Genomic DNA, 143541 nt, shown 5'->3' on the forward strand with positions numbered 1-143541 from the left:
CTTATTCCACATTCCTTAGGCACTAAATCCTCCCTCATGTGATGCAGATTAAGATGTGATTTCTAAACAGCATTCTGGCATTTGCTTTAAAATGACTTTTCTTTCCTTTCTTCATTATACTTAGCGTACTCATCTCCAGAGGTGTGGACTCGAGTCACATGACTTGGACTCGAGTCAGACTCGAGTCATTAATTTTATGACTTTAGTCAAGTCAAGTCAAGTCAACTTTATTTGTCAATTCTGCCACATGTACAGGACATACACAGAATAGAAATTGCGTTACTCTCAAACCCTAGTGATTAGAAAAATGCAAATAAAATAATTAAAAAGTAAAAATTTAAATAAATACAATACAATTTTACGTATAACAAAAAAAAAAAAGCTATGCAATATACAATATACAATATTCAAGTAAGAAGGCATAGTGGTGCAAAATAGGCAAATAGTGCAAATGGAGATTTAGTAGTATACGGTAAGAGATAGTGTAACAACAAAGTCTTATGAGGTAATGGCAGTCCAATGCTCCACAAAGTGACTGGAGCAGGCCAGTGAGTGCGTCAGAGAGTGAGTGTGTGTGTGTGTGTGTGTGTGTGACAGAGTTCAGTGAGACCGTGGTGGAGAAGAGGGGAGAGGGGGGCAGAATCGGGAGGGAGTTTAGCTTCCTGACAGCCTGATGGATGAAGCTGTCCTTCAGTCTGCTGGTCCTGGCCTGGAGACTCCGCAGTCTCCTCCCTGACGGCAGCAGCTTGAAGAAGCTTTGCATTGGGTGCGTGGGATCAGCCGCTATGCAAAGGACTTGACTTTAGACTTGACTTGAAAAAATGTTCTAAGACTTGTGACTTGACTTGGACTTTTACACCAATGACTTGGGACTTGAATTGGACTTGAACCGGTTTACTTGAAAAGACTTGATATTTTACCCCAAATATAAAATTTAACATGCATATTATATAGAGATTGAAAATGTGACGTCATTCACGGGTAGAACCGCAAAGGATTCTGGGAACTCGTGGCAAGCGGTACTAGCGCACGCAGGCTTTCAATTAAAATCAGTTATACAGCGATAAAAAGAAACACAAAAATGTCAAGAAGCCGTTGTATTATTAACTGCAATAGCCGGTCGCATGACAGCCACGGGAAGCCGACGGGTAAAGAGATCGGTTGTTATCGGATTACGTCGTTGAAGAGAAATTGTTCGAGCCATGTTTCCGAAGTAACAAAGACGCGACAGATGGCCTGGATTGCAGCCATTCAAAGACCAAATATAACGTCCCAGAACACTCCAGCTCACAGGTTAGTCTGCTCCAAGCATTTACACGAAGGTCAGTCTGCTGTTGTAGTTAATACGTCATTTTTCTTAACATAATTGGTGATATAGGTTACAAGCAAGTCTGGCGCTGAACAGAAATTGCCGCGCTATGCTTCTTTGTTTATTGTGCATAAATAGTAAATTATCCTGACACAATATTGTGTTTCGCTTCTGTTATTATGGTACACTGACAAAAACACATACTTTTATTCACAGGATAAAACAGGTTTTTTGTATCACTAATTGCCCAGTACGATTACAGCATACAGTATTATTGTCACTGCTACATTTCTGTGATGAACCAGAAATTATTTCCACTACTAATTAATTACCGTTGAGCTCAAAGGTTATATTAATAAACGGTTAAGGAATGTGTATTTATGACGACAATTTGTGAGACTGGTAAACTTATGATACGTACGATGGTCTTTCGTTCTACACGGTGCATTTCAAGGTCCTGCACCCATCCGTCGGTAAACTGTACCTGGGCTTGTTGCAGTGACCGGAAGTTACTAAACTTCATGAGTGTATGCACTCACTCCAAGAACCGTATGATTATAAATATGCATATAAATATGCTAAGATGAGATAGCTGACTTCATCTAACTAGCAAATGTTGTCCAGGCTACGTTGGTGATACAGTTTTTTTTAATGTGTATGATATTTTTGTCATGCGATTTTAAAGCCGGTCCTACAACCGCATCCAAGAATGACATGCAGCTTATCTCAGAACTGTCGGTGAAAATTATTCTTGGAGCTAGGTTTAATTGAGCTGCATTTTAAAGAGGTGCAATTTCACAATTTGTGTATATTTTCTAAGTTCACTATTTTGTCATGTGTTGAGAAAAACACAGATTTTAAAATTACATGGTCTAATATTTACATTTAGCATAACTGCAACATTATTTTTTCGTTTGTTTTTTAAAGACTCGAAAGGACTTGAAATTCAAAGTTTCAGACTTGTGACTTGACTCGGACTTTTACACCAGTGACTTGAGACTCGACTCTGACTTGCCTGACATTACTTGAGACTTGACTTGAGACTTGAGGATAAAGACTTGAGACTTACTTGAGACTTGCAAAACAATGACTTGGTCCCACCTCTGCTCATCTCAGTGTCATAGTGTCAAAGCACACATGTCACATCACATAACATGTCTATAGGTTACAAACGAGCAAAATTTTGCAATGTAGTTGTTACTCTTACATGCTGACACTTACAACCATATGTGTCCATGCTGTAAATAGTTCTTTCTACTGTTAGGAGGAAAGGTAGAACTGCAAGCATTTATAATGATCTGAGTTTTACTGATCAGAACCAGATCCACACTTTGCTCTATCTCGCTGTTCAAGACTGGAATGAACAAGATATGCCCTCACAGAAATAAGCATCATGCACTTTTTAATAACACTTTTTCCCACCAAAACATACAATGTACAGCTTTTTTAGATCATTTACAAAATAAAATGGTCTTTGGAGCAATCCTGTTACTTTTCTTTTAAACAGTAACATTAATACATGTATAAAAGTGCTTAGCAGTGCTGTTTAAAGTATGATGTTTTCACACACAGTGTCTTCACTGCCAGGTGATGCCGAGCATGTTACAGCTGACCTCCCACAGTTTCTGCGCCAAGTCATCATCAGAGGCGGTTCTTGAGCACCTTGCAGGGGCGCAGTCACTGCACACACAAAGAAACAGAAAATGAGAATTACACACTATGCACTGCATTTATGTAACTTATAAAAAATGGGGAAAAAACATTACATCAAGTGTAACTTTTCCTTTATTACCAGGTAGAAACACTGGGCACGGTAACACCGGCACTCTAAAAGCTCTTGCGGTTAACTGAAATACTGGGACTGTGTACCTGAAGTACCCTCCACTCAGGCTCTCTAGACCTGGCTCTGCAGCACAGTAAATGGTAGTCTGCGCTCCCTCCACTGTGGTCTTGGTAAAAACCTTGAAGATCTTCACCGCCACTTGGATACATTGGTGCTGGTGCCTCCACAGGTCAGACTGAACCACCCCTGGGTGCAGAGAGAAGACGCTCACCCCTGTACCTGCAACACAAATGCAAGCACATACAAATGCTGCCAAATAACATGTGCTAACAATTGTCACCTGCTATTTATATGTGCATGTTGGGATTTTAAGCGAGGTTTGTAACATTTTTTTCAACCAGTCCCTACAGTGAATATAGTTTTTTTATTTTTAATGAAAACAACAACAGACAAGTTAGCCTTTGTTAAAACACCTTCAGTTTATTTCTGAGTTAATGGACTGAGCTCTACTCCTGGAGGATTAAAGAGAGCATTCAAGTGGAAGTGGGACCCTGTTGGCAGGGTAGGTACGAAGGCAGACAGGTACTGACATAGGCAAGTATTTCTGCAAGTTACTCAGGGTGACGTTAATAGAAAGTTTAAGCTTGTTGCTGCCAGACTGTTGTTATGTAAAAATGTAAAAAAAAAAAAAAATCTACTTCCTTGACTCAACAGCACAACTTCATCCCATTAGTCAGATTCCATGACTCTGAGTCTCTCAGCAAAACCCACCTACACGATGTCTGCACATGCTCCACTTTTACACATTTCTGTGGCCATATCATGGCTGTAAGATACCCATGTGTTATAGCCTTCATTCCTCATGATGCACATTTGGATATTCCTTTTCTAAAAGCTCACCTTGCAACCTTTTTGCGAGTGAGCGTGCAAAGAGGACGTTAGCCAGTTTGCTCTGTCCGTAGGCCTTCATGGCATCGTAACTCTTCTCACTGTTGATATCATCCAGTCGAAGCCCAGTCCAAGTATGGGCCACCGATGCCACCACGACAATACGGGCCGGAGCAGAACGCTTGATGAGGTCCAAGAGTAAGTAAGTCAGCAGGACGTGACCTGATGAAAACAATTAGAACACCTTTTCTTGTTAATTTATTAACAAAGCAAACCCAGCAGTTAATGTGTAGTGTATGTATAATAACCCTTTTAACAAATATAATTAGTTTTACTATTTTGCAAAAAAGACACATAAGGAAACTGTGCCAATCACATCAGTGACTAGCTGTGCTTCTTGTATACCTGTTGCTGGAATTTGTGTGGTTGTTTCTCATATGCAACATAAAGTAGCTCTTCCTGTGGAGTTTATAAAAAAGCCAGCCACCTGACTGAGAACAATCTAAAATCTGACTCCATTTAGACGACCAAACCTGGCCACCCTCGTTTTCAATTTAAATGGCACTCTACAACCGCAGGAGTCGCAATCTCAAGCAAATCTCGTGGTTTTTTTCCTACTCCTTCTTCCTTGCTGTGAGCTTTCTGCTTCATTAGAAGTCAGAAAGTTTACATTATCACCGGATATTATTCCTGCTGATGTGGTAAACAGTGTGTCACCCAATACAATGCATGCCAAGAAGTTTTCTTTTTCTTTTTTTGTTTGCAAAACGTTGAGGGACTCTTCTTGATCTTAATAAGAGCATTTTTCTTTACTGTTTTTTCATTAATTCCCATTTTGCGTAACAATATCACTGTTTAAAAGAGCATGTGAACACATAAAGAATGTGCCAAAGTGCACAGGTTTATTTCTGGATATTTGTACATGTCTGTGTGTTTGCATATGTGTGTGGGAGACCATGCTGGAGCACAGAGTGTTCCCGCTCCGTCAGCCTGAGACAAAAATAACATGGAGGAAAACATCACCTAGGAAGAATCCATGGTCCAATAAAGGAGGAAACACCGGCAGCAGCAACTCTAGTTCATTGTCCTAGCTTGGTGAGACAGTCAGATTGGCGTATGTGTTATTAATGCCAGATTTAAAATGACCTTTTTCACTATGAAAATATGCCTGTCACCAGGCAAACTTAGCATAAATTCAGTCAGAGGCACAGTGTAACTGTCAGCTGTTCACGTTAAAGTAAACTGGCAAATCTAAGCTGTCAGAAAAAGTTGTAGCCAAGCAAACTGTGTAAACATATTTAATGACTGCTTCTAAATATGAAACATGAGCCTTAATTTCAAAACAAAAAAGAAGCGTAAAAATGCAGAGAGAACAATACAAAACTGAGAGTAACTTACCCAAGTGATTGACACCTAGCTGCATTTCAAACCCATCAACCGTCTTGGAGTAGGGACACATCATAATGCCTGCGTTGTTTATCAGGATATTCACTTGTTTTTCCTCTGGAGAAAAAAACAAAAAAAACCCACACAAACTGCATATCTGATAAAACAACTGGTTTTAAATTCAAATGCTTTTACAGTATGCCTCTAATTATCTGCAGCAGAGGCAGTGGAGGGGCTGAACAAACAGGGATTTATACATCAGCCCTGCAATTAGTGAGCCCTGTTTGCTTGAAGAGTCCATTACTCCTTAAGAGGCATACAAGTATGCTCTTGAAAGGAAAAGTGGATTTTAAAAAAAAAGCATATACCATTGATAACAACTTCAGCAAAGGCCCTGATGGACTTGGTGTCAGACAGATCAAGTTTCCTGATGACCACGTTCTCATTTCCTGTGTCTTCCAAAATGTCCGTCCGTGCCTCCTCCGCCCTCTCGAGGTCTCTGCACGCCATGATGATGCGTGCACCTACAAAGTAAGATCCACAGAGCACAAGCTAGTGACAAATAGTATAATAAAATACAGTCCCTCACTACAGAGTATCAGTTTAGGTGAGCACAGGGACCTTAAATCACCCCAAGTTTCATTAGGAAAGACTTGACCCACATCATATTCTTGAAAGTGTGAAATTTCACTCTGAGCTCACATCCTGTTTTTGGCAGCAAATGATTTTTATACACCCCATAACAGCCATTTTCACAGCAGTTGTATTGTACTACCCTAATACTTGAACAGTAGAGTTCAAAAGATTCCCAAACTTAAAACTACAAAAAAATCTTTGCTCATTTGGTGGGATACAAAAGCTCCCAGCATTAAATGAAGAACCTTAATCTTTCAGGGTTCTTCAGATTGTCCTCTAATGTTTTCTAAGCTCTTACTCAGCATCTCATTTAGCCAACTGCTCCACTCGAACAAACACAAGACCCTCTCGACTGTGTCGTTCTCATTCGCTTCTGACACAAATTACCATGCATTCTTCTTAATGAGCACAGAAGGGGGGGTGTAACAGGGCAGCCCTTAGCGGCTGGAAACACAGTGAGACAGACCAAGGCAAGTGTAGTGGAACAAAGTATTTATTCGCTATACGGCTCTCCTTACAACAATTAACTTGTCGAGCTTCTTTACAGCACAAAAATCCCAACCTTCCACCACAGTATACAATATATCAATAAGAATAAATAAATACATAAATACATTTTCACATTTACATATTAATAAATATTTCACACTTTAATGTTACACCAAACCCAATATTATAAAAACCCAGAAACCCAAGCACAAAAAGATTCACCACACTCTCTTTACCAATGGTCTCTCCCGGAACCTTTAAATGGTGTCTGGACCCCCGGGGAAACATTTGCCCAAACACCTTGAAGAGGACACAGGCAAGAAAGGTGAGTAATCATTAACTTACAAACACTTATTTGCACCACTTTTATCCCTAGATTTCACACACACACATTTGCATTAGTTTTCCTTATTGGTAAACCTTAATCACAATCTCAATCACCATTCTTCTCTCCTGACAGACAACCACCACATTCCTTGACGAGGAGCAGCTGTGCAGGATCTGAAATAAGGCCACCAACTGATTTTAAAATTCCCAATAAATAGTCAATAAATATTTAAACTTCTTGTGTGCAAATCCATGCTTAAAGTGCAATGCTCATAAAGTGCTTGATAAGGTGCTTTTAATAAAGTGAAAGGTGTGCTCTAAAGTGCTATACAGACAATACAATATAAATAAATGCAGTAAGGGAGTCCTCTTCCTTACAGGGGGTTTGAGGACACATGCACCCACCCTTTCTTTCACCCATATGCAGGCACAAATATGCACACACACATACACACACGCTCTCCTGCAAACACACTCACACATATGCAAAATAGCTGCAGCGCCCAGTAATTACAGAAGATGGGAGCCATTAACTAGTTGTAATATAGCATCTCCATCCTATTGCTGCCGTCTTTGTTTCCATCCTGAGGACCAAACTATTCCCACATCAACAGGGATGCCGAGTTCATACAATTAAATAAAATAGTAAACAAACAGTAAGAGTCAAGTCCAAGAGGCGTGTACTGAGTCACGTCCAAGATCTTTCAGCAGATGATTTTTTTTTCACATGCGCAAATCATCTGAGTATGTAATAAAAAGCAAAAATGGCTTGAGTCAGTTTTGATCATAGACTGAGTATTCACACTCAGTATGATATGTAATTGTAACAGTCTTTCCTGATTTCACTTCATAAACATTAAATTTCACATGGACAGCTTCCTTTGACAACTCATTACGTGGACCAAAAAGTAAAATAAATTAGTAAATGATAATAATAATAAAATAAATTTCGATCAAAATCATAACAAACGATTGACAATGTTGAGATGCAGTGCCTGAAGGAATCGCTTCTCGTTATCAATCTTTCCAAATCCAATCATGTTGTCATCACATTGTTGCATAATCCAGTTTACTGAAAGATGATGCTGTGCCTCCTTCTACTTTGTTTTAAGGCTGGGAATCTAGTTGTATTATTATTACTATGGGTTATTTTATACTGGTGCCAGTGTAAATTAAAAAAAAAAAATTACATGTTGGTTGTTCTTAAACTGAGGAAGGTGTATGTGGCATGCTGTGTCCGTCATGATGCAGATGGCTGAACAAACTGAGTCTTGTATGCAGAACCAGCTTTCATATTACTCACTCTGTGTGCATGTGTGTGTGTGTGTGCATGTGTGTGTGTGTGTGTGCATGTGTGTGCACGACTGCTAGATGCACTGTCTTTGTTTCATGTCTGGCCCTGCAGGGGACCCTCACAATGCTCCCTCTGTCCCTGCGACGCCTCATCTGTCTTCAATTTCTGACAGTCGTCTGGAATCATTGAAACATTAACCAAGATGCTCATTTAAAAAATATATATATATTAAAAAACAAAACAAAAAAACCCACAAATTTTTATCTATATTTTTATTCAGATTCATGATAGACTTGGGTATACCAAGCAAGTTGGACCTAGCCCAATCACATAAGTGTTCTTAGTGCTTAAATCACGAGGTCAGAGTGGGATATGCACTGTAAGTCACAGCCTGCCAGTTAGTGTAAATTAAAGAGGCAGGCACACGTCTGAAAACCTGATAGACAGAGGCAGATGGAGAAAGACCCGCAGCTGGGCACAGTACCTCTTCTTGCCAGGTCCTTGGCAGTTTCTTTGCCTATACCAGTGTTGGCTCCAGTGATGACCACTGTTTTCCCATCTAACCTCTCCTCAGAAGACCAGTGGTTACAGCACACACCCCTGAACAAGAGGCAAGTAAAAGCATTGATTATATATTTTTCCTTAAAGTTTTAAAGACCTGATCTTTATTTGGACACAAAAGAGTCTATAAATCAGCACATGCTCTCATACTAACTATTCAACATCAGACTTACACATACTGCATCTGTAACAGAGTATATTACATCAGTTGGTTTCCAGAATAATTGCGCAAGTCGTCTAAACAGATTCATGCTCAAAGCTCTTTTTTCCGTTTTCAAAATTTGCATAAAAACACCAATAAAACCACGACGCAAATCACTCTGCAAAATCTGGTGACACAGTGGATAATCTTCAAATATCTCACACTGCTGGTATTATTAGAGCCAGCTACCTAACCTTTAACGTTTTCTGCAGGCTCTATTTTATGTATTTTTCTCCTACCTGCAGTACATTCTTCCTCAAAGAGCAACAGGTTTCCACCTTAGGACCTCTGCGACAATACAGCTCCTTTCTCCGCCACAACACTTTATCAGCGGGTTCCGTGCTTTTCATCTGTCAGCCACCTCTCCTCGTTTTCTTTTGCGTATAGGTGCCGGGGCCAATCAGGGGCGGGCTGACGCATAATTGATTCACAAGTTACAGGCTGTGGGAGCAGCCGGCTCTCCTGCCGCCTCCTGCTGTCGGAGAGACTCGAGTTATGGGGTTAGCTGAGGCGAGAGTGTGATAATTCACCACTGCAGTGTGTGATACCACCGAGAACGTGGAAAACCCAAAGTTAAAACGTGCCTCACTTCACTATGTAGCAGCATGCCAGAGCTAAAATCCTAATGATGTAAGAGTCTAATAAAAATGGGAAGTCTGTTTTTTTTTTTTTCACTCACAAACGGACACACAAGGACACACAATGCTATATCAGGGATGTTTCTTTATTGGAAGCTGTTACATTTGTCTTAGCCTTCAGATCAAAGGTGAAGTTTATCTCCAGCGGATGCCCAACAGGTGGCAGCTCACAACCCACAGCTTCAGGGCTGTGCCGTCATCCTGGCCGGCATTGGAGCTCTCTGCTCTGGAGCAGTTACTGTGGGGAAAGGGGTGAATGGACAATACATAAGCACATCGTTTAAGTGAGCTATACATTTCCATCGCTGTAACATAAAGTGCACTAAAACATGTGATAATTAAAATGTAACCAGCTGATAGTTAGAAGATAGTAGATAAAATGGAGACACAATTGGATAGCTGTAAGGTAATATTTGGTGCATTACGTGTAAATTAATCAAACTCCACACTTTCTTCATTGATCATTACATTTCTAATTTATTCTTTTTCGTTACTTCAGGTAGTTACTCATTGCTTCAGGGCTGCATGACCATCAACAGACTCGGTTTAAAATGTATCAAATGTGAATTATAGCCATGGGTGGAGATACAGTATTTTCCGGTCGTGCTGAGCGATTTGGAGACTGAACAGATAACGCTGTTCTTTCTAAGAAAGGTGCATATTATAAAATATTTATTATCTAACGAATCACTTATACAGAATGACTCATAGATCTTTAGTAATTACCCATTAATTAGTGTATTAAGAATTATTCGGATGATATCGATGAATGGCTCCTCTCGTCTTTCATGATTCTTTAATCACACCTGTTTTATAGCGATTAAGCAAGTTTTTGTCTGTAATTGTAAATAGTTTTCACGCTGACCTGTAGTATCCTCCAGTGACCAGCTGATTCTCAGGAGTGACGGTACAGTAGATGGTGGTGTAGGCTCCCTCTGCTGGGGTCCTGATCAGAAACCCGAAGTTCTTGACTATATCCAGAAGAGGGCGCCTTATATACCTTAAAATGTCAGTGTTCACGAAGCCGGGGTCAACTGTGTAGGCTGTGATACCTAGAACTGGAGGGATTGGTATAAATATTATTTATCCAACCTGAAATGAAGCAGATCCTTGATAACAGCTTGTAGTCACACATGAGTGGACACATCAGTAAAGTAAAACACCCAGAATATATAGTTTCACTTGATTTAGAAAAAAAAAAGATACAGAAAGCCTTGACTCATATCTGGGAAGAAATGACAGCATTATTAGTGAATGAGGAGTGATTTGCTGGGCAACAATTAAGTCTTTAACACAACTTATTTCCCTGTGCTCTGATGTCGCCCAGAGCAGTTGTGGTTGAGGCATGGGACTCTCACACTGTTGAGATAAGATCCGTTTTCTCCTTGCATAAGGAAGGCGAGGTAGACAGGCAAAAGACGACACATAATGACTAGATAATATTTCAGTCTCTGCATCCCTACCCTCTGTCCTTTTGGCCAGCTCTCTGGTGAACAGGACATTAGCCAGCTTGCTCTGTGCGTAGGCCCTGAAGTGATGGTAATCCTTCTCCCCTTTCAGATCATCAAAATGGATCTTGCCAAAGATGTGAGCTGCTGATGACAGGTTGATGACCCGAGATGGGGCCGAGTGCTTCAGCAAGTCCAGCAGCAGAAAAGTCAAGAAGAAATGACCTAAATGGGTGGTAGGAGAGAAAAAGGCGAGGAGTTTTAAGCCACCACTGATCACTGATCACATATTTAGCAGTAACAACAGGAGCTGACTGACAACTCATCTGCTCTTTTGCTAAAGTCTGTTTCAATCTAACATGTTTGTCATTAACTAAACCTTGTGTGTTTTTTCCTCCTACCCAAGTGATTGACTCCAAACTGCATCTCAATTCCATCCACTGTCCTGGCAAAAGGACACACAGCCACGCCTGCATTGTTGATCAGATAGTGAAGAGCTTTCTCAGCTGTGAAAACAGGACAATTGTTACCACCATCACAGTATTTAGAAGGAAAAAAGAATGCACGCACTACTCCGAAGTCCGCGTGTGTGTTGCGTGTGCCACCCACTGTTGTAGATATTCTCAGCAAACTGGCATATTGATTTGGTGTCAGCCAGATCCAGTTGCCTGGTGACTACCTTCGCTCCCTTCACCTCCCTCATGACGTCGCAAGCAGCTTGCTCTCCCTTCGCCATGTCTCTGCACGCCAAGATCACCCGGGCGCCTACGGGAGATTAATTCCTCTTGTTTGCGTGTACATGCATGTTTGACATTTGAACAAGATAGCACGATTTCAACACATATGTCTGGGCCAGTTTGGCAGTCTTTGTGTCGTGGCAGTATGCTCTGAACTTAATCCCTCTGCCTGCCTTTGATTAACCAGTACCGATACATGAGTTCATTAGAATTATGCGTTATCATAAAGACAGTTTATGTTTGAGTAACCTGATTGTATTTATTATATTTGCGGGAACAGGAAGCTTCAAGTGCACAAGTTCACAAGTACACCGAGTCACGCAGACGAGAAAGAATATGACAACAATTGTAAAGAAATTTGTTACTCATCATTGCATTTGCTGTCTTTACATGTGCAGCGCTGTTTGCTTGCCTCTGCTAGCCAGGTCTTTAACTGTCTCTTTTCCTATTCCAGTGTTGCCCCCCGTCACTATAGCTGTCTTCCCATCTAGACGTGTATCTGAAGACCATGTGGGGATGAAGAGAGACCTGTGGAGTGAGACACCTAAAGCCTTTATCTCAGATGGATGAATGAAAAGCTACCGTCAGACTTTTCCCCCCCTTTCTGGTGATGATGTACAAAAACTTACCTGATTGCTTGCATTTCCAAAGTAAAATAAAACTGTGATATCCCTACTCAAAAATTGTTTTCGCTGATGTTGAAAAGTCCCAGAGATGTGGAGGCACAGGGCTGAGAGAGAAAGCAAACATGACCGCCTTTTAAATGGTAAGCTGTTGTCAGAAAGAAATACCCCTCTGTTGGAACTCATCACTGGTGCTAATCAATTAAGGCGGAATTTCAAGATAAGCGTCATATGATTGGTGATGCAGTATTCTAAAGAATCAAAGAAACAGAGAAGTATTTGTTTAAGAGGTTTCAGCTCTGCGTACCAAACTAAGTATTTGAAATGACTCAGCAAACTAGATTTAAGACACTGAATCTTTATTTACTGTAAAAGGAAAGTAAACCCTTTTCAATTCTAAGGCTTTATAAATCAGGGATCAATAAAAATCCCTGGTCCTTAGCATGTCTTAATATAAGGCTGTTTAACGAGAACTAGCACTATCCCCTCACAGCAACAACATCCGGGGTTCGAATCCAGGCAGGACTCAGTGGAGTTTGCATTCACCATCCAAAGACAAGAATGGGGTTAGTTTAATTGGTGATTCTAAACTGGCCGTAGGTGAGATTGTGAGTGTGAACGGTTTTCCGCCTCTCTCTGTGTTATCCCTGTGACAGACACAGAAAAAAAGACTCATCACAACCCCAGCAGGATGCCGAGGTCCTGCAAAACAAGGCCAAATAATCGCTCCTCCACCACCATGCGTAACACTTGGTATGAGGCATTTGTGCTGATATGCTGTGTTTGGTTTTCAAGAAATGTGGCATTGTGGATTAAGGCCAAACACTCTACTTTGGTTTCATCTGGTCAAAGGACGTTGCTTCAGAAGTTTGTGGTTTGTTCAGATGCAGCCGTGCCAACCTAAGCTGTTCTGCTTTGTTCATTTTAGAGAAAAGAGCGTTTGTCCTGCAACCCTTCCAAAAAAGTCATACTTTCCTTTTGAACAATAATGGCCCGATCTGAGTGCGTTTGCTCTCAGCAAGATTGGCAACTGTCTAGAATGTTTTGCAGTTGCCAATCTAGCTCACTGTGCTCAGTGATGGCCTTATAACCCTTTCCAGACTGATAGACAGCCTCTTTTAATCATTCGTAATATCTTTCCGCTATGGCATTGTGCTTCCACACAAACAAACAGCCAAAAGCCCTGCTTTTAGAGTTGCTCGCACTTACTGTGTGATGCTGATGTATTAATTACAAGCACTTGATCAGCATCACCTGGCTGCTACTTACACTCTTAATTCCTATGGAAGCATTAAAAAGGTGTGTTTAGCGTTTCACACACTATTTCTGCATTTTGCCTTAGTTTTCGTTGACACGGCGTATGCTCATATTTGTAGTTCTTCGCGGTTGTATTTGTCTGATTTTTTCACATGACTGTATGTAGCTGTATTTACCTTTTCTCTGAAAATTTTCTTCCTTTTCTGCATTAGAATTATTATTATTATTACTGTCTATTATTACTGTGTCGTAGATGTAACAAAATCACAAGAGCAAATTTTTCAATTAAATTTGTAAGACACTCATTAAAAAGATTCTTATGTATAAAAATGTAAAAGTTCCACACAGTTTCATTCATTCATTATGTATTTATCAGCTACCATCTGCTGCTTCCATTCAAAGCAGTTCATCATATTTACATCCTCTCAAAAGCAAAATCATTATCTTTGAAGAAACTAGAAACTCCATCTGCTGTCAGTGCTGAGTAACGAATCTCAGCTGTAATGATCTTTTGCAAGTCTGCAGCTGGAATCCAAAACTTGCTTCCACAGGTGAGATGACTGTAATTTCAGCACATAAGCACTGTGGATTTTCTGGTGCTTTCCACAGGTCTGCGCTGTCACCTGGTTACACCGACTGTCAGGTTATTAAACCAACAGCTGATTGGGCTTTTTCTCATGCCTCGAAAGTGCTCCAGTATGAAAGACAAACCCTTTCTCAAGAGCCCATTTCCTCTTTTCCAGTGATCTCGATTCCTCTTTTAAAATTGCAAGCAAATAAATAAGGTGGTACACAATAATATGTCTGTATGTCTGTTTAGAAATGCCTATACAAATGCAACAAACAGATGCATCTCGTTTCTTGTGTTGCTGAAACTGTAAACATGAACATGAACATTTATCCATGATTTGTTGTCTTGTTTATCATCTTAACCTGCACTTACCACTAGGAGGCACACTATAGCAACACAAGGTGGTTGCTACCCTACATATAAGTCAAATGAAAGGCTGTTCTCTCACACATGAAAAGAAAAGAAAAAGCTGAAATCATTTAAATGTGCAGTCGGGCTCTGTGTTGGCCAGCCAGCCAGTTCTCATGTAAACCATGTGAAAGCTAGTCATAACTTCCTGTTTTCACGAACAACCATAAAATAAGCTGAGACAAGACGCACTCTTACACACATGCACACACACATATAAACATACTCCTGCTGACCCAAACCAGGCCCAAATGAGTGCTGCCAGTTCCTCTCATGTGGTCTCTCTGTGACGCTAGCTGGTCTGACTGCTAGATTAGTTTCTCCTCACAGCTGCTTGCCATCCCCAGGCCTGATGAAAGGCTGCCTGTCTGTCAACACAGGGACAAAGGCACAGAGGCCTTGCCACATGTGTAATTAGCATTGCTTCACAAAGATTATAGATCATCTTGTGGAGATAAATGAAGCCTTGGTTGTGTTTTGTCAATCTCCCCCCCCCCCCTAAAATAGGAAAGTTGACCAAGAGTAACCACAGAATGCAGGATGGCAGCCATCCGTGAAAAAAATTAGATGCAAAACATTTAATTTCGATCAAAATAGTCTTTCAGTAATTCATTGCAATAGATTTGATTTATATGTACATTTTTTGTTTGTTTGTTTTTTGCAAAGCTGCATACATATGGCAGGGCTATAAATTAACAGTTCATTGAAACTCCTGTGTGCGCTTCGCTGTTAATGGCACCACTCGACTTCACAAAATCCACACAATAAATCAATTGACAGCATATTCATTCGTCTTTGAGAAACAGATGAAATATATACACACACTGATCACATCTGAAACTCCTGAAATACACACAAACAATCTGCCTCGTAAAATCTTTCTTTTTTTTCCTTTTTTTTTTTTTTAAACAAAACCGTTATTATTAACAAGCATCGGAAGGCCTGGGCATTAAAATCGAATAAAAGAAATCACTAATAGAATAGCTTATCAAATGCATAGCATTTTGTTTCAAAGACAAAAACTGCACTTGTGTTGCAGTAGGGAGAAAATAAAGTCTACAAACAAGCATCGTACCAAAACTGGACGTGTCTCTTAAAAAATAAACAGATCCTGCAGGCAAGAAAGAAGAATTCACTCATTGATATGTTTAAAATTCTGTCCAGCCAGATCTTATTGTGGCTTGCATATTCAAAGTTCTATGATACAACAACTAAAACGCATGTTCCACACGGTGGATATTCCGTTACGCAAGTATCAAAATCATCCAGACTTACAAAAGTTAAAAACTAAGAGCTTACAGATGTTACCTAAAGCAAGTAATCAATAGAAATGTGTGGGACATTAAATATTTTGTAACTTCTTTGTATCGAGACCAAGCTGTAAGTTCAATGCAACGATAAAAATATTATGCACCTGCAGTATGAACTCTACTTCCACATCCATTTCACAACAAAATTCCCCATCACTGTCTGGAATGGAGGGAGTTTCCATCTGAAAAGGACTGCAGCTTTTCTTCTTTTTTTTTCTGGGAATAGATTCCCGTGGCAAGATTCAGTGACTAATGTCTGAAATAGGCCAGGTTATAGATGGTTCATTAGTAAGACAACTGTGGAGACACAGAGTCAGATTCCCAAAAGACTGATCTCCCAGTTATCTGACTGATCACTTTAAAATGACTTTACACCATCCTTTCCTTGTTTTTATCTGGAAAACAGACATGACAAGACACATTTGTTTTTCATTATTACTATAACTTATTTGATGTACACCTCTTAGCCATAACACTAAACCCACCATTCTGCCAAAAAAAAAAAAAAACCTCTGCTGTGCATGCACATGAGCCCACTGAGGGTGTCCTGTGGTGTCTGGCCAGTGGGTCCTTTGGGTCCTGTGCGCCTCTGCAGATCAGGCTTGTTCTTGCTAACTCAGCAGATGTTTGATTGGACTGCCATGTGTTATGCCAAGTTGTCGAGCAGTTTTTTTGTTGTGACAGGACACTCTGTCCCGTTGGAGAGAATTCTGTTGTCAGGGGATGCCGTTGCCATGGAGGGATGTGACTGATCTTTAACGATGTTTAGGTGGGTGGTATGAGTCAATGGAAGAGGACCCAAGATTTCCCAGCAGAACATTGCATTGTAACAATATAATCAACATGATTCATTTCAGCTGACAGCAGTTTTAATGTTGTGGCTGATTGGTGTAATCAAAAGATAACATAGGCACCCGGACTATGGCGATGATCTCTGAAGTGACATAAAACATAAAGCAAAGCCACCGGCCGCTTTTCACTTTCCCAGTGATTGCTCCTCCATCGCTTCCTGGACTGGCAGTGTTTCATCTTGCAAAGTACAGTGGGAAATGTAGTCCCCTTGTGATCTCAAGCTGGTCTGAAAAAACGGAGCAGTCTCAGTGGCTTCTTCCTGGACAGGGTTGCCGAAGCCATCATCCCGCTCCACCTCGTCGCTGCCGTGAGACGTCTGGCTGACGCAGACAACAATGACGTCACCGCTAAAGTTCATCACTTGACCGCTGGAGATGAAGGTGGTGTTGTGGTTCCCAGACACCTGACCTAAATAGAAAAGTAACACAGAGGAGGCGTAAATGGTTAGGAGGCTATTTATAGACGATGTCTGAGAAAATCTTTAGTTTCACGTGAAAATCATAAACACTGTATCCCCAGACTGGTATAGAAAATGCCGATGCAATAACAGCCTATTGTGAAATTCAACGAGATGTGTTGCTATAATTGTAGGGTTGTGTAGGACTTTCATTTTCCCTGTACAAACAGGCTTCCAGAGCCCTATTTCATGACACAAGTGAAGAAGGGACTAACTGTTGGCTAACCTCATGTGACAAATGGACAGTGGGTGTAATGACTTTGCAGGATGACCACAAAAAGGCAACGGCTACAGAGACCGCCATATCATATCCTTCTCGACATAGCTCCGTCAGTATCCAGCACTTCTAACTAAGTGAAACTCAAGACCACTAAAGGGAAGCAATTTGTCACAGGTTTTGGGGTTTTAAGGATTCAACTGAACAATTTTTTTTTTTAAATGTGCCGCTCCATCCACAAACATCTCAGTGTCTAATCTCCATCCTACAGTTGCTTTCCTGCCAAACACAAACTTGCATCAATACCCTTTGTGCCAGTGCCTGTATATTGTTCACCTACAGAGTTAAACCAGCAGGTGAATTAGGAAATAAACAGTTTTGTTTTGTAAATCGCATTACACCGCATCAAACCTCTGGTTCCTATTTTCTCCAGCCTCCTGTCTGACTTTCCAGGCGACAGAGGAGGCCAAACCTCCATGACTCACAGCTTATGTTCCATCTGTTCACACATATGCACACGCACACACATACAGTAAATGTAAGAAAATGCACTAACAGGCATTTTCACACCTACACATACACATATGCGCTCAAAAGCACATGCAGCCAAAGGCAAACGCTACCACAGACTCTCAAAATGTGTGTGTCTCTGTTTCAGTATCCAATCGCATTTCCCGGAATACCAGTCTGAGAGGGCAAGCTTGAAAATATGCCATTTCACCACAGCTCTGAAAACAATGCTCTGAAGAATCTGCTTGGGTCTTCTGTTTATCCTCTCTCAGTACCACGTTGATCTTTTTGGATACCCAAAAACTGCGCTGACAGGGGTAAAACTGACTTGTGCATATTCTCTATCAGAATCTGCCAATTTTTCATGGATAGGTGTCAGCTTAAGTCTTTGATTGTCAGACTAAATGTGGGTCATTAGCCCTATTGAGCTGACGCTCAACAAAGGCAGCCCCAAAATTGCCCTGAGCCGGTCAGTAGCTAATAAATAAAGCTAATGTGCACTGGGACGGCTACTGTGGGTGAGACAAGGGAAACCTCTGAACCTTGCCTAACCTTTAAATAGTATAGGTGGGAAGCCCTTGTAACAATTTTCATTACTGCATGATGGGAAACTGTGTTCACTTCAAGCCAGCAGATGTGTAATTAAAGTAACCAGTCATCAGTGAGAGTCAAAAAAAAAAAAAAAAAGGCTTCACAAGTTGGTGTGTGTGTGTTTTTGTTGGGTTTGCGAGGTTATAAAAGCATTACTCAAGCTGAGCACATCTTGGTTCAATTAAAGCTGCGGTCACTTTGCGCAACCCTATGGAACTCTGGGTAAACAGGAGTTTTGTACTGTAGATGGCATACTCGACACTGGTGCACACATACACAAAGAGCAGTGTTTGTTAAGAGTGCGGTTCTGGTGGCTCACTAGCACATCACACACACACACACACATATCTTTTTCCTGCTCCCTGTGTGGCCCCGCCAAAATCCAGGCTCAGATTATCAATACTGGCTTTAATAAAAGCTATTTCTTGGAAACAATCACACAAACGCCATATTTTTACGCTGAGACCAATCCTCTGTCTATTCTGTGTTCGGCTAATAACGTTTGAGCTCGAGCTGACCACCGTCTCTATCAGACTGCTCAGATATTACTGCTTTTATAACTAACCATAACCACTAGGAGCTCGAGGCACAGAGAATAAATGTTTCCCGTAGATTTTTCTCTTTGGCACAACCATAAGGTCTGTGTGAGAACAATGCATGCTCAACCCCGTGACTGTAAAACTTTCCATTAAAACCAATCTAAATTTCATTCTGTTATTCTTGGTGGCTAGTCCCACCTATGCTGTGGAAAGAGAACACTGCTATGTGGTGTATCCAATCATGTATGGGTATGACCCTGTGGCAACACAATGGCGACTGCCTACACAAACAGCGAACACAGAAATCCACCTGGCAAACACAACTGTGGTCCTGCAAACTTTGTAATGAGCCATTATCCCCATAACGCTCAACCACTGTGTTTTTAGTTTTTATTGACGCTGCTGAGCGGTCACAGCAAAAAAATAGCCAGGAAATAGCCAGCTCCAAATCAGCTTTTCATTACCCCAAGAGGAGTAAAAATAGATTTGTGACTGTGCGACTCAACTGCTTGGGGAAAAAAAGTATATAATATAATATAGTATAATATAATATAATATAATATAATATAATATAATAGACAAAAGTGTACATTAATTTTAAAAGCCATAATTCTGTCCTGTCAACACTTGATGATTACTATTAAGTTACTATTATTACTTAATATTTTACCTCCCCCACTAGTTTGGAGCTAGTACCTTATCACTTCTCTTTTTCCTTATCATTAACATTTTTTGGGGCTTCTCATATGATCAGTTTTTGAAATTTCATGTACCTGAGGTAAGATTTGGATCAGCCAGCTGACTCTGAAGGCTCTCCGGTGAGCACTCCAATTCTGACTCCTGTGATGAGAGCTTGTTGTCTCTGCTGTCCCCACAGGGAACTCCCTGGTCTTGCTCTGGGGCTGTGGCCTCAGGGGGCTTGTCCATGTAGAGCTCTCCAACAGATGGGGATGGCAACAAGGGGGTGACCGAGGTCATCGCAGAGGTCGTGCTATGTTCTGTTGATGTGGAGTCTGTGCTCATCAGTCTGTACAACCCCTCCCATTTTGTTGGCGATCTCTCTTTCAGGTGAAATTTGAACTCCGGCGACATCTGGGACAATGGCAGGTAGAGTTCAGGAAGCGGACTGGTTGACTGGACGGCGGTGGAGGTGTGGAGGAGAGGAGGAGAAAGAGAAACAAGCGGTGCGACACCCGACTGACTCGTGGAGACTTTCTTGAGATTTCCATCTTTAGCCTCTTTCCCACTTCCACCTCCATCCCTCTCTCCATCTAGCCCTCCACATGAACACGATCCCGGTGTTCCAGGGCTGACAGCCTGGCTACAGTCCTCATTCTCCCCTACTTCCAGGGGCTCGTGGACAGGAATGACACACATGCAAGAACCTGTCAAAAGCCGGGACACGCTCATGACCTCTTCTTCCGACACCTCTTCTGGTTCTCCAGATCTTTTGCTCTGATCCTCCATTGGTGTTTTCCTCTCAGTCCCTCCTTCCTCTGTCATCTCTTTTATGAAGGGCAGAGAGACCTTTACATCAGGAACAGAGATGGGCAAGGTGCACGAGGGGTTGTCAGTGGGGCTGGAGGGTGCTTGGTCGATAAGTTTGGTCACCTCACATGGCGTGCATTTTGAGGCACCAGAACCACCTCCTATTCCTCCTCCTGCTCCGCTGTGGTAAAGAGGAGCCAGTGTCTCCTAGAGTGAAGAAAACGATAAAAGAAGAGTTGTAAATTATTGCAAGTATGCACGTAAGATGATGTTAGATATATACAGGCTCTTTGCTTCAATGGAAAAAAAAAATTGTCACAAACAATAGAAAAAGTAGATGAAACAGCTTGCAACAAGTTTAGTTTCTATATGTATTCGGTTTTGTTTGAGGTTTTTTATTCTAACAGAAATTCCACCTTACCTGTTGTATCCGGGTCCTCTTCAGATTCTGGACACAGGATCGCAGATTTACTGAGAAATGAAACAACAAGATGTAAGTACTGAAAAAAATGCAGGAAAAAAAAAAAAAATCACAGTATTTATGAAAGTTCACGTTTTTGTGCCAACGTCTACATGTATGTTAAAGCAGTCGTACAGGCAGAAGAGAAAGGTTCATAGAGAATTTCGACCTACCAGAGAGTAACTTCATTTTGTCCTTGTAGCAGAAGAGAAGCAGAATGAGGGGACACAGAATGATAATGATTGACAGGACTGAAACCATCACCCAGAAGGACATAGGAATGACCGGGTCACCTGTAAGACAGACAATTATTGAGCTTGCTTTTAGTCTACTGTTTTTTCCCTCTCCACATTTAGTGTGACATTTAAGCCTCCAATTAACAGAAACGATTTTGTCATATGGAAAAAAATGACATTGTATATGTCTGTGTCTTTCCAAACTCACGTGGTCCACACCCTGCATCGGCTTCAGCACTGCCTTGCTTGATCTCCTTGCTGCCATCAGCCTTGCAACTGGGAAAGAGGAAGAAGAAGAGGAATATTTAGACAATGAGAATGTAGTTCGTTTTTTTTAGTTCTCCCTTCTACTCCACATTTTCCTACCAACGTGCTCAACTCGCAGTTCTGCAAAGATAACACCAGAAAGGCAGATGGATAGAGAGGAAAACAAAATTCTTTCTCTCTCCACCGTCATCATCATCGCCGATGATCTGTCAGGTCTGGCTGGCAGTGGAAGCTGATGTCTGCTCCAGCCAGGGTTCCAGAGGAAGTGGTGAATATATTACTCATAACCACTGCTGGCTGCCGGTAGGGACGGCTGCCCAACTGCATTTTCCCTTCACAATATGTCAAAAGATTCCAGGCTAAAAACACGTGTGTGCACGTGTGTGTAAGCGCTTACTTTGTCCACGGTTTGCACGGTTCGTCATCGTCCTTATCAGAGAAGAATCCTTTTGGACACGGCTCACACACCTTCCTCTGATCTATAATTAACAACACAAATCGTAATCTCGGATTTACAACTCGTTTGTAGGGACTTGTTATAAATGGGGGATGTTCTGCGTTGTGGACTTTCTCACCATGCTTTGTCTCAAGTCCCTGTCCGGGTCGGCAGGTGGGTATCTTCTCACAGAACTCACAGTTGATGGGGTAACACTGGAAGCCTTCAACACAGCGACATGGCTCCTCTTCTATCGAGTTTTCATTATTTCTCATAAAACCCAATCCTGTAGATTTAAAAGAAAAAGACAAAGGTACAAATGAAGTGAATGATTAAGTGTGTTAAATGCAAATTCCCATTCCACAGCTCAATACAAAGGAAAAATAATTCCATGATCTGAGCATTCTTGGCTACCACAACCCCGTTTGTATGAATATAGAGGTGTTGTGTAAAGAGTAAACAAAAAACTGAAGTGAAAATCATTTATTTGATTGAAAATAGCACACAAATAATGTATAAAAGTATGGAAAAGGTGGAAAATGTATTTATTGTGTTTCAAAAAACATTCGGAGAGGAGGGCAAGGAGATGTCTGTACACAAGCTTGTAAAAAAAACAAAAAACAAAGGAGTCAGTGGATGGGCTCAGAAGCACTTCCAAACATCACTGTCAGGAGACACAGGAGAGGGTGATATCTACAAAGGCCATATTAAAGTTGAATGATAAAAGTTTTCGCCCTTTTTGGAGGAAGGCCTTCATTATTTCAGCAGGACAATACCAAACGACATGGGGGGAAAAATCTGACCTACTGAAAATATCTGACCCATTATTAAACGAGGCAAACAAAGACCTTAACTGCTGAACAGCTTAAAACTTTATTGAGAATGAATTTAGCAAAAACGTTCAGATTTTTTTCACCAATATGCTCCCCGAGTCCCCAAAGACATATGGGGAGTTTTAAAAAGATGAGGCGATCCAACGTGGCAGTAAACCGTCTCAATCTCAACTTTTTAGAAATGGGACGGTGGCAAATGGTCTGCACTTCGTTAATGTTTACACAGCTTCATGATTTTTTGGGAAAGGGGTTGCAAAAGAGAAACTAAAACATTAAAAACATGAGTATAAAATTAAATACTGTTGACTGGAGAGTATTCTTTTATGGTGTAGCTGTGACTGTAGAGTATGTTTGGAAAGGTTGTTTGATCTTTGTCATTCAAGTAACCAGAGATTGCCAATAAGCAAAACGTTTTATAATTAATTGATTAACTTTTTAGAATTGAAATGAATGGTATTTGTCACAAGTAAGAAGTGAAAAATGGATTTAAATGTATGGAATTGATAAATAAATGAAGGTACTCACTCTCATCACAAAACTTCTGCTTAAGACAGCGATAGGCATTGTTCAAGCTGGGTTGATATTCTCCGTAACTGCATTTACGACATATAGTCTGAGCGGTATCAGTGCAGTCTTTAAACACATAATAGCCTAGTGGCAAAAAGAAGAGACAGTGGGTGTTAGGCAGAGGATTTAAGAACCCAGCATACATAATTACAATAACACAGAAAAGCCTAATTAAATAGAAGAAAACAAAAGAGAGACTGATAAAACTGGAGCTCCCTTCTTCTTTTTAAGCAGTTGATATATTTAGCAGTTTAAGTGTGTGTGTGTGTGTGTGTGTGTGTGTGTGTGTATATCACGCATTTGTGGAAACACACGCACATGTCTGTGCCACTTTAAGCCAAAAAGATCTGCTTTTAAACATCCTTCCTCTTTTACTTTAGAATATTTGTGAATGGAAAGCTATTTTTACTTTATGCTGACTCCACAGAGGAAACCAGATATGCATCCACTATCTCTGTGTGTGTGTGTGTGTGTGTGTGTGTGTGTGTGTGTGTGTGTGTGTGTGTGTGTGTGTTAGTTACCTGGTTGACACTTGTTGCAGCATTTGGAGTCTTTTAGGTATTGTGTTTCTTTACATTGAGGTCTGGAATCTGCGTTCTGTAATTAATGAAGACAAAAGATAAGTTTGTAACAGTTAGTAAGAGGTATAATGTTTGAGTCAGGACCAGGATGGTAAAAACATTTTCAAGACGTGCCCAGAAATTCTTTCCATGCTCTCAGAACACCTGAGCGCAGCTCTGAAGCCTCCAGACCAGGAAAAACAAAGTCCACAAGTACACAACAGGGAAGTAACAGGAATCATATAATATCCATTCTGGCTGACTTTGAATAATTAATCACATGCAAATATTTTCCCAGCCATCAGTGCTGTGCTGTAAAATAAAAAAAACAAAAAACAAATCTTGTGCAGTTGTTACACTAGATTTCTAAAGGCCTTCTGCTCTAAAAAAAACCACTATGCAAAGTTTCCTGATGTCACGCAGCTAAACACAGCTCTCGTTAGAAAGCATGGAAACAAACTATGAAACATCTTTGCATCTCTTCACAAACAATAAACGCTTTATTGAAAAGGTTACTTACTGTACTGACCTTCCAGCCGCTCTAAATGAAGGGCTGGAGAAGTCCTGGCCACACTGCTGAATTAGACAGTTTGGCTGTTATAACAGAAATGATGCCAAAACCACAGTGTCTATATATAAATGTAGAAAAATAAAACCTATAGGCCTGCTTTGACTCCGACCTTGAATTGACCACCAACATTTTGCCATTCAGTCTAAGCTTCATCTTCCTTACTACTAAATACTGTAATTTGTACTGTAATTGAATTGCTGGTGTTGCAGAGGTTCAGAAAAGCTTCCCCGAAGTTTTCCTTTGGGAAGCATATTCACAATTTCTTTTTGTTCATTTGATTTTTAATGGAAAAATCCCTGAGCTTACCCCAGCAGTTCAAGTATACAATACTGGACTCAACACTGTTTTCACACCCTTCTCATCCTCCCCTGTCTTCTTTCTCACACCTCTGATTAGACTGTGTCAGTCTTTCCAACTTCAGACCACGACAGCGCAGCATGAACACTCTCAAGCTTTTAATTACCTCCACTCAGACTCACACATCAGCCAATCTTTGTTTTATAATCTAACCAGAGGGATAATCATACACAGTGCTCATAGCTCAGACCGCAGCACTAATGGACACCATATGCTGCAGGAGACAGAAGTGACAGAAGTAGGAAAGATTCCCATGCTATTAAAAGGCTTGAGTATAGATAGATAGGTAGATATGGCTTTTAATATGCACAGCTGGACCAGAGCGCACAGGAAGCCAAAGGAATGCCGGGAATTGTGTTTTTGTTACCGCCACATCTAAACATTGGGTCTGAGTTACGTGAAACAATGTGTTTTGATTTACTAAATATATAATGGATGCAAAAGAAAAACAAGTGACCCACCCTATATGATTATAGGTTAACATAATGGTAAACATAGCACATCCGACCTCAGAGCTAACTTGATGTGCTGCATGTACTCAGATATGAAGTTATAGAATTGCTTGAAAAAGAAGATGTAGGGAAGTGGAAAGTATATGGATGGACAGAGCGGGCAGGACTTGGTGAAGCTTAAGAACAAAGAGGTATTAAGAGTTCCAGCCCTTCAGCGACATGTCACAACTGCCCCCTAGCTGGTTTCCGAGCTGTTTTGTTTAACTTACAGAAACATTCACCGCCGTGTGTGACCCTATCAAATGCAGAGCACATTCCATAAGCTTTCAGCGGACAAGGGAATTTGCATAACGGCCACAGCAGCAACAGGCTCAAAGCCAAGAGAAGCACACTGCACCTCATAGGCCTCTAGGGGTTTTACTGGTTCACGATAAGATGCTGTAAAAGCATATTGCACAACAACTGGATCTTTGTATAATGTTTGCACCTGTGATTAGTTTGTTTCTTAACAGCCATAAAAGCAAATCCCCTTAATGCCACCTGCATAAATCAAGACCTGATATCTCATACCTTTAATTATAATTCTTCAAAACAGAAAAAAGAAGGGACTAAGTTGTCTTAAAAATTCATTTACAAGTAACAGAAGAAAACCCCCCCACAAAGAACGGCTGTTAAATTGGTGGAAATTGGTGACAGTCAATGATGTGTGAATAGAAAAAATATATATAATAGAAACAACCCAAAAATCAAGGAAGAGCAGGTGCTGCAAAAAGTTAAAAGAATATGTGCTAATTGCTTTAATGAAACCTGATCCAGAGCTCATAGGCAGTGCACTGCTTTTTAAACCGGAGGTAGTCATAAATCTGATCTGGTACTTGACGGAACTTGAAGAGGTAAATAATTACTGGTCAAATATTCAATGAAAAAAGTCAGGGAAGAGGCAGCAAGATGTTGCTAATAGATAACAGGACAACACGAGTGCATACAAGCAGGGATGAATGCATGACTGACTTGAAAATCTGGCAAATAAAAAGTTCAGGAGCCTTGTTTGTGGGCAGGCGAGCAATAAACCCAACAAAGCACAGTTCTTCATGATATATTGACTTTTAAGCTCTGAACATCTTGAAGCAATTGTGCATTGCTCAATGTCACAAAGACAGTTTGAAATGAACTCGGAATGTATTGGATGAAGTGGTTGCAAACCAAGAAAAAGAAGGGGAATTCTTTGGGAATAGTGTGAGTCAGTAATGGCAAGACCATGGTGAGAACAAACCAAAGCCAAGGGTTTGCAATGTCACCTTAAAACGTAGTTGAAAAATATTCCATCCCTCCTATCCAGACAACTGTCTGTATCACGTGTTTGCTTTCTATTGCCACTGCTGCTGGTAAAACTTTGACTTATTTCATAGACTTTTTGGGGGAAAGGAACAACTATATATTTCTTTTGCGCAATTGCCTCTCTGGATCACTGCATTGACAAGTAAAATGCCCCCACAAGCATTTTCTCTTGCAACACACCTCAGGAAAGAAGAGCGTGCGTTCCAGTCAAAGTTATGCCAATGCTGGCTTACGGTAATGCAGGCACACAAGCAATGATAGATCACTGGTGCCCAACAGTCCCACCACTTCAACCACATCTCATAAACTTCTCCACCTGGACAGCGTTAGCTGGTTGGACTAAACAACGGCGTGGACAACAACATGCCATCGACTATATTCACTCTCCCCTTCAAATTAACTGTGGCAGTGTATCAGCTGCGACATTAAGTCATTTTTAATCTCTGTAAATCTACTTAATAGGGTTTTTTAGTATGTGCTTCTTAGGTATATTACGAACTACGATAAAAAAAGGAAACCACAAAAAAAAAAAGTTTGTAAAAGTTGGTTGTGATATGCAAAATAGAGATCCTGCTGTGGCCCCTGCACCACCTTTTTAAACCTCGCCTCTGGCTGACCCAATGAGGTTCCTGATGAGCAACTTGGACGTGGAAAGAATACTTGGTGGAGGGAGAAGAACGTCCAGTTGCCAGCGGCTTTTCTGTGGTCAGAGCAGGGGAGAAGTGGCTTCGGCCCTAATACAGCTGTTTCTAGTCAGTGTCTGTGCGTAAAAAAAAAACAAAAAAAAAACCAAAACAAAAAAAACACTGTTCCCCAAATTTCCCTCGTCCCTCATCTGACCAGCTCATGCAAATGCTGGTGTGTTGACACATACTCGGGTTTACGGTTACATATCTTTTGCCTAAAACAACTGAACAACTGTTAATCTCAGCACTTTTGCATTAACTTTCTCATTTAAAGGGACCCCGATAACCCAAGGGAAGCAGTAAACAAGAGACCCACAGGCTTCAAAGGTGACCGTCAACTCATTTGATATCAACCTCTTAGCTAATTAATGGGGTAAATGTTTATCATTAATAGTGGGGAAAACGCGTTTTACCTGTGCGTAAAAGGTGACAAGGACACACGTAATCCAGCCGCGGAAAATCCAGCTTGTAGAAAAGTTTAATCTCATCTCTACTGATTTACAAAGACGACTTCTGAGGCAAACTTTTCTTTATTAGCCAATAAACAAAGATCCGATCCCCGGACTCTTTAAATGTCCTCACTGCAAATCAATTCTTCTTGAGTGCGTAAATGTGGTTGAACCTCCAAACATCTCACAGGACATCGCGCCTTCATTCCCGATTAGACAGCTTCAGTTCCCATCTGCCCTCTCATCTTCCTTCTGCTTTTCACCCACGCGTAGTGAAGGGAGCTGCAATGCAACAGCTTGTAAAAAATGAGTGACTTACCGAGAGTGGACTCCTCCCACGTTCATACGCAAAGAACGGTTCCACGCCTCCATCGCAGCCCTCCCGATCAAGCCGGAGAAATTATGTGTGTGACATTTAGTGCGCCCGACTATGAACCACCCCTTATTTCTCAGGTGGATAGATTTATTTAAACATGTGCAAACCAAAATCTACATTCAGTGCCGGCAAAAACAGAGTTTGTAGAAGTCTAACGAGCTCGAAAGTCAATATTTGGTATGACCAGCTTTATTCTTCAACACAGCCTGAACTCTCATAGACAAGCCTTCTTCTGACGTCTTTAGGCAATCTTCCGGATTAGTTCTCCAGGCTTCATGAAGGACATTCAGAGCTCTTCTTTGTATGTTGGCTGCCTTTTGTTTCTTTTTCTGCTGCTTCAATGATCCATGACACCATTGTGTGTTTTTCTCTGAGGTATGCTTTAACTGCACTTTAACTGCATTGGCAGTATGTCTGTGATCACCGTCATGCAGAAAAATGAAGCTATTGCCAAATGGATGTCTTCCACATGGTTTAGCATGGTGGATAAAAATGTGACAGTACTTTTCTGTACTCAAGTCCATCAGTTTTGGCAAGATCCCTAACAGCACCAAATGAAAGGCAGCCCAAAATCATAACAGAGCCTCCACCGTGCTTTACAGATGGCTGAAGACACTATTTATTTCAACCAGATGTTTAAAGTTTGTGTTCATCACTCCATAAGATCTGCTTTTGCTTTCCAGTCCAATTCTTTTATATTTTGTCACATTTCAGCCTTTTTTCCCCCACTTTTTCTCTTCATGAAAAAAACGCTTGTCGTCATTTACCCTTTCACCAAGACCATGTCTGATTCGATTTTGGGCCAGATGCATCTCTCAGGTCCTGTATTTGATTTTCGCAGGATATTTTTCCTATGTCTTAATAAAATGATTTTCAGATACTGTTCATCTGCTGCCCTGCTACTTGTTCTTATGATCTCCACTTCTCCAGTTTCATCATCTTGGGGAATCATGTTTGGGGAACATGTAAAAATACTGTTTTGCGGTTGTTAAGCTGCGTCTTTCTGTCTAAAGAACACAAATAGTGTTTTTTTTTGTAACAGACTGCTAGTAACAAAGTGCCTAAAGATGCATCTTAAAATTGGATCTTTGCTAAGTTTTTTGTTACATCTAGAGTTAGCACTTTTTTATGCCCGAATGATTCATAGGTCAGTCTCAAGTAGCTTAACAAAGTTGAGAAAAGAAAAACATTCCTCTGAAATGGTCAGATAAAAAGACTCGACTGAAAATGCGTAAAAAAAAAAAAAATAAAAAATAAAAAATTAAAAAGAGAATTCTAAAGCCAGGAGAACTATTGCTCAATGCCACTTTAAACAAAAGTGTCTCCTTGGAAATAAAATGTAGTTTTGCACAGTACTGTAGGTTGTCAGATGATACTTCCCACATCATTGGTCAGACAGGATGAGCTATGACCTCATGGCAGAGATGAATTCATATATCATACACTGGAGCAGGAGTCAAAGCATGTGGTCACTTCTGTACACTTTGCTTCCTGCAGGAGCCATTCATCACTACACATGAGTAGGCTGCGCTCAACATAGTTCCTGGAGCGTGGGTCCTGGAACAACCATGATGGTGTCTTCTCTACAAAAACAAAAGTATAGCGATTGCTTCCAGGAAACACTGCAGCAGTTGTCTTTGCCCAGGAAAGAATGAGAAAAAGCTGGAGTTGTTATTTTCCTGGGAATTTGCATGGCAGATCAGTTCAAGCCTACATTGGCAGGTCTAGCAAGGAAATGTTTTGGAGAAAAAAAAAAAAAAAAAAAAAGAACATGTTCTCACAACGACAGTTATGCAAATATTAAATCAAATGTTTATGCCTTGGATGAATAGGGCAAAGGCTGGAGAGAAGAGAAGTAAACAGAAGAAGAGAGAACACCCAGAGGGGGAAAAATGACTGAGAAATTTTTAAAAAGAAACATAAATTACTCATTTATCTATGTGAATGTACAGCACATATTGTCTACAAACAAACAAAAAATGGAGAAAGAAACATGCTGAGAGAAGCTGTTTTGTGGTAGGGCCTCTGCAGCTGTTACAGTAGCAATTAAGATTGGGCTCTTAGCAATCAAAGGCCTAAACTTGACTTTTAAAGCATCAAACATCCACATTAGGTTGACCCCGACAACAAAACGACATTATTATCACAGAAGTCCTTGTTAGTCCCCCCACTTCAAAAACACTTGCATTGTGGCTTGTTTTGATGTATAAAAATGGAGCTCTGCTTGCAGGCAAACACCACGCTGGTTTACAAGCATTATACTTCTAATGACCTGGGTCAGAGCACAGACTGTTCTGCAAGCATGTGGGCTGCGTTGCTTAGCATCACTTATAACAAGTCAAAGTTCACCGAGCAGAACTATTTTAGACGGCACAAAAAATAAAAATGCATCCTTAAACTCACATAAGTCACTGAAAGGTTTTGTTTAATGTAACACACACACACACACACACACACACACACACACACACACACACACACACACACACACACACACACGTACGTTCCACAGAACAAAACAGCCAGTCTTGTTTGAAACCAGGATTTTGGAGGAATCTTCATGGGTTAGGCATGGTCTCACTTGAAAACGGTGAAAAGTGCAACGGGCAAAAAAGGAAGTCAGTTTTAAAACCTAAAGCAATCGTGTTCCAGTGGTTTTAGGACTGGATCTACATCGCTTCATCTGCCTTTGGAAACAGATGTGATCCGTGAGTAAGAGCTCCTCTCAGACAATTCCTACAAATACCAGGAGATTTTTCATGAACAGAAAATACTCGGCTGTGTGTAAGACTACACCTGTCTGGATACACGAGTTGTTTGGACAACACTATTCACTATGAATGCAAATTATAAATACCACAGCATGCACTTACCCACACACGTAGAACAACAGGCACGCCCACAAAGCCACGATGCCATGCCTTAACAGTGTGTAACAATTATTTATCCACCTGGCGAGTTATCAGTGATGGTGGTTGAATATTAGCTTGAATATGCAAATGCTCTTTATCAGAGTGTTGGCCAACTCGCTTTATGTTCGACCGCTAAATAAGATCTTGCAATCACAAATCAATGTACTGGACTCCACTACAGGCCAGTCAGGGATGTCAAAAACCCATTTGAAAGTTAGAGTCCACACTTTGAGTTCAATCGTGTTCTTTTATAGATTAAGGCCAAAGTTGACCATATCATTACAAAGTCATTTTTCCAAAACATGCAGGGATTGAGAGATAGTGTAATCTAGATGGCAGATCTGGGCTTTTATTACTGTTTTTTGGGGGGTGTTAAGTTGTTGGGAATGTCCCATAAGATGGACTTTGGTTTGTTGTACTAAGGAGACAATAGGAGACTTGAAACGTTTGAAGTTGAAGCACACGGGCAGGAGCGGTGTGCGTTTCTCCTGTTAAATGACTTTGTTTTACAGCCTTCTAACACCTGCAGACACTTTGAGCCACAGTGAGAGCTCCTTAATCACTGCGGCGGACAAAAAAAAAGAAAAGAAAAAGTCCCGGTACATGCAGGCATTCAATGAACCTTCCAGAAGTAAATTTAAGTACACAACTGATCTCCATCTTTTATTACACCAAGACACGAATTTCAAATATACACAATGAGTACCGTGTTCTTCAGTTCAGTGTATGATACATTTATTTACGGTTTCTCTTAGAGCATGTCCAAATTGAACGAACGACAAAGAAAAAAAAGAACCAAATCCCCACGTTAGAAAAAAACAAAGTACAGTTATCAGAGACACTGCAACACTGAGAGACAAGATGCAACAGACAGAGAAGGAATAATTATGATCAGTGTTCTCTTCAACTTCACATTGCCATAATGGATAAAAAAAAAATCATTAACAATAGTGATAATCTCCGTGTGTAAGACTGAATTAAACAAAAGCAATATAGATAATAAAGAACGTAATAGTAAAGTGAAGTGCAAATTTCTTTGGAAGTTGGAATAAAGTATGTTTTTCTTCATTAAGACATAAATAAGTTATAAAATAGAAGCTATCAAAACAAAAACCAGAAACTGAAGAAATAAAGGCAAGACACTTTTCTTTTTAATAGTTTCAAGTAGGCGATACTTCAGAGCCGTACAGAGACACTGTACAAGGCATTCTAAATAATCCGCGCAGCCTTTTGGTGGTTCAGACCTTCAGTGTAATTAATGAGACTTCTTTCGAACCTTTTGATCCAAAATGGCGCCCATTAACATCGTAAATGAAACCCCCGCAGGCTGCGCTCAGAGTTCTGCTTCTCAAAAACGAGTGAGGCTCTTCTGATACAAGAAGTACTGCACTAAAACTTTAAACAAACTCAGTGATACCTTTCAAGTCCGGAAATGTCCAGGTAACGAGTTCCTCGTTATCGCTGTGGGTTAGTCTCGATACTGTAGAGTTTCTTCTCGTCTCTCCTCTCTTTCTGTTGTGACATGATAATTCTAACACTGACTAATGAAAGAAAATCCTAGTCCTTGATGATGCATCTGTCGTGATTAATAGTTGAGGAGAGGAAAATACGAGCAGAGGAAAACCTCAGAAGCTTTCGCTGCGAAAACCATCCCTGTTTAACAAGTAGTCCTGCTGCACAGATTTTAAAATCAATACAACTTCAAGCAAAATTGCTCGAAATCAACTCAACTATACACTTGACTTCCGTCTGCTCGAAGCTGAACATATGCTTTTTTTTTTGCTTACTCCCAGTAAAACGAAATGCTCCCAATGAGTGCAGCGTTTGGTCAGTTATTCGAGATGATGAATCGGTCAGTGTTGGGATTACTTTTTTCTCTGGAAGACGTTGGCCAGCATGGCGCCAGAGGTAGTCAGCTGACCCATCTTACTTAGAAACTTGGTCTTGGCATCCTCACCCACCAAACTGGATGCAATTGACATGGAGCTATGCAAAAAAACAAAAGACAACGTTAGAACGTGGACATGACGCAGCAGTGAACTTTAGCCATTTTCGATATGAATGTATTAAAATCAAAATCAAATCAAAACTATGCCAAAAATCCCTCTGCAATCTGTCTGAGCTCACATCACCCTCTACTCCACTTCTTTAGAAAGGAAATACTGTTTGCCAATTCAGCCCCTCCTGATTTTTTACAGTCTAACGGCTCCTCAAGTTCCTCTTTTGAGTTTGTTCGGACTCAGAATGATACAGAGAACAAGTTGGTGCCAAAGAGCTGCATTGCTCAATACCAGCACAAACATAACACCAACTCAAAGCACTTTATGACCTGCGAACCATTTTAGTCCATGCTTTTGTGTACCACCTGTAGTTCATGAGCATTTAATATCACATCAAACTTCATAGACTTGACTTAGAAACTCTAATATGTAATCTCAGTGGTAAGGAATTGGATCCATGTTAGGCGATCCTACTTCAATAATTATTTTGGTAAAGCATTCACTGAGCGCAGAATCACATGGTTTTTACAGTAAAATTAAATTAAATGGGGCTTAAAAATGTACAAAACTTTCCAAACCTCTTTTCTCAACAATCCATGTTACCAGTTATGGGGAGAGAAGTTGAAGCCAGACTTGGGAGAACAAAATGAAAAGGTAAGAAAAATCTCTCAGCGTGAGCGCAGAGACTTTAACGGCTGTAACCTCGGGGGAACACACTTTTACACAATCTACTCGCACAGACTTATACACACTTCCTGCATCTACATGCTCACAAACATACACTTTTTATCGCCCCTCTTTTTAATAAGCTCCAAATACACATGATCAAAAATCTTCCTTTCGTGTGGCTTTGACACTTAAAAATACTCGTAACGGGGGATACAGAAAAACCCAAAACTCCCACTATATGGGCTCTGTCTTTCACGCTCGCCACGTGGTAAGGATCCTTCACTACTTCATTCTGTCTTCATTTGTCAGAGTCTTATGCAATAAAAGCCCATATTTTGACATTCCTTTCAGAACAAAGTAATGGTATGAATGGGGGTGCGTTGAGCCTTACCCTTGTGGGTCTGACATCGCTCTGTTTTCCACCTTGATTTCACACTCTTTGATCATTGAGCTAAGAATCACCTGCGAATGAAAGAAACAGATTCAGCTAAAAAAAGAACCCCAAATGTTTCTCCATGTTTCCGTTTTGTTCAGGTGATTTGTACCTTTACATTAATTCACATCACTGTGTTTTACCCAACCAATCCCAACCACTTTATTTTGGCATGCTGGTTTTTAGTGCGTCTTTTCTTCTACATTTCTCTATGTGTGTCTTGAGTGTTGAAAGGACTTGGCTGTCATTCATTGGCTGTTTTATGGGATTAACTTTCATGTCTTTTGCTTAATCAAAGCCAGGCTAACAACAGAAACGACTGCTTCTATTCAACAGATGGATAGAAAACAGAGGAACTTGCAAAATGGAAACATAATAATTATTTAATAGTGAAGTAAATTAACACAGACGCAAATAAAAGGAAATTATTTTGTCAAATTTTTGAAACTAGTTCCTGTTATTTTCGTGTATTTATTTGGGCTGGGTTAGTCCTATAAAGGCCTTTAGAGTTCATATGTTTCACAGCGTGAAACCTTTTTTATCTGTTAATCTGGTATGCACAGCTTACAGTCAAGAGTCGATGTCTTATGAATGAAAGAGTCAGCTGATCATTAGTCACCTTGGCTAAATGTTCACATGAAACGGATCGCGTGAGATTCCAAGACACAAATATATATGAGAGGTGTGTGTATGAGTGTGTCTGAGAAAGACTGTCTTTTTTTTCTTATTTGTGCGAGATCACAGATCAGTAGCAAAAAAAACCAAAAAAACAAAAAAACAAAAAAGTAGACGATGTGGCTCATCAATAAAAACAGCTTTCAGCTGTTCACTTATTCCCAAGCAGTCAGCACATTGGATAGGTCCACATGTTTGAATTAGCAACCCCAAAGGAACATAAAAGCATGCAAACACATGTGTATGCACGCACGAATATGATGTGTAGAGTTTAGAGGCCAAACAATATAGAATTTTAAAGACTGACACCACTATTTGTTTATGTAAATCTTTCACATAGGCCAATATGTCTTTCCTTTCAGGCTTCAGATCTCCTTAACATTTATTAATTACGAGTCCTGCATCACAATGCATCTTAAAAACAATCTTGTTTGATCATCACAAAAAAGCAAGATTAATGGTTTACCAAGCAACGCTGGGCTTGAAGTCAGAGTTTTCTGTAACACGAAAGCTGCTCTCCATTTAACTGGCTAAATCACCATGGTAACTATTGCTGAACACATAACCTGGTCAGGAGGAGTTTATCTTGACCATGTTTTCAATGATTTTTGTATTTACAGCATGCATTACAGACCATGGAGTGTAGGAAAGATTCTCTGCTGGGGTATATGTTTTCTATGTGCAAGCTGTTAATCCCTGCCACCGTACAAATTATAGCAGCACAAACTGTGCATCACATTGTTGCTGGAATGTGTATGTTTGATAATGAAGAAAATTTATACGTGTTTTTATAATTTACTGGAACTGCAGCTACTAAAACACAGGACTAGAGTTAAACAGCAGATTTCACATCTGCTGTATTTGGCTGCAGAACATTTACCTTTAATGTTTAAATGAATGAACTTAAAATTTCAGAGCACTAATATGCTGCTGTCTTATTTAAAATAAACAGCAGCACTGAGAACTCAAATTAAAATGTTTATTTTACCGATCTCTTTGCCAGACCACCCGATTACTGGACTTTCTGAACCACTAATCTAATCAAAATGCAACAATGTTGAATCTTTTTTTTTTTAATCATCATCATCTGATGTCTGACTGGACTAGGCTGTACTTACAGGAGCACTCGATTTTATGTGATCACACACAGAGCCTGAAGCAGAAAGCCCGGCATAACAGTCGATAACCATCCCCATGATACACCCTCTCTCACTGGGATTGTAGATTTTTACAAGCAAGCAAATGTAAAGAAATCCTGCTGGTGTTACAATTCCGTTATAGTACAGTGGTCCCTCGTTTATCGCGGTAGTTACATTCTAAAAATAGCAGGTGATAGGTGAAATTCGCAGAGTAGCTAACTTGATTTTTATTGTTATGATGTTTTATGGCTGTAAAACCCCTCATTACACACTTTATACACTTTTCTCCGACATGCTCGAACATTTCCACACTTTTCTCTCTTGCCTATGGCGGTGCAAAATGTTTCATCGACATTTTTGTGTTTGTTGGACAAAACTTACAAACATACAGTACAGCACTTCAGAGTCACACTGCTAGCAATCGAAGATTTATGCAAATTTGAAAAGCTGAACGCATTCTGTACTGGACAAGAGATGGGGCACAAGATTGATTGACAATAGTCTACAGCCAATCAGAAAGCAGAACACAGCGCGCACCTAAAAAAAACAAAAACAAAAAAAACCAAAACGCATGCAAAATTGCACCAAAAAAAAAAAAAAAAATTACGTGAAACAGCGACACCTCAAAAGGTGAACCGCGTTATAGCGAGGGACCACTGTATACTCCTCTAATGGCTAAGCTATGCTACATCTACAATTCATGGTTCAAGGCTGTCTTCTTTAATTTTTTCATTTTAACTTATTGGTTGTTATGAATGCCAATATCAATATATCAGTCAGGCTTATATGAATGTGCAAGCATGTCTTTGTGTTTTCTCCTGACCTCATGCTCTGGAGAGAGTTGCTCCATGTCAGCACGCAGACACCTGAGACCAGGCAGGAAATGGTTGACCATCACCTCCTCGGAAATGACTGGACTGAAAGTTAAGGGCTTAACTGAAGTAATGCAGCCATCAGAAACTCAAATGCAAGTGTTCAGTTTAAAGTCCTTTTAAAACTACTTGGTTCTCCACAAATCACAACTACTAAATTAGATCAAATACAGTAAAACAGAAAAGAAAGGGGAAAAAAAGAATAAATGCAATCTATTTCTTAAAACAATACATGCAATTTGAACTTTTAAACTTAATACAGTAAACAAATTTGAAAGATTTTTGCTTTTTTCATTAAAAAGAAAAGTTGCAAAATGCACTTAGTCTGGAAGGATGAATATTGGGATATAATAACATAGGAGGATTTTTACAATTTACTATCTTGTTCTTGTTGCTACTTGTATAGACATGTAAACTAAAGAACTGGTGATTCCAAGGTCAGACAGTTAGTAATACTACTGAGCAATAACAGTGTTTCCGGGAATCACCAGATGGGAGGGGTTTACTTCAGGACAATTTAAAATATTTTGCTGCTGATGAAATCAATAGTAATTACAATTAAAAATTCACTTCATTACTTTATAGCTACAGGGCACACTCCACCCATCTGAGAATGAAAATAGGTTCACACAAACTTTACTCCATGTTCCTTCATCCTAGACTGCATGTGTTCTGCCACCCATCAAACCCAGTGAAACTATATGGGACCAGCGGTGAGCACGTCTTTATTTTTAGGGATGGAAATGTACACTTTCAGAGCTTGTCGCACTGATTACAGGAGAAAGAAGTGCAGTGGGAGGTAGAGGCTCTGAGGTCAGGGCTATACCTCCTGGACACTACTGCACTATAAAAATCACAGCCTGACAAAAATCCACAGGAATGAACCTCAACAGCTGCCGTGTGTGTGTGTGTGTTGGACCTGGGTGGGGTTGGGTTGTCAGTAAAGATGAAAAAGAGAAGAGGGGAAAAAAAAAAAAAAGAGTAAAAGAGAAATAGAGGAAAAAGAATCAGAGAAAAGAGGGATGACAGAAACGGCAGAGATGATATAAACGTGAGTTCTGTCCTGGGAACTGTTCCTAAGGATTGGAGCTGATGTTCAGTCCTTTCCCTCCACTCACACACTTTCTCCCTCTCTCATCCTTTCCTCTGCTTAACCAACCCTGTAATTACATCTGGCCCCAAAATGGAGGCAGCTTATTTTTCCTTTCTCCTTCTGCCAAATGATAGTTAAATCCTGCCAATACACACAGTGATCCATACACAGAGGCACCGAGACCACACTGATACATACCAGCACATCTCACAAGGATAGCTAGGAAATAACTGGTAACGCTTAGGTTCTTCTTACTGACTTACAGTTACAACATCTAACCCTGAACCCTAACCAAACTTGACACTGACTTCTGGTAAATCATTTGGAAACACATAAGTACAGGAGTATTAAAAGGACGAGTGGACTCATATTTCCTCTTGGAGTAAGTTAGTTTTAAGCTATTAGGTCTTATCACGTAGAGTGACAGTTAAATTGCTTTTTCATTTAAGAATGGAAATCCATTTCTAAACAGCTTACATGGACTGTGAACCATGACCTTTAAAAGGATACAGCAGCAGGAGAGGGCGCTGTAGGCCTCAAACAGCTGAGTGGCAATGTCAATCCTCTTGTTTTCAACGCTCTGGCTGTTGTTAGCTAGAGCAAGCTTGTGAAGGTGTGGAAGCACAACTAGGAGAATAGCAAAGACGGGGGCAAATGGTTAGAGCACAGAAAAAGCAGAATTAAACAAAACAATGAAGAGATTAAAAAGCATATTTAAAAAAAATGAGATGTCCTTATTTTTTGGTATTTTTTGGAGCATGCTCATATCAAACATGGCCAAGGTTTGGCATAGGTGAGATAGCAAAATGAAATAAGTGGTCAGTTTCAGAAGCTTTTTCCTACGCGTAGCTCTCAATGATGACAGTAGGAGCGGATACCCACTATATGGTAATCCCAGACAACAAAGCTCAATCCACCAGTTGTTCAAATATTTTGATTGTGAGGGGAAGCCAACCAGAAAAAAGTTGGCTTAAAGGAAGTGTGGCCTTTAAGGGAAAGAAACTTAAAACGCCTCGTTACAGAGCATGAGCTGAGAGTCTGCACTCAAGCCCAGTTTAAGGTAAACAGGAATTTTCTTAAGCAGTGAATCCTGCAAAGCTCCTCAATTGGAGTCCAAGAACAAACACATTGAGCTGGAAATTTGAGCATAAAGTCCCCTTTTAAACAGTTAGTCATTTTCATACACTCGTCTCTGAAGCGTGGCTCTGCGTTGGGCCCAACCCTTCCGAATGTCCTGATGATCTCCATGTGCAAAGAGTGCTGGTCTTGGTACTGAGGGTCTTCCAGGAATGACGCCAGCTGCATCTTTACACGCTCCAGCAGCTAAACACACGCAAGCAAAAGTATTTTTAGACATTTTAGAATGATGATGAATTTAAAAATGCTTTCAATTAATTTCATCACTGTGTATTTTGACAGTTCCCCACCTCTTTTTGAGTGACAGTCTCCATTATGGTACCAAAGGCAGGAATAGTAGAGATCCTCACTGAGCTACAAACAGCAAGAATGCAAGAAAATGCTTTGACCATAGATAGTCAGTTAATCACTATTTCAGGCATTCTAACACTCTATTAGCGTGCCATTATGGCAGAATTAGAATGAGTCAAACATTATCTGGAAAAAGGTTTTCAGATTCATTTCATAATGTGGGAAACACCAGATTATTGGGTTAACCACATTAAAAGAAGTGAGATGTGCTCAGGGTATGTCATAAGATGAAAGGCATGTAAGGGATTTTTTTAAACAGTGCAGCTAACGGATTCCAGAATTGACTTAAAATTTTTCATTTGTGTACATTTTTTTATTACAGTGCCATATCCAGTGTCAAGCAAGCATTTATACTAAAACCCACAACAAGTCAAAGAATTAGGACTACTGTGGCTAACACATGTTCTAGGTTTTGCATAAATATAGTGATTACAGTGTAATGACACACTGGTAACCACAATGATGACTGAGATGGTTACTGTAGTGCCAGATCAGGCTCTACATTATGCTCAAGTTATTACATGTCCATAAACAGTGAAATTTACATGTGTCAAGTAAAGTGTCAAGTGCATGACCCATCAGTGCTTTGAGTACTTGAATGACAGAGCTGCTATATAGAGAGTTTGTGTTTGGACTGAGCATCTGAAATGGTGATCATCTGAGCAGTAATGATCAATTTAGCCAAGATCTGGGAGCTCATCTGACTTTACAGAGCACCAAAATGCTAAGTCTTTGTGAATATTATTTGACCCACATCTATATTTAGAAATCAGTGGACTATAAGATAAGGTACAGTTATATATATTTATATCTTTCTTGAAGAAAATCCAACTACAAATGAAAATCTTAAATCTGCTGTAAAAATACAAAACAATAATAAGAATATCTGACATTAATCACTTGAATTAATGACTGCGATGAATGGAAGTAAGCAAGGTTAATGGGGAGGGGGCGTTAGAGTGATGTTAAATAATCATTTTACAGTCAGTAGGACTAGAAAAGCCAGAGGTCATCTGAGAGATCATTGGAGGGAAAAAGAACGTTTCTCATCATTTCTCTTAACATTAATTTTAAATTTATAAACTGCTAATTGTAGATACGGCAAAACACGTGAAGCCAATTTTTTAAGGCGACAAAGAAAAAGGAAAAAAAACATGCATTAAAAGTTAAATCAATTTGTGTTCACAGTACAATTTGGGGACAAGCATATGCACCCAAAAATGTATTTCATTACAGAGACGTGAGATGAATGGGGCTGCATTCCAGCAGTGATGCCACAAATTTCATTAGTGTCGAGTTTGATAGATCCATGCCAAAAAACCCCTTTGAATTATTGTCACGACATGGCTCAGAAGACAGGCTGTTGTTTATAGTGTGCTATGTGTTTACCAGCTTATAGCGTGACACAGGGCTGAATCAAATTTGTTTGCTAATTAATCTAAAGATCACCAAAATGAATATGCATAAACATTTTCCTGTTGGACTAGAGAGTGGAGACTTAACTATTTATCCAAGCACAGATGTTGTTAGTCAGTGTGAGTCACTGGGTTGACATCAGTGGTTATTGAAAACGGGAGGTAAGAAAGAGAGGCCAGCGAACTCAGGCTCTTACTTCCTCGTTCACTGGATTTTGTTGTGGTTAGAAAAACTGCTGTGTTAGCGAAATAAGACTTAGACTTCTGGCATCATATTGATGCCAGCTCAGCAAGACAGATTCAAGAAATTTCTTCTTCTTCTTCTTTTTATACAAACGCACCACTGCAAGGATGCAGCCCACAAAAGGACAGTGTTTACAGAGAGATTTTTCTGTGTTGATTGACTCACAATTCAGGCCCACTGCACAGAGTTATAAGGGCTGGAGCCGCCCGGCGATCTACTAATGCTTCACTCATGCCTCGGAGAATCAACTGCAAACCCACCACACAGCAGGATGAGAGAGAGGGAGGGGTGCCATGGGAGGGGACAGAGACAGCAGGAAGGAGGGAAATGTATAAAGAAGAAAGCGAGGTGAAAGAAAGAGGTAAAGGTAGAATATATAAAATGGAAGAGAAAGAAAGGAAAAAAAAAAAAAAAAAAAAAAAAAAAAAAAAAGGATTGCCAACCACTATTTGGAGTCAATCAGAAGGGGCCCTGCTCTCACAGAGTGGGATAGAGAGGAAGAGGAGGAGGTGGGGCAGGTTACACGCAGGCATGCAGGGATTGTGCTGTTGACACATGGGAAATATGCAACCACATTTCTGGCAAAGGACTTATTGGTTGTAGACTGATGAGGCAATGAGAGCTGGCATGAGTTAGTGATGCAGACTGATGATGTGTACATGCATAAAAGAGTTCACCGTGGTTATGCTGAAGAATTACCCCATGGCACAGCCTAAACCTAAACAGGAGCCGCTCTAAACTAATGCACATGAGTGAGTTATATTTGAAGAATGAGTGAAAATGTATTGGACAAATAGGTTATTTCAATGTTCATACTGTCTTATTTTCTGCTGAATTTGCTCCTGGCAGGTAAAGACTGGTCCAAATGTGATAGTTCTCAGGCAGCAAAGAGAAGGGGGAGAGAGACGCGGCGCAGTTTGCTGTTGTTGTTTCACTTACATTTCAGGGTCAGAAGACAGTGTGATGAGAGCCGGCACCACTCTCTGAGCTACCAGCGTCTCATTCACCCCCTTCACCAGCAGCTGATCGGATTGGACAGAGCCAGCCGTGATGTCACAGAGGTGGGCGGGGCATTTGGGACAAGAGCGAGCAACACCGGCAATAAATAGAGAAAGAAAAAAAAAAAAAAAAGGGAAAAGCAAAATAAAGAAGGAAGGGAAAAGAAAAACACAAAAAGATAGGAAGAAAGTGATATACAATGACAAGAACAATAGCTGCAAGACACGGAACAGCACTGTATGTTTCAAGCAAGTGTGTACACACACTCGTTCACACACGCACGCACACACATGCAATCTCAGGTATGCACACATGGCAAAGCCAACATAGCTAAAATTGCACAAGTATTGTTACAATACAGTGAGCATAAAACAGCGGGCTCTTTCCACACACGCCAGATTATAAAATAGCTGAGAGTAATTTGATCTGGCATCTGTGGTAAAGGGCCACTTTTTGATCCACAGTTTTGGTAATGGTGGACAGCTACACACTATGAAATGGTGACAGTGAGGTGTTCTGGGAAAGAACGAGTCGTTCACAAAACAGGGGGGAATGAATACGGCCTACCACTCCTCCTCCCCCAGTTCAGATCAACAAAGGCCAGGTTCCAATGCTATGCCTAGAGTCTCATCCCAGTATTTGACCTAAAGTGTGGACAAACGAGATCTCATGTCTCTTATGGCTTTGGCCAGGACTTTTGCCTTGGGAGGCTGGTTTAATATGGATCCAATCAGCTGAAGAAAACAGAGAAGGTATTGTCTCCCTTTACAAAATAACAGCAGTATTATGTTTCCACAGGATCTGAAATTCTGAAAACATAAAAAAAAAAAAAAAAAAATTCACAAAAGAACATTTCTGATTAAATTATACTTTCCAACAACACTGAAAGGGAACAGGCCTTCAGCTCCTTCAACTATGCCGTACTTTCAGGGTACTGACCTCAGGTTTTTTCTGACATGTAGCAGATATTTATGTTGTCGCTACTGGGATGAGTGTGCAGTCAAAGGTCTGAGGGTCTAGTCATAAGGTTGGAACCAGAGCACTGATAAGCTAAATGCTACAGTCTTTACTCACATTTAAAGGGCAGAACAGCTTAATAACAAATGTTCAAGAGCAGCAACAGCAAGCAAAGCTAGCACAAGTATAGCAAATATGGAAATGTGAATATTGAGTCTATATTGTTTATAACTCCACAACTGACCATTTTTAGCTCAGTGAAACTATACATGTATTGATAATCATTATCTACCAACTTAGATTCTTTAACACAATACAACAACAATAACTACATAATAAAAATGTCTACAATGCATTAAAAATTATTAGGATTTTATCCATAATTGTGCAGCTTCATTGGTCTATATTTTACTAAAATACATTTTAGTGCAATGTTTCAACTGTGGTACAGTTTTTTTTTTTTCCTTCCAAAAAAACCTTTTGTGCTTGTGTGTTTGTACCTCAAACATCCGTGCTGCCGTACACCGGACAAGAGCAGACGTGTGGACCACCCCATACCACAGAACAGTTAGCAGCAGCTCATGGTACACTGGGTTGGCACTGAAAAAACACAAAACAACCCGATTAAGTAATCATTAACTTTCAAACTGTCAAGTTAAAACAACAAACGAGTAACTGTATAAAAGAACCTGCCACATTCTTATAAATGGGTGCACACACACACACACACACACACACACACACACACACACACACACACACACACACACACATTTCAGCTTACCCCAGCTCTACAAAGGAGGCTTTCAGGCTGTCAAGAGGTGCATGGGACAGAGACAGGGTTGTCATAACATCTTCTAGGAAACCCACCAACAGCTTGCGATCCTCCTCCTTTTGAGAGATGACAGCATACTTGTGACAATTTCATGTATTTCACTGTAACACCTGTATATAATTTATGAGAGTGCGGTTAATTTTATTCTCTTTTTAGTCTGTCCGCTCTGAACATTGACACTGTGTTAAAAGTTGATGCAAAACACTGCACTTAGACAGACAGCTAACCTCAGGCATTAGGAGTGAATTTTATACATGTATTTGAACTTGCAAACACATGTATTTGCAAATTGTGGCTGCTGGATCCAGTTCCAACTTGCAAATACGTGTATATTTAGATTGCATAGACCAGATTTGTAAAATAAAGTGATTCTGTCACAAATTGTCTAATTAATCAAAAAAATTGTCTCCCTGGAAAACTCAAACCAACCAAGATAAAGACTTAGCTATTTTTTTTAATAAAATGGTAGTATAACATTTATTCCATCATTCAGATTACCTAAATCTTGAAGAAATCTACAAACTATCAAAAAGTCTGATCACGATTGTTAGTTTCTGAGCAGCTGTTAATTTACCTGGTTATAACATGTCAGCACTCCAGTGGCATAAATAGGAACTGTGGCTTTGGTGAGAATACCATTCCCTGCTGAAGCATCTGACAGGAGAACAAAAGCCGATCATAACAATGAACGCAATAAATTCAGTTAATCAAGAAGATTAGAAATGAGCCGAGACACAAACAAATATGACATGACGAGGTCATTTTCAACCCAATGTACTGGCTTCGCATTTGTTAACATGAGTATATGTGTGACACTGTGGCCTCACCATGCATGTTATACTGTTGTGGTTTTATAAAAATGTCAGAAAAGGTCCCGATGACCTCAACACAGCCTGGGTCTCCATACAAAACACATTTCATCAGTGGCCACAATACCAAAACTAAAACACTTGGCAGCCACATAAGACCAAGCACCTCTTTATAATTATATAAACATGTTTGGAATTTATAAAAAAGGAGATGGAAACACCCATAACAGACTCCAAATAGCTTGTTTACATCAACAGTGTCAGCGTCTGAACTCCACCTATCAACAGTTTCTTGAGAGAGCTGAGAAAACCTTACACTTGCACATCTGCGTCTAGGCTAAAGCTGCCCTTACCAACGTTCTCTTCAGACAGTCGGAGAATCTCCTGGAACTGTGGTTTAACCTGCAAAAGTCACAATGATAAAATGCCAGCATAATACTTATAAATATTGGCATTTACTGTACACACACACACACACACACACACACACACACACACACTTTTAAACATCCCATATGAACTTTAAAGATATCTTTAAATATCAAACTAAGAATGAACGTATACACAGTAAACTGACACATTTATTGTAGTTGCACTATGTATATGACATGACAGAATAGATTTTTTTAGTGGCCTCAGCTCTAAACACCATTCAGTATTCTAAAAACAAGTGTGCCTGTTCAGGTAAACAAGGTGGGTTGAAATGAGCTAAACTGGAGGAAACTTTAAGAATGCTTATTAAGACTAAACTGTCATGGTTTACTCAGTTATCACAGGTTTACCTTAGTGTTGGTGAAGATCTTGCCAAAGGTGCGGCAGAATCTCCAGAAAAAGCGAGAAAATTCATGAACACAAGTTGATGATGTCACATTTATGCGACCCACAATCTCTATGAGCTGCGGTAGGCTGTTTAAAAAAAACAGAAGAAAGGAAAAAAAATAGAAATTAGTAGTCTGAGTCCATGTTGTTAATGACAATGGGCATTCTTTCATACATCTTTTTTTTTTTTTTTTTTTTAAAGTATGTTGAGAGAGATGAGATAGCCTTTATTTGTCAGTTGCAGGTCTTTTGCCCACAACCGAGATGACAGACCTTGCCGACCGATGTTAGTAGACATGTGCCGATTACACTTGTGTTACTTGTGTTGTGAGGAAATCTAGAATGTCTTTAATGTGTTTAACCTCCCATTATAAGGTCCCTCTTCCCTCTGAGGATAACAACCACATCCTCATAACATTAGTCACTGCATTTTACCACGATAGCTTAAGGTTATAGTAAGCCTTGGTTTAGGTTACGATGAGTTATTTTAAGTCACTGAAGTGATCAAAACCAAGCTTCATGGGTTTGAGTGTATGTGTGTGCGTGCGTTTCTTACAGCTGGTTGACCACCCATAGCAGGCTCTCCCATCCAGTGGTTCCTTCATGCTCCAGCTGGTGGTCATAGAGTTGCAGCAGGGCACTCAGCATCTCCCTGCTGCCGATGATGGTTGCCACATCTTGGAGGGGAGAAGCTGGCCGGGGAAATCGAGTCACTGCAAATCCAAAGATAGAGGACCAAGGCAGAAACTGAATAATAAATGTCAAAGGCTTAAAGGCCACACTAGCACCAGTAGACTATATGTGAATGAAAAATGTTTGAAAGTTGCATTTTAGTCACACTAAAATACAAACCTCTACTTCTGCTTAGGTTTCTGCATTTCTTTTACAATTGACCTGTGTGTGTTTGTAAACATCCTACCTTCAATTGCAGGTATGTCACCATGGAGTTTGACTCTGCTGGTGAAGGGTGCATTCTGCAGCACCACAGCGAACAGAGGAGGGATAAGAGACTGAAGGGCTGACAGGAAAACATGTAGCTTGTGTTCATCTAGACCATGTTCTCCTTGCTAGAGAAAGAAGCAGCACATATTATGGAAAGTGAGACAGTGCAATTTTATATATGCACTATGCCAAGACTGAAATGAAAGACACTTACTGTATGTAGTTTCTCTATACGTGCCAGTAGAGAAGGAATGAGTGAAGTGTGCAGGGTGCCCAGCTCTGTGGTCCAGGCAGCAAAGGCAGGGATGAAGACCTGGTGGACCGCATTGACCACCCGCTCTGATGGGTCTCCAAGAGACAGCAGCATCAGCTCAAAACCCTGGAATGAAAACAGACAAACAATAGAGCAACACTCAGTCTCACCCACAAAAGCAGTTGTAAAATCCTGGCGTAATACATACAATGCAGAATAGCAGTTGTGGACATCATTAAAACAAATCACTCTCATACATGTTCATCTACAAAGATACACACCTGGGAATACTTATCTGGGTCATCTATGTAACCCATAATTATACCCAGGCTCTTGACCACAGCCTCCCTGACCATGTCCGCCTTATCCTCAGCAAGCATCTGTTGCAACATGGACAGCACCAGGGAGCTGCGAATCTCCTTCTACAGAGACAAACAGTGACAGCAAAAAAAAAAAAAAAGACCGACTGAGAATTCATTCAGGTCATATTTTATAATTCTACATTTAGTACATGATGAGTATGGGCTTAAATGGATTATTTCCGAATTGTGGGTGAGCAAAGATATTTATTAACTCTCAAGAAATTTCACTCATTTTTTTTATACAGTCTATATTTAGAAGAATCTTTTGTAGGCAACGACTGCCTGATGTCTGGAACTGATGAACATCACTAAACAATGGGTTTCCTCTATTGTGATGCTTTGCCAGGTCTTTAAAACAGCTGTTTTCAGTTGTTCTTGTTTGAAATTGGAAAAAGATTTATGATCGGGTTGACATTAGGCAACTGATTTGCCATTTTTGCTTTCAAGAACTCCCACGTTGCTTTTAAAATTTGTCCTGGATCATTCTTCTTCTTATACTTCTTCTCTTTAAAGCACCATCCAATCAACGTAGTTGCACCTGGCTCAGTCCGAGCACACCGTGAATCCCCGTGCTCTTCAGATTTAATTGGTAAAACCACTTCCACTGGAAGCAGGAAGCTATACCGTGGTGTGGGTTGCATTTGGATTATGAGCCCTTCTGATAGTTTACTTTCCTTGCAACCCCTTCCAAATGAAAATGCCACACCTGGAATTAACTCACAGCCCACTCAATTGATGAAGAAATAATAAGGAGTGTCCAATTACACTTAAGCCCTTGAAAATAGGGGATTGTCTATAAAGTATAAACATTTCTCAACAGTTATTGCAATAGATTAATGCTTCACAAATGAAAGCTTAGTCTGCACTTTAGGCCCATATTCATCATATACTGTAACTTGAATATGTTGCATTCATAATGTGTTCTTACAGGCAGGTAAGGTGCTAAGGCTCCACAGGACTCTGCCACCAACAATCTCCTCTCTGGATATTTGTGGTTAATCTGGAGAAGACAAGTTTAGAGGAATTGAAGTGTTTAAAGAAAGAGCAATAGAAATTGAAAGAAAAGGAGAGGCAGACGGGAGTGCAGCCACCATGGAATGGAAACAACTCGAGTATCAGCAACATCCTGACCCTGTGGAAACCACTATTTGTCTTTCTGCGCAGATTCTCAGACTCCAAACTGGTGGCAGCGGCCGTTGTCATGGGAGCAGATTTTGTTTATCACACATGTGTTGCATGTGGTGACACAGGTGGCAATGAAGACCAAACCGCTAACCCATTTAACTCAAGGACGCCTATGGAGGTATTGCTAACAGATTCCCAAATCAGAAAGATCTGACATGTTTGCATTTCTAACCTTTGAGTGTTTTTATGAGAGAAAAAGTGGGAAAACAACAAAAAGCAAAACAAAAATACAGAGAAAACGCAAATCATTCATACGTATACTTCCCATCTTTGAACTGAAATTAAAAAACAAAAACAGAGACGTGTCTTATAAATTCAAGTGCTACAGAAAGGTTCACATCACAATGCCAAGCAAACAGACTGTATGCTAATTAAATCTAAATATTTACACACCTGATCACTTTAGCATTATTCATGAATTTCAAATAAACTTCAGATGTTTAAAAAGAAAACAGATTAGAGACCATTTATAAATCAGTAATATGATCTCAAAGCTGTGAAATTCAGTAGGAGTATATTTAATAACCCCTGTAGGCATGTACTCTACCTGTTCCCAGCACTGAGGGAGTAGCTCAGCCTCGACACGTGTGGGCCCCACATGCCTCGCAAACGCAACGCAGCCCGTCAAAATCATTTGTCTTTGGAGACAAAAACACACATTTGAGAAAATACTGGAGGCAGGCAGAGTTTTAACCACAGGCTGTTGACACAAAGTGTTAGCACCTCTGCTCATCATCCGGTCGCTTGATTAGGTTAAAGAGGATGTGGAGAAGCTGGTCTCTCTCTTTAGGCTCTGGGTGAAGGCAGGCAGTACATAAGATGAGTGGAATCAACTCCTGAATTAAAGAAGACACAGAGACAGAAAAGGCTAGGATCAGTTTAGATTACTCTGCAAATACATTTTTAAAAAAGTGTGTGGTTATGGTTACAACACACAGGGATGGAAAGGATGGTTTGTAGCACTCAAGCAGGCCCGTAATTCTATGGAGTAGCAGGAACAGCAACCGGGAAGAGGGGGCTTATTATGAAGACAGAAAATGGGAAAGTCACAAGGAGAAAAATACACAGGGGGTCACTCTTAAAAACCAACAGCAGATTTTCAACACTCCTGCAAACATGCTTACGGTAAATCCCTTGCTGGTTTCATATCTACTCTTCTTTGGACTTTGAGGCACAGAAAGTTATGGCCACATACTGTAGAAGCTTAGTAGTGCATGCACACGGCGGCATATAGACAGATAAACACAAACCTAATGCACTAGTTCTCCTCATATAAATGATTCCTACTTCAGAGTTCAGACAAAGTTCATGGGCCTTCCAGCCAGAGGGGAGAGCACTCAGCTGCCCTTGATACAGGGCCTCCATGGCCAAACTGTGGTCAGCCCTGCATTCCCGCCACACACACCGAAATTAGAGAGTGCACACAAAGTTAAAAATATATTTTTTTTCAAAGTCTGTTTTTTTTCCAGGAAGATATGATGTTTTCCTGCCAAGTACTGGAAGAACAAGCTAAACCCCAATGCTGGATGGACAAAAGGACCTAACAGAGAAACTTGGGTAAAGATAGACTGTGATGAGTCACTCGTTCAATGCTGGACCAACCCTCTGAAGTCACTGCCATGTTGGCTATATTTTAGAAAAGCAAAAATATAACATTTGACTATCAAAAGGGTCATTTTAAGTGGTTACATGACTAGTCCAATATAGTTGAAGTCAATTTCAGCATTAGAAGAAGAAAAAAAACAAAACAGCTTAAAATGACAAATTAAACAAATTCAGCCAACTTTAACAGTCACATTGAATAATCTTCTCCTGCAGTCTATTACAAGGCTACACATTTTCACAGGACACATTTTGGAGAGTCAACAGCACTGGGCTGATAAAGCAAATAGAGGAATTCATAAACAGCACACATCTAAAAAGCCAGAAACCACGCTGACCCTGTTCTATTTCAGTGTGGACTCCTATGATGTGAAATCTCCTTCATAACTGACCAGTCCTGTGTAAACACTGTGGGCAGGTAGAGTGGACAGAATGACGCCAGGGACCATGGACCAGGGGCCAGATTCAGGGCAACTACTCCTTTTAATTTAAGGACCAATGTAGAAGAGCCTGCATTCAGTAAAGGAAAGCAACAACTCCCTTCCATGTGACTATTCCTTTCAGTCTTTTCGGTTATTTTAACTATGAGGCTATGGAAAGACCAATGTCTGCTTTACCACTCACATGATGGCTTACAACTTTCATCTGAGATGTTGCATGCAACATCTCAGCAGCTCTCAATGACAGACTGCCTTATGTAGTTTCTTGACCCAGATGCTCATTATTGGGTATACCTGTAATGTGTCTTATCTCCAACAAAAACAGTAATGAACATATCTCTCTTAATACTACACACCAACTCATCCATAGTTTCCAGAAGATGCACACTCATTTAAACCACTAACAGGTGACGTGAACACGTGAACAACACTGCACTTCTTTCTCCAGGCATTTCCTGATGGCAGCAGGATAAAGTTGTGTGCCAAACTGCATAAACTGCTCAGGAATGCCTCCAGGACTACAAGGCCAAATCAAAGCATCGACCCAGCCTCTAAACCTCACAGAAGTTGTTTGAAGAACAGCGTGTTGAAATAATTCCAATCCAAAAAGGCCCCACCTAATTCACAGAAACTGAAGACCCAGTGCCAACGTGTTGGTGCCAGACACCACAGGATACCCTTACTGCACAAACTACACATATTATGCACGTGGTTTAAATGTTAAGGCTGTCTCAATACTTTAAGATGACTGGACTTGTTAGTTTTGTTTTTTCCTCGCTTTGTGGTTAGGTTTAGGCATCAGAAGAATTTAAAGTAACTTATTGCTCTTTCCACTAGTTTTTAATGTTGTCAGCATCTACAAACTGGATTATCTGATCACTTGGTATAGATGGCTTTTTAAATTGCCCTGACCTTTTCTTTGGCACCTGAACGTGGTATGCATGCACATCACAATGTGAAGTCTAATCATTTTAGTAGCTCCCTGAGCAATCATCAAACACCAACATCAGGCCAAAATAAAAATAAATAAATAAAAAAAAAAAAAAGAAATTCCAGCACTTTGGTTGATGCACAACTACTGAAAATTACATCAGCCAAAAGTGGAGTTTAGGCATAATGTCTTAGGTATGAAATATTCCAACACAGAATTCCTGACACAGGTCTGTTTTGAATTCAAACACATGCATTCAATAGTACATTACCAGAAATTGTCTGTCAAAGAAACAGTTCCAGTAAAACTATCAACCTTCTGTGTCATGTCTAGGTCCGTTAAAGATTACAGATAATCTACCCACTAAAAACAGGAAGTCTATAATTGCAGTTTTTAGATACCATCTTTGCCTTAATGATGCCTGGAAAGTCTATATAAAAATAGTACTGTAGCAAATTACTACAAAATAATGTTTTTGACCAAAAAAAAAAAAAAAAAAGAAAAAAAAGAAAAAAAAAGTGTTGCAATGCAATCCTTTAAATTTAAGAAAAACACAGGGTTTGATGATTTACAGCATCTGCTAATACAGCCAGGTGGCAGGCAGTGTTTCAGTGTGTCATACTATCGTTTTAAGTCAAACACCTTTTGTCCTTAAGAGGGTTTCACATTCAAACAAGTAAAGGCGTGTCTCCAGGGTCGTGCTGGTTAGAAGGGTCAAGCCTGCAATACGGAAGCACGGGCAGCTTTATCTGTGTGGGTGTGAGTATGTGTGTACACACACACACACACACACACACACACACACACACACACACACACACACACACACACACACACACACAGAGTCATGGTCTGTGAATCTAACGGATATTGTACAAAGTCCAACTATTCAAGAAGTCTTAATGCGCTGCTGCATTTACTTTTTTTTTTTTTTCCTGCCAGCCTTTTCTCCCTTCAGTTTGTTTTTCTTGATTTTTAAAAGAGATTAAGTTCTCCATAACTGCCTGGGGGTTGATTAAAACCTCATAACCATGGTGATATGCAAAGCAGCCCGACCAAAGACTACTCCAACTAGATTTACCTCTTTCAGTATATCCATTTGGTTTCCGATCAAGTTTCAGTTCCTTGTATAAAATTTCATGCGCTGCACTTATGTTACGCATGGACACACATAGAACACCTGTGCAGGTGTCAGCTTTTAAAGAGTAATTTCTTGCTAATGCAACATTTTTTGTTTTATTGTTTTTTCAAATCTCCTTTCCTACTCTTCTCAGTAAAAAACAAAAAACAAAACAACACTTTTGTTTGTGGAAACAAAAGCACTTAAAACCAATCAGTTGCAGGAAGAAAGCTGGCTGCATTTCGTTAAGTCACCTAATCATCAAGATTTGGGATTTTAAAACCTTTTTTCTCCAGGTTTTCAGATTTAAAAATAGAGCATAACCCCATTTATCAAACAGTTGCTAAACTGATATTTATCAAAACAGTTTCAAAATCTTTGGCATTTAGACACTTAAAGAGATTAGACTGATTGGGCCCATGTCTGATGAGCTTAATAAATCAAAGGTGAGCGAATTGAAGAGACATATCGTACAGCATGGCATATTAAGACTAAGGGCCTGATTTACTAAACAGGGCAAATCAGTGTGAGGTTGCAACTGCAAGAATGTGCTGTAAGGAGCTGAAACAGCAGCTGATCTACTAACAACACACTAATGTACAAACAGATGTAGGCGGCTCATTTCTATAAGAGACCAACCCAATTTAATGGAAAAAACAAAACAACCAAACAAACAAATAAGAAAAAAAACAAAAAAACCCAAAACAAAACAAGCAGATCAGATAAGCGAGTGATCGTTCTGCTACTTTCTGCTAAATGGAAAAAAAATAAAAAAATAAAAAAATAGAGAAATTACAGTATAAACACTTTCTCTTCAGAAACAGTATGGTAATTCAGACTCAGGCAGCTGAAGGGGAATTCAACTCATACTGATTGAGACTTTGTGGGGTCTAAGAGGTTCAGGCAGCAATTCTCAGGATAAATAACACTATTATTTATCCCTATTTATCCAGAGAAGGGCTTCTTTAATCAAGACTGCTATATAAACATAAAATGTATGGGTCCTGCAGGACATATAGAACACTAAACGTTATATAAGATCAGACGTTGAGAGATTTGCATGTTACTGAAGTTACTCCAGCTGTGTGTAAATGGAGTCATTGTTCTTTTGCACAAAGACAGACATTAATTTAGTACACTGCAGATGTGTCTTAGTCACATAAATTTAATTTTGACAGCGAGACATTTTAATATGATATGTAACAGAATCGGTACTGGACACATTTAAAATCAAACAAAACCATAAAAGAAACCAAATTAAAGTGGAGTGAAAAAGTATTTGCCCCCTTATTAATTTCTTATATTTTTGCATATTTGTCACACAAATGACGAAGCTGCATTTTGTATTTACTTGGGTTATCTTTGATTAATATTGAAATTTGTTTAATGATCAAACCAGCCACACATCTGAAAGCAAATTGATTTGCTCTCCTGATATTTAGACTGTAGTATTGATATTTTAACCTTTTTTTCCCCCAAATTTGCATGTAACTGATGCAAATATGCAAAATAAATGAGGACTCGGGTAGGGCGGCAAATACTTTTTCACAGCAGTGTTCGTAATGTTACATTGCTCTGTGTGATGTGCACACTGCTGAGAAAAAGACGAGCAGGCGCTCTTAGTTTTTTCATGACCAAATCTCTGTTTAGAAACATGAATAAAAATGAAACTGCGCAAATCATTTAAGGTCTGCTCTATATAGGGCGAGGACACAGTGAACAGCTATAGCTCATAGCTATGGCACTGTGCTCAGCTCTAAACCGTTCACCTGTGTTAATTACACACTCATTCTGACAAAAACCTCCCCTGGCATTTCAAATAAAGAACACTCCTAGTGAGAATGACAGCCACATTAGCCAAACAACAGCCACACCTCACAGTTACAAAACTGCCATTATACCTCTTAACGAGTAGATAGCAACCCCCAAGGAGTGTGATTTGCTCTGGAATGTTCTGTTAATAAATTTGGCCCCAAAACTGCAACGCAACTTACTTTTTGGGTACACACTATTTTTCAGTGTCACCGTTACAGGATTGCAGACTGTATTTGCAAAAAATAATAAATATGGAAAATCAGAGCTTATAGTTGGATTTCAAACAACTTCAAGAGCGTTATGCCAGGATATTTTCCCACTGTTGTCTGTTCGCACAGGAAATAATTCCACTTCACCTGTGCTTAAGTGAAGCTATTGTCCGATCCAACTGAGTTGGACATTTGTTATCTCATGCATTTCTCTCAGGTAAGAAAAAGTTCAGGGCTGCAGCGCATGTGTGAAAATATATTTAGTGACAGCGGTTTTGCAGCAGAAGGAATTGGCATTAGTTACACTTTTCTGATCTACATGTGAGAATCATGCAAATGAGTGCGTGAAAGACTCACCTGGCAAAGATGCGCAACCATTCTCTAGAAGAGAGGCATGCATGAGAGTGAGAGAATGAGTGAGACGAAAAGAGAAGAAAAAAACCGTGAAGGCAAAAGGACAGCAAATATGAGAGGAAAAAATGCAGAGGAAAAATGATGAGGACTTCTGAAAAACAAATGCCATGACAAAAGAAGGTGACCCGACATATCAATAGATAAGACACAAGTCAGCAGGATCTGGCAGGTAAAAATGTCTCCAACTCTATATTCGTATCGCTTGGGGAACGACAAAAAGGCAACACAAGGACAAAGGCGCTTTGTGCATCATCAAGTTTGAGACATTGATTTAATTATCTCAAAAAACAGAAATCACACAAATCCCACTATTGCCAAGAAAACAGCCTTTGCACAATGTGTAACTCTACAGTTCATATTCATATTGTGAGAACAGTTTAGGCACAAAAGGGAGAAAAAAAAGGGGGTAATGTTCCTTTAAAGCAGTAATATTTCAGTAATATAGCAGCAATATTTCACATAACAGCAGATGGTGAAGTGGATGAATCACCAATGGAATAATATGTTTGCAAAGTTGTCAAATTGGCACCATTACTACCAAAACTACTGACAATAACCACATTAAGCTGTTTAGAGTCGTTTCCCCTCTACATTATAAATACACAGTTTAGAGGAAACTTTAGTAGTTGTGAATGACCAACTACTTTTTTTAACCTATTCTCATCCTTGCTGCTCTGTGTGTATCTATTGGTTATTAAAACAAGAAGCCTGTGATGGTGACAATGAATGGGGAAACAGGGAGGAGAAGAAGAGGGCAGGATGACCAGCACAAGCAGGTTTACCTCTCGTTTAGCAAGAAGGACATTAGGGACGATGTGAGGGAGACAGCGACCCAGCATTAGCATCACACTCTCCTCGCTGTCTGCTATACGAGACACCTGGGAACAGGAGGGACATTATATTCCGTTTTTCCTAAATTTACTTCTTTTCTTTTTTTTAATCTGTATATGAAATGTGTGCTCCTGACCTCTGCTCCTAGGCGGCTGTCGGAGCACATTCTGCAGAAGGACAACAAGGCTTGCTGGAAGGCCGGAGATAACTTCCTGAGACACCACAAAAAACAAAAGACCAAAAACAGTCACTACAGTCTGCAACACTTAATCTGTACACCACAAGTGCTCTGGAGAATGTCCTGACCGTTGAATGATTGAGGACTGGAATAGATTACCCTGCCACTGAGGTTAGTGCTGCCACTCTCCCATGTAACGTGACATTACCACAGTACTAAGAATAGCAGGTGGCTGACTAACAGTAACGCACCACTCACTTTTCTTTTAGCACCACATAAATCAGATTTTGTTTTTTTAAGGGAACACATATTTAAATGATAAAAATAATGAAACATCAAAAAATATCATTAAAAATAATACATCATAGGTGGGACACAAATAAGAAAAAAAAAAAAAAAAAAAAAACATTAAATGAATGAAAGCTCAGTTTCAGTGATGACTAGTTTAAAGCACAATACACTTTCTTACTCAAGAGGGCAGCCACACAACCTAATACCTGGTTTTAGACAAAGACGAAAAACTACCTCCATCTAGTGGCTACATTTAGTGACTACACAAAAATGGCCAACGTGGCTGTAGTAGACACGGTTGGTTCTAATAATTTTTACAACTATATATTTTTTTCTTTTTGGCCTTCAAACCCCCACAGAGAATTTTACATTTTAAATTAAATAAATAAACAAAAAAATCTAACCGTAAAAGTGCAGAATTTTTAGCTTTTATTCAGCTTTAGCTTTTAACAGATATTACATTAACTGCTTAGAATTTACAGCCACTTTTAAGTTTAGTCCCCCCATTTTCAAAAGCGCCAGGTCACTGGACAATTGACTGATGAGCAGTTCATGCCCAGTGAGGCCTCTTCATTTGTTATTCCATTAAAATTTAAGCAGACAAAATATCTGGAGTTGATTCCAAGTATTGAGCGTCTAATTTGATAGCTGGAACTTCACTGGAACTTTCCAATGACGTCCAAAGAGATGTCAATGTAAATGAAAGAGGCCATCCTTAGGCTGAAAAACTAAAACATACCTCTCAGGCAAACGGCAAAAACTTTAGGAGTGGCCAAATTAACAATCTGAGTCAATAACACTGTCTTAAGTAGTTCTATCACTGTCAAAGTCTACAATCAAGACACGCCTTTTATGAAGGCAAATGCAGGGCTTTGAGGAAGGCACACTCTGAAGAACAGATGGCTATATTGGACTTTGCCAGACTAAAAGAGCATGCACCTATCTGAACAAATGAAACCAGGTTTATCTTGTATCAAAATGGTGAGAAAAGTTTTGAGACCTCACAGTCTGAAGCATACCACATTATCTGTCTAACATGGCGGAGGCAGCGTGAACACATATGGCTGCCAGTTGGACCAGCTCTCTACAGGGTGGGACATTTAAATGGATGCACCGTAATAACATGGGAATGGTTGGTGATATTAAAGTCCTGTTTGTGGCACATTAGTATATGTGAGGGGGAAAACTCCTCAAGATCGGTGGTGACCATGGTGGCCATTTAGAAGTCGGCCATCTTGGATACAACTTTTGTTTTTTTTCAATATGAAGAGGGCCATGTGACACATCAAACTTATTGGTAATGTCACAAGAAAAACAATGGTGTGCTTGGTTTCAACGTAACTTTATTCTTTCATGAGTTATTTACAAGTTTCTCTTTGTTCACAGCCATTGACATGTCAAAGAGGTTAACACGTGAGGAGCGGATCGAAATTGTGTTGATATCTGGTGAACGCAGTAACCGGGTCATTGCAGCAGATTTTAATGCAAGACACCCTACGAGACCACCCATCTCCCATGCTACAGTTAGCAAACTGCTTGCTAAGTTTCGTGAAACTGGTTCAGTGTTGGATTTGCCAAAATGTGGACGCAAGAAAACTGTCACTAATGAAGAAACATCAGTGGCTGTCCTAGCTTCATTCAGCCAGAGCCCACAGTGTAGCACTCGCCACATGTCACTGGAGAGTGGCATTAGTCGAACATCCCTTCGGCGGATATTAGCTACTCACAAATGGCTCCCTTACAAACTCCAGCTACTGCAGCATCTTAACGAGGATGACCCAGATCGGCGCACAGAATTTGCAGAATGGGCAAAACAAAAATTGGAACAGGACCCTCAGTTCACGGAGAAGATTTTGTTCAGTGATGAGGCAAACTTTTATGTGAATGGTGAAGTTAACCAACAAAACCACCGCTATTGGTCTGACACTAACCCACATTGGATGGATCCCTCCAAGACTGTTGGAACAACAAAAGTGATGGTTTGGTGTGGTATATGGGGTACAACGATAGTGGGTCCATTCTGCATCAATGGAAACCTCAAGACCACTGGATATTTGAAATTGCTACATGATGATCTGTTTCCCTCTTTATGTACTGAAGCTGGCACGTTCCCTGAGTTTTTCCAGCAAGATGGTGCACCACCACATTATGGGTGCCAGGTCCGAGCATTCCTAGATGAACAGTTTCCTGGAAAGTGGATTGGTCGTCGTGGGCCAGTTGAATGGCCCCCTTAAGGTCTCCCGATCTGACCCCCTTAGACTTTTACCTTTGGGGTCATTTGAAGGCAATTGTCTATGGTGTGAAGATACGAGATGTGCAGCACCTGAAACTACGGATACCGGATGCCTGTGCTGGCATTTCTCCTGCGGTGTTGCTATCAGTGTGTGAAGAGTGGGAGACGAGGGTTGCATTGACAATCCAACACAATGGGCAGCACATTGAACACATTTTATAAGTGGTCAGAAACTTATAAATAACTCATGAAAGAATAAAGTTACGTTGAAACCAAGCACACCATTGTTTTTCTTGTGACATTACCAATAAGTTTGATGTGTCACATGGCCCTCTTCCTATTGAAAAGACAAAAGTTGTATCCAAGATGGCCGACTTCTAATTGGCCACCATGGTCACCACCCATCTTGAGGAGTTTGCCCCCTCACATATACTAATGTGCCACAAACAGGACTTTAATATCACCAACCATTCCCATGTTATTACGGTGCATCCATATAAATGGCCCACCCTGTAGTTTCAATTATTGATGTGACTGTTGATAACAGTAACACGATGTTCTTATTATATTTGATATTAATGCTCTTAACTGTATTATTTTATTGTTTTTCTGTAAAGCACTTTGGTATGCCTTGGCTTTTAATGTGCTCTATAAATAAAGGTTGTTGTTGTTGATGAACTGTGAACTGTACAGGGCTATACCCTGTCATATTCAGACAAATGTTGCAAAGCTGCTGTTACTGAAGATAAAACTGAAAGCACAAAGATACACAATCAGCAACTGAATTTGGCTGCACTAAAGGCCTGGCAGGACATCTCAAGGGATGTCCACAGGTTTTAGACTCAGGCAGTTAGTGGATTTACATATGTCACACGGGTATTAAAAAAAGCCCTATATTTTTTGTTTACATTTGAGCATCATATTTGCATTCCTTGATACAGGAAATGTTAGGAAAGTTGGGTCTTTGTTTTGCAAGTTTTTTTTTCATGCCTGAATTTTCACTCACCTGTTTGGCTGATCAAACTGGACAGGTGGCTTATTCTTCAGCTTGCTGTGAGTCTGTGGGTGGAATTGTGATGTGTTCTGAGTAGAGAGGTTGTCTGCGTTATTGTCAGGCTCTGAAACCCCTCGGATGTCCAGATACTTGCCATTATCCATGGGAGGCTGAGGATAAGACTACAAGATGTTAGCATTATAGGGTCAAATATTTGGGCTTGTAACAAACTACAGAGAAACCGTCATACAGACTGAATGATTTTCCTTTCTTCTTGCTTTTTTTAAAAATTTACTATAGAAAACTGTGTGACTGGTAGACATTTAAATAAGCCTGTGCTTTACATATTCAAAATGACCACATACCACAGAAAGAGGGTCAGCGGAGCAAGCAGTGGTAGCAGAAGAGGAAGAAGTGTTAGGTGTATTCTGAGAGCCCAGGTCCAAAGTGGTTGGAGGCGGGGAGGAAACTGTCCTCTTCAGTGTTTGAATCTCACTGTGGGGCAGAGGTAACATAAGTCAAAAAATACTACATACTTAATCAAGCAGCAAGTGAACGAGACAATCGACTGTTTCACCCCTACCATCAAAGTCATGCTTGAACTGTTCAGTAAAATTGGTCAGAATCCTGATGGTGTCAATTAAAGACTTCACATGACAAGAAAATTAAGTTCCACTTTTTCATCAGACCAAAGTTTCCTCTGTAATTTCATGCAGCTGTGGTGCTTGGGAGAAATTTCCAATCTGGTTTTACACCATGGCCAGTTTTGGTCACGGTTATAGAAACTGAAAACTTCTGAGACTTTTTTTTTTAATGAATACTTCTGCTGACTCTTTGCTCAGCAGTAGAAGGGGTAAATGTTCTTGCTGAAATGACATGCAGTGAAAGAGCTATGAATGTTGGAAACCTTGTCAGGATCAAAGACTTCAGAGTTTTTCAAAAAGAATAGTATACGAGCACAGACATGCACTCAAGCACACACCATTGCAGTTTCTTTATCTGCTCTGCTAGGTTCTGCTTCTCATTATTGAGGAGGCTTATCTGGTACTCCAACTCTTGCACGACTTCTGTCTGCTGCTAAAGAGAAGAAAAAAAACATAATGCAGACAAATTACAAACTCAGCTCAAGAGCCGGAGCTCTGAAGTCACAACTTCTTCAGATTTAACTGAAAGAGAAAAATCACTTTGCGTTTAGTTTCACAGCCTTTTCTCAATGAATCTCTCTGGTACTAGAAGGAATACAAAGCAATAAAACAGGTTCAACTCAGCGTACACACACCTGTTGTGAAAGGTCAGGCTTCTTTAGTGGATCTTGGGCAATGCAGTTTCCAGGAAGATCGACAAAATCCACTCCAACTGACACATCAGCTGTGTCCCGAGGAGAAGGGAGGGGGGTGCCACAGCTTCTGTAGAGCTGCAACAGGTCAGGGGGTTTGGGGATGTTGAGGCCAACATCATCCCACAACTCAAAGTCCTGGGAAGAAACATAAAGCAAAGCAGTTTAGTAATTGTCATTTGTGTCAGGCATGGGCTCTTCCTTTGCATTACACAATTATGTGCAAGTACAAGTTTAAATTATTCATACTACCTTCAGTACTTTCTTATGAATTAGGATGTTTTTTGTTTTTTTTTTTTTGTTGAAAAGGAGACAGACCTAATTTTAAAAATAAAAGACTAACTCCAGTTAGGCATTTACCATCCTTTACCTGATCATCATTTTCATCAGAGAAGGTGATGGATGAGAGTTTGTATTCATTTTTCAATAAATACTCATTCACAAGGAAGTTTAAGGCTCTTTTCTCCAGTGGGCGGATAGGCTCCTGAGGCAGAGAAGAACAAGGTCGATCACGGCAATGTTCTCACAAAGGTTTAAAGGGACACATTCGTTCATTCTTCACTCATTTCACCACAAAGGAAAAATTAGAAAGCTTGTAAATCCCCCACCTGAATTTCAGGGCTTGACTTGTAGTTTTTTCTCTCCTGAGAGGGCACTTCACTCTCTGAGAAATTGAGAATATATGAGATAAATTTGAAAGGATGCTGAGCATCACTCACCAAAAGGAATTCTCTGACAAAAAGAGAGAAAGCTGTAACAAAAAGGGTTCAGGTGGAGAAGAAGTTAAAAGTGCGCCACACCTGCTGCCTGAGTCAAGTTGGCGCGCAGAGCCTGAATGGTCTCCTTTGCTTTCCGTAGCTCAAACTCCAGCACTGGACAGGAAGTGACAACACACACAGGAAGTGCATCCAACCAAAGACAGGGAACAAACAAATAAAACAGATGGGTATGAAAAACCAAACAATGACACAAAAGATTAAAAAGTCATAAAAACAAAACAAAAAAGGATGCATGCAAATCATGGGTCTAAGGAACGCATGCAGCAGAGGACTATGGTAAAGCTGGCAAGATGTTTCTTGGACAGGTGTGTTTTCTGCATTGAGACGCAGCTCAATGATAGAATTTCCTGCCCTTGTTTTCCTCTCATTAATACTTAACAAATGGAAGTCCAAATTTACCTACATTGTAGCTGAGAGGCAAATAAATCCATTCAGGCTACTAAAATGTATCCTTGATAAACTAGGAGCTGTCTGACACAGGTTTTTATAAGTAATAAGTAATTTAGACATTTTAATTCAAGCCACTCAAGGGACAGCCAATGCTCAAATGTTTTGTTCTTAAGAGATAAGACCATCACACTATGAACACCACAACATAAAGCTATTTCAGCTAACAGACAAAACGTGAGTTTGGCATTCTTTGCTAGGTTACCGATTTAGACTCGTCTTTCTTGACTTTGACTTTGCAAAACAAATAAAAAAAATAAAAAAAACATAACACGATCAAGCCAATCATAGAAACTCGAGGAAGCTGTTTCTGGCATCTTATATACTATCAGAAGGAGCAGAAGGTATTATTTATAAAAATGTTTATTTTTAATCTGTAAGTAAAAATGGTAAATGCTAGATTCATACTGATTTCTTCTTTAAAGAACACACAAGGTCTTAAGACATGTTAGATTAAAAACACACGCAAAAAGTAATAAGCAATGGAGCAGGAAAACTATGTTGCATAGCTGTGCACTGAAAAATCTGCAATTTGGTCCGTCTCTTGTTTCCCCAACATGTGTCACTTAAGGTTTAAGGCTGCTGTTGGTTTCACACTTCTTTATAGCGTGAAACCAGGTTTCACGCTATAAAGAAGAGCTTAAAAAAAACAAAACAAAAAAAAACAACAAAAAGCCGAAAAACATTTTCAGGAAACAGTCTGAATTTCCATATAAAGGTCAAAGCCAATTTCTGAGCATTAAAAAATAGTAAATTTCTGCCAGAGGAAACCGAGTTACCATTCAGACCTTCCTAGCAGATCAAGTGCACAGGATGCAAACGCAACAAAATGGAAAACCAAGAACTGAATAACGGGAAGAGAAGGAAAAATAAATAAATAAAAGCAAAAAGCTAGACTGGATGGAGTGACTTGTCCAGTATTTTACTGGGGTTTGATCAACGTCAACGGAGAAAGCCAGAAAACCCAGAGTCAGACAGCTGGGGGCAGGGCTCTTACAAGAAGAACAAGTTGAGCGGAATGAGAGTGGGGATGTTTCAAAAGTAAAGAGAGAGGAAGGGAAACATGTCAATTTGGTAGAAAGGGCAGTGTGTGAATAGTCATTTTTAAAAATGACGCATAATTTGGAGGTGTGAGGTGGAACCAACATCTCTGCTGCATGGTTTTAACTGGGCCCTTACTTCATGTCATCGTTTTTCTCAACTGATAAAAGCCCCAAACCAGAAGCAAGCGTTTCCCGCATTTACATTATTGGTGCATTAACTGGCGTTACCCAAGACTTTACCATCAGAATGCAACATACACATTTAAATTAAATGACATTTATATTCATAGGACAATCTATATGCCATCCCCCATCCCATCATGCTCTACAATCTATTTCTCACCCTTAATATTCATGTACAGTGGAAGGGAAAACAAATTTAATGTAAAAAAACAAACAAAAATACACAACATAATCCACCACTTTAACAGTTTAGGCACAGTTTAGGCACAGTTTTGGGACACACACTTACACACACTTACTTTTAAAATGTGTGGATGGCTGCAGAAAACTGTTACTAGCTTTAACCCTTATAATCTAGCAGACTTCTCATGGCTAAACATTAATGTCTTCATCTTGAGGATTGTGAAACTACAAAATTAAAACCAGAAGGGGATTTGGTTAATACACATAGTCCCTGCCTGATCCCATTTTGCGTTCGGCATTCTACATAAATATCAAAGGCTTACTCATTTATTTTTTCCTTTAGTCCACGGCATAAAAATGCTCACCACACAACACCTGAAAAAAGGCAATATGCCAGTAAATGAACACCTGTTCTTAAACCCAATGGTGTGATGACACATCATTGGCGTCAGGAGGAGCTGTTAATGTGTTTAGCTAAAACTATCAGACTGTGTGTCACGAATGAGCCATTGAGAGGGGAGGGCGGGGGAGAGTGCGCTTTTTAAATAATGCTGATACATGTTTGGTACCAAAAATACCACAGACTGGTTTTGCTGTGTGACGGTTCGTGAGAGGAGGCACAAAGACCTCAATGAACTTAAAAGAGAAAAATGTGACTAATTTATCCCTAATAAAGCAGGACTGACAGAAACACATTTGTGTTATTAAGCAGAGTTTATTTATTACTGGTCATCGTTGTTATTAAAGCAGCTTTTAGATTTCATTTTGCCATATTCCACGGCGCTCCCATTCAGTCATTGTCTACTCTCCCGATCTTTTATCCCCAGTGTAAGCTAGGCCTCTTGTTTTGAGCCCTGACCGTATGGTTCATCTTACCTGCCACCCGTTCGTCTGTCTCTCGGTTACCGTCATCTGAGTAACGAGCAAAGTCCAGAGAGTCTAAGGTGCTGATGCTGCCTGCTCGATCTGAACAAAAACACAGACACAGAGACAGAAGTGAGACAAGTATACACCTGCATAACCATACAGCTAAATGATTGCACTCCCCAAGAGCTCACAGTTGAAAAATTTAACTGTGCAGCCTACATGGTGCTCTATAGATTCTTCTCTATGAAATAATAGGATCAGCTTCAGTGTGGTAAAACCCACTTCCAAACTATTAATTCCACCAACTATACACAAGGGTAGGCAGGTGCTAAGAGAAGGAACATAAAGGTGATAAATAAGCACACTCTTTGCTCATATTTCACTGGGCTAGGCTGCTCTGATAGCTAAGACAATGGTGTTGGCTTTCTTTCCACAGCAACGCAAGTGTGAGATTGGCCTGTTTGTTCTCTGATATCAAGATACAGTACAATGTCAAGTCATATGTGACCTTGTTGGCCTGAAAGACCAAAAAAAAAAAAAAAAAAAAAAAAAAAAAAGCTGTGTGAGTAATTTAGCTGAATTAGCAAATCATTTCCACTCATTAAGTTATAACTTGTATTATAAACTTTGATCATATTACTACTTTGGATTGTTAAAATCCTCTAGAGTTTAAAAAAATAAAAAATAAAAAAGACTGAGGAAAACTTAGATATCAAAGGAAAAAAAAAAAAAACAGCATGTATTTCCCTTTGTAGACAAGTAATGTATTTCACTAATATTTCTTTTTCTGTTACATATAAGGTTTGTCTATATAAGCGTATACAATATTTTATGTCATGTTCAAATTCACGACCATGCAACTTTATGATATAGTGACAGTGTTTCTCCAATGTCTGTCTACACAAGTGTCATTGTTCTGCCAAGTTGATGTCAGGCAAACTAATTTTCCTGCATAGAAAGCTTCCAAACATGTTTACTTCCTGATGATGTGTGAGGACATTTGTTGTTAGTAGCTGCAATCCATCTGGCAAAACAGTGAGTAATAGAGTTTGCAGGTGTGCGTGCATGAACGGAGCAAAAGAAAAAACAAAAAAGTAATTTGATAATGTGAGGGGGCATTTGCAGATGTCCTTTGTGTACATGTCTGATGTGCAAAAAAAAAAAAAAAAAAAAAAAAAAAAAACCAAGCCTGGTTGACCTTTCATTTCCTTGACAGATTTGACACTTCAGTCTGTCACCACCTCCCTTTATTCAACCCCAGCTGATTATACAACACCTAAGCGCACACAGATGATTGTCTTTCTACTTGCCAAAACAGAAAACGCTAAAAGATATAAACTGAAAGCTAAGGTACACGAGTTTACATCAGGGCCTAGGAGCTGATATTGATGAATGGTCAGGAGGAAGCCAACAGGCACTTTTAATTTAATGGGAAGGTTTTTGGCAAGACTGATTTAAACTGTGGTTATAAATATGGGATGAAAAAGTGGAGCACAAATTATAAGTGAATCACAGACAAGCACACAAACCTACACAAGATCAAATATCTTAGGTCTTAAGAAAATAAGCCTTTTTTGTCTGGCAGCAGATCATTTTATTTACGTCAGTGTGTATGTATGTCTGTATGCATGTATGTGAATAAATGATGATGATTTCTTATTGAGATTTTACCACTGATTCTGTTTATCTTAATATTTTCAACTCAAACTAACAGAATAAAGCCATTTGAGGCACAGTTTCCAGTACAAAATTACTATGTCAAGTCAGGATTTCCTATTCCTAAGCATGTTATCATTTCAATCGCTTTGCATAGTATTAGAAAAAAAAATCAAATATATGTTCATGTTTACTGTGTGAATTCATACAATACAGCAATATACTCCTATTGACAGGTTACATTAGAGTGCAGCACACTGAAAATGTAGTTTGGCGATTTCAGACTAGGACAGCACATAAATTGTGGTCACAAATGATCTAGAACTGATAATGTGAAGCTTCTATTTAACCTATTTAAAGAATACAAAAGTTCCTGCAACGATTACAAATAAACAGTTGCCTGTCTAGCAAGAGGTGAAGAGAGAATCCTGCAAAATTCATTGCAGCAAATTAGCAAGGTGGTGGGAGATGGCATGCTGTGTCATGTGCCCTAGAGCAACAGCTGCAGATGCAGCTTGTAACACAGTCATTATCCACACACATGCTCACTGCTGATTCACAGTCACAAGTTTTGTTTTTTTTATTTGCAATCACCACACCAATTACATTTCAGATTCATCAGAGATTTGTTACTTCGTCAGAGAGATTTTGTTTTAAATTCTAGCCTGTATCACATATCTAAAAAAAAAAATATATATATATATATATATATATATATATATATATATATATATATATATATATATATATATATATATATATATATATATATATATATATATATATATATATATATATATATTTTAATTAATTATAGCACTATATGGATGAAACCTATCCAAGGAAACTATCACACTCTCTACTGTATGCTGCAGGTACAATATCCATCTTTTCATTAACTTCAGACTTGATAACAGGCATCAGAATCTATGGACCAAATTTATTTCAACACAATAAGTCATCATAAACTAGACATTATTTTATTTATAGTGTTTACAATCATAAGGATCACAAAGTCAGAAACCACTGAAGGGGATTTGTTTAAAAACAAACAACAACAAAACAAACAAAACACACACGAGAAATTGGCTGTTGAAATAGCAAGCTGTTCTGTCAATGTAGAAAAAGAAAGCAGACATCCAAACAGTATCCCTCCTTCTTTAGCAACAAGAGCAACTTAAGTAAATCCTAATGTTGCAATGTGGCAGAGAAATTCTCCCACATGAAAAGAAAGATAATTGCAGAGATCACATGAGGTCTGGACTATCAGCTATGCTAGGATGAAAAATGACATGGCCTTCAGCAAAGTCTGTCCCTCATATCAACTCATTGTTACAGGCTACAGGCTTGTAGATTACACCACTTCTCTATGATGTTCCTGTCACAAGCACAACAGGGGAGGTGTCAGGTCCTTTCAAACTCATGGTCTTACCGTGTTCCAAACCTTTTGGGAAATAGGAGATACTAAAAGACACACATCCTATAGTGGTTTGTGTTTACTGCTGTAGCCTTAAGGCATAGATACAGGGGCAGAATTTAATTATAAAGGTTGAACAGATTGAAAAAAAAAGACAAGGAATATGACTAGCTGCCGTTTGCAATCTGGAAAAGCCAGACTGAGGCCAGCTACCAAGACACACGCCTAAAACTATACTCTGGTTTTCTGAGATCTTAGGCAATGTTCATTGCCACTGCATACAAAATAGTTGTGTCTGGTTTTAACATTTATTTATATGAATCCCTCAGCTGGAAAACTGCCAAATGCTTCTACAGTAAAAATACATAATTTAGCCTTGTTCCATAATTTGAAAAAGTCAAAATTACATTTGCAGTGCAGCTTCAATGACATGCTGCAAAAAGCCATAGCCATTCAGTCTGGCACACTGATAAAAATCCTTTCATTCGTGAGGGCAATGTCTCGAATGAATGACTAAACTCACCCTACAAAAACATCTTAAAACCGTGATATAAAATCAGTCAGCCTTGATTTTGAGTGCATGTTTCACTGCCAAATAGATATTGGAAGAAGACTTTTTTTCTCTCCCCCCCTGCTAATTTCAAACAGTCAAGTAGACAAACACACCCACTGGTGTGACATGGCACTTTCTATTCAAGATACAATCTGTTTTCACCAAAACACACTAACAGAAAAAAAAGCACCTCATTTTCAGTGGAAGGGAGATTTATTTCTGTTAATTAGTGTGGTGAACAATGAATGTAGGTGTAACATAATTCAATTTACTACCTATAAGCTTCCTAATCTATCACACATCTAAAATTATAGAATTATAAGATTATAAATTCTATTAATGAAGTCTACAATGAATTCATGAAGTAAATACAATAATAAATGTTGAGTCAACACATTTCTAAATGTTAGACCAATATATTTTCATCTGGTCATTTTTTAATGCTAATGGTCTATCATTGTAGCCAATTTGCTAATCCTTTAATGTCAAGACATTATGCTGAGTGCAAATACATTCACTTGACTCACTGGTATGAAGTGGGGCCACAACAAATGTTTTTGCTGCTATTTAACAAGATTTAACTCTTTAGTTACTGCTTCTACTATAGCAGGTGCTGTTTATTTGTGGATGAGGCTGTGACCATGGGTACCATTTGCATAGCAGGTCTGCCTAAGGTCCTTGCTGCCAGACTCTTCAACTGCTGTGTTGGTGCATGGTGATTAATGAAAATGAGTCTTGTAAATGGATTAGGGTGCAACAGATGTACACATTTTACATAATAACATTTTATCTCCCTAGCTGGGTAGACGCAACCTGTGTAGAGCAACACAACCATTTACAAGACACTTTGCTCCTGGACCAGATGATACAGCTTCAAACTAATTCAGAAAGCCTGAAGCCTGTTTTATCATTATTACAAGACTGTAGAATTCTCCTTCGTTCAAATGTGCTATTTGAGCAATACTGTGGTTCAGGGAAAGGCAAAAGCTGTTCGTACAGGCACCCGCTTCTTCTCCTTCCTCTCTTTTGTTTTCTATAGCCGATATTGACCTCTGACCTCTGACGGGTGTTTTCCTACAGGGCTAAATTACACTTGGGCGATCACTACAGGTCACCAGCATTATTACGCTACCAGTATTTATCTTTCAGTGAGTAGTTAATGTTTAATGCCTTGTCACAACTCTGTGTTAGTCTGTCATCTCACGACTGACCCACAAAACCCAATAGCTGGCTGCGGCCCTGGAGCTGAAGAGCAGGTGCAGCAAACAGATCTCAAGCTATCGTAGCCAATGATTAAAGCTAACGTTAGCCAGCTGATGGGCTAACTCTGTTTCATACAACATCAATACAGAGCTAGCGAACAGCTACATATGTAGCACTAAGAGAGCAGCTAACGACACTTACTCAGTGGTCCTCCAGGTCCGAGTACCTGGTCTTTGGCAGGTGGAGTACCGCTCTGTCGTTCGAAGTTGCCAGGGTTGGAGAAATAATCCCTCAGCCGGGGGAGCTCTCTGCCTGCTTCCAGCAGTTCGGTGTGAAACTCCAAGGCCGTGAGGATGTATTGGTCCCGCAATAACTGGGCAGCGATGACATCTACAGATACCCGCGTCTCGGCGCTGCCTGCCATAGCGGAGGTGGCGGCGGCCGACGCCGAGATGCCCTCACCGCTGGGGCTCGTCCGGTTGCTAGACAGCAGGAGCGACGGAGGCTCTGCGTCTGCAGGCGGAGAGAAAGGATTGCCTGGCGGTGGTCCTGGCGCCCCGTCACTCGGACTCCGCTCTGTGTCAACTGTTTCGTTAGGGCGCCGTTCGGCCTCTTCTTCAGAATCACTGAGATTAAATGGGTTCACCGACGCCATTTTTGCCCTAAAGAGATTTTTTTTTTTTAAAGCTAGCTAAGCTAATCACACCCGCTGCTTCCTGAATGGATATTAGGTTAGCTAAGGTTTGGTAGGTGGAAGAGGAGGAAGAAGAAGAAATGCGAAGCTACGATTGGTCAAATGTAAGAGACGCTACTCCCAAAGCCCGCCCCTTTTATGGAATACTGGAAAAGTATTGGGTACATTTGATGTAGAGAGGAAAACTAGGCAGGGCACATTTGACAGCTGATAGCAATTGCTAGCTACTATGCTGTCAAAAAAAAGCTGCGCTCAAACCATTTCTATTAAAAATGCACTTCACTGCAAACAAAACAAATAAATAAGGGCTGCTTATTTTTTATTACATTTCGTAATAGGTAAACTTGAAGTGAATCGTTTAATTTAAACTACACTACCCACAATGCAGCTACAAACCACTACGTCAACACACAACGTCAAAAACGAGTGACAACAAGGAAGTGAATGCTCATGCTGCCTGAATTTCTTGTAGTAATCTTCTTAAACAGGGAGACATTTGGTTTTAGGTTGATCTTTTTTTAGGTTGAGCTGTCTGGTTCTCTGAGCATGTTCTTGGCGATCTACGAAGTGACAATGGAAGCTAAAGCAGTGTGAATCTATGAACTTGTAGTAGTAGTAGTAATAGTAGTAGTAGATAGGTTGGTCACTCACTCATTCATTCTTTAACGGAACATTATTCCCGTTTTTATGATCAAAATCCGCAGACGTTACATGCAGGTAAGACTCTTTTCATGGCCTGTTTTTCTAAGTTACTTTCTTGTTACCAGTGGTAAGTTGGCTGGACCATTAAAATATTCCGAATTAAACATTAAAGCCTTTTTTTAACGTTGCTTAATGGCATATGGTGAATGAAGGATTAAGCTGCTCTTAAGACCGCATACTTTGGCTTAACAAGCCTATATTATTCTGAAACCTTCTAATGCCCCTTCTATTGGCTTTAACTTCTTAATCCTGATTGCAAATGCAGGCTGTGAGTTGTCTTCATTCTATTCCATTTTTTTTTTAAATTTTTCCTTCTTCTAGTCACCTCTTTTCACTTCCAAGTGAATTAAATCTACCCTGCTTGTCCTCAAGTAAACCCTCAGTTGTTCCTCGGTGTGGCTTTGGCACCCAAAATGAGGATGATCACCTTCTTTGTGATTGGGCTGACAGTCCACGTGGTCTTCTTCATCTCTATCTTTGATATCTACTTCACCTCTCCTCTGGTCCATGGCATGACACCCCACTCCACACCCCTGGAACCCCCTGCTTCCAGACTGGTGTTAGTGGTGGCCGATGGTCTCAGAGCAGACAGTCTCTTCACCCTGCTCCCTAATGGCTCATCCAGGACACCATACCTGAGGTCAGGAAACCAATACAAAGAAATAAATTTTGATGTGGAGTTTGGGTCTGTTTAATTATTCTTGTAAGGTGATGCCATTTTTACAGCATGTCTTTTCATTCCCCCTGTTTGCATAAGCATATGTGCTTCTGTTTCCATATTTCAGGAGTATAATAGAGGACAAGGGGACCTGGGGTGTGTCACACACACGTGTGCCTACCGAGTCTCGGCCCGGTCACGTTGCTCTCATTGCTGGCTTCTATGAGGATGTTAGTGCAGTTGCTAAAGGTGTGTGCATGATGGTTTTTGTTTTTTGTTTTTTTTGTTGTTTTTTACATGGTAGGAAGAGAAATGCTCAGCGACTTGGAGAGATTACTCTCTATTGTATGTGTTTCTCTGTGGCATTCTACTGTGACCATTTATGTGCTTGTTTTCAGGCTGGAAGGAAAATCCTGTAGAATTTGACTCTGTGTTTAATGAGAGCAGACACACCTGGTGCTGGGGCAGCCCTGATATCCTACCTATGTTTGCCAAAGGTACACAAGCATCACAAACAGAACCATTAATCTACACAATAGAAAAAAAACATTAAATCACATATCTGAGCAAACATGTTTCCTTTGGTTATTTCAGGCGCTAGTGGGGACCATGTGTATACCCACACATACCCGGCAGTGGAGGAGGACTTTGCCTCCACAGATGCATCCAAGCTAGACAGCTGGGTGTTCACTCAAGTCAAAGTATGTAGTGGAAGTATTAGCATAAAAAAATATTTTATGATTGATCTATTGATATTAACTACAGGTTTACCCACAAAAACACATTTTATAAAGACTGTGTTTTATGTGTATTATGTGTGTCATGTGTCATGCAGTGAAATATAACCCAACTTGGAGTCATTGCAGAATTTCATTTACAGAATTGATCCACATGGATTTCCTGAATAAGCCTAAAATTATTTAATATTTTTCAACAGTCCTTCTTTAAGTCTGCACAGTCTAACTCCACTCTGAAGGCCAGCCTATGGGAGGATAAAAATGTCTTCTTCCTGCATCTGCTTGGAATTGACACTAATGGACATGCTCACAGACCAATGTCGCAGTAAGTAGTTAACCTTGTATTAAGAGCTGCTGATTTTTTATTTTTTTTATTTTTTAACCTTTGGGCAGTTGTGCAGTGGTTCTTAGTCGTGTTAACAAATTCATCCAAATAAGCATTCTCTCATCCAGCTGCATCTTTGTCTTCTATTTTGTCTTTTTTCCCCCAGAGAATACCTAGACAATATTGGTCTAGTAGATGCAGGTGTAGCTGAAGTGGTGTCTATAATAGAGGACTTCTTCGACAATGATGGCAGAACAGCCTATGTGTTTACCTCTGACCACGGCATGACAAACTGGGGTAAACTTGTTTGTGTATCTAAATGTTTTGCTGCCTGCTAGCGAGTTTTCTATTACAGTTTTCTATTTTGGCATGTTTGTGTGCGTTTGTCTCCAGGTTCCCACGGTGCGGGCCATCCTTCTGAAACGCTAACCCCTTTAGTGGCGTGGGGAGCTGGGGTTCAGAAAGCCAAGGGAGCCACAGAACCCCAACCATACAATGATGGGTTCCTACAAGGTACGTTCAAACACTTTTTTTTTTAAGATTTAAATTTACAACCGATACCCTCCAGTTTGTCTGTTTTACTTTGTCTAAATGATTGTCCTGGTTTGTTTCTTTTAGACTGGAAACTGGAGCATCTTCGTAGAGTCGACGTCAGTCAGGTAAAGCTCATGGAAATTTAAACTTTTTAACAATTTCCTGTCATCAGTTGTATTAAAGTGTAATATTTGTGTGTCTTCGTTGTTTGTTTGGGTTTTTTTGGCAGGCTGACATTGCTCCGCTCATGGCTTCCCTCGTTGGTGTGCCTATTCCTGTTAACTCTGTTGTAAGTCAGAGACAAAATCAGCCATTTAATGGGAAATGTTCAATAATTTTTCAAGTCTTTGTTACATGTTTTGTCTGTATTTGTTTTTCAGGGCGTGTTACCTCTTCTCTACCTCAACAACAGTGAGCGGTTCATGGCTGAGAGCATGTACACTAATGCTATTCAAGTACTGGAGCAGTTCAAGGTATAACAGCATCTGCTTTGGCTAACAAAATGCTTATCAACTATCTGTCATGTCTTTTATTATTCTATATGACACTGTGATCTAAACTGATGGTAAAGCTGTGTTTTTACTGTGTGTGTTTATTTGTAGATGAAAATGATGCAGAAAAAGGAGACAACCTTATCTTTTCTCTTCACCCCATACCAGTACGTACAGTAACTAACTGATGTTTTTCTAACAAAAATCCAATCAGAAGAACATGAATTTGCTTTTCACCGTGGCCTGTTGTGTTTACTGTGACTTCATAGATAGTGTAAAGAGAATAGATTAAAAGAGTCATTTGCAAAGAATTAATTGGCAGAAACAAAAGTATTTGTAACGTAAATGCTGTGTTTTTATATCAATCCCATTTCCAGAAAAGTTGGGATATGTTCTAAAATGTTTTTAACCTCCAAACTCTTTCATGGCATGCATTTTTAATTTCTCTTAGCTATTTGGGCTGTTTGGGACCTGATGAATGTAAAAACAAAGAATTACCAATCTATTTTTTTTTTTTTTTTTTACTGATTTTTGTTTCTGAGAAAAATTAGATCCACATATGAAGACATTTGTTTTAAATTTTGATAGAACAGTAGCAGTATAACGTCCTCGTAAGTGGATATCAGGCCCTTGTAGAGCAAAATTTAGTATTTTTGTCTAGACAACCCAAAATGTGATGTCCACATATGTGGATGCCAGGTCCTAGGAAGTTAAAAAATACAAATCTGTGATATGTTAATTCACGTGAACATATATTCAAGTGACCAAAGTACAAAGATGTTGGAAGATTTCCTGACCTACTTAATTGTTTTTTGTAAATGTACCAAAATTTGAATTTGACAGGTGCAACACAGTAAACACAAAAGTTGGGATTGAGACATATTTACTGTTGTTTTTTTTTAACTGAGTGTTGTAGTTTTCCAGTTAGAAATTTTGTTCATTTTTACTTGGTTTAACCTGCGGTCATGTTGTCTGTAGGAAATAGATCCTAACAGGCAGCGCTCTGTGCCTCAGTCAGTGGTATCTACAGATGCAGCTCGCCCTGCTGTGGTCACTGATGCTCCTCTGTATCATCACAGATCCTTTTGCATTTTTCGCTGATAGCAATCTGGATAGTTGTTTTCATCATTGGCAAAGAGAACTCAGCGCTGTTTTCCAAAAACACAGAAATGTGGATTTATCTGTGCATAGCGCACAATGACACAGTCTTTCTGTCCTTCTGAGGTGAACCCTGACATAGAGAGCTCTATGCAACTGACATTTGACTTCCTCCTTCAATCATAATACAGTTTCAAGTTGCATTAGTGGATGTGGGTCTATGTTAAGTGACAGTGGTTTTCTGAAGTACTTCTGAGCCCCGGTGGCTATATTTATATTTATATATTTATATCACTGCAGCGTGACTGTTTCTAAGGCGGTGTAGCCTGAGGGCTCAAGCTGGTTTCAGTCTTGACCTTAGTGTGAGAAATGGTTTGAATTCTCTTAATCTTTTCATAGTGGTACATACTATAGATGTCTGAAGAAATTTCTTTGCAATAGTGCACTGAGAAATCTTTTCTTTTGAAATCTGGAGCAATTCTCTCATGAATAACACATAAGGAAATAAGGGATGAACCACAACCCACAAAGACTGAGTTTGTGGTGATTTCTAAATTTACCTTTACCCAATCAGTTACCCTGCTTAATCTGGTTCCTCTGAAGATATAAAGTTTTGGGGGGTTTTATTGCATTTTGGAAAAAATCCCAACGTTTCTGGAGACGGGGTTTGTACTTTCACAGTAAATTCTTTTGCTGACCCATTAAAAATCAGTCAATGTGACATTTAGATTAACTTCTGAGGTTATGCAGCACGAAGGCCAAGAATGTGTCCACTAACCAAACCACATATTCATGGCCGTATTTAAATTGCACACTTTCACACACTTCATCTGTTTTGCACCATCTTGCACCCTCTTTCTTCCCAGACTCCTGACTGAGTCAAAACAAGCAGAATTCACCCAGAAGGCCCGAATACTCATTCAGCTGGAGAAGTACGAGGATGCTGTGAGTATGGGGGGGTCTGTGGCTTTTAAATCTAATCATACTTTTACAATACGTGCAAAGCCAATTTCTAGATTTATTTTGATACTTTGATGAATTATTTAAACATTTACTGAACCTGTGTTCATAAACTAAAGTCTAACTTAAATGAACTACAGTAAATGCATTCTACATTATCGCTACTTTCTCCATCGTATGTTTTCTTCCGCTTAAGCAACAAATTAGGTTTTTGTCCCCCTATTTTGTCTCTTGTCAGATCTCTTTGTGCCAGTCTCTGATATCTCGCTCTCTGGAAGGCTTGGTTTACTACCACACCTACGACCGATTCTTCCTCGGTTGCAGTGTGGTGCTGGGATTTGTAGGCTGGACCTCATATGTCGTCTTAGTCATACTGAAGACTCACGCGAGTCTCAACAGACATCCTAATCTCACTAAACAGGTTAGGATATACAGTAGATTGTAATCCCTCAAGATGCCTTCCACCCAAACAAGTCTGCACAACCCGAATGTCTTGTTAAGTTGGTATTTTTCTCCTGTGTGCAGATTCCTGGCCGTAACTTGGCAAGGCTGTGCACGTGTGTGGCAGTGGTGATCACACTCTTCCTGCTTATTCAAAGAAGCCCCATAACCTACTATATTTACTGCCTGCTGCCTATCCCTGTGTGGTATTCTGTTCTGAAAGAGTAAGTAAAAGACACATTCAAAATAATGCAAACTGGATTTAAAAAATGTACAAAACAAGTTTGTTCAGATGCATTCAGTCAATTTACAATAATTTGTATATTTACTATAGTCACAGAACCCTGATATTAAAACACACGCAAAAGGATCACATCAGTCAGTGAATACAGCAGCTTTTCACTGGATCTAATTAGCCTCACACAGGCTTGTATGCACATCTGGCTCAGGTGGAGTGAAGTGCTAATTAGATCCTTTGAACTGGCGTTTTATGCATTCATGGTTCTCCTATGTAAAAGGGATAAAGAGATGTTTTATTCTTCATCTCATCCTTTTATGACAGGAAAAAGTAATCCCCTCAATGATCTATTTTTAGGTCTGGAACTCTGAGAGATTTGATTCAGACAGCCCCTTCTCTCCCACTGTGGAAATGTCTGGGCTATTTTGTGCTGGTGGCGTTTGGGATTGAGCTGCTGGTAGGTGTCTTTAAATCTGCTGTGTTAAAGGCATCCTTCTGCATAAGTGCACAAAATTTCACTTGTGTATCATTAACTGTAAGAAATAAACCTGGATGCTGCATGGCTGTTTATTTTTGCTGCCCCCAGGTGGTGAGCTTCTTCCATCGCGCCATGCTGACTGTAGGGCTGGCTGTTCTCTCTCTCTGGCCCTTCTTGTCGGGGCTTTTTGGCAAGGCTAAGGTAATTTACAGATTAGCCAGATAAAAGCAGGAAAATGTGTGTTATAGCTGTTTTTAATATCCATCCCTGTTTTGGTTATGGACAGCACTGTTTCTCCAATAATATATATATCTACATATATATATATATTATGAGTAAAAAGAGTTACAAAAAATGCCTAATCATTAATAAGAAATGTCTAGCCATTCTAATTCTTCTTATGTGTCTATAACTAGAGTGTTATTGGTACTGCTTGCCTAAAACAGTAGATAATTATAAAGGTAATTATTAAATATAGATACACAATGGTAAATGTGTCAAAGTGGAAGACAGCATTTCTTTTTGTCTCTGTTTCGGTGCAGTCACGCTCACTGAGCTGGCTTGTGGGCTGTCTGTGTCTAGCTGCTTTCCCCCTCATGCCTGTTGTGGGTAGAGAACCTAACATACATCTGGTGTGAGTACTTCCTTTATTTGTATATATTTATCTGAATATTTACCGCAATATCCTATCACGGAAAAAACTGAGAGCCCAATTCATGCCAGGTTAGGTAGGTGAGTTTCAGTAAATTAGAACATCTGCAAAACAGATCAGGAAGATAAAATGTGACTGGAATCTGCATCATATTAGTGATGCAAATATCCATCACAATATTCAAATATAAAACCCCCAAAAACTGTGGAGCCACGAGCATCCACCCCCAGTTAAAGGAAACTGAATAGACTTACTGTTAAAAGTTAAAGTCCCACGATGGTTACTTTCTCTATATATAAACAGACGGGAAATTTGAAAGTGGTACATTTGAAAACGAGGAATGATTAAACTGCTACACAATACCGTCTTTCCACAACGAGCTGTGTGTACAAACTATCCATGTTTTTGAAAGTACAGTAACACATCCTGTTTGTCAACTCAGTACCTGTGCAGGTCTGCTCGCTCTTTTCACCTCAGCTTGCTACCTCTGGTCATCTCGACGGAGGACACCGCTGCACCTCGGTGACAGACCACAGTTTGTCATACAGGTACATGTCACTGTGGGCATATGTGTTTTTGTGTGTGTTACTGCATTTGCTAATACTGATTAATTACCTGTCAAACCCGGCAGATGCTCCTTGTTGCTGTGTGTGCATACGTGCCATCCCTCACACACTCCAGCCTGCAACAGAAACAGGGCCTACCCCTTCTTAATCAGATCATAAGTTGGAGCACATTAGGTGGGTTGGTTGCAAGTGGCCACAAGATACTTGGGATCTAGAATGGTTTACTTTTTAAATATTGATCGCATACGTAAGCTATACCTCAAAAGACGTTAAAACATCATATCGCTGACACCCAAGTAACCTCTGACAACTCTTCTCTCTACAGCATCTTCTATATTTGTTCCTTTGCTGAGCTCAACACGACTTTTTCATCGACTCCTCAGCATATTCTTGTCTCTCACTTCCACCTACCTGCTGCTTAGCACTGGGTAGGACAACACATTGATGCTTTAGTTGTGTCTTGTGCAGAGTTGCACCACCGCAGCAAAGCTGTAAAATGATATTTCTATTTTTGTCTCCCTCACAGGTCAGAGGCTTTGTTCCCCCCTGTGTTATCCTGGTTAATGTTTGTGTGGATTAACATCGAACAGGAAGCCTTGCTTGCTCAGGGCATGTCTGGTAGGCAAGAGGTAGAGCCATTGTTTTTCCCTTTGTAATAGAAAACTTTTGCAAACCAAAAGCTTTGGGAAGCTATCATTTATGTATGTATTTAATTGTGAAGGTCATATTTTCCATTTTACTGATATAACTCCAATTCACAACGACAGCCACTTCACAGAGCTTTATATTGTAAGGTAAAAACCATACAATCTCAGAAAGAAAACCTCAGCAGTCAACTGACATGAGGAAGCACTCAGTAATCGTGGAAAGCAAGAACCCCCTTTTAACAGGAAGAGATGTCTGGCAGAACCAGGCTAAGGGAGAGGCTGTTTGCTATGAGCAGTTTGAGGATGAGGGGAAAGAGATGAGAATGAACAGAGCTTAGAGAGAACACAGAAAATTCAAATTGCAGGAAAGAAAAGACACAGGTCTTAAAGTCCATGTCTCATTGTGGCCGGGTTTACAGTAGAGGTGCAACGGATCACGGTTGATCCGAAATCCGAACTGATCCCACTCCACGGTTCGGTACGCACGTGATCCAAAGATTCGAAAAAGAAAAAAAAAGTATGTGTATGGTGCGCGTGGTCAGTCTGTCAAGCGGTAGTTATGGCCAGCGCTAGCGGTCCAAGTGGCAGAGCAAAGGAGTTTGCGGCATTTAAGCAGCCCTTTGCTGACCAATCCGACCGTGCTAAAGCTATTACAAAAGCTACTGGGGTGTTTAGTTGTGCAAAACAAGGGGTTTAAACTGTGATGAACGTGCTTGAGCCACGCTATGATATCTCGTTGCGCGTCCACTTCAGTGTGACAAGATCGTTCCAAGCATGTATGAGCAGGAGAAGTTTAAAGTTATGGCTGAACTGTCCCAGGCATCTTCTGTTGCTCAAACTACAAATGGGTGGACCTCCAGGGCAAAGGAAAGCCACGTGACCATGACCGCTCGTTATATCACAGCGGAGTGGCCCTGTACTGCCCTATAGATCACATTAGATTAGATGAAACTTTATCCCTCGGGTGGGTTCCTCCGGGAAATTCAGTTTCCAGTAGCACAGCACCCACAGAAGTTGCAGAATGTGAGCAGAAATATACCATATATATAAACACAGAGAATACAAAAGGGATAAAAAGAATAAATAGGAATAAGAATACAAGGGAACGGCACATTTCAAGTATTGTGAGTCTATTACACCGTTGGTTATTAACAAAAACTATTGCACAGTGAAAAGGCACTACAGCTTACTTGTTCGCCCCTCCTTTGTCCCCGTTTCCCCTCCCTCTCCCCTCCAGCGAGGAGTTAAACAGTTTGTTGGCGTGTGGGACAAAGGACTTTTTAAGTCTGCTGGTCCTTGACTTTGGGAGAAGCAACCTGTCACTGAACAGACTCCTCTGGTTGTTTATGGCCGTGTGCAGAGGATGCCCAGCATGGTCCATAATGTCCATATTGCACCTTAATTTGTTTTTATATAAGTGCGTGGAATGAGTCTTCAGTTGAATGTTTTTTAATAGGCAAAGTAAATGGCGAGTTGAATTTTTGTCTTTTTTTTTTTTTCTATTTTTGCTGATCCGAAAATTGATCCGATCCGTGACTTAAAACCGATCTGATCCGAACCGTGAGATTTTTGATCCGTTGCACCACTAGTTTACAGACATGCATGTTTTTTTTCTTTTTCCTCCAGTTATCCACCATCGATTTCTCTGCAAACATCGACATCACCAAGATTCGACAGCTGAAGCTGGATGACATCCGAAGGTCCTATTTTTTTGTATCCTTGTTAAGACCAGTCGCAAGTTCGCAACAATGTTAGTTCGCCGAAGCACAGAAGCGCATTGGGCTCATTAGAGTCTGTGGGTGATGTTCAGGCTGGATTTGATCAAATAAGATGTAGTATTAAAAATGTAATATAAAAGTTTTTTATGTTTAAAGTGTACAATCGGACAAAAAAAAATCAACTTGGTTCATTCTCACATTGGGCATTACCTTGACTTCACCTTTTCTTCAGGTATTTTTTATAATAACAGCATTTTTTGGCACAGGAAACATTGCGTCCATAAACAGGTATATGCATTATAGTATTTTTGTGTGAGTGTAAGAGTGTCATACAGGAAGGGGATAAGAAAAAAAAGTCAGTTCTGACAAATTTCTTTTCTATGCACTATATGTTTTGCACCAAACATAGAGTACGTTAGTGTGTATATTCTACAACACGAGGTCCATTTTCTTCTCTGAAAAGTTAAAGATTCTAGTCTGGTGTCTGTAGTCACTTTGTGTACTTCTGTTTCCCTTTGCCTAGTTTTGACCCAGCATCTGTTTATTGTTTCCTCACTGTTTTCAACCCTTTCATAATGGGAGGGTTGATGATGTGGAAGGTACTGTACTCTTAAACATTTCCTTTTTGTGATATGTATTGTGCTTCCCCAAAAGGGGAAGGAGTCTTGCACATTATGACAAGTCATGATCTATTCATATTCTGCTTGAGAAGTAAGCTTAAATACGGTTTAACCTGCCTTTCTTTTTCGCTCATGTTAATTTGTTTTAACAGCCATGACCTAGCCCATTAATTTCTGTATCTTTTTTTACATTTATTGTACGGAGAATTTAGGCAGACAGATTTGTAATAGAAATTTTTAGCATCATACGTCTAAACGAGTTTATATAATAATGTGTTTATTTCGAGTCATTTAATAGAATCCTGCATTTCCTTAAATTGTCATCTGTTCTTCCAGGTTATCATTCCATTCATCATAGTTATGTGTACATTTGAGACCATCCAAGTTGCAACACAGCTATCATCAAGGAGGTAACGCTTCGCTTCCTCATCTAAAATTATAAATTTAGTCTTTTAATTCTTGAATTAACTCTTTGAATTTGTTGGAAACGTTGAATCACTGATCTGATTCTGTCTGTAGAGTTAAAGTACGTTCTGTTTGCTTTGTTAGACATGACTCTTAAACCTTGAGGCATCTAAAATAACTATAGTAAATGGCCCAGGATCTTCTAGTTCCTCCTTCATTGTGCATGAAAAGGTTTAAATGCACTGACCAATGTGTGCTCCTTAATGTTTAAATCTCTCTTATTTTTATTTTGCAGTTTGTTCCTCATCGTCCTGGTTATCTCTGACTTGATGGCTCTGGTAATGCAGGTTTAATGTTGATCTTTTATAAAAGACTTTCTCTCGTCCACTGTTAAGCAAACTGCACATGAGGCTCAAATAGATTTTAACTCACTCTTGCTCTCCTCAGCATTTTTTCTTCATGGTGCAGGACTATGGCAGCTGGTTGGACATTGGCACAAGGTAATGAAACTTGGACATGCATTTAAAACCATGTCTTATCAATCTCTTGTTTGGGTGTCTGCGATGCATCGAAAACATGCTAAGCTTCCTCTGTCTTTTACAGCATTAGTCACTATGTGATAGTGATGTCAATGACGATCTTTCTCATGTTGCTGAGTGTGGTTACACATGTTCTCACTTCACAAAGACTCGTCCTGTGGAGGCAACGCAAGATGCACTTCCCCTAGTAAATGTTACCATGTGTCTTAAACACGATATTTATCAGTGTACCTATTTAACTGTCTTATTTCAGATATGTTTTATGTTTTGTCATATTGTTTTAATTTTTTTAATAGACAAAATGGAAAATAATCTTAGGAACCTAAATAATGCGATACTTTTTTTGCAGAGTGGCCTAAGACCTTTGCACAGTACTGTGTTGTGTTCTTTGGTACAAATGCACTCAGTCTTAGTTTCATTTGTGAATTTGTAATAGGCTGCTGCAAATATGACTGTGAATTGGGTTTTTGATGAGGGTGTTGATTTGCAACATAATACAATGGGACTGTACCTCAGTAAGAAAAAACTTTGGCCACATGTTGCTTGTCACATTTAAATATTTTACTCTGTACATGTTTCTCTGAAAGGGTTAAATCGTGTAAACAAATGAGGAAAAGCATTAGTAATGATAATTGATTTATGAAACGCATGCAAAAAGCAAACAAATGCTTTTGTGTGTGTTATTCTGCTTTTTCATGATTTCATGCTGCTACGATAAATGGTCTGGTGAAAGTATGTAACATGAGACTTCATAACGCTGCCTAAAATGTATGTTTCTTTAGTGTGAAAAGGGATGTTTTAACTTATTTTGACTACGTGTGTATCAATAAAACTGAAGGATTGGCGTGCAAACGTGTGTTTAAGAGAATTTAATTGTCGCGTGAAAACTTGAGTTGCAAATTGTTGACTTTTTCCATCATTTTAGACGTTTGGTTGTCTTCGCAACAGTGCATATTAGTAAAGATGACCTATTTAAACAAAATCAAAAATCAAACTGACAGGGAATTCTTAAGGAGTGACGAGAGGTTCTTTAACATCTAATGGAGTGTGGTGTCAACATCTCTGGCAGAATCAGGGCCAGGAAGGTGCAGAAGTTGGTGGGTAATTGTGCAAAAAGGCTGGGGCAACAGTTTTTAGGACAAGGGTTCTTTTTGCAATGAAAACAAACGATTGAACACTTTAATATTTGGCCCTCTATGCACTAGTAGTGCAGTAGAGCTACATTTGTTCAAAAATAGACATCAGTTGGACTTAAAGCTAACTAGAAAAAAATAAAAGATGAGGTAAATGTTCTTAAAATAAGCGCAAACCTAAATCAGAATATAACAGTATTAATTGTGGCAAAAGTGTAACTGAACAAATTCTATGTTTACTGTGTGCGGTTATACGCAGGATCAAATAAACCAACCTTTAAAAAACCATCGATGTTGGACAGCGTTGGTAGGTAAATGTTTGCAGCATGCACACTAAGCTTGTGGTCGGAGTGATGCGAAGGTGTTTTCCTGTTTAGTAAAGTGGACTGTGGTGTTAATTGGATCTTTTATGTTGACATCTTTGCAACTGTGGTGCAAAGTCAAAAGCTTATAAATTCCTATGATATTAGTTGGAATCACAATATACAATGTGCTGTATATGTCATATGACTTGTAACTTGTCTTTGCACTTTGTTGTTACTAAATAAATCTGTCAACATCACAGCTAGCATTACCACATCCTGACTAACTTCTCTTTTGAATAAGCAAGTAGATGACTTTGTCTAGCAAGTGCAAAAGCAAATGTTTCAAAGTTGTAACCAAATACTGCCTCTCTACAGCAGAGTGGTGTTAGGATGTGAGTGCAGACTTTCAGCTTTGTTTAATAACTGGTTTCAAAAAATAATTATTTACAAACCATTAACTGTTCTGAACTCTAGAACACCCCCCCACCACCCAGACATTGCCACATGCCATCACCCCTCCCTTGAGATTTTGCAGTCACCTTCAGCTTCTGCTTGTTTTGTGTTTTCACCCTTGTGAAAGTTTTGTATAAAAATGGCTGTAATTCCTAAAATATTAATGTAATACTTTGGCTAAACTTTTCTGGAAAAAAGCTGAAAGTCTGCACTATAATCACATCTTGATTGTTTGATATAAAATCCACTATGTTAGTGTACAGAGGCAGAATTTAGAAAAAAAAAAAACACAAACTGTGCCACACTCCAAATACTAGTGGACTTAACTGTGTTCTTCCAATCGACAACAAGTTGTTATCTTCCTAAGGTGTAAGAGATGCAAGAACATTAAAGTGAAAAAGTATAAACTTTTTTGTTTGACATGCATGCCTAATATGTTGCATTAATCTGTTGCTTTTGCGAATACTCTAATCATTTCACAGTGCTTTTAACTGTCTTTATCTACGGTCATCTGGTAAACCACACACAATTTTTTATACAGGACACAAGCACTACATTCCCCAAATTACTGAATTTCTTAATTTATTCAAAGTGGCATCCTACTACAACAACTTCTTATCGTCTATATTTCACTTTAAATGTCAAAGTGAAGAGTGCATTTAGAGAAAAATGAGGAAGTAAGCAACCCTGTGTTCCTGTGTGCTGACATGTGTTTACAGCAACCTCCTGTTTCTGACACAGTATGCAAAGTAGATGGTGGTTTTTTACAACACTCACACGCAGGCTCACAAAGGCTTCATTTTCAGAACCTTAACTTCCACCGAACGTTGGCAAACTTCCACTCTTACTCTCTCTCTCACACATGCGCGCATTCAAAGGCATATGCGCAAATGCACTCAACCAGAATCCGTTTTTTCTCAGCTTTTCTCTTCCTCTGCGACACTGTGAACATACCGCTGCTGGATATAATGTGATCTACTCCAGAGGACACACGCACACACAGAAGAGTACTCGGCATACAGTTCTTCACTGACCGAAGCGCAAGTAAGTTCACTGATAAACGATAGTATCTCTGGCTTGGACTTTGTGTTTTCTCATCATGTTCTTTCCAGTGTTGTGGTGCTCCTTTAATGGTTAATGTGGACCATATGGTGTCCTTCAGTGGTTCCATTATTGGTTAAATGGTCTATCTGTATTTCTTAATTCTTGAGATACCTTTTTTAGTTAGTCTTACTAACATGTTTGGTGTGTGACATAGCCACATGTTTTTAGTCTTGTTTCATCACCCGAAGACAAACAAGCCCTTAAAATACATTAAATCAGTCATTCTTATTTTTTTTCAATACAGCCTTGTGTTTTCTTTCTCTTTTTATAACACCCGTTTTTAATCATTTTTGGATACACTTCATTTCCACTAACTCTTCACACCTGCCTGTCTTCCTGTTCTAATGTCTCTTACTCTTTCTTACTCAATTTCCTCTTCTGTTTAGGATGACTTCGACATTAAATGGGACCACACTATCTCCAAACCAAAGTTCAACAATGACCACACCCTCAGTTTCAGAGAAAGATGAACTAGAAGAGTACCACACAGCCCTCTTGGTCATCTACACTGTGGTCCTGATCAGTGGTACAATTAGCCTTACCATGATGATGCGCATCATGAAATCCACCACAACTTCCACCACGTCAATTGCCGTACTCAACCTGATCTTCACTCACTTCATCTTCCTGCTAACGGTTCCCTTCAGAATCTACTATTACGCAGTTCATGAATGGGAGTTGAGCTATGAATGGTGTAAAATAACCAGCAGCATGATCCACATCCACATGTACATGTCTTTTGTCCTGTATGTGATTATCCTCATCACCCGTCTGTTGACGTTCTACAAGAAAGCTTGCCAGGTGGCGTCCTTTCACAGGATGCATGCATGCATTATCAGTTTTCTGGTGTGGATTATTGTGCTGATCACTGTCCCTTGCATCATCCATTTTAATTATGGCAAAGACCATGACAAAAATGCCACTCGTTGCTTCCAGTTTGGAAAATCTATAGAATCTGTTCTGATTTTGAACTACCTGACAAGCATATTGATTATAGTCATTGCCATTGTGTTGACAGCCTTCCAGGCCAATGTCCTATGGGTTTTATACAAGAAGCATCGGGAGGGATGCACCTTTCAGCAGGAGTTCGGAGCTCAGCTGAAGAGCCTGTGCTTTGCGCTAATCATGGTCATCTGCTTCATTCCCTACCACATTTTTCGACTGTCCTACTTAAACAATATAAAAGAATTAGAGGGTACAAATGAAATATTTCTGAGCATAACCACTTTTAACTGTTTGGACATGCTTACTTTCCTGGGGAGGAGGTCCTGTAACATGTGCTTTGTAGGAAAAGCTGCTTAAAAGCGGCTGGTACTGTGTTTGCTTCACTTTTTTTTATGCCTGTCAGGGTTCTGGTACAGTTCCATAAATTTAAACAATTTAATCTTATTGCTTTTGAAGTGTTTGAAATAGCATAAAAAATTATTAAAAAACAAATTTTATCATAAAAATTGCACATGAAAAAAAAAAAGACTGTGCAGACAACTGCGAATGACGCATAAACACTGGTTCTGATTATAAGCTTAGGTTCGACTTTCAGTTTCTAACAATAAATATTGACCTTAGTCAGACAAAACATTCCCTTAGTGGCTTATTTGGCTTCAAGTCTTTCAGATCACTTTACATTTGAACATAATTTAATATATACAGAGTTTCAAAAAATAAAACTGACAGACCCCTGACGATGTCCTTAGTTATGCTTTTGCACTTTTACAATTTTTGTACCATTGACTGACACACACACACACACACACACACACACACACACACACACACACACTTTTCAAGCTGTGCTTTTTTTTAACTATTACTGTTGTTATTACTATATATGTGTACTGTGTCACAGCAAGCCGTGTTTTTATTCATGAGAACATTTAAGGACTTTAAAACTGTCTTTTGATTTTATTTCCTAATGCAGGCGCTCTTGCAATTTGCTGGTTTGTGCTTATAATAGAAAGGCTTCATACTTGGAATTTATAATGTTAGACTATGAAATTGGAGATCTCAGGATATTGTTTCTGTAAATCTGTGTACAAGGACTCTAAGTGGAAGTGAATACTTTTTAACTGTATTTGCACTTAACAGTTAAATCCTGTGTACATAGCCGATGTGAAGAAGAGAAATAAATACTGTAAATTGTTATGTCTCCCCCATTATTTTGTGAAACATTATCTCAAACCTTTTTTGGGTCTCAGAGGGCACACACACCTACACACACACACAGACTCACACCTGGTGATCTTTTCCTTTTCAGTTTTATGGTCCTGGGTTACTGTTTAACATCCCCACCCTAGTTTGAGTTTGTTTAGTAAATCGATCTAATGACAGGGCTATGGTGGCGCCATCCAATGTGTCGCTTTCTGAATTATAGGCCGCTCAGCTCTCCAACCTTCCCTTTTAACGTGGTTGAACACCTTTACTATTTTCCCATGCTCAGTGTGACTTAGTCCAATGACACACTGAGGGGCTCAGGGCTGCTAGCTGTCGGAGAACAACGGTACACCTGGATAAATGCACATCCCGGACAGAAACAGAAACACAGGTAAGCCAAACATTTCTTTTTAAGTACACTGTCGCTGAAATTCAAATGGTTCACATCAGACTAAGAAGAGTAGAAGAAGTGTTGTTTTTGCTGTAGTGGGAGTGAAGGTTACCTTTGGTAGTTTTTCAAGGAAGTTTGTGAATGCGATCCCTTAAATCACGTGGTTTCTGTATTATGGTGGCAATGGTTGGACTCCTTGTTCGCACAAACGGCACCTGCTGCTATGTCCTGTAGCCAGTACTCTGTATCTGCAGGCATTTTGTAAAAAGCAGATAAGAAATACTAACTTTGCAACATGGGCTTGCGCTGATCGGGCGATAACCCATTTCATCTGCAGAAAGATGGTAATCTGTTCATGTGGTGTTTTTCTTCTACTATCACTGCATTTAATGTCCAATAGGACGATTCCATTTCTATAATGCAGTTCTATAATGAATTGATCTGAAGGAGGCGGAAGTTTTGCTCTTTATTTTTTTACTATTTACAAGAACATGCAACGCCTGTGTGAACAAAACTACTTGTTTTTTGCACAAACCTTGACAATACATGAAGTATACACATATTGAGAAAAAAGAAACAACCCTTAGTTAATTTTTTAGCCCAGATTGCAATGGGATTGTTTTGCTGAGGCATTCCCAGAGTTGTTGATTGACTTTTGAGGCTGTGCATATCGGTCTGCCCTTTACTGTTCTGCTGTTCTGTTAGACTTAAACTTAACTATAATGTCTAAACCCACAGGACGCACTTCAGCGGAATTATTGATTTGTATTTTTTTAACATTTTTTTTTTCAGCTTGCATATACAGTAACGCTAACTTTTCACTGTGAAGAGTGAGAGTTGCAAAACCATAGTTAACTATTATTTCATGCATCTAGTCTCTTGCATGTTCTCTTCCTCTCTTTTGCAACACATAAAAAAGAAATACTGTATTAAAGACGTACAGTTTTAGGAGTGAATACTACTGAACTGCGTACTTAACTGTTTCCAGAGTATCAGGAAGTAAGGGTTTACTAGAGTCAGTAATCGAGGCTGATTGTCATCTGTGACTATTAAAACCTAGTCTAAATAGAAGCGACAGTATTATGGCCAGTTCACACAGATATAGCCTCTTAGCTATGGGTTTTATGGCCACAAAAGGCTTTTGGTTGCTAGGCAGATGCAAGCTTTCTCAGACATGTCCTGCAACAAGCCACAATACCTTTTTAGTATTACAACTGTTTCTATGAATGTGATTCTCATACATTAAAATCTTTTTAATTTAAATTTACGTCTAGGCTGAACTGCTTCTATATTATATTTTCTTTTTTTGCCAGGTGGCAGAATAGACTTTCAATGTATCTGAGAGATCAACAAAATTAACAACCTACTGTAAAACAACACAAGCAGCTGATCACCCTTGCTGTTCCAAATGTTGTAGCTTCCTTAGTGCAAATCAGAAAGTGCTTTCTTATGTATTCAAAATGAAAAAGAGGGGAAAGATCAAAGGCACTCATCATTACAGAAATAAAGACCTCAATTGCTGTGCTTTCTGTCCTTGCTCTTAAGAGTGGAAGGTGAAGCTTTAAAAAAGCCTTTTAGAGCGTTTAGGCTGTTTTGAGTGAACATTGATTTTTCTTTCTATCTACAAGCCTAAAAGCACGATTCTTTGTTGTCTATTAAACTGTAATCACATAAGAACCTTTATTAGAAACTAACATGGAGCATCTGCATTTACCATCATGCCTTTATACAGACTAAATGTGACGGTAAGGATGCAATTCTTCATCTTCCCTTTCCACAAATGTGATGAGTCAGGAGTCCTAACGTTACTACCTGGTTAAAATGTAATCTCTCTATAATCTCTCTATCACATCGCTCTCTCTCTCTATCGCCTCTGTCTCTTAGTCCCTACGCTTCCAATATTATAGAATATATCTGTTATTACCATGCAGCCAAGTGCTAATAGCGTTTTCTGTCATGTGTGCAATATTGTTGCCTAAACTGACCACACCATACCTGCACATATATGACGAACCCCTCAGACTGGGCCATTCACTGCTGATTTAGGGCATCAAATCTCCTATGACACTGCCTCTTATCATTTACAGTCTTCACAGCACAATGCCTCAAGCTGATTACCTTTAACCCACACGATAAGAGTTAGTGTAATGAAACCCCTGATTTAAATGGGTGGGTTAGGCACATGTTGATGGATTCATGCAAAGGTGGTCATATTATGTTTTTAACTTCCCTGACTGAAAATAGGAGGGTAACACCTGTTCCAATTTGCACTTTAGAGTCAATTTGTACTTACTAATCTTGTTTGGGTTTTTTTTGTTTGTTTGGTTTTTTTGCAAATAATTATTCTAACTGATATGAAACCATAGACATTGATGACTGAGCTAAAAAACTATGAAAGAAGAAGAAATTAAAAGCAGTGTTGTTGGTGATGTTTAAAGTAGCAGTCAGATTATTTAGAAACTTGTAGTAGAAAAAGAGTAAATAAAGAGTTAAAAACAGTGGGTTGGGTGAACCCATGGTGTGTATGTGGATGCCTTAATGGGAGTTATCAGTGTTTTCTACTTCACTGCGTGTCCTTATAGATTATATCTGCTGAGGTGGTAGTGCTATTACTTCACCATTGATTAGATTAGGAAACCTGGGAAGGACACGCACAGTCACTCACACACACACACACACACACACACACACACACACACACACACACACACACACACACACACACACACACACACACATACGTCAGATGCACATTCATACATGCTACTCTCTGTAAGAACAAACGCCTAAATTGTGCACATAGTGTGCAAGCGTTCTCCAAATAAATAAATAAAAGAGCAATGAAAGACAGAGGAGGGAAAGGAAATGTCTCTTTTCTCACTATCTATTCATCCCTGTGATAAGTGTATGAGAGAAGGGTAGATAAGTGAAGTGTAATAAGGTGAGAAGAACCCCAGCTCCTCCCCTCCTTATTGTTCAAGGCCCAATCAGATCAGATTATGGGTCTTTTATGACAGGGATCTCCCTTGTTATTTCTGAAAGAAATAGATGAAACAGAGGCAGGACTATAGGAAAAAAGAAGAGAAGAGAAGAGAAGAGAGAGAAAACCAGGCTCAAACAGGAATGAAGTATCCTCCTACTCCTCAGAGTAAAACTCTGTTAGATATGGAAGTAGCCAACTACTGTGAAGGCCTGGATCCTTCGTACAACACGCTGGGCTTTGAGCATGCAGAGGTACTCTATGTAGGACGAGGTAAGTGTGTGCAAACACAGACAGATTCACACCAAAACACAAACAAGTCAAGCACACAGAAAGACATACATTGAAAGATAGGCCACTCTCTCACATACTTATCAGGGCCTTTAGAATGATCTGATTGGGTCATCAGCCAGAGTACTGGATGAGGAGTTGTGGCTGTTTGTTAAATAAGACAGTCACTGATGAAGTTTAGTGACAGCAGCTGAACGCAAATGAGTTGCTATTTGCAGAAAGAGGGGAAATGTGTTTGATGTGTTTGATATGCTCAAGTGCACTGCTTGGGAAACTCTGACTGATGTTTTAATACTGACTGCCAGTGTGTATGTGTGTCTTGCTTGACACCATTATGTATAGTAAATCCCACTTGCCTGTTGTTGCCTGTGTATGTGTGTATGCATCATGAAAGGAAGTGTGTGTTGTGAAGGAAATAAAAGGGCTGTGTCAAAGTTTGAGGGGGACTAAATGAATGATAACCAAACAGTTTAGGCAGAAACTGCAGGAATGTGTCATAAAGATATTTTACTGGACAGCAAGCACAAATCTCTGTGATACACGGGCGTTACCTCAGCATGGAAGGAAAATTAGTCAAACATTTACTGTAGACACTCATTGACTCATTTAACAATGGCACTGGCCCGTGTGAGACCAAATGAGTTGTGCGCAGTAGAAATTTAAACATGTATGTGTTCGATGCATCTTGAGTTTTTACTCGATTGACAGCAGGTTCCATTTAGTAGACTTTAGACTTTAGTAGACAGAACATCTTAGATGGAGGCAGCGATGATGGTGATGGTTTCTATTATAGTGACGATGCTGGTGCTGGTATAATGGTAGAGATTATGTTGATGATGACAATAAAGACATAAAAATAGAAATAAAGACAATGACAATCATGTTTTGTCATTAACAGCAATGTCTGGTAATACCAGACATCCTCCAACACAATGCACAACACATTTACCAGAGAAGTATCAGCAGTGTTATGGGTTTCCTTCAGTGATACATGGTTTGGGGGGGGGGGGGGACATTTTGATATTTGTTATTTCTGGAGTAAGGCTTCACACAGTGACTAATTAACTAAACATTTTATACCTTAATTGCTCCCACGGAGGCAATACACTGAGAAGTTAAAGGAAAAAATCTAACCCCACAGAGGATGTAGCGGGTTTAATGGTGAAGGGGCATTTTGCTGACCTACCGAGTGGGACTTTTGAGTTCCTTTGGGGATAAAAGTCATTACAAAATCACCTTTAATCCGATGATCATTTCCTGATCAGAGTGGCCTCTTTCGTGATCCAAAAGCCCCCACCCACAGGGCTTTAGGGGTCACTGAATAGCTTGAAATGTGTGAAAGTAATGTGAACTGTATGCTACGGTCTTTCATATCACCACATGGTTATTGGAGATTGGGGACCAAAGTGTCAAAATCTCCATCATCATCATAAAATGCACAAAGTGAATCACTTTTGAAAGAATGACGTGTGCATAATGCATATGCATTTGTATTTACCTGTGTGTGTTTTATTTTGTTTTTTTTGGTGCTCCAGACAGCATGCCGACAGAGCCAAGCCTGCCTGGTCCAGATGGGATCATTAGTAACTGTGCAATCTGTGGAGATAAAGCCACAGGGAAACACTATGGAGCCTCCAGCTGTGATGGCTGCAAAGGCTTCTTCAGACGCTCGATACGCAAGAGCCACGTCTATACCTGCAGGTACAGTTTGCAAAGATACACTGTGCAAGCATGAAATGCATAATGTGTGTATGCATGTGGGAAATATAAGAAATAGTTCATGCAATTGTCATAAATATCATCACAAATGTGCTTTTATACTCATGCACCCTTAAGATAATTTGCCAAAAATAGTGATAATTTGCTTTTTGTTTCAGGGTTGCATACTTTATTGTCGAATGATATGTCACAATTTTCTTGCTCTGATAACTTTGCATGTTCTGAAGGTTCAGCAGACAGTGCGTCGTGGATAAAGATAAGAGGAACCAGTGTCGTTTCTGCAGACTCAACAAATGCTTCAGAGCTGGCATGAAAAAAGAAGGTAGTGAAACCTCTTTTGAATGAGACGCGAAGTGAAATTGTTACACCTACATGCAGAGAATAGAGATAGAGTCTTCCTGATCTTTTACGTTTCTGCATATATGTCGCACAAAATTGTCAAACAAATTTTAATATTAGACAAAGATAACCTGAGTAAATACAAAATGCATTTTTTAAACAATGATTTCATTCATCTGTCAGATCAGATAAATCAAGAAAGTGAGAAGTGAAGTAGGCTGAAAGGTCACTTGCCTCAATTACGGTCAGAGTTCATGATTCAACAATAAGAAAGCGACTTGGCAATGATGATCTGGTCCTGCTCTGCTACTTCAGGACTTGAATGACTTGCCATAACTGATGGAACCATGAATTCTGCTCTTTACATAAAGAAGACCATCCGTTATCAGTCAAGCTTAAGTATTCTCAAGTTATGCAGCAGAACAATGATCCAAAACACTCCGGAAGTGTTTGGAGTGGTCTAGTCGAAGTCTGGACTCAAATTCTACTGAGATGCTTCGGCGTGATCTTAAAGAGGCTGTTCATGCTCAAAATGAAATGGAATAAAAATAGTTTTCCAAAGTGGGCCAAAGTTTTTCCACCGCGATGTGAATGACTCATTGCACAACTAGTTATTAAGTTTAGGGGCCATTTACTTTTCCACGTAGGGCCAAGTGGGTTTAGATAACTGTCAACCAGTATTTACCCGAGTTATCTTTGTCTAATATTAAAATTGGTTCCATCATCTGAAACATGTAAATGTGGCAAATATGCAAAAAGATAAGGCATCATGAAGAGGGCCAATCCCTCACAGCACTGTATGTACATTATATACACACTATGAAGGAGAAGTACCTTTCTTAGTGAAGTTTAATGACAAAGTGGAAAATTAAAATGAGAGAAGAAATTACTTCTGTCAGAGAAACCGACAACTGCTTCAAGATGGATGAAATGGGCTCTGCCATAAAACAGGTGTTTACTTGGTGTGTGTTTGTATTTATGAGGGGTATAACCTTGGTACAGAGTTTTACAACCCCTAATCATGTGTTATTTAAACATGTTGTTCTGGATTGTATCAGGTTAACGTTTGACTCCCTTTGTTGATGAGAGTCTGTAGTGCTATTTTTCCTAATTATTAACTGTCGTAGTGTATGCAGGCATCTCTTAACACTCATAAATTACTTAAAATTTAAAGCCTCAAAACTGGAAAACCAGGAATAAAGCTTCATTATTGTTACTTTGTTACTCTTTTTTTTTGGGGGGGGGGGGGGGGGGGGCTATTTGACTGGTAAAGTGTTGGAGATGTTGCTTCTTCACTGTTCCCTTTTTTAGATTGCTTCCTCTTTCATGCATACACACAGCCATAATTATGTTTGTGATATATTAGCTGTGCAGAATGAGAGGGATCGGATCAGTTCCCGAAGAAGTATCTCCGACTCCCAAGACCTTCCAACTATTACTATTTTGGCCCAAGCAGAATCATTGTCCCACCAGGTGATAATCCCTTTATAAATTTCTTATTTTAAATCTCTTTTATGTTTGTATGTTAGTTGATGAACTTTATCAGTAATATGAGTGACCTGTAACCTGCAAGCTGTTCAATTCCTCTTCTCCGGCAGAGCACTACTCCGGTTGGAATAGCAGACTTGTCAGAGCAGAAGTCAGCCACTGTAGGGGACATATGTGATTCTATGAGACAGCAGTTATTGGTGTTGGTGGAATGGGCCAAATATATTCCTACTTTTGGAGAACTTCCACTGGATGACCAGGTAACTGGCTGTTCTGCCTGATTTGCAATCTGTGACTGTGACATTTCTTCTTTGCATGTAATGAGTGTCATGCATACAGTACTGCGCAAAAGTCTTGAGCTGCCCCTCACTTCCTAATATATGATAGCAAATGGCTATAGCAATGTACTGTAACATCTAAAAACATACATGGAAAGACTTTGTACAGAGTTTGGACAATCCTAAGGAACTTGAAGTTTGGTATGACTGCCTTTAATATCCAATTCAACCTAAAATTTCTTGCCATTTCTTGAGGTAGTCTTAAAGGCCATTCTAAAGCTATTCTTTGAATGTTATGTTCTCAGTCCCAATTAAGTCACACTGCTTCAATAATGTTAAGGTCCAGGCTCTTGCAAGGCCAGTCCATGTTTGACAAGATTCACAGCACCACTGGCTGAGAGCCTCCACCGTAATTTACAGGTTTCTGTGGACATTCACTGCTGTGCCTCTCTCCTGATCTCCTTTGTATATATTGATGACACAGTCCAGTTCTTGCCCATGGCTTCTTGACAGCCACCTTTGCACTGAGGCTATTTCTACTAAGACTTGGTGAACAGCTGAAGGGCCAGATGTAGGGATGGGTATCGTTTAGGTTTTATCCAATACCAGTACCAAACCGGTACTTTTGAAACGGTGCCGGTGCTTAAATGGTGCTCGAACCGGTGCTTAAAGAATGGAGGACACAAAATTGGTCCAAAAAGCTCTCATGTTCAGCTGTTTTTTTGTAAAAAGATAACAATGTTAGCCTTTTCTGCAGCTATAGGGGATTTATGGTATCACTCTTGGCTGGAAGCAGTGCTTAAACAATGCAAAAAACAAACTTTGTCCAAAAACCTCTCATGTTTAGCTGTTCTCCACTTTTTCTTTGGTGATTTTAGCCTTTTTGGCCAGGGTGAAGGGAGCATCTGCCATCAAACAAGAAGACAGCCGCATGTAACTACGACGGTGTTTGCTAGTTCACCTTACATGCATTAATTCAATAACGTGGTTAGCTTACACACGAACAACATTAAGCTACTCACGCAGAGAAGAACGGCTGTTGCTGCCATCATCATCCCTCATCATTTCTGCTACACTGGCCGGGCTACGGGCCAGGACTCTACTCTTCGGGTTCTTGGGGGATGTTACTAAATCCTAGTCCGATAACAGGCAACCCACCCGCAGTAGATGTGCACGGTGTGAAGTCTCGCAGCAAGCTATCAAATACGGCGCATTTCTCGGCTTTTAACAAAATGCTATACGTCGCCAGGTGTTTCATCAGATTCGAGGTGTTACCTCCTTTGCACAGTATCACCTTAAAGCACTTGTTGCAGGCTGCTGAGTTTGCATCTTTTGCTGTGAAGTACAGCCAGACTTCGACCGCTTCGCCTTGGGCATTTTTAATCTGTAGCTCTGCTCTAAAAGAATGTAGGTACCTGGGCCCGCCTACTACGCTTGCAAAGGTAAAATGATTGGCTAGAATCCAAAGTGTATGACATCTCAGGAAAAAAAAAGCACCGAAATGTGCGCACCGGATACCGGTACCCATCCCTAGCCAGATGCACATTTTAGTTGCTGAGGTCCTTGCTGGAGTTTTCCTATTTCTTAATGACGTGACTTCAGTTACTCTTCATCTTCTGCACATACTGTTTAGGCTTGCCGCATCGTCTTTTGTCCTCCACCTGTACAGATTCTCTATGTTTTTACACACATCGCTGAGATATGCCAAAATTTCAAGTAACAGCTTTTTGAGAATCCCCTTGCAGGTGCAAAAAATTATATATTTTATGCCTGTGAAACTGTGTTATCTTTGGCATTTGCCATAAATTCAACTAAGGAAAGGGGAAGAAATTGTGGGGGGTTTTAGGTTGCTAGCAACAAAGTGCTCAAAGATACAATTTAAAAGGGTTTCTTTTCCAGAGTTGTTATGTGTAGACAGAACATTGGTTAATCCCTTGAGTTACACTCCTTTTTTATGCTTGAATGATTCATAGGTCCGTTTGAAATAGCTTGACAAAAAGCAGAGCGAAACAAAACAAATAAACATTCCTCTGAAAACAGTCAGGTACAAAGCCCTTCAGACATCCTGGAGAACTATTGATTAAGACCACTTTAAAAAATTAGAAGCAAGCACTTGGAACCAAAATATAGAGAAATGAGGGTGGACTCAGGACATTTGTACAATACTGTACTTATTATCTCATGTCTGGTTTTGGAAACTAATTTTCAGCACTTGTTGATGTGCGAGGTTTGAAAACAGAATATTTGAAGGTAATGATTAAATTTGAGGCATTGTTACATTGTTTCTGTTCTTTGTTTACCTGTGTGTGTTTGTCCATAGGTGAGCTTGCTTCGGGCTCATGCTGGTGAACACCTCTTGCTTGGGGTTGCCAAAAGGTCAATGCCATTCAAGGACTTCCTGCTTTTAGGTAGAAACCAATGACTAGAAAGGCCTCTTCCTTATGTGTGGTGAAGTCATGTGGACTTAGAATGATTAACTAAAGCTTTCTGTTTCTCTGTGACTTCAAAAGTTTTTCTTGTAAATTACATTATTCATTATCGATACATCATACTGTAAGCAACTACAAACAATCAGGCACTTTTATACTTCTTAAGATCTCCACACCTATTTTCCATAGCCCATTGCCCTGCCTAAAAGAGAGTCTACAAGTTTCTCTGAAGGAAACAAAAATCCACCTGGCTCCAAAAGCACATACCACAGCGCTCCACCTCATACACACCCATGTTCAGTACCTACTTCATCTCAACACTGCCGCTAACTTTACTCACTGTCCCTGCAGGTAATGGCTGTGTGATCCACAGAGACAGTCCTGAACCAGAGATCTGTAGGGTAGCCAACAGAGTCCTGGATGAGCTGGTGCGGCCCTTCCAGGAAATACAAATAGATGACAACGAGTTTGCAGCACTCAAGGCTATTGTCTTTTTTGACCCAGGTAATGAATAAAAAGTGGCATTTAACCCCAGAACCAGTAAAAATAGTAAACCACAGATGATGACAGACATCACAATCAATTTGAACAGACGATTTTATCTTGTCTGCATTGCCTTTTCTGCTCATATCCATCTTTCCCGACATGTCCCGGCTAGATTTCCCCTCAAAGTTAGGTCCCAATCCCTCTCTTGCCTCTTTACGTTACCCTAGTGTGACCACAATCCCTGCCCCCATGTTTTGTTACTCCCTCCCTTTTCTATCCCCTTCACTAAATCCTTCATTTTGCACTTCATGCCAAAGTTTGACCATAATCATTCCATCAATTCCACTCATATCCGCAATTCCATCCATGATCTTTCCATTTTTATTTATTTATTTATTTATCCTGTGCTGCCCCGTCCCTCAATCCTGTCCTATATCCCTTCCCCGCCTTAACGCAACCCCCCTTCCTTGCTTTGCCTTCCATTCTGCAGATGCAAAGTCTTTGCGGGATCCTTCGAAGATTAAGACCATGCGACTGCAGGTAGGTCAAGCATTTGACCTTTCTAGATTGTTGCGGGACATCTGGTCGTTCTAGGATATTTTTTTCTTTTTTCTTTTTTTTTTTAAATTTTCAATCATGTAAATGATTTTGATTTCAAAAGCAACCATCCTGTCAATGTCAACCTCAATGTCATCATGTATTTTTCTTTTAATTTATGCACATCTTCTTTCAAAATGTCAGCAAAATGAAAGAAAAATGGATTTTGCTTATAATGACAGTGACATGTGACCACATAGGGACTCTGTGTTTGTGCGTGCGCACAGGTTCAGATGAGTCTGGAAGACTACATTAATGATCGTCAGTATGACTCCAGAGGTCGTTTTGGAGAGCTGTTACTCCTGCTGCCCACCCTGCAGAGCATCACCTGGCAGATGATCGAACAGCTCCAGTTCATTAAGTTTTGCGGCCTGGCCAAGATAGACAACCTGTTGCATGAAATGCTTCTAGGAGGTGAGATTGGCTGATGTCTGTGCTTGTAAATGTGCAGAAAAAACAAATTTGACCTTGAGCACTACCACCAAATCCTCTGCTGAAATTTCTCAGTGCAGAATTATGAAGCACTGCGGAAAACGAAAAGAATACTTGCTTGAAAGTTTTCTAGTTTATATACAGGAGGCAAAAAGTTTTACACAATAACTTTGTACAATACGCATTTATATTTATATTACGTTAAGCTGAAATAGAATAAACCGGGTACATAAGATGCTGCTAGGGACATCTGCAAACACATCTAAATGTATATAAATACGGGAAATCTGAAGTTAAAGCTACAGTGCATCAAATATATTCTCAGGAGGGCCATGACAGACAATTGAAGCTTGAAACATAAACTAAAAAGTCATCTCCAAAAATGTTTTCCAGTTTTCACCATATATGCTTAAAAAAAACCTCCATGATATGACAACCCGACTTAAAAGAAAGAGCACAGAAATAGCTGCACTTGTTGCATTTGCCAGCATCTTGTCAGAACGTAGAACGAAACCACACACAAAACGCAGTAATAAAAACTCTCAGGCTATTCAAATTCTGTTAAGATGACATTATATTTAGCAATGAGTATGATCAAGCAAAACTGAAAGACAAAAGGAAAGATCCTGTATAGCTTATAAACATCTATAAAAAACAATGTGTCTTCTCATATCAAGTAATTTTTTTAGCTTTACTCATGAATGGCACAGACATATATGTATATATAAACTTGTTTAAACAGAAAGAAAGACGGCTTACAGGTTATGTTAGTATGTCTGGTAATAATCACCAAAAACAGACAAAAATGTAACCTGTAATTTTTTTAAAAAGTGCTTTAGGGGATTTTTTCCACAATAATTTAAGATCACAATTGTAGCCTCATGGTTTCACATCCTGCCTTTGGTCTTTTAACTTCAAACTGCTGCCTTCATAGTAATTCATTTATATTTTAAAGAAATGTTGTATATATAATACAGGAATCATTAACAACACCCACATAACCAATATGAAAAATTAAGTCTTACATAAAAACCTTTTGCAGTACTTACAGCTTCTTTAGCTTTACTTGAATGAAATGTCACCTGTTAAGTTCTACGGCTGTGATATTTATGGACCATATTTCTTATTCTTTAATCTGTATTCAGTGGTGACTCGAACAGAACATTGATTCAAATTTTCGTGACCGTGAAATCATGTACGGGCGACATACACATATCGGAGAACATAACATGGCATCCTCTGGGGAATGATGAAGTGAACATGATACACCAAAATCAAAAGAACTGGGACTTACTGTATATGTGACAATGTCTGTGCAAAGGTTCATTCAGGTTGGCCCATCTTTTTAAAAGGAAATAGGATATCTACACACATACAAACAAACTAGCTGAAAAATCAGTGAGTTAATATATTTTAATGTGAACAGACCTCTCACCTGTAGAAACACTCAAAAACCTAACTGCTTTGCAACTGTAATATGGTAAAAGCTGAATAAAAGTTAGTCTGGTTACAACAGCATATATGTTTAATTTTACTGAGTGGTATACATAAATGACATAGTCTCTACATTTACAGGGGATGGTAGGCAGTAGCCCAGACTACTGAGGTCGATGAGAGGGGGTCCAACTTTCAAAATTTTATCACTGCATTTAACTTATTTAGCAGTACGTAATTATACATTTATTATTACATTTAATTATACATTTATCTGACATGGCAACACAGTTTAAAGGGGGCAACAAGGAGTGGCAATCAAATTTCAGGGAGGTAGTGCCACCCCGGGTGCCCCCTTTATCCACACCCCTGAACATAAAGTAGCGCATGAAACAAAGTAGGAAGAAATCTGCAAAATTACTCTGGTTACAACTTCATCACTGTGTGTTGAAGTTTATTTGCACCTGTGTTATATTTTAAGGGCTTGCGACAGAACCCACACACCTGCACCATTCAGCACACACCCAGCTGGCCCAGGACCCTGTGACTGGACACACATTGGTCATCAGTACCATGCCTGTCAATCACACTCCACAAATAGGTAAGTTTCTGGATGCTATCAGTTAACACACACACAAACAAAAATGCATGCAGTCATGTAAAGTGCATTCAGTAACACTGGAGCAAACGTGACATACACACAAACAAACACACACTTTATCTTATCTAAAGAGTGTGTCCAAAAACTTTTTTTTTTAAATTATGCTTCAACACAGTAATTAAAATCTGTAATATATATGTATGTATATCACACAATCCTACAAATGTTGCTTTGTCCCTGTCTCTTTTCCTGCAGCCTCTCCAGACACTCCCATCCCATCGCCCCCGCAGGGTCCTGCACCGGAAATGTACAAACATTTTCCCCAGCCTGTTTGTCCTCCAGCGAGCCCTTCACCTTCTGCACAGACAGACCCCTGACTCTTTCCTGCATTATGTCAACGAATCTGACAGCAGATCAGTTTCCTTGCCCCCTGTTCATTATCCAGGCATGGTATGAAAATTATGACAGAAATCTCTGTTCAGTGTCAACAGTTAGACTTTCCTACCCCATGACTCCTGGAGCTCCTGATACAATATCCTAACCGGTTATGTGCACCACATTTCAAGGTTTTATTTTCTTACAGTGGCAAAACTCACAAAAGAAAAGCACAATGTTTATGCAGTCTTTTTCAGGTACAACCCTGTCTGTGTGTGTCTGCGTGTGTGTCTATGCTTATTTGCTTATTTCCTGGCACCAGAGTGTTTGGCAGCGCAGACTCTGGGTATCCTGATCAGGCGGCGCAGTCAAACATTGGTGCTCATTTTAGCACAAAATTGTATTTGCCTTAAAACACGCTCAGACCATGTCTTACCCATAGTCATCACACCGCAGCAAGAATGATACGTGTGCTTCCACTGTAGTCACTGATATGAAAGAGGGATTGTATTTAAGTTGCAATGATGGCACAGCAGCAACTTTATTATTCATTTAAATCTCCAGACTTGGCAGCAGGATCCGTCAACTAAAGGCATGTTCTCTGTTTTTCTGAGCATCACACTAGAAAGCTATTTCTCAGAGATTTAACAGTGAAATCATCTGGAGTAATGCAGCTGTCCCCAGGATGAGTTCCGAGCTCCATCAAAATACGTTCGCACACACACACACACACACACACACACACATATATTATGTGTAATACAAAGTCCAGACTCTATCTAAACTTATATATATTCACATTACATTCGTATAATATTTCATTTTGACCACTGGAATCATATTCATAAATATTTGCTCACATGACTTTCATCCAACCTGAATGTTAAACAAGTAAACATGTTGGTGAAAACATTTTAAAACAAGCTCAAATGCATGCCTTCCAAATTTATTTTTAAATATCAGGGATAGACTCCCGCAGGGGTCCAGTAGCCTTTAATTTCGCTGTGCTGAGTAAGGAAGATAAAAGCTTGCAGCACACCGGAAGAAAAAAAAAGTCCAGATGGTGGCGGCAGGAGCTCTCTTCATGGTTTCGCTGAATTTCAGTCTGACCGTTTGTTTAACAAAATTATCTCTAAGTGACCTGAAGACTGTTTATTTTGTTTGATGAGTATTTTAAACTGGTATTTTGCAGAGACACTCTTTTATATTTAGAATGCTGACTTTACTTTTAAGACATAAATGGGTCTGTTTAAATAGGCACTGCTGACAGCCTATTTAAGGTGATGTAGCTTGATTTTTATTTTGAAATTCATGTGCTTTCTGTTTCACCTGTTGCTGCTTTTGTTTCTGAGCCTCCATCTGTGTTCGGTCTCAAGAAAATTGAGCCCTCAGAGTTTAATATTCTGCTGCAAAACTGGGATTAATGAAGGAAGTTGTGCATCTATGTGGTCACTTAAAACCATTAACTGACTGATGGTATTCAAGTCAGTAAGGCACCCTTCTTGCTTAGTGAAATGAAAATGTTTTTTTTTTAACTTTCTTTCTTGTCTTAAATTTCTTACTTGATTGGTTATACATATATATAAAACATATATCTACTGTAGATCAATCCTAATGTACTAAACGGTACAGTTTATAACTTATCTGAAAATATGTGAATGTACAAAAATTGCTTTTATTCATTATAGGAAAAGAAGCTATTGCAAAAAAATAAATATAAAAAAAATTAAAGATACTCAGGAAAAAAAGCTGGCTATCACAAAAATAATACTGTTCTTTTGGGCCTAATACATCTAAAACTGTGCTCACCTCTAAACTAAAGTATGTACACAGGAAGTACATGACAGTTATGCAACAAAATTATATATATATTTAAATTTGTAGTTAATATTTGATACTGAGTTATAATACACATAGCTTACACAATGAGACTTGCCTGATATACATACATATATTAATATAATAAAGATCAGCATTGCAGTAATGAAATTCATGATAAATGCAGAAAGGAATGTGGATAATATTTAACTTGCTGTATATATTCAAAATTACAGAAAATATAAATCCATTCAGTTTCTTGAATCAGCTGTATATTTTGGTTGGTTTGTACTGATGATGTGTACATTTCTGAATTTATATGTTGATTAAAAGACAATCTTTAAGAAGTGCTTGTGAATGAATTTGTCAATTTGGATTAACTGTAATGACCTTGCCATTCAGTACATTATGCTGTAGCACAGTACTACCCTCTAGCTGTGAAGAGGTGAAATACAACAGCGTGCCAGGTGTACTACTTGTTGTATATGTAATATATGAAATATTATATGTCTATGCATTCATTCATTTTTGTGTTTTATAAAACAAATAAAAAAATGTCTGGAAAAAAAGATGATTCCTTTCCAATTTATCTGTTTCTACAACCATAAAAAGTAATTTCAGTATAGGGTTTTTTTGCTATATGGAAAAAAGGTAAAATTGACTTTTTTTCCATATTTGGAAAGGAAGACAATATAGACACAGATAATGACAAATTGGCAGAAATATATTTCAATATGGTTTACCCACATTCAGTAATAGTGAGTGTGGCTTGTCTATTACTTCCCTCATGGAAGTCATCACACTCCCCCATAGTTCCACTGGTCAGGGGTATACAGTTTGTATCCAAAGCTTTATTGGCAAGCTATTGAGACCACAGCGCCGGACGACGCTGCTCATCTAAAAGCAAACCAGCTTCCCCCCGTGGTCCATCTGAGGAAAACACATTTTTGAGACAAACATTGAAGCCAAACTCGAATGCAAAGCTGTAATTTACAATAAAACTAAGCTGAGGGGCCAACTGTACTTTTAAATCTGTGATTCTGCTTACGTCCGTCCACACGCAATCATTTTATGGAGGTTTATGTGTATGTGTGATTGTTTGCGTGCAGTGGATGCAACCCAGGGATAAAGCCGAGAGCTCTTATTGTCTATATATTGTGGTGTGACTCAGAGAAAACATTCAGGTTATTTATGGCGGAGGAGATGATGTTGTCTAGAATCAACATGGCCAAATCCTCCTATCAACTCCATAATGGACAAGCTACCTGGCTTAGGTCAGAACAACACCACCTGCAACGGAAAGATGTGTGTATGTGCATATACAGTAGGTGTGTGTGTGTGTGTGTGTTCTCCCAGCTGCAATTTATTTAGAATCCGAGCGGGTGAGTGGGTGTACACTCCTGTGTGTGTTATTGGAATTGTGAGTATGTGTGCGTACCTGGGGAGCTTTAATCAAAGGCCTATAGTGAGGAGATATGGGGGCCCTGTCTCTCTCTCTTTTTGCTCAGATAAAACTGCGTGTTAGCATGCCAGTCACATATCTCATCTGAGACGCACTGCTCTCCTCCCCACACCTCACCTCACAGCGGCCCACACTGACAGCACGCTATTACAAACCAGTATGATACTCACTCCACCTGAGGAAGGTGAAACAAAGGGATGAGGAGACAGACAGAAGGAGGAACAAAAGAAGGATGCAACTGTGAAATGTTTTGGTCTTCCTTAGCTGGATCTTAGGTTTGCATGTTTTAATTTTACACTTAAGATTGAGAAGTTCTAAAGTGGCCATTGCTTCTAGAGTGGCTAAGCTGATAGGGCATCGATTAACTTGCTTTGGAGAAAAACTGATTTCAAACTGCAATATTATTATTTGTTGTATAAGTGCTGAGAGCTGGGCTGCAAAAAGTTAATCCCCCTTTTCTGATCTGTTCATCAAATAACAATCCACACTGCCTTTTTCTGTCATGACCACTAGATGGCTGTACAGTACTGTTGTTTCCACAGGGACGTGTTGCATTTTATTGGTTGCGTGTATATATATTTCCTTCTTCTTCTGCCATCCTAAGCCAAATAAAAGATTAAAATAATCACAATTTCAATAATAAAAGAATCAAAAAATCTGAACCAGATTAACAAATGCAACAAGCCACCTTCATTTAGCTGCAACATTTAAGATGTCACAGTGCCTATATCAGTCATTTTATTTAACGTGTTTAAAGCGTGAAACACACTGACATGTTTCTTTTTACCATTTATTCTTCATCTGTGGTTTTCCCAAACTAATTAAAGATCAAAGCTTAAGGATTAGTTAAGCAATAAAGATTTTTAAAGAGAGGGGTTTTCAGCGTTTCTTTCTTTCTTTTTTTAAATGTAACTTTGCATTTGTGATTTAAAACTGTGATTTATTTTTTTTATGGAAAATGGCTAAAAAAAATTGCAAAGTCACACACTTTGGCTCCAGACCACGCAGGAGAATATTGGTACAGTCTGAAATGAATGGCATGTGTCAGCGATCCGAGATTACAGCCGGAGATTGCAGACTATCATTCCTCACCAGTGCATTTACCCATAATTCCCCTCTGTCTCTAACATATCCGATGATTTCTCCTCTAGGAGACAAGGTGAGGCGGTATGAATCTCTGCCTCTAACTCTGGAATGAATTTAAAACCTCTCCTGAGTGATTTTCTGTGTCTCTGTCCTGCAACTGTGTATATGTGTATGTGTGTGTGTGTGTGTGTGTGTGTGTGTGTGTGTGTGTGTGTGTGTGTGTGTGTGTGTGTGTGTGTGTGTGTGTGTGTGTGTTGAATGCATGTGTGGTTTCTGATTATACCACAGGATGGGTGAAGGGAAGAAAAATACAGAGACAGCTTCATTTCCAAAGCTGAGTTCACATAAATGAGGGATTAAAGCAAGCATGAGGGTGAGGGTTCACCTCGGCCTTCGGTGACAGCTTTCCCTCCTTGAAATCACTCTTTTCCTCTTTGTCTGTCCCTCCCAGTCTCACCCTCCTTTCGTCACCTTCATATTTATTTTTGTCTCACAATTTTTTCACCCCTTTACATCTTCTTCCTTCTTTAAGTTATCTGCTTTGTCCTGTTGCTGTTCATTTTGACCTGCAGAGATAATCCACACGCAGATTTAAAATAGTGCACTGCTGGCTACACACACACACACACACACACACACACACACACACACACACACACACACACGCACACACACACACACACACACAGTCAATTACATAGTTATAGGGAGCGGGGTCCACCACATTGCAATGATGGGGGAACAGGTTACGGTGATGAAATTAAGGGTTAGGGCCACACAGTGCTGTGTGTATGTGTGTGCAAGTGTGGGGTTACATTAGGGAAATGAAAAGGGGTGGACTATTGATGGGTTCTCAGATGCAGACTTGTTAGAATAAAGGAATATAAAAAAGGACAGCAGACAGAGGAGGTGACAGGGTGGATGATAAGATGAGTAGAGCAGGAATGAAAATGGTCCTCTGTAGCCTGAGATTACATAGGAAATGAGATTGGAGAGAGAGAGAGAATGAGAGTGCAGGGGGTGTACTGTAGAGGGAGAAAAAAAGGCAGCAGGGATTATGAAGAGAATGAAAGAATAGAGAAATATGGAGACTTGTTTATGATGAACCATGGTAAATGTCAAATGGGACAGACATGGCAAAGAGAAGAAGAGAAGAGAAGAGAAGAGAAGAGAAGAGAAGAGAAGAGAAGAGAAGAGAAGAGAAGAGAAGAGAAGAGAAGAGAAGAGAAGAGAAGAGGTATTACAACTCGGGACGAAGCAGCCCCACTCTGAATGATAAGTGTCTCACACACTGCGGGTTATGGGAAGTTCACACAAACAAATGACTCCCATTTGCCAGAGGCGAGGGACACAATTGAGAAAGAAGGGGCGAGAGAGAAAAAGGAGGAGAAAAGGGAGGAGGAGGGGAGAGGACTGAATACTAGAGCCATGATTTCAGATAACTCCATATGCATTTAGGAAATTCTTACCTTTTTACCCATCTAATGTTGTCCCGGGCTTGGAGCGGAAACTAAAGCGCCTTCAATCCAAAGGATATTAGGGACCCTGTAGTGAAGCGCAGCAGAAGTCTGCGCTTGGTATCTTAAATTATAGGGGCCTATGGACCTTGGTCAATAATACTAAATGTACTGCAAATTGTAGCATGTAGGTGGGCTATGTTTTGCACAATAAGAGGTAATATGAAACAGTAATAAAGGTGCAGGAATACTGTCCTTATTTATACACAATGTGGCATGGAACCAAAGCCAAGTATGGCTCTCTTTGATGTCATCACTGACATATGTTTTAACCTTGCAGGCCAACGAATCTGCACATTTTCATTCTGACCAAACAAGCAGATGATTTTGCTTTCCACTTTTTCATTAGGTGCTTTCAGTTAAATGAGATGATTTTGGGACCAATAGAAGCCCTTCTAAGAACACTGCCTTGCAGAACCAACGGTTTTAATGTGGCAGGCCTGAATATTAAGAGACCATGTTTCTCACATATTAGCTTAGAGAAATCATTCTCCTCACACACAAGGTCTTGAATAATCAGGCCCCATCTTATCTAGTACTATATCACCTCAGTAGAGCACTTTGCTCTCAGACTGCTGGTTTACTTGTGGTTTGTAGGACATTTAAAAGTAGAACGTGAGGCAGAGCCTTCAGCTTTCCCTCTTCTATGAAATCAGTTCTTAGTTTGGATTCAGGAGATAGATACCATCTTTACCTTTAAGATTACGCTTAAAACTTTCCTTTTTGATGAAGCATATAGTTAGTGCTACATCAGACCCTGAACCCTCCTTTAGTTACCCTGCAACAGGCCTAGGCGGATGGGTGTTTCTTCTTCAGTCACCTTTTTCACCCACTATGTGTTTGTACACCACTCTGAATTTAATTGTTAGTTATTTTTAATCTCCCCCTCTCTTCCACAGGCTCTTTTGCCATGTCTTCCTCCCCTCACCCCAACCTGATGCAGGAGATGGCTGCCTGAGCCTGGTTTTCCCACAAGTTTCTTCCTGTTAAAAGGGAGTTTTTCCTTCCTATTGTTACCAAATGCTTGCTTATATGGAGTCTTATGATTTTTGGAGATTTCCCCTAGATTATTATAGCATCTTTCTAATATAAAGCTGAATTAAAACTGAATTAAACTGAATTAATTTGAATTTAATATAACACAGAGTGTTGGCATTAGCAGTTGTAGTAATTAACAAGTTTTTAACATGTTTATTTCTAATTATGTTAGAGCTTCAGCACAAAGTTTCCTCCCAGCAATCCAGTGTTGGGTACATGCTATAAATGCAAACCTTTAAAATAAATAAGTAAGTAAATAAGTGAGAAAGAAAGAAAGAAAGAAAGAAAGAAAGAAAGAAAGAAAGAAAGAAAGAAAGAAAGAAAGAAAGAAAGAAAGAAAGAAAGAAAGAAAGAAAGAAAGAAAGAAAGAAAGAAAGAAAGAAAAAAGAAATTTCAGGTAACTTCATCTATACTGCATCTATATCTAAAATATCTGCGGCTCTTAGATGGTTGTTTCCGCCTCTGAGAACCAAGCAGCATAGGATTTTAACCAATTTTATGTTCGGCAGTATGGGAAAATTCCATTCCAAGAGATGGCAATTTCTCCTGTGACGCTTGCATCAATAGTCCATAATGTGATATTGCTGTCATAAGACAAGTTGTGTCTTGATTAATTGTGACCCTCGCTTTCTCTCTCCTGGGAAAGCTTACTCACTTGGTTGGCATTTTCACTGCTCCCTACTCCCAAAACAGCTGACAAGTTTAAGTACGTTTTCTGGATGTTTTCAGGAGGGATTCTGGGAAATGTAGTAGGTTTCCAACAGAATTAAACATAGATGAGACAATTTTAACAGTACGCAAACCAAAAAAGAAGAAAAAAAACATCAGTTTTTACAAATTAGTGTTTAAAATGCATGAATAGACTTTTTTTTTTTAAATGCACGAATGCTTCAACAGAGGTAAACTCTGGTCAACCCATGCATATTGAGGGGATTTTGTGCAGCTGTCAGTATAAATTACAGTATTTTCACAGTAAATGGAGTTTAATCAAAAGAGACAGAGAGAGAAAAAAATTAAACACACCTGAGAAAGATCAGTGGAATTAGACAATAGTCACTTTATCGGCAGTTCACAAGACTGTTGAGTCTTCATTTCGAATTTTTATCATCAGAAACAAACCAAGTGTAAATAATTTGTATTTCATAGAGGAGGCAAGGCGTCTCATTTCCCAAGCAGCTCTGGATCTAATTATTTTACCTCGAAATTAGAACTGAGCTCGCTTTAAAAGGTACAAAGGAATCCACTGTAAGCGTGTAATTAATTTTATATTACTATTTACTTTTACGTCAGTTAATTATGGCTTCTATAGATGTGCGCTCCACACGCGGACACACACAGCCTCGCATTACACGTTACATTCACCGTGTATAGAAAGATGGCGGTGGTAAAGAAGTGTAAATTTTACACACATGACTTCCTGTCCTAATCAAGAGCTTTCTCAGCTCCTATCTGAAAGACACACATGACTGACTCCTTCAGTGGGATACCCGCACGCCGTGGAAGTGTGTGATGAGACAGCGAGTGCATGTGTGTATGCAGCCTTGCAGAAGCTCACCAACCCAGCAGTGGAGTGGTAAAGGATATTAGACCGCAATTGCAAAAAGATTGCAAAAAGTGACAGCCTTAATAGAGAAAGATTACTGTGCGCAACATCACTTTGATTTGAGCTGCATACATTTTCCTCACACAGACAGGCTTCTGGACACCTCTGAGCTCTGCAGAATGGATGCATTGTGTGTACAAATGCAAGTATATGTTAGAATGAATGTATGTATATGTGTGTGTGTGTGTGTGTGTGTGTGTGTGTGTGTGTGTGTGTACACACAGGTGTACTGTGAGTGGTCAGATCAATTTTTTTTAGAAAGATGCAATTCTGTTTATCTATTTGGTTGTAAAATTCTTTTGGAGAAATACACATTAATGCACAGAACTAGAAAAATAATTAATGTTCATTTGCTGGTCAAACTGCATGCACAATAGAGGAAACATTAATGAGGTTGTCTCTCCTGCCCAGCAGTGAATTACAGTATGTCAGCTTTAAGTTATTCACTTCAATCTGCATGTCATAACATGACCTTTCTAAAAGTTGAAAAGAGCTTTTCTGTGAAAATGTCAGTGTTTTTCATTATTTACAGTTAATTACTTCATAAATGTTTCTCTGTTACTCTTCATCAAATCAAGCCACAAAATTACATTATAGCAAGAATCAGTCAGAAGTTGTGGCAAAAAGTAAAGCACTTCTTGAATCTTTGGCTCTTTGAAGCCTTAAAATAAATCCTGTTATCAGCCTCGTGTGGTACACAATGCATGATTTGTCAGTAGCCAACCCCATAGGCCAAATCATTTGGTTAATTAGAAAACACTTCCTAGAAGGTTTACATCTCATTTCCACCTCATTAAAATAACAATCTCCATCACAACAGCCTTCAATACAGCTGGTGTCAAGTACGGTATCAAATCTGGGATGGTGCCAGGGGAAAAGATGTCAAAATAAAAGTCCCCCGCCTCAGGTCAAAATATTCTCAAATCCCTGCGGTGGACGATCAGTATCAATCAGAAATAAAGTTTGTTAGCACAGTGCCTGGAATGTGAGCAGGACAAAAGCACCAGGGAGGTCCTTTATTTAGCTAATTCTCCTCTATTTGAGATGTACATATTTCTACAGTGCTTTGATAAGGCCTTGGGGACATGCATGTTTTAATTAGACCTGAGCAGCCTGGTTGAGCAGTTCATAGAGAACTTTGAACATTTTTGCTGAAAGCCTCTCTCTCTTTGTGACAGGCAATGTGTAATTAGTGGCATATGTGCATTTGCATATATGCACCCTGTGACATGTTGCATCTTATTTGAATAAGTAGACATGTCTCGATGTGATATCCCTGAAGTGAATACATGAATATGAGCTGCTAATTATACCAATCTTGCAAATGATCTATTTAAATATTAATATGCTTCCACTTTGCATTGTTTGCTAGTCACTTTTTTAGTCAGTGAGCTGTGTGCGTTTGTTTGTGTCACTTCCACCTAGGCTGCAGTGGGTATTGTCCTCTTTGCCTAAAGAGCGTACGTGTATCTCAGCATGTTGTTTCATGTGTGGAAGCATGTGCTGTCTGGATGCGTATATATGGTCTCCAGTGGAGACAGGCAATGTGCTATTCTCACTCAACAAAGACAATAAAAGCCAATCAGTGAGGCGACTGTGTATGACAAGCTGCGGAAAGGGAAAAGTCAGTCAGAGTGTGCAGCTTTCCATTTGTCAAAGAAACTGTATCTAGACCACTGTTTGACAGGCTGTTTTATTGTTATTTTATATACATTATTCCATTTATAGTATGTGTCTTATATACATATTTGCCAAACTTTAATAATAAGTTAACAACTTCTCTTAAAAATGTTGAAAACATCTAAAATGAACAGACATGACCTCTGTATCTGTCTGACAATAAAAGTCTCACTTGGCTACATCAGTAAATGATATGCTCTCGGTTACATTGCATTATCACAAGGCTAACAATGGTTATCACTCAGTGCAATAAGGGTAAACAAAGAGTGACCCAGACTAGGGAAAACATGTGACGAACAGCATGTAAAATCTCCAGCGTAAATTCATGTGTCATGGTTACATGTCACAAAGTGGGCTCAGAAAATGTGAAACAAGTGAAATTGGATGGTGTAACTGTAACAAACCAAAAACTGAACAACTTCCCAAACAGAAGACTAAATCGCATTTACTGCAGACGAAGATGCAAAAAAAGCTGTAACTTAAATGTTTTAAGCTCCTACATTTCTTCTGCTTATCCAATTCAGGGCCCATCCATGAAACCCATTGCAGCCAATTTAGAACCTAACAAGCATCCCTTTGAACTGTGAGAATAAGCCAGAGGACCTGGAGAGAACCCACACAGGCAAAGACAGAACATGCAAACCCCACACAGACAGGCTCCAGCCAAACCCTGCACCTTCTTGCTGTTATGCAACAGTGCTAATCTCAGCACCACTGTGTTGCCACTGCATTTTTAAGCCTCACGACATGATCAGATGAAGAGCTTTTTTTCTGTTGCTATAATGGTTCGCTTCCCTACAACACACTGACATGTCTTTAGCGATTTTTTTTATCGGTTTTTTAAACTTAAATGTCCAAAAAGATCATGTGTATTTTTATATCATTGAAATAAGCAGCACTGCAAGAGAAGGCATTATCAAAAATTCAGTGTCTAGGTAATCCATACCTTCTAGTAGTGGCAATACTTCAGAGATATACTTGATTATTGTATGTAACGGTTGCATTATAGGCATTTAATAAAAAGATACAAATATTTAAGTTATTTAGTATGCTTACCTATAGACCTATATCTTTGATCTTATCTTGTTAGGATGTTTCAAATCTGTGTAGTGCAAATTTTAATTTTGTAAGCCTGTGAACGTGTCAAGAATGTACGCTGAAATCCTAAAATTATTTTTATTCAGATGTTAAAGGTCAATATATTATTTTTTTACACACACTGGTAAAATGTAATTGCACTCATCTTTTGATTCCCCACGCTGATGTTTGCTGCTGAGTGTGCTGGACAATGAAAAGCCTCTGGACAAAGCGAGGCCAGGCTGATGAACACTACTCAGCCTTAATTGCATGCAGTTTTGATGTAAGGCAATCGCGAGGTCATCTGTTTGAAGTGGGTAGGTTTGTTTGATCCATCTTTGTGTTGAGTCTGTGCATGTGGGTGTTTGAGTGTCGTATCACCAGCTACCTAGTGCGATTAAGAAACCAGGTAGAGCACAATATGTTTTTGTATGTGTGCTGTGCAAACAGGCCTGAGTGTGCACATCTGCATAAACATGCTGAAGTTTAATGGAGGTCTGTCTGAGACTTCACTGTATGTCTGCAACAGTAAATTAATCAGCAGCACGAACTACAAGACACTCCTGCCTTCAAACTCATTAAAATGAGCAAGGCGTAACTGGGAAATATACTCTTTGCAAATTAAGTTGTGTGTCCTAATTGTTTTCGTGTTTGTGGGTCTTTCAACAACTTCAGAAGGCATTTGTTGTTGCTTGATGTATGCTTGCTGCGCCCGAGGCAGTGTTTTTTATGACCATTATTATTCAAATGAGCTAGAAATGTGTTTTGAAAGTCCTAAATCATTGAGCATGAATGGCTACCCTTGGCGTTTATAAATGACTTTCCACACAAGCAAACCTCCGCCTGCATGGCTTACTCGACTGCTCATTTGGGTATTTGAGGTCTGTCAACAGAATTTGTGTCAGTCGTCCACTGGCATGACAAGTTGCATTAAAAAGTTTGACAAGATTTTTCACTACTGTTTTTGACTTTTTGAGTGATAAATAGCACTGCGTGGGTAAACAGAAATGTGCATAAAAAAAAAAACGATCTCCAGTCGATGATCAGCAGGTGAGAAACTAAAAAGAGTCTTAGGTCTTACATGAAATGTTAATGGTTTTGTTGTTATGCACTGTTTGGTAGCTTATACAGAAATACACTAATGAATGTAGTATCACTGCATAGTCATCCAGAAAAATGAATATGATTATAAAAACATCTAAAGTTTACCGTATTTTTATAGATTCAGTGTCATAAATGTGGTCACAGATGGTACAGACTGGAAAAGAAAACGGCCATCAAAGTTTACATGTTCAGACTGCTGGTTTAGTTTGACAGTCAAAAACAATGACCGTGGAAAACAGTCATTGGTCAAAATAATCACAAAATAGTTAGTTGATTAAGTTTTCTATTGTTGAAGAATAAATAACAATAATAATAGTAAACATTCATATTTAATAAGCTAGCTTTGGATATTTTTGCTTAAAAAATTGTTTTGTAATGATAGATTTTCTGCTTATCAATTAATCTAAATTAAATAATTTGTAAGTAAAAATAATAATAAGTAAAATACCACAAAGAGTAAAAACTATATTTCAGTTTTTACTTTCACAATAGAAAAAGGGACTTGACAGGTAGGTTGTCCCGACTGTTAGAAATCTGGTACCATAATGGTTTATACCAACGGTTCTGGTTCGCAAACTGTGGTACGCGTACCACTCGTGGTACTTGGGCTCCATCTAGTGGTATGCGGGAAGTCTCCAGATTAAATAATATACCATGTTAAGGCTGAGGGATTTCTGAAAAATTAAAACGTATAGCTCTGCTATCACTTCTTGAGTTCTGTAAGACAGGGAACTAAACAGCAGTGATGTTCGTAGGGTTACTGAAGTTTGGCTAGCCGGTATATAATGATGTGCTACATGGTGGCTAGCTACACAGCTATGTTAGCATAATATAAACACAGTGAAGCTGGAGGATGAACGCTAACTTTTTCCACTCGTTAAAAGTTACCGTGAGGGTTCCCGATGTTTTGGGACAAATGCAATCACATGGCAGGATGCTGTAAACGGACCAAATTTCAGTCAAGAGAACAACTGAGATAATCCACATTACGAGGTTAGTCATTAATATACTGCTGCATGGGCTGAGCTGTAGTTACATTGTAAGGTTTTAAAAACAGAACTTTAAAATGAAGAGTGGTAAAAAAAAAAAAACGAGAGAGGCCGACAGTGATCAAAGCCTTTTTTAGGTGCTTGTTCAGATTAAATAGAACGAGATACAAAGCACTAAAACATGTTAAAAACACACATTACAGGCCTGATAAACACAGAGTAGTTTTTGTCACTTGTCATATCCTGTTTATGACAAAATAAATAACATTAATATAAGAAATACAATCATCTCGAGATTGTGGCTATAAAAGTTTAGGGCAGTTTATGACTCTTGCTGTATGTTTTAGGTCTTACTGCCAAAATGAATTTAGATGGATCAGGTTTCAAAAGTCTTTCAATTGTCTTGGTTTTCTTGATAAGAAAGCAGTGGAAATGCAATTTTTTTTCTCATTTGCAATTTAAAGAATGGTGATAAGCTTCCCCCAAACATCCTCCATGTCATTCTGAATCTTCCTATAATTTTTTTGTCTTCCCTTTGCTAAAACACCATGCAACACTATTTAGCTCTGTTTTTTTTTTTAATGATAGCTAAAGTTATGTTAGCATTTGCACACACTTCGGCACATTTAAGAAACTGCTCAACTGTCTGCAATTTGAGCAATACTGTGGTTTTATATGTGTTTGTGATCAAAACAGATAGTCTCGTCTCAGTTGAATAGTTTTATCCTCCAACGTGTGTTAGAATCGTTTCATTGTGTAAGTCGCTGCATGAAAAATAGTCAATTTAAATGTCAAAATCTGCCAAGACCACCAGAGTTACAACAGTTTGGAAACACTGCAGGAGCCTGTTCAGAGCCAGAAGAGGAAGAAGACTACAGATATATCACTTTGTAGTCAAGAACAGACAAAAAGAATATATGAAAATGCCGAAAAGTTGAGAGGATGACTCGGGCAGTTTTCCCCCCATACATTGCAAGGGAGAGCATTAGATGTCAGGCTGATGAGAATCTGTGGCCAAGGACTGCAGCAAAAGCATTCACAACATATTTTCTCGTCCTTTTCACTGTGGTATAATATTGCACATTGCAGGCCTGCTTTATTTCTAAATGACATGTTCTTCTTTAAATTGATGGTCAACATGCTTTTGTTCTGTTTCGTTCTATTTACATTACTTTTCTTTCTCTGTTTATTGTACTTTAGATATAGAGATAGGGGAAAAAATCAGATTAAATGTAAATACAAGTGTGCTTTTGCTTCACAAAGTGGAATGGAAAAACCTCGCGTTCTTAAAATGTGAGGAATTTTCACTTTTCATACATAATAGCTGTTACTTATCCTCAGAAAGATAATAGTCTGGTACAGCAGACATTCACTGCTGCTTAAAAAAAAAGTAGGGCAAGACTGGAAATTAGAAGATGAGGATCAAAAACTTTAAAGCCCCATGCACATCAACCATAGTGTTTTGCTGAATGTAAGAGCTGTTTTGACGACTGCACCTTCAGCGCTAAGAACTCTGAAGACCTATTGGAAAAATGAGCCAAAGCAATTGAAATAATCTGTAAAATAACAATAATAACAATAATGAAGACTATATTCCACTTTTGATACAGTAGCTAACACAGAACTTTTTCCTCTGTTGATAAGATTCGAGTTGTAGATGCTGTATTTCCCAGAATAAGGCTTTCTGCTTACACTCACATGTACACACATACAAACGCACGTGCAGTCTCGCGCTCCATGTCTCATATTGTGTCCAGACATGCTAATATGCACACAAGCACACATGCACACACACAGACCACATCTTGATTAGGTTTTCATAAAGTCTGGGACTATGCTGAGTCTGTAATTGACTTTGACAGCAGAAGCCTCCATGTCCTATGGCTATGTTAAACGAACAATTTACATCTTCATTTCAAATTCTACATGGATAAAAAGCTATTAATTACATTAGTCTGCAGAGAGTCATTCCAGCTGTGTAGAATGTGTGTGTGTGTGTGTGTGTGTGTGTGTGTGTGTGTATCTCTGTCTGTGTATATCTCTCATCCTTATACTGTATACACTTTTGCTCATTTGTATATTAATGCTGTCTTGCGGCCAAACAATAGCCGGTAAGTGCTTCTCCAGAGATGAGTTTATGAGTGTGGAAAGGACTTTTACTCTCATGTATTGCTTTGCAAAGTAAACACACAGCCACTGCTATATGAGCATTTTATGGACAGGGGAACATTTATCACATCTATTGACTTGGCACAGGTTGCACAGACATTGAGCATTACATGGTTTTCCGTTCATTGCTTGTAATGCGGTTGACGAGTTTCAGATATTGTAAAACAAAATCTTGCATAGATAGATAGATAGATAGATAGATAGATAGAAACACAGGCAGACATGGAAAGATTAGCTCAATCAAAGGGGAAAACATGCATAACAAAAAAAGGGGGAGATGAAAATGTTTTTGCATGACTATCAAGCAACTTTTCTCTCTTAGAGTGCTCCCTGTCAGCTTCAAAGAGTGCTTTAAGAGGCTGGGAAAGTGGCTCTCTGAACAGCAGCGAGAACAGAAGCATCTCAGCCATCATCTCTCAGCCATCTGCGTTATGGGGAGAACAACACAGACCCCTGTGTTTGCTTTGGAGATAGAACGATCAAAGAACAGCACTAACCATATAATGAAGGGACAGATGGACCTTATATGAAGTGGAGAGAGACAGAGAGAACTACAGCAAAATGGGAGGAGAGAGAGACAGAGAGAGGTGTAGACAAAATCAAACTGCAAATGCAACAATCTTTTTAGGAGAGAGAGAGAGAGAGAGGTGTGCAGGGGGGATATGATGTGGTGAAAAAGTGCGAGCCATCTCGTCGCATGCAGACTGCCTGCGCTGAATGAGAAAGCTAAAAGGTAATTTCACGGATAAAGAGGAGGCCTAATGCATAGAGGTAATGTAGCAGGGGATGGAACAAAGGCAAACTTTCATCTCTTTAAGCTTGGATGGAGAGAGAGTGAGAGAAAGCGAGAGAGAAAGCTTTGATGCTTTGAAAATGATAATAACAATCTCAAAGTCAGCCTCAGAAGAGAATGTGCCCCCCCACACACCCACCAAACCACCACCACCCCCCTCACTGTGCCCCATCCCCTCCTCTTCTGCCCCCTACCACTTAATACAACTGCACAATGACTGTCTAGGACAAGGTGGGCTGTGGGTGTGTGTGTGTGTTAGTGTGAGGAGGGGAGGGGGTGGTGGTGTTGGGGGGGGAGCAAATTGTGACACTTAGGGCCTCCAAAATTACTCCTGGAACAAACACAATGATGGCGAGTATAAAGAGACTCATTATATGTGAGATTAGACGACTTTAGTGGACACACAAAGGGGGTGAATTTATGTAAAGATCACATTTCTCATAGGTGGGATTTAAAGCTACAATGAAATATGAATGTTGAGAAAAGATTCATGGACCGTGGCTCTCTTTCTCTCCATCTCAGCTCCACACAGAAGTGAAGAACTGCCGTCGTTCTTTCTTCAGCTCTGTTGTCTCTGCAGGAAAAAAGCCCACATTGTTTACGGAGCTTGTATCCGCCTCTTTTCATTCTATAATTCACATCGCCTGTGGAAATGATGGGCATTACGCCCCATCTGCCTTCAAAATGATGAGAGGTGCATGAGATGAAGAGGTGTCGCTGAAGTGGGAGCACCTATTGTCTTTCAAGTTAAAGAAAATCCAGTGTACGCTTGGTTCTTTGGACAACGGCTCAAGTGGAAAACATTTTCAGCACAAGGTTTATTAAGAAACAGGATGCCTTCTCAAAAAAACTAGAATAAAAAAGAAAACACTTCAAATATATGCTTTTTGCAGAATTAAACAAAGTGGTTAGTTGATGAATACATGAATACTAAGTGCATTTCTATTTGTCAAATGCAACATACAGGCTGTAGCTGTCAATCACATGCCACTCTTTGCTAATCTAGAATGAAATTGTAACTCGAGCTATATATGATTAAAAGCAATTATAGAGTTCAGAATTAGGCTTTGCCATAATTTTGGCGCAATTTTCACTATTAAAAGCAAAGTATGAAACAATTTGTGTCCCTTTTATTGTCTTTACACTGAACAGGTGATGCATCTAACTGTGTCAAACCATCTGAGTGCTTTAGCTCGTGATCTTTGACCCTCCGGGGCTGCAGGGATAAACCATTAGATGAGAACGTCGAGCCACTTTGTGTGTGTATGTGCACGCATGGCTGTGTGTGTGAGTGTGTGCGTGCATGTCTATCAAGTGGATCTCCTCCCCCACTTTTCCTTCATAGAAAACACAATTTAACACCCAATCTTCAATTATTCAAACCATTTGCTTCGAATGCAATCTGACCCACAAATGTTATCGCACATCTCTAGACAGTCGATCTTGGATGGCTTTAACCCATCTAAATGTAATGTATAATATTAATACCTTTTACAAAATAAATGCATGTAAATGCATTGTTTAAATCAACAAATAGATATGCTAGTCTGCGATTCAAGCGCTGGCTCAGAATCTTAAGCGATCAAATCATTCATTTCTCAATCAGACTGAAATTATCCATATAATTTCTGCTTTGTTCCGAGGTATGGCTTTCTCCTGTTGATGGAGAGAATTTGAGTTCTGATCACAGATTAAATTCCAGCATGAAATGTCCTTGTGTCTTACCTCATTGGTTATTCTGTGCTGGTTAGCACCAATTGCGCACAGAGAAAAGACCTTTTTTATCCTTCCTCCCTCATTTCGTTTTTCTCTCCTGACCCCTCTGAGTATCACCAGACCTCAAAATTGCATTGAATATATAAATGCTAATGCTAATAACTGCTAGCAGGAGAAGATAATGTCCTTGACTGGTACAAGAAAAGATCCTTTTCTCTTACATGACTCACTGCCTCTGAATAACATTAGGAGAGTTCACATCCCAGGCTCTTATTTCTCTCTTACTCTGTCTCATTCTCTCTTTTTTTTCTTAATTTACTTGAACCCCCCCAAATCTAGCCCTCTTGTAACAGAAAAAAATATTCAGCTGAAGTGTAAAATATTAATTCATTTATCTGAGTGATAAGATCTTGCTGCCTCGCTCGAAATTCCAATGACATCCATTTGCCATTAAGTCAATGCAACACACAAGCAACGAGGCCTCTGGAGCTTGTCTGCCTTTGCACCATCCTCCGCATCGCGGCTCCATTTTTATGCCTCTGGAAGCTTTTCATGGTAGGAATTAAACTATAATACTTGTTTCAGTGGCATGCATGTTAATGGCTGCAGCAAAGCTGTCATTTAAGAGAAACGAGGAAACAGCTGCAGTGAACAAAATGGCCTCTCGTGGAAACACCCAGGATGTCTTTGGGACTTTTTATTGTCTCTCTAAAGATGGAGATCATCCTGATACTAAAATCCCTGCAGTTCTGGAATGAATGTTCAATTGTTATTGTGCATTCTGATTGGTCTCTGTTTAAGAGTGTCCAGTGGGGTCCAAAAAGCCTCTTAGGCCTTCCCAATAGGGCCTGTCAGTAACAATAGAGGAATTAAAGGACCCTGCACTGGCAAAAAAAAAAAAAAAGCCCCATGACATGAATAAGAAGCCAAATATTCTATTGTTTCATATAGGAACTTGGTTCTCTTTGAAGATGGATGTGAAGAGAGCTGCACGGCAGAATTTGCCCTTGCCTAAGTTTCTTAAAAATGAATTATTTCTCGTCTGGCAGGCAGCTCTCCGGAGGTGAGAGGCTGCCTCTTAACATGAGCAGGTATCAGTCTTAAAACCGCTCAAAGTAATTGTACCTTTGAAGTCACACACATCACAGATGGCACAGTCAATATTGCACCAACTTGTCTGAGCACTTTCCCCCCAGTCTCTGCTACAGTTCTGCTCTTTTCCTTGTGACGAAAAATACATTATTTGTCACAAACTTTTTTTTTTCATTAAAAGGGGCCAACCATCAATCAGTCCTGCAATCACTCATGCAATCACATTAATCATTCTTCTCTGCCTTATTTGCGTCATTTTGGATAAGAATGTTCAGACCCCAAGTGGAATATACTTCACAGTTACTTCTGCTTCTTTATATACCTTTGACAGCATACTCCTCAAACCACGTCAGCAATATTCGGTAAGAGCAATAGTCACTGACAACTGGCATTGGATTTCTCAGAATTTCAAACAAAACGCCTTTTCAAGACTATTTTCTCCTTTATTCTGTATATTTTCACTGGGTGAACAATGAGGTTTCTTTTTAAACAAAGTTGAGGAGTAGTTGAGAATCTTGTGTTAAGTAACAAGGCTGAAACTTAAATTTATCTTGAACATTAAAGTCACAACAAACTGATATTTTGATTTGAATTTTGGGGGTAAAACGTACACTGGCTACAGAATACATCGGGAGCTGTTCTCTATGAGCTTCGGTTAAATGGGGAACAAGGACATGCTTTTGTTTCCCCCCTGACCCTGTTGTCAGGTAGGAGGCAAAGACAAAGGGGAGAGTAATAGAAATGAAAGTAATAAAAGATGGAGAAGGGTCTGGCACTTGAAAGTGTTTAAAATTTAGTTGGCAAGGTGGAGTGAAAAAGTTCCTAAGACTTTGCCCATTGTGCATGAACCAAGTGCTGGAGGGTGTGATGTGATGCAACCAGTATAGAGACCTGTGTTGTGTATTGCACGATCACTTCCAAGTCAGCACTTATGATTTGCACTATGAAGCAGAAGCCTGTCAACAAGCCGAGGATGACCTAACCTTAATTTTGATGATCATCACTGATGACGAGAGTTTGGTCTACGGCTACTGTACCATGAATCCTTCCACTCCGCTCCGACTCTTAACTCTGAGATCTTCAGTTACATCCCGAGGCGTTTATATGAGAACATGAGAATGGTGCGCTAAAAACAAGCAACTTATTTTGCCACACCAACAAAAGTGTTGCCTTATTCACTAGATTTGGTTCCCTGGTATTCCATTCTCTTATTTGTCTTCAGCCTCTTTCGTCTTCTTTCCAAAAAAATTGAAATTTAATTTGAAAGGTTTGACATTTTGACACAGCAGAGGAGATCCATCGCGTACGCTTGACACATTGACAGAACAGGGAATGACAGTCACTGGTGGATTTTACCCTGAATCTGTGTGTAACTAGAACTAGGTTTATGTTGAAAGTCTACCAGATGAGCCCTTTACACAAACCAGCATCTATACGCAAAAAATAGCCACAGATAGCCAAAAAGAAAATGAAAAAAATTCAATCACATCCACAAAACACTGGAAATGAGAAGAGCATCTTCTCCAACACCACAAACAACAAAGTTTTAAGGGGAGAAATGGGGACGAGACATCAATCCATCCGCGGCTATGAAATGAGAAGATGAAACAGATGAATCACAGAGACACAGGGGTTCTTGAGTCTCTGCAGGTATAATGCTGTAAATCATTACCACCTTTCGGAGTCACTGCTTGAAGAGGTATTGTTTCAAAATCCCTTTGCTGCTATCTGATGCTCTAAGAGACAAAATTTATCTGCAAAACATGCACAGGAGATAGAGAGACTCACGGATGGAAAAGGCCAACAGCACAAACAGAAAAGAGCATTGAGATGGAGAAGCAGACAGCACAGGAAGACAGCGAGTACAGTCAAGCTTGAGAGGTTGCACACGTTTCCTGCCTTGATTAATAAAGTCTGTCTGGGGCTCAGGTCAGCTCTCTGCTCATCCAGCACTGCTCCAGCCTTGCGCACTCTCGCACATTTGGTGCCGTCTCCCAGCTTTCCTGTGTTGACTGACATGCCCTAGCCTCTTTTAATTGTTTTTTCAGATGGAGCCATGCCAAAGGCTGAATCTGTTAAAAATGCAGAATTTGTTACATCTGTGGCCATTTACGTGTCTGGATACAGTGTGTGTGCTGCCAAATTTTGATATTTGATATGTCTACATGCTCCATTTTTTTGTTATAAGACTTTACGTTAAAGTATGTATGTGACTGCAAAGGCCTACTGCACAACCAATGATAATACAATAATAAGGTCATATCAGTATTCATCTCACAGGCCGGAACAGGGTGAAGTGTTGATAGAAATTATATTAGACCATCCAAGATTAAGCACTTTTCCTCAAATACATACTCAGGTACTTTAAGCCTAACCCTTCGTAATGGGTCCATTCACCCACTGCATAATGGGGATCCTGTTACAAACTGCATTTAAAAGAATCAAATAAAACATGTAATTTTGATCAAAAAGTAAGAAACACTCACCAAAATGCATCATTAGGACAGCCCTTGCCCACAGTTTAAGACATTAAGGGCGTTTAGCCATAAGGAGTGGTGAACATAATGGGCTGGGTGTGGGTTCATCGGGTTGTCTGCTAACATTTTTATTGCCTTTTTGCTCCATACTTTACCCATTAAAGAGTTGGAAATGTACAAAAATTGTGTGCCAATTTGCCAGTTATTTGCCCGCTAAATGTTGAAGCACTTTGCTGTCATTTGGGGTGATCAATGCTTAATGAATTAGTCTGTTTTTCACCTCCGTTAAAGGCAGACATGCTTAGCACCTTCCCAATCCCTCTGAGACCCTGTCTGATGGAAGCCTTCCCCCCCTAATTTATGAAAAGTGAGGAGCTAAGCAGTTCATGCGTCTAGAAGTACCAGCTTTTTGGTAAATTGCTTTTTCTGAATTCACTTGAGTCCAAAACGGAACTCAACCTCAACTTTCATTAAACGGAGGATGAAAGAATGTCTTGAGAAGTGGTGGAAATAAAGAGGAAACAGAGACAGACAGACCATAAGATAAATGGCAGGAGCTCAAAGCAATGTTTACATGATGGGAATGGGTGTCCTAATGCAGTGATGATTGCAGAGTTTTTCCACTGATTCCATTTAGCCTATTGAATTAGCCAGAGCTGGAGTCAGCACACTGGCCGCAGCGCTCCAGAAACAGACACCCAGGCATCAAAATCCAATTAAATCCATTTGTTAAATAATGTAATGATTGCCTAAGCATACTTTTCACTTGGACTCCATTCATTTCAAGCCATAAAAATGCCATTGTTTTCCAAGCTTTGGGAAAGGTTATGCAGATTGATAGAATTAATTGTCTGGCAGGCAAAAAAATGTCATTACAACACTTAGATGGCCATGATGGCCCATTTATATCCCGAGTCTGTTAGCGGCCAGGCATTTTAATTTGTAACTTGACATGATAATGTGGCTGGTTCCCAGCTCGCAGACACAAATACTGCCTTGATTAAAAGCAACCATTTCTTTCTCCTTCCCAATAGCTGGACATTAAGAATCTATAAACTATATGCTGTAAACCTTATCTGGCAAACAATTAGCTTGCTATATGGTGCCATCAACATGTGACGTGCAGATTGAAAGTCACATAGTTACATGATAAACATGATAAAACTGTTTTACATGTGAATGTCTAAAACATAAGCAGCATTTTTGAATAATATGAATGCAAGGCAGAAAAGAAATGCTCACTTTAAGAATCGCATAATATTCAAAGTCAGTCAATGTATTCAAAGAAAATTCCACTTTGATTCACAAGGAAGGTGGAAACAACCTTTTATGGAGTAATGAGAATTATTTATGTCGTGTATCTGAGTTATTTTAACAATGTAATCCAGATGTTTTCTGAAGGATTGTGCTGGATGGCATGAGATTATCTCTGCATAGATCATTCCCGCCAATATTAACTGTAGTATTTAACCTGAAATCCTGACAGCAGCTTCTGGGACACAAGCAGTGCATCTGTGGATATACTGATCAGACTGCAAACATCTCTTCAGAGGTCACCGACTTGGCTTGAGACTGAATTAGACACGGATGGCAAACTCTCCTGCATTATGAGTGGGGGTAAAAGGCTATGTTTCCACGGTAACATATTCCTGGATGGGTGTGAGAGGACTGGATCATTAAACCAGACTGGAGATTTCAAGGTCAAGGGTCAGAGGTGCCGCAGCCCAGCGGGAGCAGCTTGTCAATCTATCATTACAGAGCGCTCATAAACATACAGCACGCAACACAGGTGTGAATGAATCAACATGCACGCACACACCTCTTGATTCCTGACGATTAAGGAAAAAAATTTTTTTTCTCTTCTTAACCATCTCATCTCTCTCTGGACATACATTCCTCTCCTCACGTCCTACTACACTAAATGATTAATTTAGTCGTGTTGTTATGGACTTTTTAGGTATGGCGTGCTTAGCCTTTGATTGTTGTGAATGTGCGATGTGATTTCCAGTGTGTGGCTTGCAGTAGCAGTTTAGCCAACAAGGGCCACCATGTGCAAGACTCTTGTAGATATTTATCTGGTCGGCTATCGTTTATCTTCAAGGTGATTGATAAAATGTTGAACACGGCAGCATTCCTCTAGTTTTGTCCAAGAGTTCTTGTCTGTAATAATACTAATAACACTAAACAGAGCCAGATACATCAAATTTCCAACCTGACAGTACTGCATGGCAATGCTTGTATGCTATATTTTTGTCTACACATTACACTGACGTTGCTGTAAAATAACAGTATTTTGCTGGCAAATCTAGCTAGCAGCTGCTGGTACTTTAGCGGCTAATACTTTAGCGTAATTTAACTGGGAAATGTATTTAAGTTCAAGTGTACACTTTAATAATAATATTAGTGCTGTCAGTGTTAATCTCGTAAAAATAACCGCATTAACGCGGTTATGGCAAATCTCCTTAGCGAGTTAACGCGGATCGCACCGTGCATGGGGCTGCGCGGCGCTAACATGTTACGAGCTAACCAAGCTGATGCGTTGAGAGAGTAATGGTGACACTAGACACAAAATAATAGACATTTCAACAATAATGATAATAACTGTATTTAAAATGAATTAATTTAGGGATGTTTTTTGAGGGAACTTGCATAGCTGCAACTCAAAGACAGTTCTTTCTTTTACTCCACGAGTGACAGAAACTTACCTGACAGAAGTCAACATTTACAAAACACATTCACCTGCTTAAAGCAGTGGATCAGCTGAAAGAAGCCAAAAGCAAAAGCAAAGCACAAAATAAGAACACAGGAGTGTTTGGTGCGTAACAACAATGAATACCTTTATCGAAGCTCCATCTTTTCTCTCCCACATGTCGTAGTTGTCTAGCTCTTGTGACATATTTTTTTCTTTCTTTTTTGCAATTTTTTCTTTGAAACTGATAAAGCAGAATGATCAAAAATAGTTGGAGACAAACGGAGAGCCTCTGGTTTGGAGTTTTGATTTGCATGACTGGAAGATGCTATGCAAAGAACAAATGATGACAGTTTCTACTGTAGTTCTCTATATCATTATCAACCCTTATCAGCTTTTGTTTTCAAAGCAACCAGATGTGTTGCATGTGCCCACTTTGTACTGGGTATCTTGCAAGTCAAGGGAAAAAAAACGAGCATCTTCTAATATGATGTATGTGTGAAGACAGTTAAAATTAGGAACTCAGCTGTGCTAATAAACACGGAGTGTACAAAATATTAGGAATGGCATTTTAATAATGAGCTCCATCCGACTGGTTGCAATCAGTGTGTCAATTTGTGAAGCCTTTTTTAACCTCTCATAATCTGAAACTCACCCTCGGGGGAACTGAGGCTTAAAAAAAGGTGAAATCAATAAAGAATCAAGGCTTTCATGTGGACTCCCGTGATCAGGCTGTCTCTGGCAAAAAAAAAGTACACATTCCCAATGTTTTTCACAGTTGAATTTGACGGGGCATATTTTAAAGACCATCAACACTGATAACTATTAATGACACGCAGAAAAAAATCCAGTACATCGAATACATTATTCAGTATGCTCAGACCTAGATAGGTACACTGCTGCTGATATTTATGTACCAGAAACAACTACGCATGAGCTTCTTTAATATTCTTTTTGACCAATAAACAAACTCAATATGTACAAGAAAGAAAGCTATTTGGAGGCGCAAAGAAGGATTTTCAGTGGTGATGGAGCACAAAGGGATTTTTTTCTTTCTGTACAGCCCGCACAGGAAGGGATGCTGTATTAACTGATATGTGTTGATGTTTATTAGCCTTGATACAAGTCTTGCACGTTGTTCTAAAAAGTTAAAAGCAAACTGAAGCGAGTCATATATCAAAGCGGTTCAGGGCAGGGAACCATGATTGATCGTGCACCTACTCCTGGTCAGATCAATTTGAATTTCTCAAAATAAACATTTCTATCATTGTCTAAAATCTGACAGGTTACTGTGAGAAAAGGGTTCACTTGACTGCGTTAATAGTGGAATAAAAGGCTGCCACAAACACTTTGGCTGTGTTGTGTCTAAACAGCGGAGACAATGACACTGCGGGAGGTCTGTGTTAAACATTCAAAAGTGTGAAAAAAAGAAATAAATTTGCCACAAATAATAATATTTTAAAAAATATATTCCAACTACATCGTATTAATATAATCATATTAAAGTTAGCACCGAGCTGACAAGCAGTGCTTTGGAGGCATTTTCCAAATTCAGTGGAAATATATTGGCTTCCACAGCATGGGGGAGATCTTAATGTAGGGCTACAGCAAATGCTTATAAATGAACAAGTGCTGAAGGTGAATTCCCACAGTCAGATTTGATTGCGTGATGTGCAAACATTCAAAGTTGCATCATCAGTGCAAATGTAGCTGAATTTTAACCTATGATTAAAATTTCCAAGAAGGAGCAGTGATCTCTGATTCATGATAATGTGTATCTTAAGTAGTAGCAGCTGCAGGTTCTCAGAAAGCAGTAAGGGAGGTGTTGGGAGTTCAGTAGATATAGTTAAGACTTACTGAGGATAAGAGTGACCATCAATATTATCCTCATGGATGATCATGAGCTGCATACAAGCTGTTTCGTCCAATATCTTAGACACGGATGGAGAACTCTCTGTTAGGAAGAAGTTGAGCAAAAAGTAATCTCGGCTCCTTGTTTGCTACTTACATTTCTGGAAGCACCTGCATATGGTGGCTGCGCTCAGCCATAGAAAGGGGTGTAGAATGACCCACCCCCCTCTTGCAGGGTGACTGGATAACAAGTGTGAGGTAGTGAGGGAGAGGTGGAGAAAATAACCTCAATTTACACTCATTTTCACATTTCTTTGGCAAATGTTGCAACATATTGGGTTTTGCTTCGGCAGAGCCTGCTTTCTGTCCGGTGTGTGTGCTTGTGTGTGGGATGTGTAGACAATGGGCAGACTCTCCTGGTCTCCTAGTTGTCCTAACCCCCTGCGGCGAGGCTGAATAACACACCTCATCCTGGGCTTCTTTTCTCTCGCGCACTCATTTTCACACTCCCCTTTTCTCCACTTCCAAAAGGCTGAGACAAAAGCAGGCCTGTGTTATCGCCACTTTGTTTGCGAGTGTGTGCGTGAGCTTGCGTGTGTGTGTGTGTGTGTGTGTTTGTGTGTGTATGTAGAGGTCCTTTCTTGCTCCTTCAGGAAATGGTGCATCAAAGAGCATTATGTAGATGCTTGAATAGCTGCTGTTCAGGGTCTATCGGGGGTCGCCATAATTTTGTCTGCGCCTTTCTTTATTTTAAGAAAGAAAGTAGAAATGATCACGAAAGAAAAAAAATGTTCTTTTTGCAACACGGCTTTACAAAGCAGTGTTTTATATTTTCTTAATGGTTTTTCCTTCTTTTCTCGAGACAAATATGACGTCTTAGCCTTATGAGACTAATTACATAATTATTTCTGCTATTCTGCTTAAGTGCGTCTTAAAAGTGATTTTTCAGAACTTTAAAAGAAGTCATGACAAAATGTTCAATTGACTTCTGCTTTTACTATTTTCCCACTTTACTTTTTCTCTAATTGTTTTTTCCCATTGTTAATATTAAAGCATGATTAAACACCATAGCCACTCGGTTCTGTACTGCAGTGATGCTTGCTGTACTAAATAGGCTGTTGTACAGTAAGAATCCCCGTTAGCATCAGTAAACACAGCTTTTCTTCCTCTAGGTGTTCTAGAAAACATGGAGCATTCAGCATGTGTTGCAATGTGTTTAATAAAAAGAAAAAACAGCTTCTTTAACAAAGCCAAGATCTGTCATCTTACCTCACACATCTTACATCTATATGCAACCATTACGTATGGTTACCCTGCAATACAAGGCAAATCATCCTGATTTTTCTATCTAAATTTGCCCCCTTGCATTACACAGTTAATCATTTACTTCAGCCAATCTCTCCAATCTTAATGCCCGTCTCAGAGAACCATTTTATGTCCGTTTCCATTTTTCACAGGACTTGTGATGAACTACAATATTAAACCAGGTAGAATGCTCATTTTCTACCCATCAAAAGGCTCAGCATGCGAATGTGAGATTCCTGTGGTGTAGTAGAAGAGGAAACGGATCACTGAGTCTCCCTAAGGTCCTGCACAGTGATTAGGCTTTAGATAGGAGATCATCAATTCATACTGGGATCTATACCGGCTGTAATGATGGGGGAGTGTGTACAGTATGTGTGTGTGTGTGTGTGTGTGTGTGTGGGAAGGGGAGCAGGGGGAAAGATAGTCAATTAAAATGTGAGGCAGGCTAAAGAGAGTGATTATGTGCTGACCTTTCCAGCAGTTTTAGACACCGTGTCCGTGAAAGGGTTATAAGGAAGTCTAAATGGAAACAGACACACACAGATGCACATACACGCTCACACACATACGTAGAATTACAGACTTTCCATACACTGCGTGCCCTATGGATTGGAATTAATTAAACTTCTAGGTGATATAGTGGAGGCTGATTGGAAGCTAATGTCCTTCTGACTGTTTACCTGCCCAGGGCTGGAACTACACACACCATATCTAATGAGCTGAGGAGTAGGATGAAGAAAGCGCAGCCACACACATTCTCTCCTACACACTGCTGGGCAATTAAAAACCTTCCTCAGCCGAGATTGTGAAAGTTGTAACGGCTTGCTAATTCTCTGTGACTGAGTGGTGGTGGAAAGGCCTCGAGTGTGTTTGTTTTTGCATGTGCACAGTTTGATGCAAGCTGCCTGAGAACTCCTCATTTGTGACTATGTACAATACAACAAAAAAAGTCCCGTTGAACATTCTTACATACTCCTGACCTTCAGATCAGAAAAGCCACTGTAAATACCTTTGCTGCTAGAGGCGTTTCTTTAATTTTCAGGAACAGAATATGAACATTTTCTTGTTTCTGATGGGGAGAATGTGAGATCAGATATAGAAATAAGGAAATAAGGACCTAGCTTTTCAACAGTTGTGAAGCGCTCACATCTAATTGTCATTCACCAGATGTCTAAAATTAGGATTTTCTTGTTTTCTACCCAGTCAGTGTTTATGTAAATGTCGTCTCACAAATCTTACACTCTACTCTGAACTCACCTGCTCAGTTTCTGGAGATAAATGAGTCCCCCTGGATTTCTGGTTCCTTTTGGACACCTGCTCCCTCTCCCTTACCCCCTCCTGCCACGAACTTGCAATATTTCTTAAAGATGTGTGATTATAAACATCTAAAATGTTATACTGAACTTTTTTAAATCACTGAAAATGGTTATAAAGTCTAGTGGAAGTGGATATAATGCATTTTAAGTGTTCTGTTCAAAGACAGTTTTGTGAAATTACTTTTACATTAGGGTATAACAACTGGAATCGGCATTGTAAAAGTGGGCTAGTACAGTGGGGCAAAAAAGTATTTAGTCAGCCACCGATTGTGCAAGTTCCCCCACCTAAAATGATGACAGAGGTCAGTAATTTGCACCAGAGGTACACTTCAACTGTGAGAGACAGAATGTGAAAAAAAAATCCATGAATCCACATGGTAGGATTTGTAAAGAATTTATTCGTAAATCAGGGTGGAAAACAAGTATTTGGTCAATAACAAAAATACAACTCAATACTTTGTAACATAACCTTTGTTGGCAATAACAGAGGTCAAACGTTTACTATAGGTCTTTACCAGGTTTGCACACACAGTAGCTGGTATTTTGGCCCATTCCTCCATGCAGATCTTCTCGAGAGCAATGATGTTTTGGGGCTGTCGCCGAGCAACACGGACTTTCAACTCCCGCCACAGATTTTCTATGGGGTTGAAGTCTGGAGACTGGCTAGGCCACTCCAGGACTTTCAAATGCTTCTTACGGAGCCACTCCTTTGTTGCCCGGGCGGTGTGTTTTGGATCATTGTCATGTTGGAAGACCCAGCCTCGTTTCATCTTCAAAGTTCTCACTGATGGAAGGAGGTTTTGGCTCAAAATCTCACGATACATGGCCCCATTCATTCTGTCCTTAACACGGATCAGTCGTCCTGTCCCCTTGGCAGAAAAACAGCCCCATAGCATGATGTTTCCACCCCCATGCTTCACAGTAGGTATGGTGTTCTTGGGATGCAACTCAGTATTCTTCTTCCTCCAAACACGACGAGTTGAGTTTATACCAAAAAGTTCTACTTTGGTTTCATCTGACCACATGACATTCTCCCAATCCTCTGCTGTATCATCCATGTGCTCTCTGGCAAACTTCAGACGGGCCTGGACATGCACTGGCTTCAGCAGCGGAACACGTCTGGCACTGCGGGATTTGATTCCCTGCCGTTGTAGTGTGTTACTGATGGTGACCTTTGTTACTTTGGTCCCAGCTCTCTGCAGGTCATTCACCAGGTCCCCCCGTGTGGTTCTGGGATATTTGCTCACCGTTCTCATGATCATTTTGACCCCACGGGATGAGATCTTGCGTGGAGCCCCAGATCGAGGGAGATTATCAGTGGTCTTGTATGTCTTCCATTTTCTGATGATTGCTCCCACAGTTGATTTTTTCACACCAAGCTGCTTGCCTATTGTAGATTCACTCTTCCCAGTCTGGTGCAGGTCTACAATACTTTTCCTGGTGTCCTTCGAAAGCTCTTTGGTCTTGGCCATGGCGGAGTTTGGAGTCTGACTGTTTGAGGCTGTGGACAGGTGTCTTTTGTACAGATGATGAGTTCAAACAGGCGCCATTCATACAGGTAACGAGTGGGGGACAGAAAAGCTTCTTACAGAAGACGTTACAGGTCTGTGAGAGCCAGAGATTTTCCTTGTTTGAGGTGACCAAATACTTATTTTCACACCCTAATTTACGAATAAATTCTTTACAAATCCTACCATGTGAATTCATGGATTTTTTTTTCACATTCTGTCTCTCACAGTTGAAGTGTACCTCTGGTGCAAATTACTGACCTCTGTCATCATTTTAGGTGGGGGAACTTGCACAATCGGTGGCTGACTAAATACTTTTTTGCCCCACTGTATATAGCTGGTGTTGTACATATTGATAAAAGGCTTGTATACAATATTCAAGTACTGACCCAGGAATGGGCAATACTGGCTAGGCTAGTTAGTTAAGTTGCCCTGTATTGATTGGGGATTTCAGATAATATCATGCCAAGGTGTGGCAAAAAAAGGGCGGTCCATCCAAACTGTCAAGAGCGTTTAGGTTTTGTTTTTAGCTAGCACTAAGAATCAACCAGTTAGTCCATTGACAAAAAGTGTACTTAAAGAAATGTAGATTAAAACTACCAAAAATCTGCACATTTGAAATCCGACTTTGAGTTCAGAACAAACTGATCTTTCTGTTATGCCAAAAGAAGCAAAAAAAAAAAGAAAAATCTGGAATCTGCGAGTAAGTGGTGCAAACTTTGAGTCAAAAACCATCCAGATTTTTCAGTGTATCATTAACATTGTTGGCTGCAGCCCAATAATACCGAAGCAAAAGAAAACAATACCAGTTAAAGATTTTTTGAAGAGAAATCTGCCATGATTGCAATGGCAAGTCAGCTCTTCTGATCTAAGGCACCATACCAATGTTCATTTCCACAAATGACATTATCACCATTCTTACAGCAGCCATCTTAAGTGTGCCATCCATTCATGGCTATTCAAGAAAGTTGATTTGAAAGCAATCTCCGGTGTCTGCAATTCTGCAAGGCAGACATTACACTGGGCACGGGCAATGTTAGAAAAGACACAACATAGCAATAAATATAGAAACTGAGAGACAGGGGACAGTGATAAAGGGAAGAATAGCAGCAGAGAGTGAAGGTGGACATCCTGTACGGGAGGCAATCGGCGCGCAGGTTGGCTGTCCTTTATGACTCTCAGGGCTCATAATAACTGAGCTAAACGTTTATATTAACACAGCATATCAGCCTTGCCATCAGAGCAGTCAATGATAGAGAAAAAAAGCACACATAATTATACCGGGGGCCTCGAAATGAACTGTCGTTAGTTTCATAAACATACAGAAGGAGGGAGGGGAAACGTGAGAGAAAGGGAGAGAGAAGCAAAATCTAATTTACCCCTTCAAATCACATTCATAGGCTGGGACTGTCAGGGACCTCCTGAGAGTAAAAGATGAGGGAGAGAGAGAGAGAGAGACAGAGAGACTTAGGAGGTGGAAAAGGTCAGGGGACCTCAGCTTAGAGAAGATAGCCAAATATTATGTTAATATGGACTCCATTTTACATACAGAGCTAATCAGCGTGGCCCAGAATTAAAGGGGCAGATAATTAATTCTAGAGTAAGGGGTTATCCTCTTTGCCTATTGTCTTTGCAGGAAAGAGGAGGGCAAAGAGAGAGCAAGGACAGAGAAAGGGAGAGGAGTCCCTCAGCCTGTGTTGAACATGCAGTGATAAGGGACGAGCCGGGACATGGGAGGAAGCGAGAAGTGACAGAAAAGGAGAACAGGGGAGGGATTCAAAGGAGAAAGTGCAAAAGTATGTTGGATGGAAGTCACACAAAGGCAAATCACAGAAAAAGGTCTCGGCGTGGCAATGATGTCTGCCAGGGTGATTTTCTTACACCTTCTTCACATCTATTCTCTCATTTCTATCAATGGAAAAAAAACCACACTGTGAGGGATGGACTGACTGGTTTGGGCACATTCTGGACGACCATCAATGCATCGGAAGGTGTGATAATGGTGTTTGATAAGTGCACTTGATATATATCCTGTCAGCAGCATTGTGAACTACAGGGCAAAGGTGCTGGGCTTGGAGGTGATCTGTCCTAACAGATAATGTAAGTCAGTGAATCATATTGTGCCCTAAATCCAATTTTTCTCTTACAAAAAAGTGCAAATAAATAACAGAAGGATGAGATGTCTTGATTTGTTTCTAATCCAGCGTCACCTGTTTATTATTTATATCTACCTATCTGATTTAAGTGACTTAAGTGACTACAAAGGGTTGTGCGGTCAGCTGAGCGCACCATCCGCTCCGAGCTCCCTGACCTGCACTCAATCTACAGCAGGCGGTGCTGGACCAAGGCCAGGAAGATCGTGAAGGACCTCAGCCATCCCAACAACAGACTGTTCTCTCTGTTGAGGTCAGGAAAGCGATTCCGCTCCCTGAAGACCAACACAGAGAGACTGAGGAGGAGCTTCTTCCCGCAGGCGATACGGTCTCTCAATCACACCACCACACAGTACTGACCCACACATATGGTTCTTACACACACACTGGACTTTCTGGACATTGTTTTTGCACAACACTGGTCACTATATTCTTCATTTCCAGTTAATACTTGTACAGCTGCTGTTATTGTGTATATATTTATTTAGATTTAGATTTCTTCATACATTCTTATATAGTTCTATATTGTGTATTGTGTATTTTGTTGTACAGTTATTTTATTTTCAACTTTAATTTATATATTTTATCTTATTCTTCCCAGTTAAATTTACCCTTCATTCTAATTTGTGTTGTACAGTTATTTCATTTTTAACCTTAATTTATATTTTATTCCTTCCTAGTTAAATTTACCCTTTTTAATTTTTCATATTTATTTCCTATCTTATTCATAGCCTTTCCTTTTTTTGTTTTCTTTAGGTCACGAGCAGTTGTCCAAGCATTTCACTACATATCGTACTGTGTATGACTGTGTACGTGACAAATAAAATTTGAATTTGAATTTGACTTTGAACGTGCTGTGGTTGATGATGCTAGGCGGGCTGGTCTTTTAGAACCTGCTGATCTGCTGGGATTTTCCAACACAACCATCTAAAGAGTTACAGAGTGGTCCAAAAAAAAGAAACTATTAGCATTAGAGCATTTCTGAAGGCACAACACATTAAACCTTGAAGCAAATGGGCTCCAGCAGCAGAAGATCACACCATGAAGACTGCCTGGTCTGATGAATCCCGATTTCTACTGCAGCATTTGGACAGTAGGGTCAGAATGTAGTGTAAACAAGTCATCAGATCTCAATCCATTAGAGCACCTTTGGGATGTGGTTGAATGGGAGATTTGCATCATGGATGTACAGCTGAAAAATCTGCCGAATGATGCTACGATATCAATATGGACCAAAGTCTCTGAGGAATGTTTCCAGCAGTTTGTTGAATCTAAGTCACGAAAAGTAAGGCTGCTCTGAAGGAAAATAGAGCTCACCTAGCAAAGTGTAACTAATAAAGAGCCCAGTGAATATGAGTATTTAGTGGTAATATATTTCATCCATTTGCTTCCGCTTATCCTTTCCAGGGTCGCTGGAGCCTATCCCAGTTGTTATAGGGGGAGAGGCAGGGTACACCCTGGACAGATCGCCAGTCTAACACATAGAGACACAGACAACTATTCGCAAACCTATGGGCAATTTCGATTACTCAAGTAACCTATCCCCACTAACTGCATGTCTTTGGACTGTGGGAGGAAGCTGGAGTATCCTGGGAAGAACCCACACAAACACGGGGAGAACATGCAAACTCCACACAGAAAGACCCCGGCCTGATGGTGGAATTGAACTCAAGACCTTCTTGCTTTGCGGCAACAGTGCTAATCACCGTGCCACCGTGGCCCGGTGCTGCCCATATATATATTTCATGTAGTTTCATTTTTCCTCCCAGAAACAAAATGTATGTATGGTTGAAAACAAGATGGATAAGACATGGTGTAAATTTGATAATTTTATTCATTTTATATGGTCTTTTTACCCTGACCTTTTTAGTTACAAGATTGCATTATCCAGCAGAACCCTTCTAAAGGTGTACAAAATTTGGGGTTTTTTCATTGCAGTACAATGTGGTAAACTGTTACACACCTGAAAGCTCGGTCCTTCTTTATTTCTCTGCTTCAAGAAGCTGAACTGATTCTCTGTCTCTGCCTCCATTATTCCAGGCTCCTGTTTATACCACGCACACCCGTACATTCACTCTCACACACTCGCGTGTACATGCTGAATTGTCCAGCATGGCGTTTCACCCACTCCATGACATGTTGGTCAGTCACAGGAGCTCGTTCAGTGAGAGACTGAGATTACCGAAAAGCACCACTGAACGACACAGGAAATCATTCCTGCCTGTGGCCATCTCCCTGTACAACGCATCCACTTAACACACTGTTGCTGCTACAACTACACATGTTTCTTTTCCAAATATTTATTTATAAGTGACTTATGTATGTATGTATGTATATATATGTATATATTGTACTATTCTTAGTTAGCGTATTGTCTGTCTTGTCTTAATGTTGGTTTAAAATGGAGCACTGTAACAAAAAATAATTTCCCCCAGGGATCAATAAAGTATTCTGATTCTGATTCTGATTCTGATAATGTAACTTTACACACAGAGAGAAAAAACCCCACACCACGCAACAGTGTCTTATTGCATTAATGTGACACTGCACAAACAAGAAATATTTGTACATGCATGTTGTACTGCGCACCCAGCTTAGGTTGAGTATGCCCTGTTTACATGGACTAATGTCTGTTAGCAGGTACTTACTTTGAAGTATCATCCCACCATGCCTGTAGAGCAAGCTCAGATTATGTTGAGGCTGTCACTAAAGGGTATAAACATAGGCCTACACAGACGTGTACCCACACTCACTCATGCACAGTCAAAACCACATACTCACACACACACAAACGCCGAGAGCCTACATTGTATCAGTCTCCCTAAGCAGTCTAAATGCATCGTCTAGCTGGCCTCAGAAGGTGTGCATCACCGTTCTGATTTACATACGTGAAGTGCAGCAAATGCAGCCTGATGTTTTCACCTCTGCAAAAAAAAGATTACACCGGCTGGCGCTTTGCAACATGAAACGTTCCAGCTGAAATGTAATTTTCACCCCCATTGTTGGGGGATGAAACCAGACAAACGACAAAAGATGGGATATGACAGAAGAGATACGGCAGAGGGAGAAAAGAATAAAAGACTGGGAGGAGAGAGGGAAGAAAGGATAAAAGAAGGGAGATCCAAGTGTTTGATATTCCAGGGAATCACAGCTCAACGGGAAAGAAACCATATCAACTGGTAAAATAAGATCATGCATAAACTGACCTGTGAGGTAAAAACAACAAAAATGAAAAAAAAGCCTGCTTCCAAGTTTCCATGTGAACCTTCCTCTTTTTTCCCCTCTCTGTTCTCTTTATTCAAACTCCAACATTTAACACTGTATTTAACACTGTTAATCAATTGACCCCCATTGTGGGCTAATCCCTAACTGTGCCTAATTCACTGGGCTCAAAGCGTTATTCGACTTAGCTCTGTTCACTATCTTTTCAATGACATTTACCCAAATGGGACTAATATGGCCTCACCAGATTCACTTAATTTCCATCTGCTCAATTTGGTGAAGGATGAGTATGAATATGTGGCAAAAGAGGCTTGATTCATCCCTCATTTCTCTTGTTTCTTCTGCAACCAAAGCGGGGACATTTCCACCTTCAAAAATAGTATTTACAGAGTGGAAGACACTTGAAAAAGCTTATGTATTTTATCCAAACATGCCATAATATCTTAGGATCTTGTAGAGAAGGAAAAGTGAAGCCCAACAATCTCAAAACAGTTGAAACAAAACATTGGCTTTCTTTTGCCTCGGTAGAGTTTTAGTGTCTTTATAAATTTCAGCCAATGTATTTCATAGAAGCAGTGTTTTGCTGGTTAACTCTGAGCCGTGTTCAATAGTAATGCAATCATCTGAGTTTTTACTCCATTTTCTGTCTCTTCTAGCTCAAAGACCAGAGGACCAGAGTGTGCAGCTGAGACATATGCATGAAAAAAATACAGATTAAAAACACAGAATCTTATATATGTGGTTGCTGAATAAGATACCAAATTACCATCATTTACGTGCATGGTTTTAAACAAGTTTTTGACAGAAACTGTTTCTTATCATCAAAAAAACAAAAACCTGAGCAAATACAAACCAATTTTTGAAATAAAAAGTAACCGCTTCCTAAACCTAATATCTGGTTGTGCCAGTCTTGGCAGCAAGAACTACAATGAAGTGTTTGCAATAACTGGCGACGAGTCTTTCACATCACCGCGGAAGAATTTTGATCCCCTCTTATTTGCAGAACAGTTTTTTAATACAGCTACACTGGTTTTCCAACATGAACAGCCTGTTTTGGTCATGCCGAAACATCTTAATAGGATCTCAATAGGATGTGAGTCCAGACTTTGACTAGGCCACTCCAAAACCTTCATTTTGTTGTTTTGAGCCCTTCAGAGGTGGATTTGCTGGTGTGGTTAGATCATTGACCTGCTGCATAATTCACTTGATCTTAAGCTTCAGAGCACAAACTGATGACCAGACGTTCTCCTTCAGCATTTTCTGTTAGAGAGCAGAATTTATGGTTCCATCAATCAGTCGTCGAGGTCCCGAAGCAGCAAAGCAGCCCCAGGCCATCAGTCACCACCACCACGTTTGACTTATGGTATGACGTCCTTTTACGAAATACCGTTTTATGCCGGATGTCACAAGTTGGCTGCCATTTTTGGCCAGGCTTTTTTCTAATGTTGAATCATGAACTTTGACCTTAACTGAGTAAGGTGAGGCCTGCACTTCTTTAGATGTTGTTCTGTGACCTCCTGGATGAGTCGTTGATGTGGTCCTGGAGTAATTTCCAAAGGCCAGCCACATTTCTCCATTTGTAGATAACGGCTCTCACCATGTTTGCTGGAATACCAAAGATGTCAAAGAATTTATTTGTCAGCTGTTGCTTTGAATTTTGGCATGATGCGCTGCTTTTTGAGATCGTTTAGCCTACTGCACTTTGACAGACAGGTTTTGTTGAAGTGATTTCCTGATTCAAAAATTAGGCCTGGATCTAGCTGTGGAAATGAAATCAAGAACTTGTTCCACATAGGACCAGTAGGGTTTGGATAGCTCTTTTTTTGCCCCATAATAAATGAAATCATCATTTAGTAACTATATTTTACTCAGGTTATCATTGTCTAATTTTAGAAACTGATTGATGATCCGAAACATTTAAGTGTGACAAATATGCAAAAAACTATGACTTTTTTTTTCTCAGTACAGGATGTTTGAGAAGGAGAAATAAAAAGAGGGAAGATTAAAAGAAGGAGAGCATAGAGAAGAAGTAAGAGAGGAAGGGGAAGAGGAAAACAGAAAAGAGAGAAGAGATAAATGATAAGATAGAGAGCCGAGAAAGAGAGTGGGAGAAGGAAAAAAGGAGGACAGAAAACGGGAGATAAAGAAGAGGATAGAAGGAATGACGAAAGGGCGATAGGCAGTCGTGTAGGTTATTTCCTGGTGTCATATCTTTAATGTGAATTTTGAAATCTCATCTTGTTTTCTGGAATCTAATGAACATAATACAGTTCTGCCATGGCACCACACATAACAACGTGCCATTACTTGATCTCACCCTTTCTGGAAGTCACACTGACATAGTTAAATCTCAATAAGTGCAAATAACAGACAGCAGTACATCATGCCCGCTGAGCTAACCTCTGTGCTTTTGAATTTATCAGTAGTGCGTCAGCAGATGGCATTAAGATGACATGCTAGTGGTGTAAACAATACACCATATACTATATTGTTGCTTGTCAGGGGAATATTATCTGCAATTTGCCTTCATATTGCATATCTCTTCCTCTCAGTGAGGTACTGGAGGATCATTGCTTCTGATGAATCAGGAATGAAGAAACATTTACTCCGAAACATTGCCTTGGTTGTTGGCAATAACAAAGTTCTGGCCCAAATGAACTCTAGCTATGTAATTGTAAGGGATTTTTTGTTGTTATTGAGAAGCGTTTTTGTACAATTACTCCCATTTCCACTGTCAGATATATAAGCCATTGGAAGGGCAGAATGCACGATGGTTATCATAACTCAGAAATGCATTAAAAAATAACTACGCTGCGGCTGTCAAAGACAATTGCATTTACACACGCGCACGCATCCACACATGAGTGAGCACTTAGGCGCACATACGCACAGATGCAAGCCCACTGAGGCAAACATGCACACACATTTAAGTGCACACATACGGAGAGAGAAGGTGTTCCCACAGATAGTGGACTCGATGTTCTTAATCCGAAGCAGACCCCATCTGTCTCCCATTATAAAGACTCTGCTTTAGCCCCAAGAATGTCTACATTTCATAAATATTATCTGGGCCTGGCAAAGCTGGCCGGACAAAAGCCAGAACGCAGAGCATTTCTCAGGGCCGCATCAGAGCATAATTAGCAATCATAACATCATCCCTACATGCCATGCAGTCTTATTCTCTAGAAGCTTCTTAATTGCCTTGAGGTACAAACAAAAAAAATAAAGAAATATCTATTTCCTTAACCTAGAGAACATAATTAGATAGCAGGAATAACAGCTTAAAAGTGGGTCAAGTAATCCTGAATAAACAAAAAAAGTTTAATGAAATTACTCCACTGGACATGAGGGCAAGCTATTTTCCTCTGCTTGAAATCCCCCACACACACAAACACAAACACACACACACGCACACACACACACACACACACACACACGGTATTGAAGGCAGCAACAGCCCTTTGGGCAAATGAGGTCTGGGGTCAAACATGTTCCACTGTACAAAAATGTTGTCCTTCAAAAAAAAAAAAAAAAACCCAAAACAGAAACAACTGAAAGAAATATCTAAACTGTTCACCTTTCATTTTCTACGGCTTAAAACACCCCACGTGCAGGAGGGAGGAAACAGCAGATGATATACTGAGGAGCAGGGGGAAAAAAAGATGTAAGCTCATTACTGAGACAAGTTTTAAAACCAGAGAGTGGAGAAAAAAAAGAAGAAAAGTAAAAGTTAAGCACTTCCTGAAACTTCAGCTTCCTTTCTATCTATCTTTCTTGAAGAGTTTACCCCCTCCCTGCCGTCACCACCACTACCACCTGTACCCCCCCCTTCTCTCTCTTACTCATTCTCTCTCTCTTCACTCTCTTTGAGTTAAGGAGGGTAAAGTAATCGTAATGAAATGACCCCGCGAGGCACGATGGCAGCCCTTGCCTGATAAGTTATTCCTGACTGGCTTTTAAGCTGCTGTCAAGCAATTTCCCTTGAAACCTTGCTTTGTTTTTTAAGGATGGTGTGTGTAGTTGCAGTGGTGGGGGTGTTGGTGGTGTGTCTGCGTGTGTGGTGATGGCGGCGGTGGTGGTGGTGGCGGTGTTGGGGGAGGGAGGTGGGTGGCGGCAGAGTGGAGGGGGATGCTTTGACACCCCTGCTTCTCTCCCATGAGGGGTACACAGATGACAACCTCAAGGTATAGGTATGTGTGGTATGCCTGTGTGTGTGCATGTGAGCGCGTGGGTGTGTCTATGTATGGGTGCAGCGGGAGACATCTCATAGATGACAATCCCGCTAATTGAAATGACAGATTATTCTAATGTGCAGAAAGTCATTAAAAACCCTGCTGCCGTTTTTCTTCCTCTTTTTTTTCTGTTTCCCCTCGCAGAGAATATTTCTGACTCTAAGTCTGAGCTGGAAAATCTGCACTTAAAGGAGATGTTAGCTTTCCTTCCTTCAAGCTCATGATTATTATCAGGATCACCTGCCACATAGTTAACATCCAGGAGATACTTTTCTAACTTTCGCTCAAATGAATGCCACTGCTAAGTGATAAAGTTCGTGGGGTTGGACAGTGCATTTTTTTTCATTTCCACATGAAGCCGTCGAGGGTGCGTGCTCTGAGTGGATTGATAAGCCACAGTATTAGTGATTATTCAGGGCAACTACTGCATGTGCAGCAGGATTATTTCAGCTTACCACTGGCTTTGAAAGCTAGGACACATTCCCAGCACTTCTTGTGCTATCTTGCCGAATACAATGCACATGCTATATTGCATTATTTTTAGCTCTCCACATGTGACGACTTTGAAAGAAGCCAGAGTCGAGCTACGACAAGCCATAAACCAAGACATATCTGCGCTCTGTGACATCCAATATCCCTGTCATTACCTTGAAAATTAAGGTCAAATGTCACATGTCTGTTTTTGTTCTCCATCCCTTTCCCAACTACCCCTCAGCAACTGAGTATGAGTGAGAAGTGAATATGTGAGGTGTAAAAATGAAGTTTGTCGCAAGATGCAGGGTTAGCAGTGAAATCGCGCAATGCACGGCTTGATCCAAAACCACAATAGGCTGTCTTAGTTAGCGTTGATAAGTGTTGCCCGGGCTCTCCGTAAGGGACCTACTGTTCTTTTTTTAAGTCAAAGGCTTGTCAGCACATAGAGTTCTGGCACGTTGTGCATGACTTTAAGATCGTGAATGCAAGGCAGATAGGCGCAGTAAATTTCTCTGCATCCAAATACTTCCTCTTTTCTGTCTGAATCGCAAATATCCCACTATTTTTCAATTTCCAGTTGTCGCCTTTTTTTTAACTTTATTTTTTATTTTTTTATTCCGCCCCCCTTCTCAAGCAGGCAGGCTACACTGATATGGCGTCACAAGATCCTAAAACATTCTGCTGGCTGATATGGAATTTCTCCATGCAATAGATCCAGACAGCTAAAACACCAACCGGGGACACATTTTTCCATTTCTTTCCTCTGTCTCCTCTCCTCTCCAGCTAGTCCTCCTCCATTGACATTCAGCGGAGGTAAATATTTAACAGCATGCTATTGAGTGCCGTGTGCAGTGTGGCACAGGCCAGGCTGCGGTAGAGATATGTATATAGACAAGACTGTTTTATTAAGAGTCGCTGCAGACATATTAAGGTAAAGTATGCCTGACACCTAGGGAGGAAATTGCCAGTATATGACACTATTCCTCAATACTGTGGCAGCTCGCCTCGGTGCAATTTTGCACAAGGCGAGTGACAGAGAATGACACGCAGAGCGGGCGGGAGAAGGAATGAGAGAGGGATGAAATGCTGAGAAAGTGTGCAGGGTGGTTCGAAACAGGGGGGTGTGTCTTCAGGTACGTGCACAAATGTGTGTGTGGAAGTGTGTGCAATGTAGGTGGCATGGTGTGGTGGCATGCAGAGTTTGTAATTGCCTTACCCCATGTGAGGGATTGGCCTAGAGATAGTGCTGTTTACCTGCGGTCCACTATGTTTGTTGTTTGTGGGCGTGATGGAGGGCGAGGGACTGCGCTGAATGATTAAGCTGGAGGCGCTGGTGTATATGCTGTAGGCAAATACACAGCAGTATATGTACAGATAGACAAAAGAGGAGAATAACATCCACACATGCGCAGACGCAACACTTTCGTGAGGCCCTTGAGTAGTTGCATTTATAGTGGCTTTCATATATTAAAATTCCAACCTTTTTTTTCCCAAAGAAACGCGCCCAAATCGAGAGTTCTGGTGGCTTAGCTCAAAAGGTTCTTCTGCAACACATTCATGCTTCATGGAAAACTGATTGCCAGTCCAAAAGATCAGCTTTAGATGGAAAAAAAATCTGTTACCTAACATCATAAGTATGTCCGAGCATAAACGCCTGAAAATAGATATTCTTCCAGGAGTGTTCAGTTTAATTTATGACTCAGCCATGAATCATTATGAATCAGACCATTTTTCACGTTTTTTTTCCCATGTAGGCCTGTTACACAAACACATGTGCACCCTGACACACAAACATTCACACACAAACCAGCCTTCTAACACTTAGAAGGCCAGTCCCGGCACAATAATGTGGTCCCATTGTTGACACGTAGAGGGCACTGTTGCCTACAGTGTCAGACTTGGTGAAAGTCTGGCCTGCCTGTGCTGTCTGATGGCCTGTCTTTCCCCTTGAAAAAACACCAATTCACACAATTACATTCTAATTAAAAAGAACAACCTAATTAATTAACCTAGGGAATGTATTCCATAATTCGGTAATTTTCACACGATCATCCTTGTGCTTGTAAATTATAGGTGATAAAAGCAAAAGCAGAAATTAATGCCACTTGCTAATTAAAATGGGGAGATAAACATGGGCTTATGAAAATGGGGGAATTGGGAGAGACTTTATAGTTTTAAGTAGTTTTATTATTACCGTGTCAAATATGAATTTGAGTCGTCATATTTTCTTTGAAGACTCAAAGCTGTGATTGGGATGAGCGGAGCATCACACAGCATGCTTTGCTCCTTGCCAACTCCCCAAAGAGACAGATATCCAAGCGCTGCACTATATCTTAAACATGCAGAACAAGAGCCTAGCTGAAAGTGATACCCCAGATCAAATTGCTATCATAAATTCTTCATAATTCAATAAAAACAGAGCGCAGACTTTGTGTTACTAATACATTTCCATTGTCTTTTCTATAATCTTTTTTTTTTCCAGAGTCCCGAGACACGCTGTTGTGCGCTGGAATGGCAGCACTTGACTGCTCCTGACTTGTGATTCGAAAATAGAGCTAAAGGACAAAGAGGTGAAGCGACAATGAAGTGGAGAGACGCAAGGAGCGAATGGAAGCACAGACTAGTGGCACACTTCTGTGGCTCATCATCACCACCTATTCCCGTTTAGCAATATATCTGTCAAAGCCCTCATCACCATCACACGGTAGAGTCTTCGACTGATAATGACCCATTTAAAGTAAATAGC

The 143541-nt window shown here is 39.8% G+C and overlaps 7 protein-coding genes across 18 annotated transcripts; 3 read left to right on the top strand and 4 right to left on the bottom strand.

Annotated features, from left to right (window-relative positions):
- Positions 1 to 2648: 2648 nt before the first annotated feature.
- On the bottom strand, positions 2649 to 9298 carry LOC146702097 (retinol dehydrogenase 12). The gene is made up of 7 exons (XM_085468622.1): positions 9115 to 9298; positions 8597 to 8712; positions 5735 to 5890; positions 5379 to 5483; positions 3993 to 4202; positions 3179 to 3371; positions 2649 to 2989 (listed from the first exon to the last, which is right to left on the bottom strand). Exons 1-7 carry the CDS (start codon positions 9123 to 9125, stop codon positions 2887 to 2889), a joined length of 894 nt encoding a protein of 297 aa, XP_085324748.1. The 5' UTR covers positions 9126 to 9298; the 3' UTR covers positions 2649 to 2886.
- Positions 9299 to 9589: 291 nt separating this feature from the next.
- On the bottom strand, positions 9590 to 14838 carry LOC146702098 (retinol dehydrogenase 12). 2 transcript variants are annotated; one of them, XM_085468623.1, is made up of 7 exons: positions 14768 to 14838; positions 12111 to 12226; positions 11571 to 11726; positions 11363 to 11467; positions 10977 to 11186; positions 10379 to 10571; positions 9590 to 9751 (listed from the first exon to the last, which is right to left on the bottom strand). In XM_085468623.1, exons 1-7 carry the CDS (start codon positions 14830 to 14832, stop codon positions 9649 to 9651), a joined length of 948 nt encoding a protein of 315 aa, XP_085324749.1. In that variant the 5' UTR covers positions 14833 to 14838; the 3' UTR covers positions 9590 to 9648. The 2 variants fall into 2 exon arrangements, with proteins under 2 accessions (XP_085324749.1, XP_085324750.1); XM_085468624.1 differs by lacking the exons at positions 12111 to 12226; positions 14768 to 14838.
- Positions 14839 to 16840: 2002 nt separating this feature from the next.
- tnfrsf11a (tumor necrosis factor receptor superfamily, member 11a, NFKB activator) lies at positions 16841 to 27988 on the bottom strand. The gene is made up of 10 exons (XM_085468621.1): positions 27698 to 27988; positions 23842 to 23917; positions 23279 to 23404; positions 22060 to 22206; positions 21882 to 21963; positions 21426 to 21493; positions 21155 to 21274; positions 20943 to 20992; positions 19807 to 20728; positions 16841 to 17127 (listed from the first exon to the last, which is right to left on the bottom strand). The coding sequence occupies exons 1-10, from the start codon at positions 27770 to 27772 to the stop codon at positions 16844 to 16846; spliced, it is 1950 nt and encodes a 649-aa protein (XP_085324747.1). The 5' UTR covers positions 27773 to 27988; the 3' UTR covers positions 16841 to 16843.
- Positions 27989 to 31671: 3683 nt separating this feature from the next.
- Positions 31672 to 69663, bottom strand: relch (RAB11 binding and LisH domain, coiled-coil and HEAT repeat containing). Of its 8 annotated transcripts, none has more exons than XM_085468628.1 (31): positions 69137 to 69662; positions 64116 to 64205; positions 61405 to 61476; positions 61213 to 61268; positions 60975 to 61088; positions 60548 to 60742; positions 60251 to 60342; positions 59634 to 59763; positions 59281 to 59438; positions 55709 to 55784; positions 55524 to 55619; positions 54685 to 54708; positions 48934 to 49046; positions 48758 to 48848; positions 47954 to 48025; positions 46945 to 47085; positions 46625 to 46789; positions 46388 to 46535; positions 46025 to 46181; positions 45432 to 45555; positions 45003 to 45051; positions 44415 to 44494; positions 43790 to 43896; positions 43506 to 43605; positions 41989 to 42071; positions 39330 to 39393; positions 39087 to 39225; positions 38413 to 38529; positions 36761 to 36849; positions 34082 to 34152; positions 31672 to 33007 (listed from the first exon to the last, which is right to left on the bottom strand). In XM_085468628.1, the coding sequence occupies exons 1-31, from the start codon at positions 69588 to 69590 to the stop codon at positions 32887 to 32889; spliced, it is 3588 nt and encodes a 1195-aa protein (XP_085324754.1). In that variant the 5' UTR covers positions 69591 to 69662; the 3' UTR covers positions 31672 to 32886. The 8 variants fall into 8 exon arrangements, with proteins under 8 accessions (XP_085324754.1, XP_085324753.1, XP_085324751.1 ...); XM_085468627.1 differs by lacking the exon at positions 41989 to 42071 and adding an exon at positions 41215 to 41297 and having other exon boundaries at positions 60251 to 60345; XM_085468625.1 differs by having other exon boundaries at positions 60251 to 60345.
- A 30-nt stretch (positions 69664 to 69693) lies between these two features.
- On the top strand, positions 69694 to 82290 carry pign (phosphatidylinositol glycan anchor biosynthesis, class N). Of its 3 annotated transcripts, none has more exons than XM_085468635.1 (29): positions 69694 to 69733; positions 70653 to 70971; positions 71117 to 71238; positions 71388 to 71486; positions 71584 to 71690; positions 71927 to 72051; positions 72218 to 72348; positions 72445 to 72564; positions 72670 to 72710; positions 72815 to 72874; positions 72966 to 73058; positions 73188 to 73243; positions 75041 to 75119; positions 75373 to 75555; positions 75660 to 75799; positions 76171 to 76270; positions 76400 to 76492; positions 76834 to 76925; positions 77386 to 77491; positions 77575 to 77683; positions 77835 to 77937; positions 78036 to 78138; positions 79783 to 79869; positions 80107 to 80162; positions 80398 to 80473; positions 80831 to 80904; positions 81195 to 81237; positions 81347 to 81399; positions 81503 to 82290. In XM_085468635.1, the coding sequence occupies exons 2-29, from the start codon at positions 70745 to 70747 to the stop codon at positions 81624 to 81626; spliced, it is 2802 nt and encodes a 933-aa protein (XP_085324761.1). In that variant the 5' UTR covers positions 69694 to 69733; positions 70653 to 70744; the 3' UTR covers positions 81627 to 82290. The 3 variants fall into 3 exon arrangements, with proteins under 3 accessions (XP_085324761.1, XP_085324760.1, XP_085324762.1); XM_085468634.1 differs by having other exon boundaries at positions 69731 to 70346; XM_085468636.1 differs by having other exon boundaries at positions 69731 to 70346; positions 70704 to 70971.
- Positions 82291 to 83982: 1692 nt separating this feature from the next.
- Positions 83983 to 86569, top strand: gpr141 (G protein-coupled receptor 141). Its single transcript, XM_085468640.1, has 2 exons — positions 83983 to 84373; positions 84820 to 86569. The coding sequence occupies exon 2, from the start codon at positions 84821 to 84823 to the stop codon at positions 85733 to 85735; it is 915 nt and encodes a 304-aa protein (XP_085324766.1). The 5' UTR covers positions 83983 to 84373; position 84820; the 3' UTR covers positions 85736 to 86569.
- Positions 86570 to 86761: 192 nt separating this feature from the next.
- hnf4g (hepatocyte nuclear factor 4, gamma) lies at positions 86762 to 102802 on the top strand. 2 transcript variants are annotated; one of them, XM_085468639.1, is made up of 11 exons: positions 86762 to 86975; positions 91782 to 91947; positions 92193 to 92287; positions 93671 to 93777; positions 93903 to 94052; positions 96391 to 96478; positions 96851 to 97003; positions 97476 to 97525; positions 97810 to 97996; positions 99930 to 100049; positions 100305 to 102802. In XM_085468639.1, the coding sequence occupies exons 1-11, from the start codon at positions 86945 to 86947 to the stop codon at positions 100424 to 100426; spliced, it is 1269 nt and encodes a 422-aa protein (XP_085324765.1). In that variant the 5' UTR covers positions 86762 to 86944; the 3' UTR covers positions 100427 to 102802. The 2 variants fall into 2 exon arrangements, with proteins under 2 accessions (XP_085324765.1, XP_085324764.1); XM_085468638.1 differs by lacking the exon at positions 86762 to 86975 and adding an exon at positions 89925 to 90228.
- The last annotated feature ends 40739 nt before the right edge of the window (positions 102803 to 143541 follow it).

Source organism: Copadichromis virginalis, linkage group LG9, assembly GCF_057382275.1.
Source record: "Copadichromis virginalis isolate Kocher_CV1m ecotype Utaka linkage group LG9, C_Virginalis_male_GT1.1, whole genome shotgun sequence".
NCBI classification, from domain to species: Eukaryota; Metazoa; Chordata; class Actinopteri; order Cichliformes; family Cichlidae; genus Copadichromis; species Copadichromis virginalis.

What these genes read in the sequence shown, in the direction of transcription:
- LOC146702097 (XM_085468622.1), bottom strand. An exon ending in CAAGGACCTGGCAAGAAGAG is followed by an intron (nt 5,891 to 8,596) that starts GTACTGTGCCCA and finishes CTTACTTTGTAG; the next exon opens with GTGCACGCATCATCATGGCG. An exon ending in GCTAGGTGTCAATCACTTGG is followed by an intron (nt 4,203 to 5,378) that starts GTAAGTTACTCT and finishes TGTTTTCATCAG; the next exon opens with GTCACGTCCTGCTGACTTAC.
- LOC146702098 (XM_085468623.1), bottom strand. Translation starts at nt 14,832, where the DNA reads ATGAGAGGAACTGGCAGCACTCATTTGGGCCTGGTTTGGGTCAGCAGG. An exon ending in AGGAGTATGTTTATATGTGT is followed by an intron (nt 12,227 to 14,767) that starts GTGTGCATGTGT and finishes CTCACTCCACAG; the next exon opens with GTCTCTCTTCATCCCCACAT. An exon ending in TAAAGACCTGGCTAGCAGAG is followed by an intron (nt 11,727 to 12,110) that starts GCAAGCAAACAG and finishes AATCTCCCGTAG; the next exon opens with GCGCCCGGGTGATCTTGGCG.
- tnfrsf11a (XM_085468621.1), bottom strand. Translation starts at nt 27,772, where the DNA reads ATGAGATTAAACTTTTCTACAAGCTGGATTTTCCGCGGCTGGATTACG. An exon ending in GCAGAAGTTTTGTGATGAGA is followed by an intron (nt 22,207 to 23,278) that starts GTGAGTACCTTC and finishes TTAAATCTACAG; the next exon opens with GATTGGGTTTTATGAGAAAT. An exon ending in GGGACTTGAGACAAAGCATG is followed by an intron (nt 21,964 to 22,059) that starts GTGAGAAAGTCC and finishes TGTTAATTATAG; the next exon opens with ATCAGAGGAAGGTGTGTGAG.
- relch (XM_085468627.1), bottom strand. Translation starts at nt 69,590, where the DNA reads ATGGCGTCGGTGAACCCATTTAATCTCAGTGATTCTGAAGAAGAGGCC. An exon ending in TCCCTCAGTGCTGGGAACAG is followed by an intron (nt 48,026 to 48,757) that starts GTAGAGTACATG and finishes TGTCTTCTCCAG; the next exon opens with ATTAACCACAAATATCCAGA. An exon ending in GTATAGAGAAACTACATACA is followed by an intron (nt 46,536 to 46,624) that starts GTAAGTGTCTTT and finishes TTCTTTCTCTAG; the next exon opens with CAAGGAGAACATGGTCTAGA.
- pign (XM_085468635.1), top strand. Translation starts at nt 70,745, where the DNA reads ATGAGGATGATCACCTTCTTTGTGATTGGGCTGACAGTCCACGTGGTC. An exon ending in AAGTACTGGAGCAGTTCAAG is followed by an intron (nt 73,059 to 73,187) that starts GTATAACAGCAT and finishes GTTTATTTGTAG; the next exon opens with ATGAAAATGATGCAGAAAAA. An exon ending in TGGTTGGACATTGGCACAAG is followed by an intron (nt 81,400 to 81,502) that starts GTAATGAAACTT and finishes TGTCTTTTACAG; the next exon opens with CATTAGTCACTATGTGATAG.
- gpr141 (XM_085468640.1), top strand. Translation starts at nt 84,821, where the DNA reads ATGACTTCGACATTAAATGGGACCACACTATCTCCAAACCAAAGTTCA.
- hnf4g (XM_085468638.1), top strand. Translation starts at nt 90,024, where the DNA reads ATGAAACAGAGGCAGGACTATAGGAAAAAAGAAGAGAAGAGAAGAGAA. An exon ending in TTAAGACCATGCGACTGCAG is followed by an intron (nt 97,526 to 97,809) that starts GTAGGTCAAGCA and finishes GCGTGCGCACAG; the next exon opens with GTTCAGATGAGTCTGGAAGA. An exon ending in CAATCACACTCCACAAATAG is followed by an intron (nt 100,050 to 100,304) that starts GTAAGTTTCTGG and finishes CTTTTCCTGCAG; the next exon opens with CCTCTCCAGACACTCCCATC.